Genomic DNA, 144,179 nt, shown 5'->3' on the forward strand with positions numbered 1-144,179 from the left:
GCAAAAAAGAAGACTGAGAGGAGACTTAATAGCTGTCTACAAATATGTCAAGGGCTGTCACATTGTAGAAGGATCATCTTTATTCTCATTTGCACAAGGAAAGACTAGAAGCAATGGGATGAAACTAAATGGGAGGAGACACAGATTAGATATTAGAAAAAACTTTTTGACAGTTAGGGTGATTAATGAGTGGAACAGGCTGCCACGAGAGGTGGTGAGTTCCCCTTCAATGGACGTCTTCAAACAGAGGCTGGACAGACATCTGTCTGAGATGATTTAGTGAATCCTGCTTTGAGCAGGGGGTTGGACCAGATGACCCAGGAGGTCCCTTCCAACTCTACCATTCTATGATTCTATGATCTGGTTTTGGGATCAGTACGATGGGGCTAGCCCACTCACTCCGTGATTCCTCTATGACGCCTAACTGAAGCATTTGTTTTACCTCAGCCGTGATGGCTTGCCTCCGGGCCTCGGGTACCCGGTACGGTCTTATTCGTACCATTACCCCAGGTTCGGTGACAATGTCATGTTTGATAACCGTAGTCCTACCTGGTAGTTCTAAGAACACGTCGGTATTGTGCTGCACCAGCGAGCGAGCCTCCCGTCGCTGCTGTTTAGTGAGGGCATCACTTATCCTGACCTCCCCCTCGGATGCTTCCCTGGCTGAGAGTGGAGAATTCTCTGATGATATGCCCGGGGTGACGTCTGCAACTAAACACTCTCGATCTTTCCAAGGTTTTAGCAGGTTTACATGGTAAAGCTGCTCAGGTTTCCTCCTTCCGGGCTGATACACCCGGTAATTTACCTCCCCCACTTTTTCTCGAATCTCATAGGGTCCTTGCCACTTGGCCATGAACTTACTCTCGGCTGTGGGTACCAGTACTAACACCCGATCACCCTTGTTAAAAGTTCTGACTCTGGCTCTTTTATTATATGTGCGCCTCTGAGCTGCCTGGGCATCTAACAGATGCTCTTTCACGATGGGCATGACCGCCGCGATCCGGTCCTGCATACTAGCCACATGTTCAACTATACTCCTATGCGGAGTTGGCTCTTGTTCCCATGTCTCTTTGGCTACATCCAACAGACCCCTAGGGTGTCTGCCGTACAATAACTCAAAGGGAGAGAACCCTGTGGAAGCCTGGGGTACCTCACGAACGGCGAACATCAAATAGGGTAACAACATGTCCCAATCCCTTCCATCCTTAGAAACCACCATTTTTAACATGGACTTGAGGGTTTTATTGAACCGTTCTACTAGTCCGTCGGTTTGAGGGTGGTACACCGAGGTGCGCAATTGTTTAATTTTTAGCAATTTGCATAGTTCCTTTGTCACTTTGGACATAAAGGGGGTCCCCTGATCCGTCAGGATTTCCTTGGGTAGTCCAAGGCGACAGAACATGGCAAACAGCTCCCGTGCAATCAGTTTTGCCGAGGTGTGGCGTAGTGGTATAGCTTCCGGATACCGAGTGGCATAGTCGACGACTACCAGTATATGTTGGTGTCCACGGGCAGATTTTACAATGGGTCCAACCAAATCCATTGCAATCCGTTCAAAAGGCACCTCTATCACTGGCAGAGGTACCAATGGGCTACGGAAACTTGCAGTGGGTGTGGTCAACTGACATTCGGGGCAGGATTCGCAGTACCTTTTGACCTCCGCGTAAACCCCAGGCCAAAAGAACCGCTGCAAGATACGTTCTAGCGTCTTTTTTACCCCTAAGTGTCCACCCAGCAGGTGTGAGTGTGCCATCTCGAGAATCGCCCGACGGTACGACTGAGGTGCCACTAACTGATCCACAACCTCGTCCCTGATCTTATCTATCCTATAGAGCAATTCACTGTTGATTATCATGCGTGGAAATACAGTATCGGCACCGGGTTGTTGAGCTACGCCATTTACCTCTAACACCCTTTCCCTGAGCCAGGGTGGGATCCTGTAGCTGAGCCGTCCCAAACGTGGCCCGGGACCCTTCCAGCTCGGGGATCGATGGGATCTCCCCGACCTCTCCTGCCAGCACCTCTAAGGGAAACCTATCGGGGTCACACTCTGTCCCTAGGTTGGACACCCCTACAGCAGGTTCCCCTGACTCTGTTTCGTCGGGTACAATGCCTGTAATACATTTTACTAGGGGAGAGTGGATTTTGTTTTTCCACAGAGTCCAGAACAGGGGCAAGTCTCTTCCCAACACAGTCCCATAGGGAAGAGTTTTTACCACTCCCACCACATGTTTTATGTCTCCACACGGTGTGGACAAGACTACTTCCTCAGTTGGGTACTCTCGGAGGTCCCCATGGATACACACAACCCCGACGGGCCGTCCACCGGGGTTGTCTCCTGCCACCAGCGACCCATGTACCAGAGTCACGAGGTTCCCTGAGTCCAGGAGAGCCTCCGTGGGGCACCCATTAACCAGTACCTGACATATTTGGAGTTCATTGTCCCGGGGTTCGGGGCTCGCTGTGCAGACGGTCTGGGCGTACATTGAGACACGGCGGCTATATCCGCAGTCCATGGGTTCTGTAGTCAGGGGACAATTAGCAATCACATGTCCCGGCCCCTGACACCGCCAGCACCTAAGGGTGGAGGTACTGGTAGGTCTTATGGCAGTTTGGGAGGGTACCAGTCTCCTGCCGCTCTCACTCCGGGGTTCCCCTTCAGCACGGGCACGGTGCTGACTGTCCCCTGCAGAGGGACGCGACCCCTTCCCCGACTCCTGTGTTTGCAGGGATCGGCGTGACAGCCGAGAGGGGGCAGAGTCTCGAATGAAGTCCTGAGTAGCTGAGTAGCGCTCGACCACACTGACCACCTGGTCGAGGGTGCCGAGGTCCCCTTGCCCCACCCAACGCTGGATAGCGACTGGCAGAGTCCTCACCAGCCGGTCTACCACCACCCTCTCCACTATCTGGGCTGGGGACAAAGTCTCAGGTTGGAGCCACCTCTTTACCAGCTGCAGGAGGTCATAAGCCTGAGACCGAGCAGGTCGGGTCTCCACATAGGCCCACGAAAACACACGCTGAGCCCTCACGTATGTATTGACCCCCAGCCGGGCAAGGATCTCACCTTTGAGCCTCTGGTAGTCCCGGGCGTCCTCCTGACTGAGGTCGCTGAGACTGCAGCAGCTGCTGTTGGGCGAGTGCGAGCTGCTTTAATAGCTCCTCCATTTTGTCCATGGAGCGGAACTGAAAGGTGGCAGGCCGGATTGTGGTCATGCAGCGGCCTGTGGGGTATGCCTCAGTCACTCTGCCCGCATTCTCCACCAAGCTGTAAGACGGCGGTGTTCACACCGTGCAGTAACTGAGGCAGTGACCCAAGCAAGTCCAACTTAAACAGCTTTTATTCAGCAACTCACGGTTAAACAGAAAGTCCTCCGGTTCGCAGCCGGGTTAACATGAGTCCATAAACAACGGTTGCCGGGGACAACGACCACGCCGGGCCGAGCAGAGCCTGACAGGTGCAGAGCCTTCCTAGATGGTGGTTCAGCCACACTCAGTCCTGCTGAGCTTTCCTGCTGTGCTCCTAGCAGGTTGCAACATAGAACAACACTAATCCTTAATGCAGGAGTTTTAAAGGACCTGTGGCAAGAGCCACTGGAAAACCCGGGTTGGAGGGAGGAGGCCGCCCCACTACCTCCTGTGACCTCCTCCAAGAAATGAAGGCCCTGCTGGGTTTTACTTAGTCTGCCTTAGCCAGGTAGTCTGACCAGGTCATTGCTCACCTTCATTCCTGCATTGCAGCCGCAGCTGTGTCTGTGACTGCAATGCACTCCAATGGATTTTAATAGGTCTCTGTACACATTCTGGGGATATATAACGTCCCTCGTATACGATCCCAGTCACTGCCTCACACTAGATAGATGGGTGCTTGTGTGGTAGTCAGATAGTGTACATAATTCCTGGCCTGTGTACCTCTGCAACCGCTGGTGCAGCACATTTTGGTGTTCTTGTGAAAGTACTGAGATTCTGACAGAAAAAGAGGGCCCATGCCATACAATAGTGCTGTGCACCGCTGGTATAGAGCCCCATATCTCAGTATACCTTGAATCTTTTTTTGCACTTGCTAATGTGATCAAGCAAGTGCAGTGCACCTTTTCATTCAGTGGGGTTGAAATTGTTCTTTGCACAGTCTGCAGAGCTTCTTATTGCAGAGCATAAAATCTTCTTTTTTTTTCTGTTGCTATTGTGATATTGAACGCTGTGTGTATTAAAGTTTTTTTTAGTGTCAGGTACTATTTTAGTGGAGTTGAACTTCAGGTGGTTTCAGAAAAAAAATATACATTTTTTCTCTTGCTACACCCAGTCCAAAAAATATTTTTTCCTGTGCGAAAAGTCAGACAGTGCTATAAGCCAGCTACTACGTCAGTGCCGGTCAAATTCAGCTTGTACGCACAGTCAAAAAGAGAGTGGGTGGTGGAAGGGGTAATAGGCTTGGTGTTAAAGGTGTACGTGGGGTATGTGGTAATGTTAGTGAAAGTACTAGTGAACAAACAGGTCCTATCCAAAGAGAACTGACAACTTATGTTAGTGGACGGCCTACTGCACTCCCTTCCTTTGGCAGCCGCACAGCGATACAACTTGCTGATAAGGCCCAGAAAGAGCAGGTGCTCAAGTGGATGGCAAGCTATGCTTCCAGTGCCCTCTCCTCTTCTTCCTCCACCTCAATATCACACGCAGTACAGTCCACAGAGGTGGCACCCCAATTACCCATGCTTCCCCCCATGTCACAACTGGCTGTAGTGAACCACAGATGGGTGAGTCTGTAGAACTCTTCACCCATTCTACACCATGGGCATCAGAAGTGTACTCCAAACAGTCACAGAGTCAAGGGGAGGAATGCATCTGCACCGATGCCCCAAATTTTTTTTCCTTGGATTCGGGGCAGGAAGAAGTAGGGTCCAAGCAGGTTCCTGACCCTCGTCACCAGACGTTAACCGCAGGGGAGGGAGGTGATCCCGATGAGACTCAGATACATGAGGCTCATGCGGACTGTACTGTGCTGTCAGGGCAACAAGAGGAGAGGGGTCACTCTGAGGGCGAGGAATGGGATAACACATTGGATGATGATGATGAGGTTGAAGATCCTAGTTGGTGTGAACCAAGAGTCACGCAGCCGAGTAGCTCATCTGAGGAGGTGGAGGAGGAAGATGAGGAGGTTACATTTCACCCTACAGCGCAGACACGGAGTGATGCAAGCATGAGGAGCACTGCATCCTTAGCCACAACCGTGGCTGTGGCCAGCAGCGGTTACGGGTCTGCAGCTCGCAGGGGCAGCAAGGGTTGCCTAGCACGGGCCTTTTTTGTCACTGCACGTTATCTGCAAACTTTGTGATAAAAAACTCAGTAGAGGGAAAAACTGCAATAATTTGACTACTACATGCATGAACGTTCACATGCTCAAACAACATTCTTTACGTTGGGAATCTTAGAGCGCTGAAATGTGGACCAGCGCACCTCAACAACCATCAGCTACCCCATCAAACGCATCCGTGCTTCTTCTCCTCCTCTGTTACCGTGCCAAGTATTGTCACACAGGTCTCCCATCGCAGAAACTCCGGTTCTTTACCCTCTCCAGTCAGGCTGAGTGACAGCTCATCAGCTGTAACGGACATGCAGGACATGCCTGTTGTGTTTGTTTCACCGAGCACACCGCATGTTTCTCAATCCACCGCAACATCTGCATCTCACTGATGCTCCACTAGTTTTTCCAGTTCACCATACTCCGCCCTCTCTCAGTACCTTAGCCAGCCAGCGGTCCCGCAGTTGTGGTCATGTAAACGATTGTTTCATCCTATGAATGACAAAGCTAAGAGGTTGAACTCCACAATCTCCAATCTGTTGGCCACAAAAATGCTGCCTTTCCGCCTGGTAGATACAGACGGTTTCTGAAAACTGATGGCTGCTTCAGTCCCCTAGTACCAGTTGCCCAGCCGCCATTACTTCTCTAAGAGAGCTGTGCCTGTGCTACACCAGCATGTCGCAGACATCACCCTTTCCTTGTCTCAATCTACGTGTGCCAGGGTGCATTTCACCACAGACACCTGGAGGAGTAAGCATGGCCAAGGGCGTTACATCGTGATGACTGGGCACTGGGTGACTCTGGTGCCTGTGGGGCAGGCGGGGAAGGGGCTGCTCCACAAATCTTGGAATCCCCAAGACTTGCAGTAGAAACCTATGTATTTCCCACTTCCTCTGCTGCTTCTGCGTCCTCCACCTCCTCTAGGGCCTCCACCTGCGCACTCAACCTCTGCCTTAATGAGACACGCATTCCAAGTGAATACACACCACCTCCGTACTGCGCAGTCAGGGCTTACCATAATCAGGCAGTCTTCAAATTAATATGCCTTGGAGATCGCAGTCATACAGGTGAAAAGTTGTAGGCAGCTCTACAGGCTCAGTTTGAGCAATGCTTGTCTCCACTGAACATAGAGCCAGAAAAGGCTGTATGCGATATCGGTGCGAACCTGTTAGCAGCCCTAGGCTGAGGCAAGCTTGCACATGTGCCTTGCATGGCTCACATCCTCAACCTGCTGGTACAGCGATTTCTCTGTCACTATCCTGGCCTGGATGAGCTGCTTCACAATGTACGGAAACTGTGTGCTCACTTCTACCATTCGCACCCCTCATGTCATTGACTTGCATCGATACAGAGGTCTTTGTCCGTGCCAGTTAAGAGGTTGATCTGCGATGTGCCGATGCAATGGAATTCCACTCTGCACACGTTGCAGCAACTATGCCAGCAGCAATGAGCTGTGATGCAGTGTGTCATGACGTATAGCTTGGGGCAACGCAGTACGGACTTGGGGCATATCACGTTTGCAGAGTGGGAACAGATTAAGGACCTCTGCACCCTTCTGCATGGTTTTGAAATGGCTACTAAACTGGATAGCGCTGATGATGCCATCATCAGCATCACTATTCCGGTCATATACATGCTGGAGCAAACTTTGAATAACCAGTGGAAGGAGGTGGTGGCCCCAGAAGAAGAGGAAGATGCGGAAGGGATACCAATGTCTCAAATTTCAGACTGTCGTCATGCAGGCGGTTGCCAAGAGACGGTGGATTACAGCGATTGAGGGGGTTTGGTGATACCAGGCAAACTGTGGTGCAAGAGCCGAAGAACTATTGGAGGAGGAAGAGTTGATGGGCGAGCAGCTGTCAGAGGATGAAGAGGATAATCATCCCCTCTCGTTTGAACGTGGTTGGCGGGAGGGGACGGAGGAAACAAACATCAGTGTTACGCAGCCCACAATACAGCCTGGCTTTGGACCTCCTGGAAGAGCTCGACATCTGAGTGCCTTCTTGAAGCACTATCTGCAACATGATCCCCATATACAACCCCTGGCAAAAATTATGGAATCACCGGGCTCAGAGGATGTTCATTCAGTTGTTTAATGTTGTTGAAAAAAGTAGATCACAGACATAGCACAAAACTAAAGTCATTTCAAATGGCAACTTTAGGGCTTTAAGAAACACTAAAAGAAATCAAGATTAAAAATGTGGTACTCAGTAAGGGTAATTTTTTTCAGACCAAACAGAGGGAAAAAATTATGGAATTACTCAATTCTGAGGAAAAAATTACGGAATCACCCTGTAAATTTGCATTTCCAAAACTAACACCTGCATAATATTAGATCTGCTCATTAGTCTGCATCTAAAAAGGAGTGATCACACCTTGGAGAGCTGTTACACCAAGTGGACTGACATGAATCATGGCTCCAACACGAGAGATGTCAATTGAAACAAAGGAGAGGATTATCAAACTCTTAAAAGAAGGTAAATTATCACGCAATGTTGCAAAATATGTTGGTTGTTAACAGTCAGCTGTGTCTAAAATCTGGACCAAATACAAACAACAGGGGAAGGTTGCTAAAGGCAAACAAACTGGTAGACCAAGGAAGACATCAAAGAGTCAAGACCGGAAACTTAAAGCCATATGTCTCCAAAACAGGAAATGCACAACAAAGCAAATGAGGAACGAATGGGAGGAAACTGGAGTCAATGTCTGTGTCCAAACTGTAAGAAACCGCCTAAAGGAAATGGGATTTACATACAGAAAAGCTAAACTAAGCCATCATTAACACCTCAACAGAAAAAAACAAGGTTACAATGGGCTAAGGAAATGCAATCGTGGACTGTGGATGACTGGATGAAAGTAATATTCAGTGATGAATCGTGAATATGCACTGGGCAAGGTTATGATGCCGGAACTTTTGTTTGGTGCCGTTCCAAATAGATTTATAAAGATGACTGCATGAAGAGAACATGCAAATTTCAACAGTCATTGATTATATGGGGCTGCATGTCAGGTAAAAGCCATGGGGAGATGGCTGTCATTACATCTTCAATAAATGCCCAAGTTTACAATGATATTTTATACAGTTTTCTTCTCCCATCAATTGAAAGGATGTTTAGGAATGATGACATCATTTTTCAAGATGATAATGCATCCGGCCATAGAGCAAAGACTGTGAAAACATTCCTTGAAAGAAGACATAAGGTCAAAGTCATGGCCTGCAAATAGTCCGGGTCTCAATCCAATTGAAAATCTTTGGTGGAAGTTGAAGAAAATGGTCCATGACAAGGCTCCAACCTGCAAAGCTGATCTGGCAACAGCAATCAGAGAAAGTTGGAGCGAGATTGATGAAGAGTACTGTTTGTCACTCATTAAGTCCATGCCTCAGAGACTGCAAACTGTTATTAACACCAGAGGTGGTGCAACAAAATACTAGTGATGTATTGGAGTGTTATTTTGTGTGTTTGTTTTTCATGATTCCATAATTTTTCCTCAGAATTGAGTGATTCCATAATTTTTTCCCTCTGCTTTGTCTGAAAATAATTACCCTTACTGAGTACCACATTTTTAATCTTGATTTCTTTTAGTGTTTCTTAAAGCCCTAAAGAGCCATTTGAAATGACTTTAGTTTTATGCCATGTCTGCGATCTGCTTTTTTTCAACAACATTAAACAACTGAATGAACATCCTCCGAGCCCGGTGATTCCATAATTTTTGCCAGGGGTTGTAATTAGGATTCGAAATAATGCTGACTACTGGGTTGACACTCTGTTAGATCCACATTATAAGAATCAATTTTGCCAGATACTTCCCGCCCTGGAATGGTACCCGCTTATGTTGGAGTATCGAAACAAGCTTTTAAGCCACCTTAATAGAGGTTTTCCCCACGATAACAGTGAGGCACACAGTGTGCATCGCAGCTGTAGTATTTCAACCTCCAGCATGTCAGTTCTTCAGCGCCAAAACATTAGCAGCAGCAGCAGAATAAGTGGCAGAAGCAATTTCTGGGAGTCCTTTCACACATTTTTTGCACCAGCTCGTGCACCAGCACAACAGAGTAAAAGTCCGACACGTGGTGAACGACTGGAGAGGATGGTGCAGGAGTATCTAGAGTTCAATATCAATACCATTAGGGAGGGTTTGGACCCTTTTACATTTTGGTCTTCAAAAATGGATGAATGGCCTGCTCTCACCTCTCACGCCTTGGAGATTTCATCATGCCCAGCAGCCAGCGCTCTCTCTGAATGTGTCTTCAGTGAGGCAGGTAGTGTCTTGATGGATAAGCGCACCCGGCTGTATCGTGAAAGTGTAGACCACCTAACTAGTGTTGAGCCACCCCCGTAGTGTTCGAGTTCGGTTCGGTTCGTTGAACACCCGTATGTTCGCCGAACTGTTCATTGAACTGTTCGTCGAACACCTTCGAACACCGTTAAAACCAATGGCAGGCAAACAAAAACACATAGAAACACATAGAAAACACCTTCAAAGGTGTCCAAAAGCTGACAAACTGCTCAGAAGACACAACTAACACATGGAAAAGTGACAAGTACATATAGTCATGCAAAAAGAAAAGAGGTGGAGGAGAAAAAGGAGGGGGAGACACAGATATAGGCATGTCATGCCCTTCTAAAACCAAAAAAGTGCGAAGCCGACACGGCCAGTCCGTTCCTGCCCGTGCGACCTCCGTGTCGCCGGGTTTGTGCCAGAGCCGCGGTGTACCCTGATGGCCAGCCCCCCTCTCCCAATACTGGTGCCTGTCCGCTGGTGGGTCGAGCCCCCCCGCGGTGGAGGCAGGTCTAAGCTTTTTAATTTAAATTGTCTCTCTAATTTGAATGAGTACACTTTAAATCATTTTACAAGGATCTATTGGAGGGCAAGTCTCATGCCAGCAGCCGAGGTAATTCCTGGGTGTGTCAGTGTGTGGACTGCAGCTGAGGAGAGAGGTGGTGGACTGAGGAGCTCCGGGGCCGTGAGGCTTGTTTTTCACCTGGAAGGACCGCCCCCTCTTGGATCCAGGAGAGGGAGGGTGGTTGAGGACAGCAGTGGGGCTTGCCCCCGTCTCCCACCCCTCGGTTGATTCCGGGGGTGGGAGTCCTGTTTTCGGACTTTATTTTGAACTTTATGGTGACTTTATTTTGTACTGAGCCCTACAATGAAAGGCAGCACCTCTAAGGCCAAAAATGCCAAGGAAGGAAAAGCCAAAGAGGTGAGAGTGATGGAGGCTAAGGCCAAGGAGGCTAAACAGGCAAAGAGGGGCGGCAGGGTACCGGCCGGGGCCATAGCCGTGCCGCAAGAGGGACAGATCTCTCCTCCTGGGGAAGAGCCTGGTGCTTGCCGGGGTACAATGGCCGTCCATAAGGACTGGGGTGTCCAGGCTGAGGGGGAGCCAACTTCCACCTTCGGCTCCCTCCTGGGCATGTACCTCAGTGAACACGGGGAAGCCATAAAGACCTTGAGGCGGCTTCGGGAGGAGCTGTGGTGTGCTCAGCTAGCCGCAAACAGTGCATCTCGTGGCCCTAGGTTGGCCCTGTCAGCTAAAGTAAAGGAGCTGAAAATATCAATAAAGGCCTTGGAGAAGAGGAAGCAAGAGATTCTGGCTAATGCCGGTCCCTTCCGAGAGAAACTTAACAACGATGAGAGGTTCTTGGGAATAACCACCGCCATCGCCGCCAGAGGGGCGCTAGAGGGATCTGGCCGCTCAACCCAGGCAGAGGAGGAGGAGGAGGAGGAGGCTGGGGAGTCTGCTATGGAGGAGGAGGAGAAGGAGAAGCCGGACAGCCTGCCTGGGGACCTGGTAAGTGATCACCAGGTCACACATAGTGGGCAATTATATCCTCACCAAGTCGCGCTCCCATCGGACGCCAGCAGTGTGGAGGATGATGATGGGAGTAGTGACAGTGGTAGCGAGGGGGGTTGCCTCATGCGCCAGATCTGGCAGCTCGAGTCCCCGGGAGTGGATTTCTCCCAGCTTACATTTGGGGACAAGGGCTGCCTGGAAGAGGCAACTGGGAAGGGGAGGAATAAAAAAGGGAAGACTAAGATCAGAATGGAGGAAAAACTTGTGTATGTCCCCCTTCCTGGGACCCCCCGGTCCCACTATATGCCCGCTTCCCACCCCGGCCTGGGTTCTGGTGTGGGCCCAGTGCAAGGGGGCGGGAAGAGAAATGTAATCACGGTGAAGGCTACCATCCATGCTGATCGTAGCATGGATGGGGGAAGGGACCTAACATGAGGATGGTGCCGGAGGTCCGGCTGACCCGCGACCCCACCTTGGTGGGGGAGGTTGTGCTGCCGGGGTCCCTGGCAAGTGTGTCATCTACTGGGTCTGCGGGGGCCCCGGGGCCAACTAGTAAGAGCAAGGGGCCGGCCGTGATAGCCGCCGCCATCCTACCCCCGCCCGCACCCTCGGCGGGGGGGCCGGCCAGCCTGGGCCTCCTGTGAGCCCACTTCCAACTGGGGCTGCGGGGGCCTCGGCGCTGGTAACATCAAAGGGCGAGAGGAGTGTCGTGGCTGAGGTACAGCCGGCCGTGTCCCGGACCGCACCACCGGCGGTGGGGGCGGTGTTTCCGGGGTCCCCTGTGTGCCTGCCACCATCTGGGGCCGCAGGGGCCTCGGCGCCGACAATATGTAAGGGCGGGAGCTTAAGAGTTAAAACCGTGGCAACACAGCTGGCCTCGTCCCTGATTGCAACCCTGGCAGAGGGTGTGGTGCTGCCGGGGTCTCCTGCCAGCTTTGTACCACCTGTGGTGGCAGGGACCCCGGTGCAGGTTAAAGTAAAGGACATGTGCAGTGCAAATGAGGTGAAAATAACATCAAAAACATCCCAAAAAACATCCAAAGTAGTAAACATGGAAGCCCCGCCCCCTGCCACAGGGGGGGGGATCGCACCGGCGGGGTCCCCTGTTGGCATTTTGTCACCTGGGTCGGCAGGGTCCTCGGCAGTGGCTGCTCCCTCAGGGCGCGATGTCCTGCAGCATGGAGTGCAGGAGGAATGTTCTGCTGCTGAGCTGGCTGTTGCTGTTGCATGCTCTGCTGGAAAGCTGGGTGTACCTATTTCCAGCAGTGGCTGTGAATCCCTTAAAGTGGCAGTACACGAGAAAAATCTTAAAGCGGCAACCAGCCAGAATCTCCCAAGCAAAAGTCCAGGAAGTAACAACACCGGCAAGGGAAGAGCAGAGAAAGGGGCTGCACCTGTAAGTGAAGCAGGGAGAACGCAGGGTGTGAATAATGTGGGGGGAGGGGAAAAAACGCATGGTGTGAATGATGGGGTGGGAGGGAAAAAAGCGCATGGTGTGAATGAGGGTTTAGGTGGAAGTGTGATTGGAGAGAATGGGGAGTGTATAGAAATGGAGGAATGGCCTGCCCTGCCAGGGGGGGGCAATGTGAGAGGTGATACAAGAGGGGTGAGTGGTGACAGTGTGGGGGCCGGTCCATCGCCCCCTGCAGGCAATGTTTTGAATTTTTCTGGGGTTGTGGGGGGGTCTTCCTCACCTTCAGGCTCAGGAGACGGAGATTTCCACCGCTGTCTCGTGCAGGCCCTAAGGCGTGGGGATCGGATGATCTCAGTAGAGGGGAGGGATGTGGACCTGTCCTTTTGGTTGGACAAATTCGGACAGGCCGCCTTCCAAGAGAACTGGGGGGGAGAGACTGTATGGTCTCTACCTACAGCCGGGCGGGGGGTGTCCAGGAGGAATGTGGTCCGTCTCCGGTGGAGGGGTGATGATGCGTGCCCATCAAGATCAAGGGTGGTGAAGCTCCTCCTGGAGATGGGTTTCAGGGCGAATGACATCTTTGCCCTGATACATCCTTTTGGCACCCCCATCTTTGATGTTAGCTTTGTTCGGCCGGAGGGCATGGAGCTTTTTTGGTCGAACTACGAGCTGGCAAAGGAGACGCCTGGCTGGCGAGGTCTCGTCGCGGAGGCGATATCCCGCCAGAATGGGCCCAAGAAGGTGACCGTGCTGTCATGCAATGAGTCACTTTCAGGAGTCGACATTATGACCTGGCTCAGTAGGCACGGAGAAGTGGTGGAGGTTCCAAAAAAAATAATGGATGAGGGCATTTGGTCAGGGGGCTGGACCTTCATGATGAGGCTGAAGAGGTCCGGCGGCACTGTCACCCACATCCCTTCCTCGGCTTTCCTTGGGAGGGACAGGATCCTGGTTTTCTACCAGGGGCAGCCGAAAGTGTGCCACAGGTGCGGTGATCCCACGCACTTTAGTGCAGCATGCAGGGTGCAGAAATGCACCCTGTGTGGTGGGATAGGCCATCTCGCCGCCTCCTGTGGTACGGTTTGGTGCCACCTGTGTGATGCCGTCGGGCATCCGTTCAGTCGCTGCCCTCGTTCTTTCGCCAATGCCATCTTTGGTCAGGCAGAGGGTGGCCGTGTTGGGGTGGATCCCAGCAGTGCACCCTCTGCTGAGCCTGGGGCTGGTGGAAGCGAGGGGGCTGAGGGGCCAGTGAAGAACAGGAAGGTCCGGGGCCCCTCTTATCATCGGAGGCAGGAGAGGCGCCTGGTTGGGGAAGGGCAGGGGGATCCCCAGGCAACTGGGGTGATGACTGTCCCCCCTCCAGGGGTCTCGACCGGTGCCACTGAGGCCCTGGGGGAGGAAGCACTGAGCGAAGAGACCAGGAGGATAGAGAGGGAGGAGGCGGCTGCGCTCTCAGATTCCTCCCAATATGAAAGTGTTGAGGAGGACGAGGTTGCGCAGCCTACAGCAAAGGGTGACAGTGAAACCCAAAGAAAACTGTGAAGGAGGAAGAGGAAGATCAATGGGAAGGGGGTTAAAAAATCTGCCCCCCCCCCCTGACCAGCAAGGTGTCGGCGGAAGGCTCCACGATCTCCCCTCTGATCTCTCTCTCCAACCGATTTGGAGTCCTCGAGGACCCTGATGTGGCGGGGGTCGAGGGCAAAGAGCTGGGGGAGCCACCTGAGGGGCCTGTGGGGGACGGCAAAGTCCTTCCCTCGGGGGGTATACCATCTTCCATTGGGGGAGGGACTGTCCCTGAACCTGGGGGTGAGGTAGAAAGGGGAGCGGGGGGTTCTATGGATATGACAGTGTCCCTCAAATGCCGTGAGCGTGACAGCAAGGGGTCTTTGTCGGACGGTGAGGGGGGTAGAGGGAAGAAGAAAGTCATCTAATTCGATCACCCAATGGCTGCACCCACCCTGTTGACGCTGGCGTCCATTAATGTCGCCAGCATAAAATCAGATGCGGCTAGATTTACGGCCTTTGATTTTCTCACCCGGTTTGAGGCTGAAATTTTATTTTTGCAGGAGACCAGACTAACGGACATGGGGGCCATTCACAAGGCAAGGAGTGAGTGGAGGTGTGGGCCCTCATACTGGTCTCTTGCGGCCGAGCCGTATCGCAGGGTGGCGGTCCTTTTTAAGACCGCAGCGGTAGAATGCCGGAGGGTTATCGAAGTAGAAATGGGAAGGTGCTTGGTTTTAGACGTCTTCATGGGGGGACAGGAGCTTCGGCTCATAAACATCTACGGTCCCCAATCAAAGTGGGACCGCAAATGTCTCCTCTTGAAGATCAAGCCCTATCTTTTTACGAGTCGGCAGGTGGTCTTTGGAGTGGACTTCAACACCGTCACAAGATTACGTGACGGGGGAGGCTCCAATGGCCGGCTGGCTTATGATAGCGTGACTCTGAATAGCATAGCTAGTGATGCTCGCCTGGTGGATGTCCACATCCGGCACACCCCAGGTCACAGTGGTTTCACCTATTATAGGGGTAGTTGTAGGTCTAGAATAGACAGGTTTTTTTTAAAGGAGGAGGCCGTCTCTTCAGCAGTGTCCGCTGTGGAGGTGGAATTCTCCGATCACTGTCTAATTTTCTTTTCCTTGAATGTTTCAGAAACCCCCCGGATTGTGAGAGGACTATGGAAGCTGAATTCATCACTGCTGGAAGAAGCGGAGGTGAGACAATCCTTTGAGGATTTTCTTCAGAGCCAGGTACCGTTGTTGGATCTGTGTAGCACTAAGTCTGAGAGGTGGGAGATGTTCAAAGATCGGGTTGCGAGTTTCTTCCGCCAGCTCTCTAACCTCTGGAGCCTGAGCAGGTACCGCCTGTACCAGAGCCTGAGGAGGAAACTCGAACAGCTCGTCTCGACTGGAGGTGACCGTGAGGAGATCTCCAGAGTGAAGTCTTTGCTCAAGAGGAGTCAGTATGATAGACACACATCTTTGGTTTTTGAGAGGGATTTCGGGAAGTACAGCTCACCTGACCCCTACAGAAACTGTAAGATGTCAGTGAATCGTAAAGTAGTGACCGGCCTGATCGATAGTACAGGTTCCCTGAACAGATCCAAATCAGGGATCCTGGAAGTCGTCAGGTCGTTCTACTCACGCCTCTTGGGAAAGAGGGAACTAGATCGAGACGTGACGTCGACTTTCCTTGCCTAAGCCGTTCCTGAGCCAGGGGATGACCCCTCTCTCAGCGTTTTGACTGAGGCAATCAGGGGAGAGGAAGTGAGACTGGCCATTTATGGGCTTCGGCTCAAGAAATCGCCAGGTCCAGATGGCTTAACGTCTGAATTTTATAAGACCTTTAGGGACTCCTTGGTCCCCCTCTTGACGGAGGTGTTCAACGAGTGCCTTTCCTCGGGTGCTCTTCCCCGTTCAATGAGGAGGTCTGCCCTGATTATCCTGTCAAAGGGTAAGGACTCGTCCCGTATTGAGAACTGGCGTCCCATAGCGCTTCTCAATACGGACCGGAAGGTTCTGGCAAGGGTGCTCTTTAATCGGTTGGTGAAATTTGCACCCCGGCTCCTTTCCGGGTCCCAGCATTGCTCTGTTCCAGGCCGCAGCACATTTAGTGCTGTACTCGGTGTCCGGGAGGCAGTGGAGCAGGGTAGGGCTGGCCTCTGGAAGGGGTTTCTGCTGTCCCTAGATCAGGCAAAAGCTTTTGATCGGGTGAACCACGACTACCTCTGGTCTGTCCTTTTGAGGTACAGTCTGCCCGGGGGGTTCGTAAATTGGTTAAAGGCATTGTATGCAGGGGCTGAGACTTTCCCGCTGGTGAATGGTTGGTCTGGCCGCCCTTTTGAGGTGGAATCTGGGGTTCGCCAGGGCTGTCCATTGAGCCCGCTGTTATACGTGTTCGCCATCGACCCCTTTTTAAGGAGGATCGAGGGTGGACCGTTGGCCGGAGTCCGGATGGACCAGGCAGCTCCGGAGGCCACCTTGAGGGCAGTGGCCTACGCCGATGATGTCTCCTTGTTTGTATCCTCGAAAGAGGAGGCGGACTGGGTGATGTCTGAGGTTGACCGCTACTCGGAGGCATCTGGGTCTAAGATCAACCAGGAGAAGTGTGAGAGTCTCTGGCTGGGAGGGGGAGACCCTAGTTTTGGTCTCCCAGACACCCTCCCAGAACCTCAACCAACAGCTAAGATCTTAGGCATCAATTTCGGCCCGGGTGATTACCCCCAGCTAAATTGGGAGGGCAGGCTGAAGATTGCCGCTCAAAAGGTGGATCAGTGGAAGGGTTGGACTTTAACCCTTAGGGAGCGGGTGAACCTGATCAAGGGTTACCTTCTGCCTTTGCTGAACTATTTGGGCAGCGTCTGCATTTTGCCAGAGCCTCTTTGGACACGGGTCTACCGCCTGTTTTTTCAGATGTTATGGGGAAACAGGCTCAACCTAGTCAAAAGAGAGGTCACGTACCGTACGAGGAGACTAGGCGGGTTGGGTATAGTCAACCCGGTGGTATTCTTAGTGAATGCCTTCCTTAAAATCAACATAGCGAACCTCTGGCCAGAGAGGGCTCCTCCGTGGGTATTCTCCAGCAGGGGATGGCTAAGACCCTTCTTCCAGGAATGGGAGTCAGGAGGGTGAGTGAAGGCCCTACGCACACCGCACGGGCATCTCCCGGCTTATGCTACCCTGGTTTTGAAAGTGATACGCCGGTGGGGTCAGGGAATGTGGGAGATCAGAGCCATGGCGAGGAAATTCCTTGACAGGAGGGTTCTGTTGACCCATTTCCAGAAACCTCTGGCCCTCAAGAATTGCCCAGGTCGGGATCTGGAGGTGGGGCTGAGGTTGTTAAATTCTTATCGGATCCCCTTGAAGTTTTGGGACTTGGCCTGGCGCTGCTTTCACGGGAGGCTGTATGTAAGGGGCAATTTGAAGTACAGGAATTCCGATGACCGGGGTTGCCCCCGTGAGGAATGCTGCAACGTGCTGGAAAGCATGGAGCACTTCCTCCTTCAGTGCCCCTTTAATACACGGGTCTGCAAGAGGGTGGGTGCTTCCATAGGCTGGCCTAGGCTGGCTCGCCTCTCCTATCCGGAGTGGGCGTACGGAGCATTCGGTCCCTGGGTGGCCGAGATCGGGGCACGTTATTTCTAGTCAGCTTAGTGGTTAGGTTCTACACGTGGAACGCACGCTGCTTAGTTTCTACCCAACAGAAAAACCTCCCCATGGAAGAGGTGGTTAGGAACATTCTGGGTGACCTTGGTAAAATGCGCTCGCTGGAATTTGACAGGCTGGGCACTGGGAACGCCTCCCGCCTTTGGAGGGGTCTCTCATTTGAAGTGCCTTGAGGGCCAGATTAATTTTATTTGTATAGTAGTAGGGGCAGGTATTTAGGCAGTAGGGAGAGATATTCATAGGGACAGTTAGGGACAGAGGAGGGAAAGATAGTTAGGCACGAGGTGAGGTAGATAGAGCGATAGGGGCAGGGAGGGACAGATAGGGACAGGTCTTTTAAATTAGGGATAGCTTTTTAGATAGTAAGGGAAAGGTAGGTTTATATTTATATTTTTCCTTGTATAAGGGAGAGTGCCTGCTTTTCCGGCTCCCGGTGGTGGGCTGTCAACTTTCACTGGTAGCTTTTTGTTTTCAAGAAGTACTGAGGTGTATGGGGCTCGCAAGCACCGAGCCATGGCTTAAAGTGTAAGTGGTAATTGTTAGATTGTCATCAGGTTATAATGTTGTTGAGTTATTATGCTAAGTTGTGAGGTATTCCATATAAGGCAGTAGGGTAGTAGGGTAATAAGGTGGGGTAAAGGTAAACCCCACCGAGATATCGCAAAAAAAAAAAAAATTATTTAAGTAGTAGTATTGTCATGTAGTAGTATTGTCATGTGGTAGTATTAGTGTATGTCATATTTTATGCCAGTAGGAAAAAAATAAAACTAAAAATAAAAAAAATAAAAATAAATAAAAAAAAAAAAAAACACACAAAAAAAAAAAACACATGGGTGTGTATGTAGGGTTCTAAGTTTCAGTTAGGGTTGATTTTTTTTTGGGGGGGTTTTTTCCACAGTGGTTATTATGCTTATGTTGGGTATGTTATGTTGGGCGATGGACCAGGTTTTATTTTCAGGCTGTGTGTTAAAGTTGTCTGTGGTTCGTCTGAAGGTATGTTAATGCGGTCCCCTTTTTCTGTTTCTCTTCCTATATGGAACATCGAGCCGGGAAGGAGGCGGATGGAAAGGAATAAGAAAGTAGCAAGGGCAAAGGAGAGGAGCAAAAAAGAGCAAAAAGAGCAGGGGTGGAGCGGAGCAGAGCCGAGCCGAGCATAAACTTTAATGTGAGGACTCATGGACTCTAGGACTCTGGGACTCTCTTGGACTCTCTCAAGGACTCTTACGGACTCAATGGACTCCTGTGGCTCTGAATGGAGAACCCGCACCTAGACTTTCATCTGGACCTAGCGGGGACTTTCATGGTATGCTTAGTATCGCTACTTGCTTATTTTTAAGGCAGCTTAGCCTTCTTTTCAGTTTGGTTATTGTATGACATAGGGGGGGTTATAGTTTCTGGGTTTACATATTGTGTGTTATTTATTGGCGGCTTAGCCTCTCTTTTGTTCTGGAAAATTGTTGGTGATATATGACATGGGGAGGGTTTGATGGAGTGTTGCGGGGTTTTTATGTTTTTGTACTTTTTCTATAAAATAAAAAAGAGTTCCAGCTCCAGTAGCGTCCACTAAAGCTGCTGCAGTTAAAAAGCTTTCATAAGGATCGAGCTTGGCGGTCCACAGCAAGGCGTCCTACCGCCAGTGCCAGCCCCTGTGCCTTGGGGTGCCTCCCCGATGCTCTTCACTGAGTGTCCCGGGGGCCCGAACCATTTCCTTTGAAAAAATTAAGTGTCCAAACTACAGGTGGTGTAGCTTGCTAAACAGCTGGGATAATCCGCTGACTAGCAGACACTGCTACTAGGCACAAAGTATTTCCTGGGCTAGATGCAGTTAAAAATTTGTAATTAGATACTCTCGTTGGATGCTGAGAAAGCATTCCATAGAGTCTCCTGGCACGCCATATATTATTCTCTTAAAAAGCTTGGGGTAGGGGTCTAGGGGACCCTTTTATAGGCAAAATCACGGCCCTGTATCGCAATACGTCACCTAGGCTGAAGATAAATGGAACATTTTCATCACCATTCATAATCACCAATGGGACAAGGCAGGGATGTCCTCTGTCCCCTCTCTTATACATCCTAGTGACGGAGCACCTGCTCTCATCAATTCGCCATAACCCCAATATTAGTTGGATTGAGGTGGGAGGCACCGAGTACAAGTGCTCTGCATTAGCTGATGATGTCCTAGTATATATCACTCAATCACATATATCCATCCCTGATGTTATGGCTGAAATAGACCACTTTGTTACATGGTCAAATTTTAAAATCAATGCAGCAAAGTCTGAGCCCCTCAATGTCTCCCTCCCCATATCCATACTGGATTCCATCCAGTCCAACTTTCCCTTTGCCTGGCCCTCACAGGGTATCAAATACTTAAGGAATTCGTATTCATAGAGACCTCTCCCGTCTATGTTATCTTAATTTTGGGCCCTTTATTGAACAACTCCATACAGACCACGGTTGGCAAGTTAGAACTGTAAGATTCACTACGTGAACCATTGGTGTTTTGTGGAAAAGCACATGTACTCTGTGTTCCAAATTATTATGCAAAAAGTGTTTAGGAGTGGTAAGGGAAGAATTTTTTGTTTGTCAGTTAAACTTATTGATGGTGATGTGTGTCAGGGCTCTTTATATCACTGTAAGCAATTGCAGACACCTGTGCTAATTAGTTTGGCAGGTGTGTCCAATGAAAGGCAAGGCTACTTAAGAAGGCTGTCCCACATTATTAAGCAGCCTACATTTTCTGCCAAAATGGGAAAGAAAAAGGATGTGTCGGCTGCTGAGAAGCAACAAATTGTGGAGTGTTTAGGTCAAGGCATGACTACAATCAACATTGCCAAGACACTTCATCCTGATCATCGCACAATCAAGAAGTATGTAGCTGATTCACAGTACACACGTGTGCGTGCTGATTAGAGATGAGCGGTGTTCGACTAGAACTGTTCGCCAATCTCAAATTCGAGCTGTTTTGGGCGGTGTTCGAGTCCTTCGACGAACGCGAACGATTTCCAAAAAATTTGGCTGTTCGAGGTTAAGTTAGATAACTGTTCGTGCACCAAAAGCGTGTCCTGCATGTCTGGCACTATTTAGAGCACCAATCATGCAGGGATAGTCTGCCACTCACTGTAATGCCACAGCCATGGTGGTTGTGGCATTACAGTGGTTGCCTAAATCGATGGGAACAGTGCTCACAGTGAAACATGAAAAGCCGGCAGATCAGCAGCGGCATACACTGGTACCCGACAATTTAGCAGGAGAATTTTTCCACGCTGTCAGTGACGTGCATGAGGTGAGCTGAGTTCATTGGACATGACCTCAGCTCATCTTTATGCCGTCACAGCCAGACACTGAGGAGCACAAGCATGCCTGCGCTTCTCAGTCTCTGCGGCATGGCAAGCTGGATGGCAGCGTTCTGCTGCGGTCCAGCCTGTCATGTGAATGTAGCAGTGCTGAAGCTGTCGTGGGAACCATGGAAAGGTAAGGATGATGTTGCTTTATTATTTTAGCTTTATTGCAGGAGATCGTTGGCTTCAGCTGGAATGGGCGTGACGTTAAGTATGGTTTAATTTAGAACAATAAAGAATTGTGTCTTTATTTCAATTAAAGGACTTTATTCTGGGTGTTTGTGTTTATTTGTAACTTTGACTATGGGGTTAGTAATGGGGGTGTCTTATAGACGCCTCTCCATTACTAACCTTGTCTTGATGTCAGCTGGCATTATAAGCTGACATCAACCCCAGCCCCATTACCCCACTGCCACCGCTACAGGGCAGTGGGAAGAGCGGGGCTAAGTGCCAGAATTGGCGCATCCTATGGCTGACGGCTGGTGTTTCTAGCCTGGGAGGAGGCCAATATTCATGGCACCCTTCCTGGGCTATTAATATGAGCCCCCAGCTATCTGCCTAGCCTTTGCTAGCTATTAAAATAGGGGGGACCCCACGTCATTTTTTGGGGGGTCCCCCATTTTAATAGCTAGTAAAGGCTAGGTATTCAGCTGGGGGCTGATATTAGTAGCCTGGGAAGCTCCGTGGGTATTACCCCCTTCCCAGGCTTCAAACATCTGCCCCAGCCGTCTGCTTAACCTCCGCTAGAGACTAAAATTACGGGGAACCCCACGCCAATTTTTTTTTAATAAATCCTTTATTTTAACACTAAATGACAAGTACAGTAATCAACACTATCACTGTACTTCTTATATATGTGACTGACATGTTTCTATCTATCTAATCTATGTGTGATGCTCTATTCCTTCTTGTCTAAATTGTCGGGTACCGGTGTATGCCGCTGCTGAATTGCCGGCCAGCTTTTTTAAAGAGAGTGTCTTCTGAGCAGTTTGTCAGCTTTTGGACACCTTTGAAGGTGTTTTCTATGTGTTTCTATGTGTTTTTGTTTGCCTGCCATTGGTTTTAACGGTGTTCGACGGGGTTCGACGGTGTTCAAAGGTGTTCGACGAACAGTTCCACGAACATCCCGGTGTTCGACGAACCGAACCCGAACACTACGGGGGTGGCTCAACACTAGTGCTGATAAGGGAAAATTGAGGACTCTTTCCTTCAGGCAATTACGTCAGGTTAAAAGAGCAGCGGAAAAAAAAGCCTTGTCATAGCAGCAGACAAGTTTTTGAAGCTGCTGGTGCCTCCAACGTCCCCCGAACAACAAGATGCAGGGTCCTTCAGATGTTTGCAGCTGTGCGTACACCATCCTGTCGACCTCCTCTATCCACTGCACACAAGCAGAAACTGCACCAGTGGGCCAAACAATACATGAAGACTGACTTCAAAACTGTTTTGTTCACCGATGAGTGCCGTGCAACGCTCGATGGTCCAGGTGGATGGAGTGGAGGATGGATGGTTGATGGACACCCCATGCAAACACGGCTACTGTGCCAACAAGGAGGAGGTGGAGTAATGTTTTGGTCTGGATTCATGGGGAAAGAGATTGTCGGCCCCTTTAGGATCCCTGAAGGGGTAAAAATGAACTCCATAATGTATGTGGAGTTTCTCAAACAGCACTTCCTGCCATGGTTCAAGAAGAATAACCGTGTATTCCGCAGCAAGATCATTTTCATGCATGATAATGCTGCACATAACACATCTGCATCTCTGGCTGATATGGGCAAAAAAGGGGAAAAACTTATGGTGTGACCCCCATGCTCCCCTGACCTCAACCCCATTGAGAACCTCTGGAGCATCATCAAAAAGAGTGTCTATTATGGCAGAAGGCAGTTCACATCTAAGCAACAGCTCTGGTAGGGTATTCTGTCCTCATGCAAAACAATTGAAGCAGCAACCATCCAAAACCTGACAAATTCAATGGACGAGAGAGTTCAGAAGCTCCTTTCGAACAAGGGGTCTTATGTGCAAATGTAACATCACCTAGAATAAAGTTTTGAGTTGAAAACTGTTTGATTTCAGTTTCTAATAACCTGCTAATGTTATAATTTTCAAAAATGACCATTTTTTTGTTCTTTATTAAATGAAAAGGTTGATCGAAGAGTGTGGGGGATCTAAGAGTGTGGCAACCCAGTAGTCAGGATTATTTCGAATTCTGACAATCTGAGGGCCATGTTGCAGGTAGTGCAGCAAGAAAGCACTCATGTGTCTTGTGCATCTAGGAGCCCCAAAATTATTTTCCGGGCTAGATGCAGCTAAAAATTATTATTAATTTGAAAGCTGGTGGAGCTTAGTATAGATGGCCTAATAGAATCTGTACTGCACACTGCTACAAGGCCCAAAATATTTTCCAGCCAAGATACAGATAAACATGATTAGTAATTTTAAATCTGGTGGAGTTTAGTATAGATGGCCTAATAGAATCTGTACTGCACACTGCTACAAGGCCCAAATTATTTTCCAGCAAAGATACAGATAAACATGATTAGTAATTTGAAAGCTTAAAACGGTTGGTGAGGTGATTCTAACAAATCATCAAGCTTTTACTCTCCCCAGGATGACACAGGGATAGAAAAGTCATTTCGGATCCATGATTTGTTCATCTTTATGAACGTGAGTCTGTCTACATTATCAGTGGAGAGCCGCATGCGCTTATCTGTCAGCACACCACCAGCAGCACTGAACACACGCTCAGACAGAACTCTGGCTGCGGGGCATGAAAAGATCTCCAAGGCGTAAGTGGCGAGCTCCGGCCATTTATCCAGATTGGAAGCCCAAAAAGAGCAAGGGTCCAGTGACACAGTCATGGCTTCAATGTTTACTTGGAGATACTCCTGTACCATCGTCTCTAGGCGTTGACTATGTGTCAGAATTCTTGTCTCCTGTGGCCTTGCAAAGGATGGGCTAAAAAAGTGGTGAAATGATTCCACAAAATTGATGTTACCAGCAGATACTGTGTTTCTGTTACGTTTTGAGTGCTGAACACTCGACGGTCCCATGGTTGGCAAGTTGGAACTGTGAGATTCACTATGTGCACCACTAGTGTTTTGGGGAAAAGCACATGTAAGATTCAGCAACAGTCTCTGCTGATACTCCTGCATGCGTGCATCTCTTTCTATGGCAGGAATAATTTCTGCAAATTTACTTTTGTACCGGGGATCTAACAGTGTGGCAACCCAGTAGTCAGGATTATTTCTAATTCTCATAATTCGAGCGTCATGTTGCGAGAAGTGCAGCAAGAAGGCACTCATGTGTCTTGCGCATCCAGGAGCACCAAGTCCCTGTTGTGTTGGTGGCGAGGTAACAATCATGCTTCCTTCCTCTGCCCTCTCCCCCCAACCTCGCACAACAGAAATGTGATCAAGGTCTCCCTCATCTGATGAGTCTTCCATCAGTTCGTCCTCCACTTCTTCCTGGGCTCCTGCACCTTCCTCACTAGTTTGGCTGCTACCATGCGCCCTGGTAAAACCATCTCCCCCACCCTCACATGCATGCCGCCTTGGTGCTGCCGACCGTCTGGACCTTGCAGATGTTAGCCCTTCCGCATACAACTCCTCCTCCTCTACTTCCTCCACCTCCTCTTGTGCCACCACCTGACTCCGAATTCTGTTTAACATGTGCTCCAGCATGTAAATCATCGGAATAGTCATGCTCATAATGGCATCGTCAGCACTAAACATCTTTGTCGCCATTTCAAAACTGTGCAGAAGGGTGCATAGGTCCCTGATCAGAGACCACTCCTTCAGCGTGATTTGCCCCACCTCTGGATCTCGCTGGCCCAGGCTATACATCACAACATATTGCACCAGGGCTTGTCGGTGCTGCCACAGTCGCTGCAACATGTTCAGAGTTGAATTCCACCGGGTAGGCACATCGCATTTTAGCCGGTGAAGTGGCAGGCCCAACGACTTCTGTAGAGATGTAAGTCGTTGAGCTGCGGGATGCGAACGGCGGAAGTGAGCACACAGCGACCGTGCCCTCTGCAGAAGGCCATTTAGTCCGGGATAGTGGGCTAAAAATTACTGGACAACCAGGTTCAACATGTGAGCCATACAAGGCACGTATGTGACATTGCCCCGGCGAAGGGCTGCACCCAGGTTTGCAGCATTGTCGCACACGGCCTTCCCTGGTTTCAGGTCCAGTGGAGACAACCATTTATGAAACTGGTTCTCCAGAGCTGACCACAACTCCTCAGCTGTGTGACTCACGTTTCCCTGACATTTCAAAGTAAAAAACGCCTGATGACGTTAAGCCCTGCTGCCAGCATAGTAAGGAGGTGTGCAGGATCCCTTCTGCGCAGTTAGAAAGCTTGTGGCTTGACCAGACAGGCTTTGGGTGCAAGTGGAGGACCGAGAGGAGGTTGAGGAGGCAGAAGCAGTGGAGGAACTTCGAGATAAAGAGGATTGACGCACAACTCGTGGGGACGGCAAGACTTGGAAAGCAGCCCCTTGTCCTGCTGTCACCATAGTTACCCAGTGCCCAGTCAGCGACATGTAACACCCCTGTCCATGCCTATTCGTCCAAGTGTCTGTGGGAAATGCACCCTGTCACACACAGAGTTTCTCAAAGAAGCGGTGATGCTGTGTGCGACATGCTGGTTGAGCGCAGGCACACCTTTCTTTGAGAAGTAGTGCCGACTGGGCATCTGGTACAGGGGCACTGCGATGGACATAAGGTCTCGAAAATCCTCTGTGTCCAACAGGCGGAAAAGCAGCATTTCTGTAGCCAAGAGCTTGCAGATGGTGAAATTCAACCTCTTAGCTTTCTCATGGCTAGGAGGAAATGGTCTTTTACTTGTCCACATTTGAGGGACCGAGGGCGGGCTGTTGTGCTTAGACGGGGTTGAGAAGGGTGTCCCCGGCAAACTGCCAGTCTGTGAGGAAGATGCAGGCGGACATGTTAGGTTGCCTTGATCCAAAGGTGGTGCTATCGATGTCGAACAGCGCTCAACACCAGCTGGTGTTACCACCTCCAAAGAAAATGATGACCTGCCAATCACGCTGGCTGTTGCGGGTAAAGAGGTGACAGGTCTGCGTCCCAAAACAGGTGTGACTGCTGTCCCCCCAGTCACAGAGGATGAAGAGGCCACAAATGCACAAGATGTGACAGACGGTGGTTGGCCCGGCCAACTAGGCCGCATTGTAGCACAGTGAGCTTCCCACTGCAACTTATGCTTCATATCCATGTGCCGGTTCATTCATGAAGTACTCAAACTATGTATTTTTTGGCCTCTACTTAGCGTTTGCTAACAAATGTTACAGATAACACGAGTTGGGTCATCTTTATCGATCTGAAAAAATGCCCAGCCTATGCAAGGCTTAGCACCCATGCGACCTGAAGAGCCACCACGACTTGGGGTCAGAGGCAGAGTTGTGTTTGAGGATGCAGTTGATGACGTGCTTCCAGTACTACGTCTCTGTCCAGGAAGGCGCAACCTGACCTCATCGTCACTAGCATCCTCCTCCACCTCCTCTGCTGACCTCATTGACTGGCTGACTGTGGGTTGACAGTAAGTGGGATCTTCAGCCTCGTCATCATCTCCCTGTGTGTTATCACACCCGTCGTCCTCAGAGCCAACCTCTTCATGCTCTGACAAAAAACTAAAGTTGCCGCTCCAATCAGGTATTTGAGTCTCATCATTGTCTTCCTCATTGTCTCCACCAACAGGAGTTACAGTTTGGGAATGAGGGTCTACATTATGGTCAGAACCTTCTGCGTCTGGTGCTGGATCCGACTCAAAAAGATTCTGGGCATCAGTGCAGATCATTTCCTCGTCTGGATTCACAGAAGCTCTGGAGCCGACCTCTGATTCCCAGGCTATAGTATGAGTAAACAGCTCTGCAGACTCAACCATCTGTTCTGCCCCATACTCAGATGGGCAGCTGGAGATTTGGGAGCTGTGAGGAAGCAAGTGCGATTGGGGTGACACCTCTGAGGACTGGAGTATTTGTGATGTTGAAGTTGAGGTGGAGGAGAGCCCACTTAAAGGAGCACTTGATATCCGTTGAAGCACCTGCTGTTTTTGTGCCTCATCTGGAATTTGTAGCGATTGGCGTGGCCGTAAGAAAGGGATATTATCACATTGTCCGCTAAAAGAAGTAGACATCTTAGTTTGGCTGGAAGATGGTCTTTCTTCTGCAGATGTTACTGTTGCTTTAACACCTACCCCACAGACACAACCTTTTTTTCCCTTCCCAACACGCCTATTCCCCTTTCCACCAGCAGCAGGCCTTTTTCCACTCATTTTGGTGGTTAAGTAATTCACAACTCTGGAGTTGTTTGCACAAAAAACAATGGATGGGAACCGAGCAGAGATGAGTGGCCAAACTGTGGTATTAGCCCAAAAGTATTGGCTGTGTTAGATGCAGAAAAAAATTATATTGAATGTGCAACCTGGTGGAGGTTAGTATAGATGGACTAATAGAACAAGTCCCACACACTGCTACAAGCCGAAATATTTTTTCAGAGCTAGATGCAGAAAAAAATTATATTGAATTTGCAACCTGGTGGAGGTTAGTATAGATGGACTAATAGAACAAGTCCCACACACTGCTACAAGCCGAAATATTTTTTAAGAGCTATATGCACAAAAAAATTATATTGAATTTGAAACCTGGTGGAGGTTAGTATAGATGGACTTATAGAACAAGTCCCACACACTGCTACAAGCCGAAATATTTTTTCAGAGCCAGATGCAGAAAAAAATTATATTGAATTTGCAACCTGTTGGAGCTTAGTATAGATGGACTAATAGAACAAGTCCCACCCACTGCTACAAGCCGAAATATTTTTTCAGAGCTAGATGCAGAAAAAAATTATATTGAATTTGCAGCCTGGTGGAGGTTTGTATAGATGGACTAATAGAAGAGGTCCCACACACTGCTACAAGCCAAAATATTTTTTCAGAGCTAGATGCAGAAAAAAATTATATTGAATTTGCAACCTGGTGGAGGTTAGTATAGATGGACTAATAGAACAAGTCCCACACACTGCTACATGCCAAAATATTTTTTCAGAGCTAGATGCAGAAAAAAATTATATTGAATTTGCAACCTGGTGGAGGTTAGTATAGATGGACTAATAGAACAAGTCCCACACACTGCTACAGGCCAAAATATTTTTTCAGAGCTAGATGCAGAAAAAAATTATATTGAATTTGCAACCTGGTGGAGGTTAGTATAGATGGACTAATAGAACAAGTCTCACACACTGCTACAAGCCGAAATATTTTTTCAGAGCTAGATGCAGAAAAAAATTATATTGAATTTGCAGCCTGGTGGACGTTTGTATAGATGGACTAATAGAACAAGTCCCACACACTACTACAAGCCAAAATATTTTTTCAGAGCTAAATGCAGAAAAAAATTATATTGAATTTGCAACCTGGTGGAGGTTAGTATAGATGGACTAATAGAACAAGTCCCACACACTGCTACAAGCCGAAATATTTTTTTCAGAGCTAGATGCAGAAAAAAATTATATTGAATTTGCAACCTGGTGGAGGTTAGTATAGATGGACTAATAGAACAAGTCCCACACACTGCTACAGGCCGAAATATTTTTTCAGAGCTAGATGCAGAAAAAAATTATATTGAATTTGCAACCTGGTGGAGGTTAGTATAGATGGACTAATAGAACAAGTCCCACACACTTCTACAAGCCGAAATATTTTTTCAGAGCTAGATGCAGAAAAAAATTATATTGAATTTGCAACCTGGTGGAGGTTAGTATAGATGGACTAATAGAACAAGTCCCACACACTGCTACAAGCCGAAATATTTTTTCAGAGCTAGATGCAGAAAAAAATTATATTGAATTTGCAACCTGGTGGAGGTTAATATAGATAGACTAATAGAACAAGTCCCACACACTGCTACAAGCCGAAATATTTTTTCAGAGCTAGATGCAGAAAAAAATAATTTTGAATTTGCAACCTAGTGGAGGTTAGCATAGATGGACTAATAGAACAAGTCTCACACACTGCTACAGGCCGAAATATTTTTTCAGAGCTAGATGCAGAAAAAAATAATTTTGAATTTGCAACCTGGTGGAGGTTAGTATAGATGGACTAATAGAATGATGCTATTCCCAAAACGTTTTACTTCACTAGGTGCAGTAAAAAATTTGTATTCTATAAACAGGTGGTGTAGCTTGCAACACAGATAGGCTACTCCACTGACTAACACACACTGCAAGAGGCCAAAAAGGATTTGCTTTGCTAGATTTAGCCAAATGCTGTGAAAAAAACTTGCACAGCACTAAAACAGACCTGCCTGGCAAAAATTGATAGGTACTGATGTAACCTAGCCCTTTAAAGGACTGCAAATACAATAAGTCTTTACTCCCAGACCTACCTGATAAAAGTCGTAGGAAATGATGTAACCTATAGAGATGAGCGTTGTTCGACTAGAACTGTTCGCCAATCTCAAATTCGAGCTGTTTTGGGCGGTGTTCGAGTTGTTCGACGAACCCGAACGATTTGCAAAATATTCAGCTGTTCGAGGTTATGTTCGATAACTGTTCGTGCACCAAAAGCGTGTCCTGCATGTCTGGCACTATTTAGAGCACCAATCATGCAGGGATTGTCTGCCACTCACTGTAATGCCACAGCCATGGTGGTTGTGGCATTACAGTGGTTGCCCAAATCGATGGGAACAGTGCTCACAGTGAAACATGAAAAGCCAGCCGGCAATTCAGCAGCAGCATACACCGGTACCCGACAATTTAGAGCAGAAAAAATAGAGCATCACACATAGATTAGATAGATAGAAACATGTCAGTCACATATATATGAAGTACAGTGATAGTGTTGCTTACTGTACTTGTCATTTAGTGTAAAGGATTTATTAAAAAAAATAATAGTGTTTTCATGCACCGTCTCTTTAAAAAAGCCGGCCGGCATTTCAGCAGCGGTACCCGACAATTTAGAATAGAAGGAATAGAGAATCACACATAGATTAGATAGATAGAAACATGTCAGTCACATATATAATAAGTACAGTGACAGTGTTGCTTACTGTACTTGTCATTTAGTGTAAAGGATTTATAAAAAAAAAAATTGGCGTGGGGTTCCCCATAATTTTAGTCTCTAGCGGAGGTTAAGCAGACGGCTGGGGCAGATGTTTGAAGCCTGGGAAGGGGGCAATACCCACGGAGCTTCCCAGGCTACTAATATCAGCCCCCAGCTGAATACCTAGCCTTTACTAGCTATTAAAATGGGGGACCCCTCAAAAAAATGACGTGGGGTCCCCCCTATTTTAATAGCTAGCAAAGGCTAGGCAGACAGCTGGGGGCTGATAGTAATAGCCCAGGAAGGGTGCCATGAATATTGGCCCCCTCCCAGGCTAGAAACACCAGCCCTCAGCCGCCCCAGAAATGGCGCATCCATAGGATGCGCCAATTCTGGCACTTAGCCTCGCTCTTCCCACTGCCCTGTAGCGGTGGCAGTGGAGTAATAGGGCTGGGGTTGATGTCAGCTTATAATGCCAGCTGACATCAAGCCCAGGTTAGTAATGGAGAGGCGTCTATAAGACACCCCCATTACTAACCCCATAGTCAAAGTTAAAAAAAACACAAACACCCAGAATAAAGTCCTTTAATTGAAATAAAGACACAATTCTTTATTGTTCTAAATTAAACCATACTTACCGTCACGCCCATTCCAGCTGAAGCCAACGGTCTCCTGCAATAAAAGTAAAATAATAAACCAACCTCATCCATACCTTTCCATGGTTCCCATGATGGCTTCAGCTCTGCTACATTCACATAACAGGCTGGATCGCAGCAGAACGCTGCCATCCAGCTTGCCATGCCGCACACACTGAGAAGCGCAGGCATGCTTGTGCTCCTCAGTGTCTCGCTGTGACGGCATAAAGATGAGCCGAGTTCATGTCCAATGAACTCGGCTCACCTCAGGCACGTCACTGACAGCGTAGGAAAATTCTCCTGCACTCTGCTCTTCAGCGTGGGAATTATCCCACGCTGTCAGTGACGTGCATGAAGTGAGCTGAGTTCATTGGACATGAGCTCACCTCATGCACGTCACTGACAGCGTGGGAGAATTCTCACGCTGAAGCGCTGAGTGCAGGAGAATTTTCCCACGCTGTCAGTGACGTGCATGAGGTGAGCTGAGTTCATTGGACATGAACTCGGCTCATTTGGATGCCGTCACAGCCAGACACTGAGGATCGCAAGCAAGCCTGCGCTTCTCAGTGTCTGCGGGATGACAGGCTGGATGGCAGCTTTCTGCTGCGGTCCAGCCTGTCATCTCGATGTAGCAGAGCTGAAGCTGTCCTGGGAACCATGGAAAGGTAAGGATGATGTTGCTTTATTATTTTTCTTTTATTGCAGGAGATTGTTGGCTTCAGCTGGAATGGGCGTGATGGTAAGTATGGTTTAATTTAGAACAATAAAGAATTGTGTGTTTATTTCAATTAAAGGACTTTTTTCTGGGTGTTTTGTGCTTTTTTTAAATACTTTACTAGAAATTCATGGTGGTCATGTCTAATATTGGCGTGACTCCGTGAATTTCAGGCTTAGGGCCAGCTGATAATGCCAAGGCCCTAACCCCTTTATTACCCAGTGAGCCACCGCACCAGGGCCCTGGATGAGTTGGGTACAGCGCCAGAAGATGGTGCTTCTATGAACGCGCCATTTTCCGGGGTGGCTGCGGACTGCAATTTGCAGCGGGGGGGGCCCCAGAAAGCTTGGGCCTCCCTGCACTGCGGATTCCAGCCCCCAGCTGCCTAGTTGTACCTGGCTGGACACAAAAATAGGGCGAAGCCCCGCGTATTTTTTTTTTTTAATTATTTCATGAAATTCATGAAATAATTAAGAAAAAAAGGGCTTCCCTATATTGTTGTGTCCGGCCAGGTACAAATAGGCAGCTGGTGGTTGGGGGCAGCCCGTTCCTGCCTGCTGTACCTGGCTGGACACAAATATAGTGCGAAGCCCCACGTCAATTTTTTTTTAATTATTTCATGAATTTCCTGAAATAATTTAAAAAAATTGACGTGGGGCTTCGCACTATATTTGTGTCCAGCCAAGTACAGCAGGCAGGAACGGGCAGCCCCCAACCATCAGCTGCCTATATGTACCTGGCCGGACACAACAATATAGGGAAGCCCTTTTTTTCTTAATTATTTCATGAATTTCATGAAATAATTAAAAAAAAAAATACGTGTCCAATTCTCACGCTGAAGCGCTGAGTGCATGAGAATTTTCCCACGCTATCAGTGACGTACATGAGGTGAGCTGAGTTCATTGGACATGACCTCGGCTCATCTGGATGCCGTCACAGCCTGACACTGAGGACCGCAAGCATGCCTGAGCTTCTCAGTGTCTGCGGGATGACAGGCTGGATGGCAGCGTTCTGCTGCGTTCCAGCCTGTCATCTCGATGTAGCAGAGCTGAAGCTGTCCTGGGAACCATGGAAAGGTAAGGATGATGTTGCTTTATTATTTTTCTTTTATTGCAGGAGATCGTTGGCTTCAGCTGGAATGGGCGTGATGGTAAGTATGGTTAAATTTAGAACAATAAAGAATTGTGTGTTTATTTCAATTAAAGGACTTTATTCTGGGTGTTTTGTGCTTTTTTTTAACTTTGACTATGGGGTTAGTAATGGGGGTGTCTTATAGACGCCTCTCCATTATTAACCTGGGCTTGATGTCAGCTGGCATTATAAGCTGACATCAACCCCAGCCCTATTACCCCACTGCCACCACTACAGGGCAGTGGGAAGAGCGATGCTAAGTGCTAGAATTGGTCATCCTATGGATGCTCCATTTCTGGGGCTGCTGACGGCTGGTGTTTCTAGCCTGGGAGGGGGCCAATATTCATGGCACTCTTGCTGGGCTATTGATATCAGCCCCCAGCTGTCTGCCTAGCCTTTGCTAGCTATTAAAATAGGGGGGACCCCACATCATTTTTTTGGGGGGGTCCCCCATTTTAGTAGCTAGCAAAGGCTAGGTATTCAGCTGGGGGCTGATATTAGTAGCCTGGGAAGCTCCGTGGGTATTACCCCCTTCCCAGGCTTCAAACATCTGACCCAGCCATCTGCTTAACCTCCGCTAGAGCCTAAAATTATGGGGAACCCCACGCCAATTTTTTTTTTAATAAATCCTTTATTTTAGCACTAAATGACAAGTACAGTAACCAACACTGTCACTGTACTTCTTATATATGTGACTGACATGTTTCTATCTATCTAATCTATGTGTGATGCTCTATTCTTTCTGTTCTAACTTGTCGGGTACCGCTGCTGAATTGCCGGCCGGCTTTTTTAAAGAGAAGGTGCATGAAAACACTAATATTTTTTTTAATAAATCCTTTACACTAAATGACAAGTACAGTAAGCAACACTGTCCCTGTACTTCTTATATATGTGACTGACATGTTTCTATCTGTCTAATCTATGTGTGATGCTCTATTCCTTCTTGTCTAAATTGTCGGGTACCGGTGTATGCCGCTGCAGAATTGCCGTTTTTTTTAAAGAGAGCATCTTCTGAGCAGTTTGTCAGCTTTTGGACACCTTTGAAGGTGTTTTCTATGTGTTTCTATGTGTTTTTGTTTGCCTGCCATTGGTTTTAACGGTGTTCGATGGTTTTGTAAGGTGTTCGACGAACAGTTCGACGAGCAGTTCCTCGAACATCCCGGTGTTCGACGAACCGAACCGAACCCGAACACTACGGGGGTGGCTCAACACTAGTAACCTAGTCCTTAAAAGGACTGCAATCACAATTATTCCCTACTCCCAAGCTATCTGTAGATTTGTGCGAAAATTGGCTTGAAATTAACAAAGTATAGCGCACACAGCAACAGCGGTGCCGTCTAACACGCAGCTGCATGAGTGAGAAAATGGTGGCGACGTGGAAAATGGCTGGGTCTTATAGGGCAAGGACATGTGACATACACTGCCAATGACACATGCCCTTGCTTTTGTGAAAAAAAGCAGTTCGCTCCGTGTGTGCGTTGCTGATAGGCTGTCAGATTGTACCTCCCTACTGTAAATGCGGGAAAGAGAAAAAAAAATGGAGATCTTCATTATTTCTGCAGAGATCCATCCCCTGCCCCTCCCCCCACCCCGCTGTACACTCAAACTGCGTATTAACATTAATTTTCATCATTACTGAGAAAAAATCCAGTTATGATTTTGGTGCACGAACAGTTATCGAACATAACCTCGAACAGCCGAATTTTTTTCAAATTGTTCGTGTTCGCCGAACGGCTCGAACACCGCCCAAAACAGCTCGAATTTGAGATTGGCGAACAGTTCCAGTCGAACACCGCTCATCTCTACACCTAACTTTCATCAAGATGAACAAGTCATGGATCTCCAAGGGCTTTTACACCCCAATTGCAGACTGTACAGAGTAGGCGATATTGTCATTTTGAGTGTGCTGCATTGATCTCTTGAAATTGCAGTCTGTGATATGGCTTCTGTGCCTGCTCTTGCTGCTGCAGCAGGTTTTAGGCCCTAATTTTGGGAAATGTGTCGAATTCTGATTGTGTCTCCATCCATTGGTTTGGATGTAGTGGGACAGGTTTGGGTCTGCGTTAAACTACTTGGCTGATGACATTGATGCCACTTCGGTGGTGTTAGGCCCTCATTTAGGGCAATGTGAACACTCCTGGTTTTATTTACACTATTTGTACAGTAGTGAAATTGATGCCACTTGGCTGACGTCTGCCACTAATTTTTTTAAATGTGGAGAATCCTGATTGAGTCTCCATCTATTGGGTTGGTTGTAGTGGAAGAGGTTTGGTCTCCTTGCATTTCTGTATTTCTAAATAAATGTCGCTGTCACAGTGAAAATAATTATAGTATTTGTACCCTGGGTCAATTGATGGCACTTTCCTGGTGTCTACACCTAATTTGATGTGTTTTGGCAGCTTTTGGTCTTGTTTCTAGGTGTTGTATATGCATTTTTTTGGTCCCCCCCCATTGACTGCTATGGGATTCGGAAATGTTCGACGAACATTCGGCGAATAAATTCAGCGAATATAAATTTGTTCGGCGATCTTTTCCAAACCTAACATTGAAGTGTTCACTCATGCCTACTTCTGAGGACTAAACCAGCTGCATATAATCCGTGCTAGGCAGGCAGGCAGTGTATGTTGCAGACTGCAGTGCATGATACAGCACAAGAGGGTCCATTGAATGTACTTTTAGCATAGGCATTCCACAACATATATCTATATCCATCTGAATGGAACAGTCCTTCTGAGGACTGATCCAGCTGCATATACAACTCCAGGCAAAAATTATGGAATCACCGGGCTTGGAGGATGTTCATTCAGCTGTTTTATGTTGTTGAAAAAAAGCAGATCACAGACATGGCACAAAACTAAAGTCATTTCAAATGGCTCTTTAGGGCTTTAAGAAACACTAAAAGAAATCAAGATAAAAAATGTGGTACTCAGTAAGGGTAATTATTTTCTGACCAAGCAGAGGGAAAAAATTATGGAATCACGCAATTCTGAGGAAAAAAATATGGAATCATGAAAAACAAACACACAAAAGAACACTCCAATACATCACTAGTATTTTGTTGCACCACCTCTCGCGTTAATAACAGCTTGCAGTCTCTGAGGCATGAACTTAATGAGTGACAAACAGTACTCTTCATCAATCTGGCTCCAACTTTCTCTGATTGCTGTTGCCAGATCAGCTTTGCAGGTTGGAGCCTTGTCATGGACCATTTTCTTCAACTTCCACCAAAGATTTTCAATTGGATTGAGACCCGGACTATTTGCAGGCCATAACATTGACCTCATGTGTCTTCTTTCACTGAATGTTTTCACAGTTTTTGCTCTATGGCAGGATGCATTATCATCTTGAAAATTGATATCATCATCCCCAAACATCCTTTCAATTGATGGGAGAAGAAAACTGTCCAAAATATCAATGTAAACTTCGGCATTTATTGAAGATGTAATGACAGCCATCTCCCCAGGGCCTTTACCTGACATTCAGCCCCATATCATCAATGACTGTGGAAATTTGCATGTTCTCTTCATGCAGTCATTTTTATGTATCTCATTGGAACGGCACCAAACAAAAGTTCTGGCATCATCACCTTGCCCAATGCAGATTCGTGATTCATAACTGAATATGACTTTCATCCAGTCATCCACAGTCCACGATTGCTTTTCCTTAGCCCATTGTAACCTTGTTTTTTTCTGTTGAGGTGTTAATGATGGCTTATGTTTAGCTTTTCTGTATGTAAATCCCATTTCCTTTAGGCGGTTTCTTACAGTTCGGTCACTGACATTGACTCCAGTTTCCTCCAATTCTTTCCTCATTTGTTTTGTTGTGCATTTCCTGTTTTGGAGACATATGGCTTTAAGTTTCCGGTCTTGATGCTTTGATGTCTTCCTTGGTCTACCAGTTTGTTTGCCTTTAACAACCTTCTTATGTTGCTTGTATTTTGTCCAGATTTTAGATGCAGCTGACTGTGAACTTGGTGCAACAGCTCTCCAAGGTGTGATCACTCCTTTTTAGATGCAGACTAACAAGCAGATCTAATTTGATGCAGGTGTTAGTTTTGGAACTGAAAATTTACAGGGAGATTCCATAATTTTTTCCTCAGAATAGAGTGATTCCATAATTTTTTCCCTCTGCTTGGTCTGAAAAAAAATACCCTTGCTGAGTACCACATTTTTTATCTTGATTTCTTTTAGTGTTTCTTAAAGCCCTATAGTTGGCATTTGAAATGACTTTAGCTTTGTGCCATGTCTGTGATCTGCTTTTTTCAACAACATAAAACAACTGAATGAACATCCTCCGAGCCCGGTGATTCCATAATTTTTGCCAGGGGTTGTCCTCCATTTAAAATGGGCAAGGCGCGTGGCAAGGGACGGGGAACTTGACGTGATGGTAATGGTGGATTCAGAGGACGAGGCCAAGGCCGTGGGCAAGCTTAAATTGTGCCACAACAAACACCCACATCTTGTCGCTCGACCTACCTGTCCCGATTGATATGGGACCGCAGAACACCACTATTGATCACAGAGCAGTGTCTTCCACACGGTCACGTCTCAGTAGCCGTGAGTCTGGACTACATCTTCCTCACCCTGATCCTCCTTCCTCCCACCATGCCGAGTGCCAAGAGACAACTGATCCCACACTTGGACACTCCGAAGAGCAGTTCACTGTTCCATTTATAGATTCGGGGCTCTCGCCCGGTTCACTTGAAGCGGGGCAAGAGGAGATCGCATGTAGCAATGCCCAAATATTTGGGCATCCACGATCACACGAAGGCGACGGTGGGAAACTGTCACAAGAGGTGGATGATGATGAGACACAATTGCCAGAAAGTCAGGAGGAGGGCCAGCGTGCGAATGTGGAAGATGAGGTGGTGGAACATGAAGTCACTGGCCCAACTTGGCAAGGTGACATGCAAAGTGAGGACAGCAGCACACAGGAGGAAGGAGGCGTAGCACCACAACAGGAAAGAACAAGCAGTGTGGTGGCCGCAGATAGATGGCAAGCAACCATTCCCCGTAACATCAACATGACAGAAGTTGCCAGTACAACTGTTAGGTCTTCCCGAGTCTGGTTGTTTTTGAAAGACTCTGCCTATAACCCCAAAGAGACCATTTGCACCAACTGCCTGGCCAGGATCAGCAGGAGTAGCAAAACTAGCAGCCTGACCACCACCAGCATGATCAAGCACATGGCAGCAAAGCACCCAACAAAGTGGGTCGAACCCCAGGGTCCAGCAACCGTTTCTGCAGGTGACACCAGTGCTTGTTCCGCTATTGTGCATGCACGCCAATCCACTGCCAATGGCACATGCCAAGATGTCTCCAACCCTGCACCTGTTGTTGAACACTCTCAACTAGCACCATCAGCAAGCACATTCACGTCCTTGTCCCAGCGCAGCACTCTGTTGTCCCTACCCCAGTTCTTGGAACGCAAGCACAAATGCGCAGCTAATGCCCTACAGGCCAAACTACTAAATTCACACATTTCGCAAATACTTGTGCTCGAAATGTTGCCTTTTAGGCTCATGGAGACAGAAGCTTTTCGCAACCCTATGTTGGCGGCCGTCCCTCGGTACTCAGTCCCCAGCCGCCACTATTTCTCCTGGTGTGCTGTCCCCGCATTACACAAGCATGTGTCCCACAACATTAGCCGTGCCCTCAACAATGCAGTTCCTGGGAAAGTCCACTTAACCACGGACATGTGGACAAGTGCTTGAGGGCAGGGATGGTGCATCTCGCTGACGGCACACTGGGTTAACATAGTGGAAGCCGGGACCCAGTCGGACCTTGGGATGGAACACTTCCTCCCGATGCCGCGGATTGCGGGCCCTATGTCAATCAAGGTTGCCCCCAAATCCTACAGCTCCTGCACCCCATCCTCCTCCTTCTCCTCCTCTTCAGCCTCCATCTTCGAAATGACCACATCAGTCACAAGAGGGAAGCACTGCAGCACTGCCTCGGCCAAGCGGCCACAGGCTGTGCTGAAGCTAATATGCTTAGGTGACAAACCGCACAATGCTGAAGAGTTTTGGACAGCTCTGAAAGAGCAGGCAGATCTGTGGCTGACACCGCTGAACCTACAGCCAGGCATGGTCGTGTGTGACAATGGCCGGAACCTGGTGGCGGCTCTGAGGTGAGGCGAGCTCACACATGTACCATGCCTGGCCCATGTGCTTAACCTCGTGGTTCAGCGGTTTCTCAAAACCTACCCAGAGCTGCCGGATCTGCTTGTCAAAGAACGCCACCTGTATGCCCATTTTATAATGTCAGCTATAGCTTCCGCCGCCCTTGCCGTGCTTCAGCAGCATTTGCAGCTTCCGGCTAACTGACTGGTGTGTGATGTCCCCACGCGTTGGAACTCTTCATTGCAGATGTTGGGAAGGATTTGTGAGCAGAAGAGGTAAGTTGTTGACTACCAGCATCAACAATGCTGTTGGTATTCAGGTCAGACTCCACACATAAGACCTCAGGAGTGACAGACACCACAAATAAGACCTCATGGATGTCAGACATCTGTGCCATCCTCCAAAACTTTAAGGACTCCACCAAGATGGTGAGCGGCGATGACGCCATAATTATCGTCACCATCCCACTTCTCTGTCTTCTGAAACGCTCTCTGCTCTCAATTAAAGAGAATGCATTGGAAGTGGAGCATGATAAGATGGAGCAAGGAACCATACAGGGTGATTACATACAACCCAGCCTCATCTCATCCCAACATACATTGGGTGACAATGAGGAAGAGGAGGAGGAAGGACAGGAGCTAGTTTCCTGCGCTATAGTCGGTACTACCTGCACAACTGTCATACCATCTGTTCAGCGTGGATAGCCTGAGGACAGGAAGGAGGAGGAAGAGGAGGATGAGGAGGAGAGCATGGTCAGGCGTCCTTTTGGTGAGGACACTGAAGTCTTGCCTCTTTGCAGTCTGGCACGCATGGCTGAGTTTATGTTATGCTGCCTTTCCCGTGACCCTCGCGTGGTCCAAATTTTAACAGTCATTAATGGTTTGTGACTAGTGTTGAGCGAGCACTAAAATGCTCGGGTGCTCGAAGCTCGGGCCGAGCTCGCCGTGATACTCGGGTGCTCGACCCGAGCAACGAGCCCAATGTTAGTCTATGGGAGACTCGAGCATTTTTGCGGTGGCACCTCCGGCAGTCTTTTAAAAGCCTAACAAGTGCCCAAAACGATAGTGACAGTGCTCAAATTACATGGGGACAGCATGGGGATCGCCCCAGGAAGCATTTCTGACCCCCAGGTCACTGCTGTCAACAACGTGGTCAGAGGTATTAAGCCACTTTTACAGGCTCACAATGAAACGTTCAAAAACGAAAGTGAAACTTTTTTCCTGTGAAATATGTTAAGGAACATCCTTTCCAGGGTAAAGACTTGTGTATAAGTTAAAATAAATGACCAAAAACAAAAATACTCCTCCACACCTTCGGCTATGTTCACAAGTAGCATTTTTTATGCGTTTTTGCACTTTTGTAATTGCTTTCAACTATGACAAATGCATAAAGTGCTCAAAAAACAAGGGAACAGCATGGGGAAGACCCCTGGAAGCATCTCTGACTCCCAGGTCACTGTCTAAAAGTGTGCCCATCATAAGTGATCCTTACCGCATCAGAAGATGTTGACTTGCAACTATCCCCATGCAAGTTCTAGTCCCAGGGCAGTGTTCAATTGTATCTCCCCCATTCCTTGCAATACAAGCTCAAGTATGCAGCCTGCCACCCACCCACCCCCAGGCTGCAATACCATACTGCTTGCTTGCTTGAACTTGAAATTGGGCCTTTTAGGCATGTGGAGGCGGAGTCTGGCCACCACGTCATGGCTGTGTTGGCGGCCTGGAATCCATACTCAGTCCCCAGCCGCCCAGCGGCCGGGTGTCCATACTCGGTCCCCAGCCGCCCCGCGGCCAGGTGTCCACACACGGTCCCCAGCCGCCTGGGGGCGGCCGGGTGTCCATAAACGGTCCCCAGCCGCCCCTATTTCTCCTTGGAACATCCCCCCACACTCTTTTCTTAGCCCGGCCTGTTTTAGGCAGCATTGGACGAGCCCACCAGAGAACCAGACTCCTCCGGTGAGCCCTGACTTCTCCATCGGTGGAGTTGAGAGTGCCAAGGTGAGGAGCATGATGATGATGACAGAAGTTAGCATCTGCTATGTTTTCTTTTAATGCAAGTGTAAGTGTGCAGCCTGCCAACCACCCACCCCCAGACTGCAATTCCATACTGCTAGCTTGCACTTGAAATGGGGCCTTTTAGTTTGGAGGAGGCCGAAGCTGGCCACTACCTCATGGCTGCTTCGGCAGTGAGGTATCCACACTCAGTCCCCAGCCGCCCATATTTGTCCTGGTGTGCCTTATACATAAGATTAAGCGCGTATACCAAAACATTACCTGTGCCCTCCCCAGTGCATTTAGTGGGAAGGAGAGCCTATTCCGCTGTAGTGTGTGCATGCCAAACCACTGTTCATCGTACATGCGAAGATGCCTCCCACCTTGCACCTGTCGTTGCAGACTTGCAACTATCCCCATTCAAGTCCTTGTCCCAGGGCAGTGTTCAATTGTACCTCTCCCATTCCTTGCAATGCAAGCATGCAGCCTGCCACCCACCCACCCCCAGGCTGCAATACCATACTGCTTGCTTGCTTGCACTTTAAATTGGGCCTTTTAGGCATGTGGAGGCGGAATCTGGCCACTACGCCATGGCTGTGTCGGCGGCCTGGTATCCATACTCAGTCCCCAGCCGCCTGATGGCCGGGTGTCCCCGCTTGCTCCCCAGCCTCCAGGGGGTGGCCGAGTGTCCATACTCAGTCCCCAGCCACCCCTATTTGTCCCGGTAACCTTTCCCACACTTTTCTTAGCCTGGCCTGCTTTAGGGCAGCATTGGCCGAGCCCACCGGACTATCTGACTCCTCCGGTGGGCCCTGGCTTCTCCATCAGGGGAGTTGAGAGTGCCAAGGTGAGGAGCATGATGAGGATGATAGAAGTTAGCATCTGCTTTGTTTTGTTGTAATGCAAGCGCATGTATGTAGTAGCGGCTAGGCCTGAGGTGGTCAACGTTTTGGCGCATATCCTACCTCCTCCGAGGATTGCTGGATGTTTTCCTGCTATTATCCAAGTTCTATGACTCCTGTTAAAACAAAGCTTCAGGTGATAAATGATGGATGAGGTAGTGGCAAAGGAGAAAGAGCAGGAGTAACAGGGACCATTCACATCAATATCAGGCCAGTCAACCAGATATGTCTTGTAGGATATGTTTCTGTAACAAAAGGAGCGGTTCGGCTACACAGTTATAGGGCATGCAGTGAGTGCAATGCCTACCAAAAATTTCGAGCCACTCCAATGCCCCTTGGAAATGACATGGAGGTCAGAGGGCGTTAACTAAACCTTTTTTTCCATTTATCGCAACTGGGTCTCCCGTGCACTGTTGGCCTAAGCAGTGAATGGAAGGCTTTCCCAAAATTTTGAGGAACTGCAATGCCCCTTACAAGAGCCATGTGTGGCACCCCAGGGGTCTGGTCACCACAGTAATAGAGATATTTCGTCGGAGAGCAAGTGGGAGGTTTCCTGGTCAGTATCCCTTAAACATGCAACATCCTCCTGCCCCAATCCTGGGAGGGGAGAATTCTGCCCTTATAAACTGGATCTGGGGCGGGGTTGAGTGAGTCAGAGAACAGTCAGAGTCAGAGTGAGAGCAAGGGAAAGTAACAGCAATTAGCTCTGTAGGAGCTAGGAGCTAAAGACCAGGGGCTGGAAGCTGAGCAGAGCTCAGGCTGGCAGAAGACAATAGGAACCGGACACAGGAGTCCGAAGCTGTGAGGACTTATATATCCAGCAGCAGAAACCAGCCGGCAGGGGATTTCAGGTCCTCTGGCCATAGAAGCCCGGAGGCTCAGTCACAAGCAAGGGACCAGCACCGCCGTCGTGGAGCGGAGGCTAACAGAAGGCCCCAAGTCACCAGCCATACGGGTGAGCACTACACGGTACACTCAGGGACGTGGGCTACTTCTACCCGCTTACAGCAAGGTAGCCAGGAAGAGTGCAGACAGACGGGGAGGCCTACAACTCCACCTGGCCAGGGGAACTCCTGCTTGCTCACACACTGATCAGGCCTCTTATGCTAGCCAGTACTCCCGGGAGGGTCTACCTTATAATCATCAGTAAAGACCCTGAACTGCACTGCAAAGACTCTGAGTCATTCCTGCTGCGCTCGTGCACCATCACCCCCATCATCCACACTCACTGCCCTGAGGCTATACTCCTCCCGAGGGGAGTTATCCCATTCTATGCTGCGCACACAACACCAGCCTCAGCGGTCTGCCTCGCAGCGGTGGTACTCCCTGACCACAATCCACGGGTGGCGCACTGGTTTGACCAGCCTGAGCCACGGGACCGGGTCACCGCCACGGAGACTACAGACCCCAGAGACCCGGCACCGGGTATCCCACACATGTGTACACACGGCCCAGGGGGCGCGTCACATGCAGTACAGCATATTACAAACATAAGTCCCATTATTGGGGAGTGGGTGTCCCATGGTATTTGCTTATGCTTTCCAAGCAAAAGCTGCCAAAAATTAGGACGGAGCAACTTGCAATGTCCCTTACAAGAGCCATGCAGTACAGCATATTACAAACATAAGTCCCATTATTGGGGAGTGGGTGTCCCATAGTATTTGCTTATGCTTTCCAAGCAAAAGCTGCCAAAAATTAGGACGGAGCAACTTGCAATGCCCCTTACAAGAGCCATGCAGTACAGCATATTACAAACATAAGTCCCATTATTGGGGAGTGGGTGTCCCATAGTATTTGCTGTTGCTTTCCCAGCAAAAGCTGCCAAAAATTAGGATGGAGCAACTTGCAATGCCCCTTACAAGAGCCATGCAGTACAGCATATTACAAACATAAGTCCCATTATTGGGGAGTGGGTGTCCCATAGTATTTGCTTATGCTTTCCCAGCAAAAGCTGCCAAAAATTAGGATGGAGCAACTTGCAATGCCCCTTACAAGAGCCATGCAGTACAGCATATTACAAACATAAGTCCCATTATTGGGGAGTGGGTGTCCCATAGTATTTGCTTATGCTTTCCCAGCAAAAGCTGCCAAAAATTAGGACGGAGCAACTTGCAATGCCCCTTACAAGAGCCATGCAGTACAGCATATTACAAACATAAGTCCCATTATTGGGGAGTGGGTGTCCCATAGTATTTGCTTATGCCTTGCAATCAAAAGCTGCCAAAAATAAGGACGGAGGAACTTGCAATGCTGGCACCCTGGTGGTATAGTGGTGTTGGAGGCTGAGGATAAGGAGAAGAAGATTAAACAGCCGAAACGAGGAAGCGTATACCCATGTGTGGGTGTGAAGCGGTGCATGTGAATACACCTCCCGAAATAACACAGTGGATTTGATTTTATGCTACTCTGCTGTCATTTGGTGGTGATGAGAAGTCTGGCCCAATCCAGCCCTTGTTCATTTTGATAAGGGTCAGCTTGTCAGCATTGTCAGTTGACAGGCGAGTGCGCTTATCAGTTATAATTCCTCCAGCGGCACTAAAAACACGCTCTGATAGCACGCTAGCGGCAGGGCAGGCCAGGACCTCCAAGTCGTACAGAGCGAGTTCATTCCAAGTGTCCAGCTTGGATACCCAATAATTAAAAGGCACAGAGGAATCACGGAGGACGCTGGTACGATCGGCAAGGTACTCCCTCACCATCTTTTGAAACTTTCCACTCCTTGTGAGAGTACCCCGCGCCTCAGGGCCTGTAAGCTGGGCGGGTGTCAGAAAACTGTCCCAGAATGTTGACAGTGTTCCCCTGCCTTTGCTGGATTGGAGTTGCATCTCTCTCGCCTGTACGCCTTGGTTGGGCAACGAACTGTGACCTCTGCCGCTAGCGTGTTCAGAGGGGAATTTTTTTAAGAGTTCTGCAGCAAGGGCCTTCTGGTATTGCCCCATTTTTGTAGACCTCTCCACCTCAGGAATAAGAGAGTGAAAGTTCTCCTTGTAGCGGGGGTCTACAAGTGTCACCAACCAGTAATGACTGTCACCCAACATTTTGACAACGCGAGGGTCACGGTTAAGGCAGCGTAACATAAAGTCAGCCATGCGTGCCAGACTGGTAACGGGCAAGATTTCCGTGTCCTCACCAAGATGACGACTGACCATGCTCTCCTCCTCCTCCTCCTCCTCCTCTTCCTCCTCCCCCCTGTCCTCAGGCCACCCACGCTGAACCGACGGTATGACACTTGTACAGGTACTACCGTCTACAGCGCATGATACCAGCTCCTGCTCTTCCTCCTCCTCCTCCTCTCCCTCATTGTCCCCCAATGCACATTGGGATGAGATGAGGCTGGGCTGTGTGTAATCGCCCGCTACGGCTTCTCGATCCATCTCATCATACTGTGGCTGCAATGCCTCCTCTTTAATTCTCTGCAGAGAGTGTTGCAAAAGACAGACAAGTGGGATGCTGACGCTAATGATGGCATCATCGCCACTCACCATCTTGGTGGACTCCTCAAAGTTTGTCAGGATGGTACATATGTCAGACATCCAGGTCCACTCCTTAGGTCTTATGTGTGGAGTCTGACCTGAATATCGACGGCCTTGTTGCAGCTGGTACTCCACAACTGCTCTCTTCTGCTCACAAATCCTTTGCAACATGTGGAGGGTAGAGTTCCAACGTGTGGGGACATCACACACCAGTCGGTGTGCCGGAAGCTGCAAACGCTGCAGCAACACAGCAAGGGCGGCGGAAGCTGTAGCCGACTTGCGAAAGTGAGCTGACAGGCGGCGTACTTTCACGAGCAGATCTGGCAACTCAGGGTATGATTTAAGAAACCGCTGAACCACGAGGTTAAGCACATGAGCCAGGCATGGTACGTGTGTGATCTCACCTCGCCTCTGAGCCGCCACCAGGTTACGGCCATTGTCACACACGACCATGCCGGGATGTAGGTTCAGCGGTCTCAGCCACAGATCTGCCTGCTCTTTCACAGCTGTCCACAACTCACAAGCAGTGTGAGGTTTATCACCTAAGCTTATGAGTTTCAGCACAGCCTGTTGCCGCTTGGCGGAGGCAGTACTGCAATGCTTCCAGCTACTAACTGATGTGGTGATATCTGAGATGGAGGCTGAACATGAGGAGGAGGAAGAGGAGGAGGATGCGCAGGAGCTGTACACTGTGGGGGCAACTCTGACTGACATAGGGCCCGCAATCCTCGGTGTGGGGAGGATGTGTTCCGTCCCAAGGTCCGACTGGGTCCCGGCTTCCACTATGTTTACCCAGTGTGCCGTCAGGGAGATGTACCGTCCCTGGCCACAAGCACTTGTCCACGTGTCCGTTGTCAGGTGGACTCTCCCAGTAACTGCATTCTTGAGGGCACGGCAGATGCTTTGGGACACTTTCTTGTGTAGTGCGGGGATGGCACACCGGGCAAAATAGTGTCGGCTGGGGACCGAGTACCGAGGGATGGCCACCGCCATAAGATTGCGGAAGAATTCCATCTCCACCAGCCTAAAAGGCAGCATTTCCAATGCAAGCAGTCGTGAAATGTGCAAATTTAGGACTGTGGCCTGTGGGGCGTTAGCTGCTAATTTCCGCTTTCGTTCAATGGTCTGGGATATGGACAATTGAACGCTGTGGTGGGACGTGGACATGGACGTTGATGCTGTTTCTTGAGAAACAGCCATAACAAGTGAAGACTGAGAGGAGGGGGCATCTTTACATGCAGTATGGACAGGGAATAGCCTTGCACACACAACAGGGGGTTCTATTGCACGCACAACAGTGGAAGAAGCAGTGGTGACACCCGCTGACACTGGTCGTGGACCCTGGGTTTCGCCCCACAAAGTCGGGTGCTTTGCTGCCATGTGCCTGATCATGCTGGTGGTGGTCAGGCTGGTAGTTTTGTCACCCCTGCAGATGTTGGCATGGCAGGTGGAACATATGGCCTTTTTGGGGTTATCAGCAGAGTCTTTAAAAAAATTCCAGACTCTGGAAGACCTACCGCTTGTACTGGCAACGTACCTCGTGTTGGTGTTACGGGGAACGGTTGCCTGCCTTCTGTCTGCAGCCACGACACTGCTTCTTCCTGCCTGTTGGGGTACTCTGCCTCCCTCCCCCTGTGTGCTGCTGGCCTCACTCTGCATGTCCTCCTTCCACGTTGGGTCAGTTACTAGATCATCCACCACCTCCTCCTCTTCCACTTGCGCACCACGATCCTCCTCCTCACTTCCTGGCAATTGTGTCTCGTCATCGTCCACCTCTTGTGACAGATTGCCAACGTCGACTTCCTGTGGCCGTGGCTGTTCAAATATTTGGGCATCGCAACATGGGATCTCCTCTTCCACCACTTCAAGCGTATCAGGCGAGGGGCCCAAATATGGAAATGGACCAGTGAACAGCTCTTCAGAGTGTCCAAATGTGGGATCACTTGCTGTCTGACGACACTCGGCATGGTGGGAGGAAGGAGCATCAGGGCAAGGAGGAGTATGCTGTCGAGACTCACGGCTACTAAGAGTTGACTGTGTGGAAGACAGACCGGAGGTGGTGGTGCCCAGGTAACTGGAAGTATTATCTGTTATCCAATTAATAACCTGTTCATACTGATCAGTTCTCAATACTGGTGTTGTTCTGTGCTTCCCTAGTAATTCGGTCAAGAAGTGGGAGCGAGAAGATGTGGCTGTTGGTTGTGGCACATTTTCCCCTTGGCCACGGCCCCGTCCTCTGCACGAACCATCACCAGAACGTCCACTTCCACGTCCCTTGCCATGCGCCTTGCCCATTGTAAATGAAGTAAAATAGCTTACACTTGCACTATCAATAGAAAAAGGGTAATAAAGAGTAGATTAGAACCGTGGAAGAGGAAAACCACAGTTATTGTTTACTGGGGTATACCACACTTTTTTAAATAGAGACATTTGCGGCTGAACAGTGAGCGACACACTCAAACTGCTTTTTTTTTTATACCAAAGGCCCAAAACTGGATAGTACAGCGACTTGACCTATGGAACTGTGAAACCACACTGGGATGTCGGGCCTACACAAGACTATTTTCAACAGATATATTTTTGTGTCACAACAGTCAGGAGACACTACTGTTTTTCTTTACGGAAAAAACTTCCAAAAGCTGAATAATAGAGATTTTTTACCGTGGGATGGCAAAACCACAGTTATTGTTTACTGGGGTATACCACACTTTTTTAAATAGAGATATTTGCGGCTGAACAGTGAGCGACACACTCAAACTGCTTTTTTTTAGATACCAAAGGCCCAAAACTGGATAGTACAGCGATTTGACCCGTGGAACTGCGAAACCACACTGGGATGTCGGGCCTACACAAGACTATTTTCAACAGATATATTTTTGTGTCACAACAGTCAGGAGACACTACTGATTTTCTTTACGGAAAAAACTTCCAAAAGCTGAATAACAGAGATTTTTTACCGTGGGATGGCAAAACCACAGTTATTGTTTACTGGGGTATACCACACTTTTTTAAATAGAGATATTTGCGGCTGAACAGTGAGCGACACACTCAAACTGCTTATTTTTAGATACCAAAGGCCCAAAACTGGATAGTACAGCGATTTGACCCGTGGAACTGCGAAACCACACTGGGATGTCGGGCCTACACAAGACTATTTTCAACAGATATATTTTTGTGTCACAACAGTCAGGAGACACTACTGTTTTTCTTTACGGAAAAAACTACCAAAAGCTGAATAATAGAGATTTTTTACCGTGGGATGGCAAAACCACAGTTATCGTTTACTGGGGTATACCACACTTTTTTAAATAGAGATATTTGCGGCTGAACAGTGAGCGACACACTCAAACTGCTTTTTTTTTAGATACCAAAGGCCCAAAACTGGATAGTACAGCTATTTGACCCGTGGAACTGCGAAACCACACTGGGATGTCGGGCCTACACAAGACTATTTTCAACAGATATATTTTTGTGTCACAACAGTCAGGAGACACTACTGTTTTTCTTTATGGAATAAACTTCCAAAAGCTGAATAATAGAGATTTTTTACCGTGGGATGGCAAAACCACAGTTATTGTTTACTGGGGTATACCACATTTTTTTAAATAGAGATATTTGCGGCTGAACAGTGAGCGACACACTCAAACTGCTTTTTTTTTAGATACCAAAGGCCCAAAACTGGATAGTACAGCTATTTGACCCGTGGAACTGCGAAACCACACTGGGATGTCGGGCCTACACAAGACTATTTTCAACAGATATATTTTTGTGTCACAACAGTCAGGAGACACTACTGTTTTTCTTTACGGAAAAAACTACCAAAAGCTGAATAATAGAGATTTTTTACCGTGGGATGGCAAAACCACAGTTATTGTTTACTGGGGTATACCACACTTTTTTAAATAGAGATATTTGCGGCTGAACAGTGAACGACACACTCAAACTGCTTATTTTTTAGATACCAAAGGCCCAAAACTGGATAGTACAGCGATTTGACCCGTGGAACTGCGAAACCACACTGGGATGTCGGGCATACACAAGACTATTTTCAACAGATATATTTTTGTGTCACAACAGTCAGGAGACACTACTGTTTTTCTTTACGGAAAAAACTACCAAAAGCTGAATAATAGAGATTTTTTACCATGGGATGGCAAAACCACAGTTATTGTTTACTGGGGTATACCACACTTTATTAAATAGAGATATTTGCGGCTGAACAGTGAGCGACACACTCAAACTGCTTTTTTTTTAGATACCAAAGGCCCAAAATGGATAATACAGAGGTTTGAACCGTGGAAGTGCAAAACAACACTTCTGTTTCTCTAGCCTACACCAGACTATTTTCAACAGTTATATTTGTGTCTGAAAAATCAGAGACACGCTTTTTTTTTTTTGGGGGGGGGGGGGACACACCAAAAGGTTAATAAGACGGGTATTTGTACAGTGTGAAGGAGGAAAAAAAAGGAGGATTTAGATGAAAAAAAAAGGATTTTTCCTGGCCCCAGACACCTGGTGCTAAGTCCAGCAATTTCAGCAACAGGAGCACACAGGACTGTAATGCAGCGTTTGCTGGTATAACCACTGTGTCTCCTATACAGCCTGCCTGCCTGGTATCTGGGATGGATATTAGTCCTGAAAAGGACTGTTTGTTTGTTCTGGCAGCCTTTACAGACCCTACACTAACTATTTCGCAGTTTATATCTCTCCCTAAATCAGCAGCGCTGTCCCTACACTGTCTAATCCGGAGCGACTGTGTCCAAGATGGCGGCGCCCCGTTTTAAATACTCAAGGTGACGCTGTGCAGCCAGCGAATCACTGTAATGCCCACAACCAACATGGCTGCAGCATTACAGTGACTGGCTGGCAATCCCTGCTTGTTCATTGGCTCTGTAAAGAGCGCCAAACATGCAGGGCGGAGACCCGAGCTCCCGCCCGAGTAACCCGGAAATGCTCGGTGCTCGCCGTACATCCCGAGTAGCGTGATGCTCGGGCGAGTACCGAGCAGTGTCGAGCATGTTCGCTCAACACTATATGTGACGCTTCTAGACCCAAGCTACAAGGAGAACTTTATGTCTCTTATTTCAATGCAGGACAGGCCTAATAAAATGGGGCAGTACGAGAAGGCCCTTGTTGCGGAATTATTAAAAAAATTCCCATCTGAAAACGCTGACGGCAGAGGTCACAGTTCGTTGAACAACCAAGGAGTACAGGCGAGAGAGCCACAAATGCAATCCAGCAGAGGCAGGGGAACACTGACAAAGTTCTGGGAGAGTTTTCTCAGACCCTCCCATCACACAGGCCCTGATGCGCAGGGTACTCTCACAAGGAGTGCAAAGTTTCAGAAGATGGTGAGGGAGTACCTTGCCGACCGTACCAATGTCCTCCGTGATTCGTCTGTGCCTTATAATTATTGGGTATCCAAGCTGGACACGTTGAATGAACTGGCTCTCTACGCCTTGGAGGTCCTGGCCTGCCCTGCCGCTAGATTTTTGTCAGAGCGTGTTTTTAGTGCCGCCGTTGGAATTATAACCAATAGGCGCATCTGCCTGTCAACTGAAAATGCTGATAGGCTGACTCTTATAAAAATGAACAAGGGCTGAATTGTGCCAGACTTCTCAACACCACCGAATGATAGCAGCTTAACATAAACTCAAATACAGTGTCTTTTTTTGAAGAGGTCTAACTATTCCCATGCATCTCTGTCTTCACAACCAGACATGGGTATACGCTTCCTAATTTTGTCTATTTGCTCTTGTCCTCCTCCTTCTCCTCATCTGCCATCACCATATCACCACCATATGTACCATATCAACATATCTACGTCTCTTGCAAGGGGCATTGGAGTTCCTCCAAATTTTTGGCAGCTGTTACCTGCACTGCATACTCAATAACAGTATAGGAGACCCACTCATTAATAATGTGAACAACAAAGTATAGCCGGCTGATGGCTCTCTAACAATAGTGAGGGCCAACTGCTGGCCCTTTAAGAATAGTAAGGGCCGCCTGATGGCCCTATAAAAATATCCTTTGTGACTTTCAGAGTCCCTCCATCATTAATGAAACAGGACGTGTCTGATGATGTGTCACACACCACATGGCCAGATAAGGTAGTAAAATGTTAAATGACATTTCCTGGTGAATGCATTTGTCACAGTTGAAAGGAATGCAAAAGTGCAAAAATGCATCAAAAACGCTACGTGTGAACATAGCCCAAGGTGTGGAGGAGCATTTTTGTTCTTGGTTATTTTATTTTGCCTTATATACAAGTCATTACCCTGGAAAGGATGTTCCTTAAAATATTGCCCAGGAAAATCCATTTTGGTTTAGTTTTTGTATGTTTTATTGTGAGTCCGTAAAAGTGGCGTAATATCTCTGTCAACGTTGTTGACAGCAGTGACCTGGGAGTCAAAAATGCTTCCAGGGGTCTTCCCCATGCTGTTCTCATGTCATTTGAGCAATGTTCCCATCGATTTGGGCAATTTTTAGGCCCTCTGCAGACCGCTGGGGGGAGACGCCGGAAAAATGCTCGAGTTTCCCATAAACTTACATTGGGCTTGTTACTCGGACCGAGTACTCGAGCATTCCAATTTCCTCTACTCGAACAACGAGTACCCGAGCATTTTAGTGCTCGCTCTTCACTAATTAGAAGCTATTAATTAGTGCACAATATACAAGACCAGCTTTTCAAAGTCAAATCTGTATCTGGATAACCCCACCTTAAACTTTTAGAACTCTGAGTTGTCCACTCATTTGTTTATTTACCTACCATAAAGATAAGAAGATAAGCAGATAGCCTCAGACTCCACACAGAATGCATATCTCACTGATACACAATGGTACACTGACAACAGTAGCAAGGCAGCCCATTTTTGACCTAACAGACCAGCCCACGGTGCATCTGCCCCATAAGGCAGATTAGCAATCGAGGCATGCATCGCAGTCTATTTCAGTGTGTATTATACAGACCCCTTGGGTAATTTTTGGAAAACATTGCACATTGTGCGATGGTGAAACTTGTACCCATTCTCTTAACTGCAAAATGTATTGTGAGGTCCCCATCACGGCCTCTTTCAGCGTGTATGATACAGACCCCTTGGGTAATTTTTGGAAACCTTTGCACATTGTGCAATGATGAAACTTTTACTCCCTATCTTTACGTATTCTAATAACTACAAAATGTATTGTGAGGTCCCCATCACGATCTCTTTCAGTGTGCATGATACAGATCATTGGACAATATTTGGAAAACTTTGGACATTGTGCAATGGTGAAATTTCTACTCTCAATCTCTATATATTCTACTTTTATAATTTTTTTATTGCGTTGCCCTTCACACGGTCTCTTTCAGTGTGTATTTGGGATCCTGATGTTGATTTTTGGATCTGCACTTGTACATTGTAGAACATCAATGTATTAATATTCTCCACACATTTCTTCGGGTTTCAGTCTTACACAGAATAATAATATGAGTAATGAAACCTGCTCTATATAAACAGTACAGACCAAAAGTTTGGACACACCTTTTCATTTAAAGATATTTCTGTATTTTCATGACTTTGAAAATTGTACATTCACACTGAAGGCATCAAAACTATGAATTAACACATATGGAATTATATACTTAACAAAAAAGTGTGAAACAACTGAAAATATGTGTTATATTCTAGGTTCTTCAAAGTAGCCACCTTTTGCTTTGATGACTGCTTTGCCCCCTCTTGGCATTCTTTTGATGAGCTTCAAGAGGTAGTCACCGGAAATGGTTTTCACTTCACAGGTGTGCCCTGTCAGGTTTAATAAGTGGGATTTCTTGCCTTATAAATGGGGTTGGGACCATCAGTTGTGTTGTGCAGAAGTCAGTTGGATAAACAGCTGATAGTCCTACTGAATAGACTGTTAGAATTTGTATTATGGCAAGATAAAAGCAGCTAAGTTAAGAAAAACGAGTGGCCATCATTACTTTAAGAAATGAAGGTCAGTCAGTCCGAAAAATTGGGAAAACTTTGAAGGTGTCCCCAAGTGCAGTTGCAAACACCATCAAGCGCTTCAAAGAAACTGTCTGACATGAGGACCGCGCCAGGAAAAGAAGACCAAGAGTCACCTCTGCTTCGGAGGATAAGTTTATCAGAGTCACCAGCCTCAGAAATCGCTGGTTAACAGCAGCTCAGATAAGAGACCAGGTCAATGCCACACAGAGTTCTAGCAGCAGACACATCTCTTCAACAACTGTTAAGAGGAGACTTTGTGCAGCAGGCTTTCATGGTAAAATAGCTGCTAGGAAACTACTGCTAAGGACAGGCAACAAGCAGAAGAGACAAGTTTGGGCTAAAGAACACAAGGAATGGACATTAGACCAGTGGAAATCTGTGCTTTGGTCTGATGAGTCCAAATTTGAGATCTTTGGTTCCAACCACCGTGTCTTTGTGCGACGCAGAAAAGGTGAACGGATGGACTCTACATGCCTGGTTCCCACCGTGAAGCATTGAGGACATGGTATGATGGTGTGCGGGTGCTTTGCTGGTGACACTGTTGGGGATTTATTCAAAATTGAATACATACTAAACCAGCATGGCTACCATAGCATCTCGCAGCGGCATGCTATTCCATCCGGTTTGCGTTTAGTTGGACCATCATTTATTTTTCAACAGGACAATGACCCCAAACACACCTCCAGGCTGTGTAAGGGCTATTTGACCAAGAAGGAGAGTGATGGGGTGCTACGCCAGATGACCTGGCCTACCAGAACCCAATCGAGATGGTTTGGGGTGAGCTGGACCACAGAGTGAAGGCAAAAGGGCCAACCAGTGGTAAGCATCTCTGGGCACTTCTTCAAGATTGTTGGAAGACCATTTCCGGTGACTACCTCTTGAAGGTCATCAAGAGAATGCCAAGAGGGTGCAAAGCAGTCATCAAAGCAAAAGGTGGCTACTTTGAAGAACCTAGAATATAAGACATATTTTCAGTTGTTTCACACTTTTTTGCTAACCATATATTTCCACATGTGTTAATTCATAGTTTTGATGCCTTCAGTGTGAATGTACAATTTTCATAGTCATGAAAATACAGAAAAATCGTTAAATGAGAAGGTGTGTCCAAACTTTTTGTCTGTACTGTATGCTGCTAGTTCAAAAATCCTACCCACACATCCCTTTATTAAGTGAAATTTGACATAATACCTTTGTTAGCATACGCCATATGCTGCTGAAATACGCAGCACCAGCACCCAGCAGGTGGGCGAAACGCCTGGGGACAAAATCTGTGTCTGAGAGTGAAACCACTGGCCCTTCCCCTTTGTTACACCCTTCCCAATCTGCTGTCCAGGAAGCAGGCGCTGATGCCTCTTGCCCGCAACCTGCAGTTGCACATACAGTAAGAACATTCAGCAACCACGTCCACTTTTTGGTCCCAGCGCAGTGTTCAATTTTCTCTTGTCAGCATTTATGTCTCTTCCCAAATTGTTAGTTAGATAGGGCATACATATTCATTAGCACTTTACATTGTCCGGTGCTGGACAAAGACCATTCCTGGCTTTTTCAGACTCCTAAATTAGACTTGTGTCTCTTTATTAAACTGTAGCTTCCCTTAAATTTTATAAATTTTGGTAAAAAAAAATGGTGGTGGGGTATTGGCCAGTTTCTGTACATTTTAAGCAAGTCTAAGAGACTGGTTTAATACGCTCTTCAGACCTATTAAAGTCACGGCCTTACACATATTGGAACATGGTCATTTTGACGCTAAGGCCTTTACCTGAGCTCTGTAGCACTGCCTGTCACCTGAGTAATACACTCCATAGACCTCGTCACTCTCTGGGACATATCCTGTAATTACTTTGTTCTTGCTCAAAACCATGCAAAAGATACATTCTGCCTGGTTGGGTAGTTTCTAGAAGAAGTGCGTAGGCATGTGCAGATTGGTCAATGGCACTCCTGTCTCTTTCCCTTGAGGAGGTTGCTTCAAAGTAAAATGAGGCTTGTACATGTTACTGACTTTGGTTTCAGGCCTGACAGACTGACCACAATACAGGCCTTCGCTTGCATACACTGTATTCAGAATTTAATTCAAATGCTTTTGGTGTCTGGTAGAATCCAATTTACTGACATTGAGCATACAGCTCCCCCAACTCCTGTATTATATTCACCTTACAGCGGCATTACCTGCTATGACAGTGGCTTCATTGGGAACAGGTGGCCAAAATGAACTGTGGAGCTCACAAAACACGGGTTTCATGGCACCTGCTGGCCCTCTGAAAATGTGAAGCAAGCGCCACATAATGACATGACGGTGGTGGCGGGCGAAGCCCAAAATTCAAATAGGCATGTTTTAGCTGGCATTGCAAAGTGCTGGGGAATATGTATTCCACTATCTAGCTAACAATTTTGAATGAGGGAGGTACCTCCCAAATGAAGGAGTGAGAGCCCTCACAAATGTAAAAGGAAAAACTAAAGCCAAAATGCTAGGTGTGAACATATGCTAAACGAAAAGTATAATTTTATTTTATTTATTTTTTTGCTTTTAGTTTGCGTTATATACAAGTAAATATGAAGGAAAAATGTTTCTTAGTAGTGATGAGTGAGCATACTCTCAAGTACTCGGTACTCGCCCGAGCATCTCAGTACTCGAGATGCTTGGAGCTCGCAGAGTACTTGGGAGATGCTCGGGCGGAAGCTTGGGTCCCCTCCCAGCATGCTTGGCGAGCGCCAATCAACATGCAGGGATTGTCTGCCACTCATTGTAATGCCGCAGCCATGGTGGTTGTGGCATTACAGTGATTGGCTCGCCGCACAGCGTCATCAGGTGTATATCAGACCTGGTGCCGCTGTGCTCGTCAGTCTACTCCGCAATCAGGCAGTGTAGGAAGAGGTGCTGCTTAGCTAGGGAGAGATTTGGTTGTGTATTAGGTAGTGTAGGGAGAAAACAAGTACATTACACATATCCATCTCAACAAACAGTCCTTCTGAGGACTAATCCATCTGCAGAGATATCAGGCAGGCAGTGTATATTGGCAGGCAAGCAGTGTATATAACAGACTGCAGTGCATATAGCACAAGAGGCTCCATTTCAGTTCTGCCTTCTGCTGCTGTTAGATATTTCTAGACAAAGGCCCAGGTCTCAGGAGCCAGGAATAATACTTTTTGGGATCTTAATCCTCATTATTTGCTTAAAAAGCAATTCAAATAACACCGTTTTTCTGCACCATTTGCTTTTTGGCACTGCAGAATACAGCCAGGTCCTTTCAATATTACAGCGCTAAAAATCCAGCTATTTAAAACTGTGGTTTGTCCATCACACGGATTACATATAACTGCGCTGAAAATACTGCCATTTTTGGCCTTCATTCAAATTTTTTTTCACTTTGTCAGCAAAGTTTTTGACACCAGCTTGCTGTTCAAAATAGTTACCTACAGGCCAGGTATTTAAAACTGTAGTTTCTCCGTCACACAGATCTCATTGACATATAATTGCGCTGAAAATACTGCCATTTTTGGCCTCCATTCAAATTTTTTTTCAGTATGTCAGCAAAGTTTTTGTCACCGGTTTGCTGTTCAAAATAGTTACCTACAGGCCAGGTATTTAAAACTGTGGTTTCTCCATCACAAGGATTACATATAACTTCGCTCAAAATTCAGCCATTTGTAGTGAGCGTGGAAGATATTGTCCTCCATTTAAAATAGGCAAGGCGCGTGGCAAGGGACGGGGAACTGGACGTGATGGTGATGGTGCATGCAGAGGCCGAGGCCAAGGCCGTGGGCAAGCTGAAATTGTGCCACAACAAACACCCACATCTTCTCGTCCGACCTTCCTGTCCCAATTCCTAGGGGACCGCAGCACACCACTATTGAACCCAGAGCAGTGTCAAAAGGTTGTTGGTTGGATAGCGGATAATGCTTCCAGTCACTTAGCCACCACCACCTCCCTGTCTTCCACATGGTCAAGTCTGGACGGCATATTCCTCACCCTTTTCCATTTATAGATTTGGGCCTCTCGCCCGGTCCACTTGAAGCGGGGCAAGAGGAGATCGCATGTAGCGATGCCCAAATATTTGAGCAGTCACGGTCACATGGAGGCGACGGTGGAAAAGGTGTCACAAAAGGTGGACGATGATGAGACACAATTGCCAGAAAGTAAGGAGGAGGACCAGGGTACGGAAGTGGAAGACGAGGTGGTGGATGATATAGTAACTGACCCAACCTGGCAGGAGGACATGCAGAGCGAGGACAACAGCACACAGGGGGAGGGAGGCAGAGCACCCCAACAGGCAGGAAGAAGCAGTGTGGTGGCCGCAGAAAGAAGGCAGGCAACCGTTCCCCGTAACACCAACACAAAGGAAGTTGCCAGTACAACTGTTAGGTCTTCCCGAGTCTGGTAGTTTTTTAAAGACTCTTCCGATAACCCTAAAAAGGCCATTTGCACCACCGGCCAGGCCAGCATCAGCAGGGGTGGCAAAACTAGCAGCCTGACCACCACCAGCATGATCAGGCACATGGCAGCAAAGCATCCGACTTTGTGGGCCGAAGCCCAGGGTCCAGGAACAATGTCTGCGGGTGGCATCATTGCTTCTTCCGCTGTTGTGCATGCAAGCCAATCCCCTATCCATGGTGCATGCAAAGATGCCTCCTGCCCTGCACCTGTCGTTGCACACTTTCAAGTAGCAGCATCAGGAAGCACGTCCACGTCCTTGTCCCAGCGCAGCGTTCAGTTGTCCATACCCCAGTCCTTGGAACGCAAGCGCAAATACGCAGCCAATGCCCCACAGGCCACACTACTAAATTCTCACAGTCCACGACTGCTTGTGCTCGAAATGTTGCCTTTTAGGCTCATGGAGACAGAAGAATTCCGCAACCTGATGGCGGCAGCCGTAGTCTCTTCCCAGCCGCCGCTATTTCTCCCGGTGTGCCATCCCCGCATTACACAAGCAGGTGTCCCAAAGTATTAGCCGTACTTTCAACAACGCCATTACAGGGAAAGTCCACCTAACTATTGACACGTGGACAAGTGCTTGTGGGCAGGGACGGTACATCTTGCTGACGGCACACTGAGTTAACATAGTGGTAGCCGGGACCCAGTCGGACCTTGAGACGGAACATATCCTCCCGCCGCCAAGGATTGCGGGCCCTAGGTCAATCAGGGTTGCCCCCATGGTCTACAGCTCCTGCACTTCATCCTCCTCAGCCTCCTCCTCTTCAGCCTCCATCTTTGAAATGACCACATCAGTCACAAGCAGGATGCACTGCAGCACTGCCTCAGCCAAGCTGCAACAGGCTGTGCTGAAGCTAATATGCTTAGGTGACAAACCACGCAATGCTGTAGAGTTGTGGACAGCTCTGAAAGAGCAGACAGATCTGCCAGGCATGGTCGTTTGTGACAATGGCTGGAACCTGGTGGCGGCTCTGAGGCGATGCAAGCTGACACACGTACCATGCCTGGCCCATGTGCTTAACCTCGTGGTTCAGCGGTTTCTCAAATCCTACCCGGAGCTGCCAGATCTGCTTGTCAAAGTATGCTGCCTGTGTGCCCATTTTAGAAAGTCACCTGCAGCTTCCGCCGCCCTTTCCGTGTTTCAGCAGCATTTGCAGCTTCCGGCTCACAGACTGGTGTGTGATGTCTCCATGCGTTGTAATTCTACACTGCAGATGTTGGGAAGTATTTGTGAGCAGAAGAGGGCAGTTGTTGAGCACCAGCATCAACAAGGCCGTCGGTATTCAGTTCAGATTCCACACATAAGACCTCACGAGTGGAGATGGATGTCAGACATATGTACCATCCTCCAAAACTTTGAGGACTCCACCAAGATGGTGAGCGGCGATGACGCCATAATTAGCATCACCATCCCGCTTCTCTGTCTTCTGAAATGCTCTCTGCTCACAATCAAAGAGGATACATTGCAGGCGGAGCATGATGAGATGGAGCAAGAAACCATATATGGTGATTACACACAGTCAAGCCTCATCTCATCCCAACTTGGATTGGGTGACAATGAGGAAGAGGAGGCGGAGGAGGAAGAACAGGAGCTAGTTTCATGCGCTATAGATGTTAATACCTGCAGAGCTGTCATACTGTCTGTTCAGCGTGGATAGCCAGAGGACTGAGAGGAGGAGGAGGAGGAGAGCATGGTCAGTCATCCTCTTGGTGAGGACATGGAAGTCTTGCCTGTTAGCAGTCTGGCACGCATGGCTGAGTTTATGTTACGCTGCCTTTCCCATGACCCTCAAGTTCTCAAAATTTTGGGTGACAGTCATTACTGGTTTGTGACACTCCTAGACCCACGCTACAAGGAGAACTTTATGTCTCTTATTCCTGAGGCAGACAGGTCTATAAAGATGGGGCAGTACCAGAAGGCCCTTGTTGCGGAACTATTAAAAAAATTCCCATCTGAAAACTCTGGCAGCAGAGGTCACAGTTCATTGGACAACCAAGGAGTACAGGCGAGAGAGACACAACTTCAATCCAGCAGAGGCAGGGGAACACTGTCAAAGTTCTGGGAGAATTTTCTCAGCCCCTCCCATCGCACAGGCCTTGAGGCGCGGGGTACTCTCACAAGGAGTGTAAAGTTTGGGAAGATGCTGAGGGAGTACCTTGCCGACTGTACCAACGTCCTCTGTGATTCCTCTGTGCCTTATAATTATTGGGTATCCAAGCTGGATACGAGGAATGAACTGACTCTTTATGCCTTGGAGGTCCTGGCCTGCCCTGCCGCCAGCGTTTTATAAGAGCGGGTTTTTAGTGCCGCTGGTGGAATTATAACTGATAAGCGTATCTGCCTGTCAACTGAATGATAGCAGCATAACAAACTCAAATCCAGGGTCGAGCTCCCGAGTATTCCAGTGTGGTCGACCCGAGCATCGAGCACCCGAGTATTTTAGTGCTCGCTCATCACTATTTCTTAGCTTTGTTCTCTTTGAAAGGAAATGTAGGTTTGGTAGGTCTTCTTATAAATCCGTAAAAGAGCAATAGTCTGACAACATTATTCCCACAGACCCTGAGCCCCAGCACCGGGGGCCGCACCACCTAGACTGGGAGCAGCAGAGCCTGGTGTACGTGACTCAGCTTTGTCATCCTGACTTCTCCCTTCCTCTGCTTCTATAGACACATGGTATGTGACCCAGCTTTCCCATCCTGACTTCTCCCTTCCTCTGCTTCTATATACACATGGTACATGACCCAGCTTTCCCTTCCTGACTTCTCCCTTCCTTTGCTTCTATATACACATGGTACGTAACTCAACTAACTACTACCGCCCACTCTTATTTATGACCATGTTTACTTGGCTCTTGAATACCCTGCATCTGACTTAGTCTTAATCAGCTGATCAAGATGAGCACAGACCACTCCCCTCTGGTTCACACCTGACTGAATTCTGTAGCACATATATTGTAAACAAGTCTGCAGTGCTTTGCCTTAAGTGTGAGATATGAATTATACCTGAATTGAACCTGAAGGGAACTGAAGGTAACTGGATTCTTGGACACTGTAAACAATGTTTGTGTTTGTCTTCTCTCTCACCCCCTTAATCCTTCACTTTTTACAACCACTCAAACCCTACACCTAGCAAGGAACTCTTCATCTCTCCCTCCATCCTCCCTATTCATCTCACCTCTTCCTCTGAACTATTCCTCAACATTCAATCCTGTGTCTCTAAGCACAGACAGCCACCTCATGCTCTCTCCTGCTCCCACCTACTAACACTTTCTCTGCTCCTCCTCACTGCTGGTGATATCTCCCCAAATTCTGGCCCTCGTCACCACATCCTCACAGTCACTTCCACCTCCTATTAACGATCTATCACAAACTTTCACAACCCTTCTCACCTCATACACATCCGCCCAGCGCCTGCTTCCCCAGTCCCACTAACAGGAGCTATCCGGAACGCTCGCTCCGTCTGCAGCAAACTACCCTACAGCCATGATCTCTTCATAACTAACAAATTTGCCTTCCTTTGCATCAACCTGGCTCACCCCCTCTGACACAGCCTCTCCAGCTGCACTTTCATATGGTGGATTCTACCTTTCCCAACCCCCTGCCCCATTGGCAAGCATGGTGGAGAAATTAGCTTTCTCCTGCCAGATAACTGCTCCTTTACCAAAATCCCACTGCCACCCTCCATTACTCTTCCTTCTTTTGAACTGCACTGTGTGCGCATCTACTCCCCCTCCAACCTCCAACTGGCTGTCATTTACCACCCCCCAGGATCAGCCACCACCTTCCTAGACCATTTCACCACCTGGCTACTTCACTTCCTTTCCGCTGACATCCCCAGTATCATCATGGGCGACTTCAACATCCCCGTTGACGCTTCTCTCTCAGGTGTCCCTAAGCTTCAATCCCTTACTTCCTCCTTCGGCCTTACTCAATGGTCTTCCGCAGCCACTCACAAAGATGGCCACACTTTGGACCTCATCTTCACCCACCTCAGTTCCCTGTCTAACCTCTCTAACTCATCTCTCCTTCTTTCTGACCACGACCTATTTACATTCTCTACCTTCGCCTCTCCAGGGCAACAATCCTCCACAAATTAGCATACCCTCCCAGAAACCTCAAACACCTCAAATACCTTGACCTACACTCACTCTCTGAATCCCTCCTCCCTCTTACAGACATCAGTTCCTTACATGACGCAGATGATGCTGCCGCATTATATAACACCACAACAACTGTAGCTCCCAATTCGATGGACCCTCTCACACATACCAAAGCTCGCACAATGAACAGGCAACCCTGGCACACCAGTCTAACCAAGGAACTGCTATGGGCTTATAGGGTTGCTGAGCATAGATGGAAAAGGTCCCACTCCAATGAGCACTTCATCGCATTCAAACAGTTCCTCACTACCTTCAAGTCCACACTCACTACAGCAAAACAAACATACTTCTCATCTCTCATATCCTCCCTGTCTCACAACTCCAAACAACTATTCATCACCTTCAATTCTCTCCTCTGCCCCCAATGCCTCCTCCCTCTCCTTTCATCTCAGCTGAAGACTTTGCCTCATTCTTCAAGCAGAAGATTGACACCATAAGACAAAGTTTTTGCCTAAAGTCCCCCCAGCCCCTCCTCACACCTATTAAATCCTCCTCCTCCATAACCAGTTTCTCCACCATTACGGAAGATCAAATTTCCTCTTTACTCTCCAAATCCCACCTCACCACCTGTGAACTTGACCCAAAGCCCATCACACCTCATCCAACCTTACCACTATCTTCATCCCAACCCTAACCTACCTTTTCAACCTGTCACTAACAACTGGTGTCTTCTCCTCATGCTTCAAACATGCCTCGATCACACCCATCCTCAAAAAGCCCTCTCTTGACCCATCCTCTCTGACTAGCTATCGCCCCAAATCACTTCTCTCCTATGCCTCAAAACTACTGGAACAACATGTCCACTTTGAACTATCCTCCCACCTCTCCTCCTGCTCTCTCTTTGACCGCCTCCAATCTGGCATCCAACTGCACCATTCTACAGAAACTGCCCTGACTAAAGTCACCAATGACCTATTAACCGCCAAATCCAAGCGACACTACTCTGTCCTCCTACTCCTACACCTTTCATCTGCCTTCGACACAGTGGACCATTCCCTCTTACTACAGACTCTCTCATCTCTCGGCATCGGAAAAGTCCAATTTATGCACGACTACGTGTCTCAGTTCTGAATCGGTAGGTCTGTGGAAAATCATGGCAAAGTTTGGCTGCCCAAGCAAGTTCATCACAATCATCTGCCAGCTCCATGATGATATGATCGTGAAGGTCCTGAATAATGGAGATGAATCAGAGGCCTTTCCAGTTAAAAATGGCGAAGAAAACCAGGCTGTGCTCATGCCTTAACCCTGTTCAGTATGCTATTTTCTGCCATGTTGGGAGATGCCTTTACCAACTGCGAAGACGGAATCCATGTCAGGTACACCACTGACTCCAAGCTATTCAACCGGGAGATGCCTGAAGGCTGTTACAAAGGTGCATAAGACTGTTATCCATGACTTGTTGTTTGCTGATGACTGCACGCTCAACGGCAGCACAGAGCAATAGATGCAGTATGAAATGGACTGCTTTTCACAACCTTGCAACGACTTTGGTCTCGTTATCAACACTAAAAAGACCAAAGTTATGTACCAACCTGATTCAGGAAAACCATACCAGCAGCCACACATTAGGTGAAGGAGCACAACCTCAAAGCAGTTGACAACTTCACCTACCTGGGCAGCACACTCTCCCGTGTAGTGACCATAGACGCTGAGGTCAACAACAGAATTGCCAAAGCCAGCATCGCCTTCTGGAGACTGTGTAAGAACATCTGGGAATGAATGGGACTCAGCCTTACCACCAAGCTGAAGGTTTACCGTGCGGTGGTCCTTACCACACTGCTCTATGACAGTGAAACCTGGACTGTCTACAGCTGGCATGCCAAACGGTTTAATCACTTTCACCTGTGCTTCTTCTCCACATCAAGTGGCAAGACAATGCCCCTGACACGGCAATCATGGAACAATCTGCTCTCTGCAGTATTTCCACTCTCCTTCTGAAAGCCCAAGCCAGGTGTGCTGAACATGTGGTCAGGATGCCAGACAGCAGATTGCCTAAACAACTGATATATGGAGAACTGTGTCAGGGAAAGCAAGCAGTCGAGGGGTAGAATAAATGTTTTAAAGACTGCCTTAAAGCATCTCTCAAAACCCTTGGACTCAACATCAATGAATGGGAGAAGCTTGCCCTGGACAATTCAGCTTGGTGAGGCAGGATCACCTCAGGAGCATGTGCAGCTGAAGATAGGAGAATCTTTGAAGCAAAAAGAAAGTGAGCTGTGCGCCAGACACAAGCAGTATCTACTGTCCTGACCACATCTAGTTATCTATGTCACGCATATACTGTAAGTGAGCATTCAGGGCAAGGATTGGCCTCATCAGTCACCTCCGGACCCACAGCCACTGATCCTCCTGTAAACCCTGAAATCATGGTCATCCTCGACTATGAAGGACAAACAACATGTGATATTCCGTCCCCCAATCCACTCACCTCACTCCCCTCATGGATCTCAGATATCCACATTTGTTTAAATGTAATTATATATATCTTTGCATATTAGATGTCTTTGAAAACATTGGAATTCATCTGTTTTCACCAATGCCAGAATATAATAATTATACTCTCCTTTGCAAAAAAATCAAGGTTTCATCTTTTTCTGTGCTTAGGCTACCCCCAATGATAGACAAGACTCCCATCCTTTTTTACTAAGCACAAAACTGCAGTGTTGCCGTTTCTTTTACCACTTGTGATTAAACAGCAGCCGATGATTGATGGCAGTGGTCAAGTGTCTCAATAATACCATGTGACCCACCAGGAATCGCAGCTCTGACATTACTGGAACAACACCACTGTGGGAGGGGAGTATAGAATTTTATAGGACGAAAGAGAAGCACTCAAAAGTAGCAATAAATATACATGCAGGTAGCATATACAGTGACTGTCAGTATAACCAATATAAGGGAAGATCCCCATCACAACCACATGTGTGCTCTGGACGGAATAAAGACTCATCAGAAGAATCACCAAAGCACAAAGAAAAAGAAAAACCGTCAATAAGTGAGTAATATTAACTACAATTTTTCTTAATCAAGGATTACATTTAATAGGGTGGGAAAAAACAGCTAGATGAAAAAGCGAACGCAGATCCGAGTGACAATCACAAATGTCAATATACGCTATATTTATATAAATGTATGGTAGACAAAGATACGAGAGCATCTAAGATTAAAACAAGATGAAAATGAATATATGTAAATATATATAGATCCGTAGAATATAATTTACATAGAATGAGGTTCTCTATGGGTATCTAAGTACACTGCTCAAAAAAATAAAGGGAACACTGAAATAACACATCTTAGATCTGAATGAATAAAATATTCTCATTGAATACTTTGTTATGTACAAAGTTGAATGTGTTGACAACAAAATCACACAAAAATCATCAATGGAAATCAAATTTATTAACCAATGGAGGCCTGGATTTGGGGCCCCCCAAAAATTAAAGTGGAAAAACACACTACAGGCTGATCCAACTTTGATGTAATGTCCTTAAAACAAGTCAAAATGAGGCTCAGTATTGTGTGTGGCCTCCACGTGCCTGTATGACCTCCCTACAATGCCTGGGCATGCTCCTGATGAGGTTGCGGATGGTCTCCTGTGGGATCTTCTCCCAGACCTGGACTAAAGCATCCGCCAACTCCTGGACAGTCTGTGGTGCAACGTGACGTTGGTGGATGGAGCGAGACATGATGTCCAGGTGTGCTCAATCGGATTCAGGTCTGGGGAATGGGCGGGCCAGTCCATAGCTTCAATGCCTTCATCTTGCTGGAACTACCAATACACTCCAGCCACATGAAGTCTGGCATTGTCCAGCATTAGGAGGAACCCAAGGCCAAGCATATTGTCTCACAAGGGGTCTGAGGATCTCACCTCGGTACCTAATGGCAGTCAGGCTACCTCTGGTGAGCACATGGAGGGCTGTGCGGCCCCTCAAAGAAATGCCACCCCGCACCATTTCTGACCCACTGCCAAACCGGTCATGCTGAAGGATGTTGCAGGCAGCAGATCGCTCTCCACGGCGTCTCCAGACTCTGTCACGTGTGTCACATGTGGTCAGTGTGAACCTGCTTTCATCTGTGAAGAGCGCAGGGCGCCAGTGGTGACTTTGCCAATCCTGGTGTTCTGTGGCAAATGCCAAGCGTCCTGCACAGTGTTGGGCTGTGAGCACAACCCCCATCTGTGGACGTCGGGCCCTCATACCACCCTCATGGAGTCGGTTTCTAAACGTTTGTGCAGACTAATTTATACAATGTGATTTTCTTGATTTTTTTGGGATATTCTATCTCTCAATGTTAAAATTAACCTACCCTTAAAATTATAGACTTGTAATGATCGGAGGTCCGAGAGAGATCCAGTGAGTCACAAACTGAGACAGAGACAGAAATAAACAACAATTTCTTTACTAAAACAGGGATTAGACTAAAATTCAGTATTGAATGAATCAGTCTCAGGTTCTGCCTGGGACACTGTCTCTACTAAATACACACAATCAGCAAAAGCTGAAATCAATGTGCCAATCTCAAATTTTCCAGCTTATGTGAATTATTCTAGTGATCTGGAACAATTTTACCTAAACACAATGTCAGACTAGTGAGAGTGGTCTATAGGGACCCCCTGAGATGGCACACTGAATACAATCCTACCACTATAACAATAGTAATGCATGAAACTATACCAATTGCTCTTATACCCTTATTATCAGGATACCCGGGTATCTTAAAGTTATGGTACCGTTAACCTCAGATGCAGTCTATCACAGGCCTGTGAATCGCGGTGGCTGCAACTAGTCCCGGAAAACTTTGGCGCCAAAACAAAAACAAAGTTCACAAAAACAGCAAAAATTCCTTGTCTTGTCGGCCAACTCCGCCGTCTGATCTCTTGTCGGCACTGCTACAGCATACTTGGTGAAGTGGTCTGTCATTTCCAAGCAATAGGAATACCCAGACGTTGAGTATCCTATCAGGACATAGTCAATCATGAGCAGCTCTAAAGGAGCGGAAGTCTTAATAGATTGCGTGGGCACCCGCTGCTCAGGGCTCTTACTGAGCCCACAGACCCGACACTGCCGACACGCCTCTGTCACCATCTCCCCCAATTCAGGACAATAGAGGACTCGCTGTAGCCACTGGAGTGTCTTTTCACTCCCAAAGTGGGCCCCCTTCTCATGCGCCTTGCGAGCGACCACCGGACCCATACCCATAGGAATTACTAGCTGGTACCGGTGCTGCAGCTCACATGGCAGGTACACCTTACGGTAGAAGAGGCCCTGTTCCACGCACAACTTATCCCACTGTCGCAGTAGTTTCACTCCTTCCACGGACAGCTGGGCCTTTTCCTCTGCACGCGGCCAGACCCCTTTTTGTACCCAACTGTGCACTAGTGCAATGTCAGAGCAATCGTTCTGGTCCTTCGCCCAATCCGAGGGTGTTTTTCCCAGAACACACGGCATCCCTGACGCCACCCCACTTGAATGTACCACACTTCGGAAGATAGATACCTTTCCCTAGTCAGGGGTTTCAGTGTCCTCAAGCTGGTCATCAACATTTTCCCCCGAGGACCCAAGGGGCACCCTTGAGAGTGCATTCGCATTTCTGTTTTCCCTCCCAGATCGAAACTTAATTCGATAGTTAAACTTAGCAAGGCGAGCGACCCACCGCTGCTCCAACGCTCCCAGCTTTGCGTTTTCTAGGTGAGCCAGAGGGTTATTATCAGTCATTACCAGCACCTCAGCTCCCGTTAAATACTCGGCAAAGCGTTCCGTCATCGCCCACACCAGGGCCAGTAGCTCTAGGCGAAACGAACTGTAGTTAGCTGGGTTGCGTTCAGTGTCTCTTAAAGACCTGCTGCCATAGGCGATTACTCGCTCCTGACCATCCTGCACTTGTGCTAGTACCGCCCCCAGCCCATGCAGACTGCCATCGGTATATAACAGGAAAGGGGAATCGAACCGGGCATACGCTAACAACGGAGAACTCGTTAGGGTGGCCTTCACCTCCTCAAATGCCTTTTGCTGCTGGGGTCCCCATGGGATGGGGCGATTTTGAGGGCCTTGTGCCGCCCCTCTTAAGAGCTCATTCAGGGGACTCACTACTTGTGAAAACTTAGGTACAAATCACCGATAGTACCCGGCTAAACCTAAGAAGGCCCGAACCTCTCGCAGGGTACGGGGGTTGGCCACTCCTGCACAACCATGACCTTACTTGTCACGGGCAGAACCCCGTCTGGAGTCACCACGTGACCTAGATACTCAATCTGACTCTGTAACAATTGGCACTTCTTTGGTTTTATTTTTAGGCCATAACAACTGAGCCGCTGGAAAACTTGACATAACTTCTCAAGATGGTCTTCAAATGAGGCCCCGAACACCGCAATGTGATCTAGGTATATCAGGACTGATTCAAAATTTAGATCACCTAAGCAATGTTCCATCAGGCGCTGAAAAGTTCCCGGGGCGTTAGTGAGCCTGAAGGGCATCCGTTTGAATTCAAAGAGCCCCATTGGTAGGACAAACGCCGTTTTGGCTCGATCTTTTTCGGCCATTGGTACCTGCCAATAGCCACTTACTAAATCCAACGTCGAGAAATATTTGGCCCGACCCAATGCCGTCAGAGACTCTTCTATGCGAGGTAATGGTTATGCGTCCCTCACCGTGTGAGCGTTCAATTTGCGATAGTCCACTCAAAACCGAAGGGTCCCATCCTTCTTCCACACCAAGACCACAGGGGGCGCCCAGGGGCTCTGGCTTTCTTGGATCACTTGGTTGTCAAGCATACTGGCCACCATGCGCTTCACCTCTTGATAGAGCGTTGGGGGGATTTGACGATAACGTTCCCTAATAGGAGGAGTATCCCCTGTGGGAATCTCATGCTCATTCGTCCGAGAACAACCGAAATCCTCCGCATGTCACGAAAAGGTCTCTTTATGTTCCCACAAGACCTTCTCCAGCTGCTCCAATTACACGGGGGTCAGTTTCTCCTGATCCACTCCCATCTGGTCCATGATCACACGACCATTCCATTTTTCGGTAGGAGATTCGGTCTGGCCTACTTAGACCGCGAATGTCCAGGAAGACTGTTCATCTGGGCGAAGTTCAAACACTGTCTTATCAGGCACCTTCCCTGCAGGCACAAACAATACAGCCAGAATGGTCCCAGCAGGAATTGTAACAGCCTCATCTAAAAAGTAGATACATCTGACTGGCACCCGTCCATTCTTCACAATCGCCAGAGACCGGGCCACATGCGCCTTGGCGAACGAGGACTTCTCTGGGGCTGGCTCGATGAGTACTTCAAGCCCATTTAGTCTCTGCGCAGCCCCCACCGGTAGCATTAAGAGTTCTTCATACCGGGGCGCTAGCGAGATAGTAGTCCGCGATGGCACTCGGACCAGGCCCACCCGACCCCCAGGGACCGCACTCTTCAGGAGATCGCAATTCAGCACTTGACGGTGTAACATTCTCTGGGTGGGTCGATGGTGGGTAGCACGCGCCCAGTATCAGGGTACCTCACTGGCATACATCTGATGATTTAAATCTCGCTGAACGTTCATTCCGAGCGTCACCTCCATCCCTCTTCTGGGAGGGTAGTCCACCAGCACTATCCCTTTCTGACCCAGCTCTTGACCAAACATTTTCAGTTGCATCCACACGATCTCCTTCACCGTCAGTTGGTCATTGCTAGCGGCTGTAAGCCTTATCACTCGGCCGTCCTTGGGAACCACGAGATGACTGAAGTGCCTTTCGTACACCTCTAAGGGCATTATGGCACATTCGGATCCTGTGTCGACCAAGCATCTCATCTTCCGCCCTTCAAACTCTGCTTCCAGCACTGGACTGCATGCGAACAAATCTTGTTCTTCCCGTCGAGGGCTTTGTGGAGGGTGGGCCACTGCTGCTCGCCCTCTCATGGCAGCAGCTGGGAGTTTAACGCCGGTGAAGGAGGATCCGGGGCTGCAGACATCTGGCAGTACTGGGAGATGTGTCCCTGACGCCCACACCTCCAGCAGGTGACTGCTCCTCATGGACGAGAACTTGGATCATTCGAGGGGGGTGACCTGGCAGACTGTGGAACCACCATTCCAGAGGACTGGGCGGGTGGCCCTTCCGTAGGAGTAGGGACCGGCCCAGCTCTGAGTTTAGACACCTCCAGCTTTAGCTCCTTCAGTTCGGCACGCAGAGCCTGTGCAAAGTTTACCAGTCCGCCCCCTCCTGAAACTGGCGCCAGACCTCCTTCCCGCTGTGCACTGTCCACTTCCCCCTCGGCCACCAGAGTAGACTCTTCCTCCATCTCCACCGCGGCCCGATAAATCTGCCAGAAGGATAATTCCGGGGTATCTCGGGACATCTCCATCAGTTTGTCTCGAAGGAGTCTATTGGCTAACCCAGTTATGAATTGATCCCGGAGTAAGCGGTCTACCTCTCGGAATGCCCCCATGGCCCCTGGGTTTAGTCGCTGCACCTCATTCAACGTTTCCTGTAAAATGTTCGAGTACTGCATCAAAGTCTCACATTCCCTTTGGGGCCGATTGAAAAACAAGGAACGAAGCTAGGCCACACGAGCCCGGCCTCCTGAACTTCCCTCTAACAGCTCCAAGATTTTTTCTAACGTGCTCCTCTCTGACTCTGGACGTACCATCACCATCCGCCTAGCGTCACCCTCTAGTGCATTTAATGCCAACTCTGCCCGTAATGCGGGGGCCAGATTACACATCCGCAGCACACTTCGAACCCTCTCAGCCCAATCCTGCAACGGCATGTTGCGCCCGTCGTATTTCGGCATGTGCTGGAGTACAGCTCCAACCGGCACATATCCTCCCACAGTCGTCACGGCTGCCAGGGGTTCCGCTACCAGCGGGGGGGGGGCTGCTGGTGAGGCAGAGTCATTTCTTCCCTCGCCTCCGTCCATGACAAGCACTGGATCTTGCCGACTATGCCAAAAATGTAATGACCGGAGGTCCGAGAGAGATCCAGTGTAATGCACGAGCCCGGACTGACTGGCGTGTGCGTGATTAGTGATTCCACTGTGCCTTGAACCGGAGAGTGCCTGGAGGGGCGTAACTAAGTATCTGCCCGATTCGACCAAGGTCGCACGATGGCATACGACGCCAGTGCACCAGGGAGGAACCGAGTAGAGGGACCAGGTGCCACTCCAGGTCAGACCCCGGACACGGATGTTGACTCACACCGGGGAATACAGGAACAGGCAGGCTAGAGCGCAGGCTGGGTAGGGTCCAGTACAGACTGGGAGACGGGTTCAGAGCCGCAGATGCGGTAATCAAGCAGAGCAAAGCGAAAACGCAGACGCTGTAGACAAGGCTGAGCAGAACGAAACCGCAGATGCGGTAGACAAGGCTGAGCAAAGCGAAACCGCAGACGCGGTAGACAAGGCTGAGCAGAGCAAAACCGCAGACGCGGTAGACAAGGCTGAGCAGAGCAAAACCGGAGACGCGGTGGACAGGGCTGAGCAGAGCAAAACCGCAGACGCGGTGGACAGGGCTGAGCAGAGCAAAACCGCAGATGCAGTGGACAGGGCTGAGCAGAGCAAAACCGTAGACGCGGTGTACAGGTCTGAGCAGAGCAAAACCGCAGACGCGGTGGACAGGGCTGAGCAGAGCAAAACCGCAGACGCGGTAGACAAGGCTGAGCAGAGCGAAACCGCAGACGCGGTAGACAAGGCTGAGCAGAGCGAAACCGCAGACGCGGTAGACAAGGCTGAGCAGAGCGAAACCGCAGACGCGGTAGACAAGGCTGAGCAGAGCGAAACCGCAGACGCGGTAGACAAGGCTGAGCAGAGCGAAACCGCAGTCGCAGTAGACAAGGCTGAGCAGAGCGAAACCGCAGACGCGGTAGACAAGGCTGAGCTGAGCGAAACCGCAGATGCGGTAGACAAGGCTGAGCAGAGCGAAACCACAGACGCGGTAGACAAGGCTGAGCAGAGCGAAATCGCAAGTGCGGTGGACAAGGCTGAGCGGGCAGGAACCGCCGAAGCGGTAAGTAAGACAGGACAGAGATAAATCGCCGAAGGGGTAAACAAAGACAAAGCGAAGGGGACAGGGCTCTGTTCACAGGGAACAGACTGGAAAAGAAAGGCAGAACCAGATACACACAAGGTACTTGCAAAGAAGTAGCGAAAGGACTCCATCTCACAAACGGAAGTACAATGACAACGAGTAGAAGTTAGGTGCAGGTTCAGACTCTACAGAAAAAGGGAGCAAACGGACACAAAGACAAAACAGATAAGAAGCTAGGAGACAGTTCAGACAAGAACAGTTACTGCAACAAAATGCAGGAACGAGCCTAGGTAAAGCCAAGTGCTGGTTCAGACACTGCAGAAAAAGGGAGCAAACGGACATAAAGACAAAACAGGTAAGAAGCTAGGAGACAGTTCAGACAAGAACAGTTACTGCAACAAAATGCAGAAACGAGCCTAGGTAAAGCCAAGTGCTGGTTCAGACACTGCAGCAAAAGGGAGCAAACGGACATAAAGACAAAACGGGTAAGAAGCTAGAAGACAGTTCAGACAAGAACAGTTACTGAAGCGAGATACAGGAGCGAGTCTGGGTATGCGGCCCATAGAGGGCGGGACGAACAGGCTAAGAGCGAGCTCTGGAATTACAGCCTCAAGGAAAGGCAGAATAACAGCTGGCTAGAGTGCACAGACAGGACACAGTTCAGACACGGGAGCTGATACCGCAAGGCAGGAAACATAGACAGGACCTGGCACATCAGTGACAAGAAGACAACTGACAGAACAAGATGCTCAGGCAAGGATTCCAAGGAGGAGCTGTTTTAAATACCAGGTGACAGACAGCAATAGGCTGAGGTCGCATTAGGGGTGTGTCTGCAGCAGCAACAAGAAACAGGAAGTTCAGTGGGCGTCGCCCTAAGCAGCCAGAGCAGAGCAAAGCAGACAGTATGGAAAGAAGCCAGAGTGGCAGTCTGGTATGGAAATCAAGTGCGCGCTCTTGCACAGTGGGAGATGGACCACTATGCAAGGACGCCGCCAGGTATGTTACATCCAGTGAGTCACAAACTGAGACAGAGACAGAAATAAACAACATTTTCTTTACTAAAACAGGGATTAGACTAAAATTCAGTATTGAATGAATTAGTCTCAGGTTCTGCCTGGGACACTGTCTCTACTAAATACACACAATCAGGAAAAGCTGAAATCAATGTGCCAATCTCAAAGTTTCCAGCTTATGTGAATTATTCTAGTGATCTGGAACAATTTTACCTAAACACAGTGTCAGACTAGTTAGGGCAGTCTATAGGGACCCCCTGAGATGGCACACTGAATACAATCCTACCACTATAACAATAGTAATGCATGAAACTATACCAATTGCTCTTATACCCTTATTATCAGAATACCCGGGTATCTTAAAGTTATGGTACCGTTAACCTCAGATGCAGTCTATCACAGGCCTGTGAATCGCGGTGGCTGCAGCTAGTCCCGGCAAACTTTGGCTCCAAAACAAAAGCAAAGTTCACAAAAACAGCAAAATTCCTTGTCTTGTTGGCCGATGCCGAGCCCACACGCCGGGGACTTTAGTCCTGTAGCCTCAGATTAAGGTCTGGGAAGATCTCTTCACAAAGTCTTGTCAATATCCTCTCAGTGGAAATGGCACCAGAAACCTTCTTTCCTCCAGAAGTCTCTCACTCTTATCCAGTACACCAACCATGTGCTCCATCGCAGAAATGGACTCCTAAGTCCCTTAATTTTCACTCGACACGTGACTCCTTCAGCACAAAGTCTCTAATCCACTTATCATGGACTTTCACAAAACTCCACAGAGCCACACAGCTTTCCCAGCTCAGCACTTGTTCTTAAACAGAGAAAGGGGTAAACAAACTCCACAGGGAAGAGTGTAAAGACAGCTCCTTCTCACAGACTTCCTGCCTAGACTGTCACATATCAGACACTCTTAGAACACACACAGTTTCTTGCACTACCCCTCCTCTAAGTTCAGCCAAGCAAAAGTCACAGGGTCCTAGTGCTCTCCTGCTGTTATCACATTTCACACTCTCACAGACTGTTCATGTCTTTGTCAGTGGGCAAACATACAAAAACAGCAAGGTATCAAATACTTATTTCCCCCACTGTATCTATCTATCTATCCATATTGTGAGGCAATGACCGTGATCGTTTATGAGGGACATTATAAGTCCCCCAGAATGTGTACAGAGACCTATTAAATCCTTTGGAGTCCAATTGCAGGCACAAACACAGCTGTGGCTGCAATGCAGGAATGAAGGTGAGCATTGACCTGGTCAGGCTAGCTGGCAAAGGCAGATTAAGTAAAACCCAGCAGGGACTTCATTTCTTGGAGGAGGTCACAGGAGGCAGTGGGGCGGCCTCCTCCCTCCAACCCGGATTTTCCAGTGGCTCTTGCCACAGGTCCTTTAAAAACCCTGCATTAATGATTAGTGTTGTTCAGTGTTGGGACCTGCTAGGAACATAGCAGGAAAGCTTGGCAGGCCTGTGTGTAGCTGAACCTATGCCTGGGAAGGCTCTGCACCCGTCAGGCTCTGAGCAGCCCAGTACGGCCGTTGCCCACGGCAACCGTTTTTATGGACTTATGTTAACCCAGCTGCGAACCGGAGGACTTTCTGTTTTACTTGTGAGTGCTGAATAAAAGCTGCTTATGTTGGACTTGCTTGGGTCACTGCCTCAGTTACTGCACGGTGTGAACACCGCCGCCTTATAATATATATACATACAGTACAGACCAAAAATTTGGACACACCTTCTCATTTAAAGATTTTTCTGGATTTTCATGACTATGAAAATTGTACATTCACACTGAAGGCATCAAAACTATGAATTAACACATGTGGAATTATATGCTTAACAAAAAAGTGTGAAACAACTGAAAATATGTCTTATATTCTATGTTCTTCAAAGTAGCCACCTTTTGCTTTGATGACTGCTTTGCACACTCTTGCCATTCTCTTGATGAGCTTCAAGAGGTAGTCACCGGAAATGGTCTTCCAACAATCTTGAAGAAGTGCCCAGAGATGCTTAGCACTTGTTGGCCCTTTTGCATTCAGTCTACGGTCCAGCTCACCCCAAACCATCTCAATTGGGTTCAGGCCTGGTGACTGTGGAGGCCAGGTCATCTGGCGTAGCACCCCATCACTCTCCTTCTAGGTCAAATAGCCCTTACACAGCCTGGAGGTGTGTTTGGGGTCATTATCCTGTTGAAAAATAAATGATGGTCCAACTAAACGCAATCCGGATGGAATAGCATGCCACTGCAAGATGCTGTGGTAGCCATGCTGGTTCAGTATGCCTTCAATTTTGAATAAATCCCCAACAGTGTCACCAGCAAAGCACCCCCACACCATCACACCTCCTCCTCCATGCTTCACGGTGGGAACCAGGCATGTAGAGTCCATCCGTTCACCTTTTCTGCGTCGCACAAAGACACGGTGGTTGGAACCAAAGATCTCAAATTTGGACTCATCAGACCAAAGCACAGATTTCCACTGGTCTAATGTCCATTCCTTGTGTTCTTTAGCCAAAACAAGTCTCTTCTGCTTGTTGCCAGTCCTTAGCAGTGGTTTCCTAGCAGCTATTTTACCATGAAGGCCTGCTGCACAAAGTCTCCTCTTAACAGTTGTTGTAGAGATGTGTCTGCTGCTAGAACTCTGTGTGGCATTGACCTGGTCTCTAATCTGAGCTGCTGTTAACCTGCGATTTCTGAGGCTGGTGACTCGGATAAACTTATCCTCAGAAGCAGAGGTGACTCTTGGTCTTCTTTTCCTGGTGTGGTCCTCATTGGAGCCAGTTTCTTTGTAGCGCTTGATGGCTTTTGCAACTGCACTTGGGGACACATTCAAAGTTTGCCCAATTTTTCTGACTGACTGACCTTTATTTCTTAAATTAATGATGGCCACTCGTTTTTCTTTACTTAGCTGCTTTTTTCTTGCCATAATACAAATTCTAACAGTCTATTCAGTAGGACTATCAGCTGTGTATCCACCTGACTTCTGCTCAACACAACTGATGGTACCAACCCCATTTATAAGGCAAGAAATCCCACTTATTAAACCTGACAGGGCACACCTGTGAAGTGAAAACCATTTCCGGTGACTACCTCTTGAAGTTCCTCAAGAGAATGGTAAGAGTGTGCAAACCAGTCATCAAACCAAAAGGTGGCTACTTTGATGAACCTAGAATATAAGACATATTTTCAGTTGTTTCACACTTTTTTGTTAAGTATATAATTCCACATGTGTTATTTCATAGTTTTGATGCCTTCAGTGTGAATGTACAATTTTCATAGTCATGAAAATACAGAAAAATCTTTAAATGAGGTGTGTCCAAACTTTTGGTCTGTACTGTATATATATATATGTATATATACATATATAAATTTTCCTCTCGTTATAATCTTAGATGCTCTCGTATCTTTGTCTGCCATACATTTGTATAGATATATATTGACATTTGTGATTATCACTCAGATCTGTGTTCGCTTTTTCATCTGGTTGATTTTTCCCACCCTACTAAATATAATGCTTGATTAATAAAAATTGTAATTAATATTACTCACTTATTATGGACTCTTATTGTCGGATTTTCTTTTTCTTTTTGTTTTTTTACTTTTTGTAGGGCTCTGAAGAGATTAAGCAGGTGCTGTCCTGTGACTGCAAAGAAAAGTCAAGAGGCATGGAATTTTAAATGAAAAGGTGACATTAAAACATCTTAAATAAGTTTTATTGGATTTTATATAGATAGATTTTCATTATATTAGGTAATCAATGCTTCATTATTTGAGATGCCATCACTGGGATCCACTGTGGTCAATAGAATGAAAAGATTGTAACTCCCAAATTGCTATACCGGACAAATTGATGTACAGTTGAAACCATAAGTTTACATACACTATATAAAAAGACACATATGCGTGTTTTTCTCAATATTTGACATGAAATCAGAATAAACCTTTCTCCTTTTAGGTCAATTAGGATTACCATAATTTTCAATATTTGCCAAATGCCAGAATAATGAGAGAGAGATAGAGAGAGAGAGAGAATGTTTTAAGGCATTTTTATAACTTACTGCAAAGTCAAAAGTTTGCATAAATTTCATTAGTATTTGGTGCCATTACCCTTAAACTGAATGACTTGGGTCAAACATTTGGGATATCCTTCCACAAGCATTTCACAATAGTTTGGGCCCATTCCTCCTGACCAAACTGGTGTAACTGGTTTGTAGGTCGCCTTGCTCGCACCTGCCTTTTCAGCTTTGCCCATAAATTTTCAATAGGATTGAGATCAGGGCTTTGTGATGGTCACTCCAAATTATTGACTTTATTATCCTTAAGCCACTTTGTTACCATTTTGTCAGTATGCTTAGGGTCTTTATCCATTGGAAGACCCATTTCCACCCAAGCTTTAACTTCCTGGCTGATGTCTTGACATGTTGCTTCATTATTGCCACATCAGGAAAACAAAACATAGCCTCTTCCTAGCACAACAAGGTATAACTGAACAAAAACTCAAAATAACCAGTCCATACAGAATGGCCTCAGATGTTTAAATAAAGTGCTTTTCTCTGCCTCAAGCAGAGTCTGAGCAGTAGTGTTGAGCCACCCCCGTAGTGTTCGGGTTCGGTTCGGTTCGTCGAACACTGGGATGTTCGATGAACTGTTCGTCGAACTGTTCGTCGAACACCTTAGAACACCGTCGAACACCGTTAAAACCAATGGCAGGCAAACAAAAACACATAGAAACACATAGAAAACACCTACAAAGGTGTCCAAAAGCTGACAAACTGCTCAGAAGACGCTCTCTTTAAAATAGCTGGCCGACAATTCAGCAGCGGCATACACCGGTACACGACAATTTAGACAAGAAGGAATAGAGCATCACACATAGATTAGATAGATAGAAACATGTCAGTCACATATATAAGAAGTACAGTGACAGTGTTGGTTACTGTACTTGTCATTTAGTGTAAAGGATTTATTTAAAAAAATAATAGTGTTTTCATGCACTGTTTCTTTAAAGAAGCCGGCCGGCAATTCAGCAGCGGTACCCGACAATTTATAACAGAAAGAATAGAGCATCACACATAGATTAGATAGATAAAAACATGTCAGTCACATATATAAGAAGTACAGTGACAGTGTTGGTTACTGTACTTGTCATTTAGTGTTAAAATAAAGGATTTATTAAAAAAAAAATTGGCGTGGGGTTCCCCGTAATTTTAGTCTCTAGCGGAGGTTAAGCAGACGGCTGGGGCAGATGTTTGAAGCCTGGGAAGGGGGTAATACCCATGGAGCTTTCCAGGCTACTAATATCAGCCCCAGCTGAATACCTAGCCTTTACTAGCTATTAAAATGGGGGACCCCCCCAAAAAAATGACCTTGGGTCTCCCCTATCAGCTGGGGGCTGATATTAATAGCCCAGGAAGGGTGCCATGAATATTGGCCCCCTCCCAGGCTAGAAACACCAGCAGTCAGCCGTCCCAGAAATGGCGCATCCATAGGATGCGCCAATTCTGGCACTTAGCCTCGCTCTTTCCACTGCCCTGTAGCGGTGGCAGTGGGGTAATAGGGTTGGGGTTGATGTCAGCTTATAATGCCAGCTGACATCAAGCCCAAGTTAGTAATGGAGAGGCATCTATAAGACACCCCCATTACTAACCCCATAGTCAAAGTTAAAAAAAAACACAAACACCCAGAATAAAGTCCTTTAATTGAAATAAACACACAATTCTTTATTGTTCTAAATTAAACCATACTTATCATCACGCCCATTCCAGCTGAAGCCAACGATCTCCTGCAATAAAAGAAAAATAATAAAGCAACATCATCTTTACCTTTCGATGGTTCCCAGGACAGCTCCAGCTCTGCTACATCGAGATGACAGGCTGGACCGCAGCAGAACGCTGCCATCCAGCCTGTCATCCCGCAAACACTGAGAAGCGCAGGCATGCTTGCACTCCTCAGTGTCTGGCTGTGTCCGGCATCCAGTTGAGCCGACAATGAACTCAGCTCACCTCATGCACGTCACTGACAGCGTGGGAGAATTCTCCTGCGCATGCGGTGAGCGTGAGAGAATTCTCCTGCTGAAGCGCTGAGAGCAGGAGAATTTTCCCACGCTGTCAGTGACGTGCATGAGGTGAGCTGAGTTCATTGGACATGACCTCGGCTCATCTGGTTGCTGTCACAGCCTGACACTGAGGAGCGCAATCAAGCCTGCACTTCTCAGTGTCTGTGGGATGACAGGCTGGATGGCAGCTTTCTGCTGCGGTCCAGCCTGTCATTTCGATGTAGCAGAGCTGGAGCTGTCCTGGGAACCATGGAAAGGTAAGGATGATGTTGCTTTATTATTTTTCTTTTATTGCAGGAGATCGTTGGCTTCAGCTGGAATGGGCGTGACGGTAGGTATGGTTTAATTTAGAACAATAAAGAATTGTGTGTTTATTTCAATTAAAGGACTTTATTCTGGGTGTTGTGTTTTTTTTAAAATACTTTACTAGAAATTCATGGCGGTCAGGTCTAATATTGGCGTGACCCTATGAATTTCGGGCTTAGGGCCAGCTGATAATGCCAAGCTGGCGCTAACCCCTTTATTACCCAGTGAGCCACCGCACCAGGTCCCTGGATGAGTTGGGTACAGCGCCAGAAGATGGCGCTTCTATGAACGCGCCATTTTCTGGGGTGGCTGCGGACTGTAATTTGCAGCGGGTGGGGCCCAGAAAGCTTGGGCCTCCCTGCGCTGCAGATTCCAGCCCCCAGCTGCCTAGTTATACCTGGCTGGACACAAATATAGTGCGAAGCCCCACTTCAATTTATTTTAATTATTTCATGAAATAATAAAAAAAAAAGGTCTTCCCTATATTGTTGTGTCCAGCCAGGTACAAATAGGTAGCTGGTGGTTGGGGGCAGCCCGTTCCTGCCTGCTGTACCTGACTGGACACAAATATAGTGCGAAGCCCCACGTCAATTTTTTTTTAATTATTTCATGAATTTCCTGAAATTATTTTAAAAAAATTGACGTGGGGCTTCGCACTATATTTGTGTCCAGCCAGATACAGCAGGCAGGAACGGGCTGCCCCCAACCACCAGCTGCCTATTTGTACCTGGTTGGACACAACAATATAGGGAAGCCCTATTTTTCTTAATTATTTCATGAATTTCATGAAATAATTAAAAAAAAATTACGTGGTGCTTCGTTGGCTTCAGCTGGAATGGGCGTGATGGGCGGAAGTAAGTCAGCAGCTGATCCCCCCCACCCCAGGTCTTTCAGCTGCTTGTAAAACCTGGCCCTATAATCCGGGCTCATTAACCAACTCCCATCACTATGTGTGGCTTGGCACCTTGAGGACACATACCTCCCATCCATGACCTGTCCGGTTGCAACCTTACATACCACCCCCTGCCCAAAGCCAAGGGGCTTGGCACCTTCTGCCACCATACAATAGACCATTGATAGGGCATCAGCATTCCCATGTTGTTTCCAAGGATTATGCTCTACCAGGAAACTAAAATCTTGTAGGGCTAGGAACCACCTAGTTACTCGGGCATTTTTCCCCTTCTTTCCTCGCATCCACCTCAGTGGGACATGGTCCGACACTAACCTAAACCTTCTGCCTAACAGGTAATACCTCAGAGTGTCCAATGCCCACGTGATGTCTAAAGATTTTTTTTTCACAATGGAGTAGTTCTTCTCACACGTGGACAGTTTCCGACTGAGGTACATTATCGGGTGTTCCTCTCCGTTAATATCCTGGGACAAGACTGCTCCCAGCCCGACATCCGATGCGTCCGTCTGGACCACAAACGCTTTGGAGAAGTTGGGTGCCACCAAGACTGGCTGTTTACAGAGGGCGAGTTTTAATTCCTGGAAGGCCGATTCTGCCTCCGGGGACCACTTAGCCATAGCCGACTTCATTCCTTTCAGATGATCCGTCAGCGGGGCTGCTATCAGGGCAAAGTTAGGGACAAATCTTTGATAGTAGCCCAAGATGCCTAGAAATGCCCTGATCTGCGTCTTCGAGAGGGGCTGTGGCCAGTTCAGGATCCCCTCGACCTTATTTATTTGTGGTTTTATTTCCCCTCTACCAACCACGTAGCCCAGATACTTGGCTTCCTCCATCCCCATAGCACATTTCTTTGGGTTGATGGTAAAGCCTGCCTTCCTTAGGGCGTCAAGTATGGCTTGAACTTTGCCAAATTACTTTCCCAGTCCTGGCTGTATATGACGATGTCATCTAGGTAGGCCACTGCATACTTTTTGTGGGGTCCTAAGATCCGGTTCATGGCTCTCTGGAAAGTGGCCAGAGCTCCCTGCAACCCAAACAGCATCCTGATGTATTGATAACATCCGTCTGGCATCGAGAAGTCCGTCTTCTCCTTGCCGTCTTTGGACAGGGGAATTTTACAATATCCTTTGGTGAGGTCCAGGTTGGTGATGTACCGAGTGGGTCCTAGCCTTTCAATAAGCTCATCTACTCTAGGCATTGGGTAGGCGTTGAACTTCGAGACCTCGTTCAGCTTCCTATAGTCATTGCAAAACCACCATTTCCTATCTGGTTTCGGCACTAAGACTATAGGACTGGACCAGCCACTCTTGGACTCCTCAATGACTCCCAGGTTAAGCATCCGCTTCACCTCTTTCGAGATCACCTCTCTGCGGGCCTCTGGGATCCGATATGGTTTTAGGTTGACACAAACATGAGGTTCTGTGAGTACTTCATGCTCTATGACCTGAGTGAGTACTGGCAACTCCCAAAACTGGTCTTTATTTCTCTGCAACAGCTCCGGAACATTGCTGTTTCTGTGAGCAGGACAAGGTGTCTGCAATCTTAACATCTTCCACTTTGACTTTAGACTTGGCTACCAGACAAGGAGCTTTTACAGGCTATCTGTCCTGCCCCGAATTAAGCAGGTTAACATGGTAAATTTGGTAGGGCTTCCTCTTCTCCGGTTGGTGGATTTTATAGTTGAAGTCCCCAACTTTCTCTACCACCTCATATTGGCGCTGCCACTTTTCCAGGCAATTGCTCTCCACTGACACAAATACTTGGTCTCCTGGGTTGAACTGTCTCACTTTGGCTGACTTATTATACACCCTGGCCGTGCCTCCTGTGCCTTGAGGAGGTGCTCCTTCGCAATGGGCATCACGTTGGCAATCTTTTCTTGCATCTGGGCAATATGCTCCACCACGCTCCTATAGGGAGTGGTCTCAGCTTCCCAGGACTCTTTTGCGATATCCATGAGTCCTTGAGGGTGTCTGCCATAAAGTAGTTCAAACGGGGAAAAGCCTGTGGAAGCTTGTGGAATTTCCCTGATGGAGAACAACAGATAGGGAAGCAGACAGTCCCAATTTCAGCCATCCTTCTCCACTGCTTTCCTCAACATTGCCTTCAAGGTTTTTTTAAACCTCTCCACCAGTCCATCCGTTTAGGGATGGTACACTGAGGTTCTAAGTGTGCAATCTATAGTATCTTGCACAATTCCCTTATGACCTTTGACATAAATGGAGTCCCTTGGTCCATTAAAATCTCTTTAGGCAACCCCGTTGTGGAAAATATATGGACTAACTCCTGGGCTATACACCTGGTGGAGGAGTTTCGTAGTGGTATGGCCTCCGGATACAGTGTAGTATAATCCAATACCACTAGGATATACTGATGCCCTCGGGCGGACTTGACCAGGGGCCCCACTAAATCCATTGCTATGTGCTCAAATGAGACCTCGATGGCAGGTAGCAATACTAAGGGACTGCGGAAGTGGGCCACCGAGGAGGTTAGCTTGTATGTGGGGCAGGAACGACAATATCTCATTATCTCTGTAGCATTCTGGCTAGTAGAATCTCTGGAGAATCCTTTCCTGAGTCTTATCTGAGCCCAGGTGACCACCCAACACATGGAAATGAGCCAAGTCTAGTACCCTGCGTCTATAGTGCCCTGGTACTAGCAACTGCTCTATTACCTCACCCCTTGGCTTGGTTACTCTGTACAGAAAATCCCCATTCACAGTAAAATGAGGGAACCAACTGTCGGCCCCTGGCTCCTGAGGCATTCCATTTAACATGGAAACATTTTCGAAAGCCCCTTTCAAAGTTAAATTCCTGAGTTGGGCAGTTCCAAAGTTTCCCTGGGACACCTCCAGCTCAGGGATATCGACCTCAGGGGATGCTACCTCATCCTCATCGCCCATCAAAACAAAGAGGAATTCTGGGTAAAGTGCTGCATTATCGATCAACACTCACAAGCATATTAACCCTATTAAGCACCATTATTGAGTCATGAAAAGATCCAGGCAAATAATCATAGAAAAATCAATAAAGATTTTATTAAATATTAAACATTTAAACACAAGTTAAAAAGAGTTGTTCTAAATAGCAACAACACATGAAAATAATTCCTCTCTAATAGTAAATGCAGAGGTCAAAGTATAGGCTTACAGCTAATGTGGTGTTAAAGGCACATGTTAAACAAGGGGGAAAGTTAGTAATTAGTGTTGAGCGAGCATGCTCGACACTGCTCGTTACTCGCCCGAGCATCTCGCTACTCGGGATGTTCGGCGAGCACCGAGCATTTCCGGGTTACTCGGGCGGGAGCTCGAGTCTCCGCCCTGCATGTTTGGTGCTCTTTACAGAGCCAATGAACATGCAGGGATTGCCAGCCAGTCACTGTAATGCCGCAGTCATGTTGGCTGTGGGCATTACAGTGATTGCCTGGCCGCACAGCGTCACCTCGAGTATTTAAAACCGGGCGCCGCCATCTTTGACACAGTCGCTCAAGATCAGACAGTGTAGGGTCAGTGCTGCAGAGCTAGGGAGAGATTTATACTGCAAAATAGTTAGTTTAGGGTCTCTAAAGCCTGCCAAATCAAACAAACAGTCCTTCTCAGGACTAATATCCATCCCAGATATCAGGCAGGCGGGCTGTATAGAAGACGCAGTGGTTATACCAACAAACACTGCATTACAGTCCTGTGTGCTCCTGCTGGTCAAATTTCTAGACTTAGCTCCAGGTCTCAGGGGCCAGGAAAAATCCTTTTTTTTTCATCTAAATCCTGTGTTTTTTTTTTTCCTTAGTCAGACTGTACAAATACCCGTCTTAACCTTTTGGTATCCCCCCCCCCCAAAAAAAAAATTGAGTGTGTCACTGACTGTTCAGACACCAACATATCTATTTTAACAAGTCTGGTATACACCAGGAAATTATAATTGTGGTTTTGCAGTTCAAATCTTTGTATTATCCACTTTTTTCTGTTTTTTGCATTAAAAAAAGCATTTTCAGTGTCTCGCTGACTGTTCAGACACCAATATATCTTGTTAAAAGAGTCTGGTGTAGGCCAGAGAACTAGAACTGTGGTTTTCCTCTTCCACGGTTCAAATCTGGGTGTTATCAACCTGCTTGCCTTTTTTCCATAAAAAAAAACAGTTTGAGTATGTTGTGACTGTTCAGACTCTAATATATCTATGTTAACAAGTCTGGTATACACCAGGAAATTACAACTGTGGTTTTGCAGTTCCACAGTTCAAATCTCTGTATTATCCACTTTTTTGTGTTTTTTGCATAAAAAAAAACATTTTCAGTGTCTCGCTGACTGTTCAGAAAACTGTGGTTTTCCTCTTCCACGGTTCAAATCTCCTTTTTATTACCCTTTTGCAATTGATAGTTCGAGTGTAAGCTATTTTACTTCATTTACAATGGGCAACTCGCGTGGCAAGGGACGTTGAACTGGACGTTCTGGTGAGGGTGCGTGCAGACGATGGGGCCGTGGACAAGGTGAAAATGTGCCACAACCAACAGCCATATCTTCTCGCTCCCAGTTCTTGACCGAATTACTAGGGAAGCACACAACAGCACCACTATTGCGAACTGATCAGTGTGAACAGGTTATTAATTGGATAGCAGATAATACTTCCAGTCACCTGGGCCCACCACCTCCGGTCTGTCTTCCTCATGGTCAAGTGTTAGTAGCCGTGAGTCTCGACTGCATACTCCTCCTCACCCTGATGCTCCTTCCTCCCACCATGCCGAGTGTCGTCAGACAGCAACTGATCCCACACTTGGACACTCTGAAGAGCTGTTCACTGGTCCATTTCCAGATTTGTGTCCCTCGCCTGCTCCGCTTGAAGTGGTGGAAGAGGAGATCCCATGTAGCGATGGCCAAATATTTGAACAGCCATGGCCACAGGAAGGCGACGCTGGCAATTTGTCACAAGAGGTGGACGATCATGAGACACAATTGCCACAAAGTGAGGAGGAGGACCGTGGTGTGGAAGTGGAAGAGGAGGAGGTGGTGGATGATCTAGTAACTGACCCAACGTGGCAGGAGGACACGCAGAGCGAGGCCAGCAGCACACAGGGGAAGGGAGGCAGAGTACCCCAACAGGCAGGAAGAAGCAGTGTGGTGGCCGCAGACAGAAGGCGGGCAACAGTTCCCCGTAACACCAATAGGAGGGACGTTGCCAGTACAACGGGTAGGTCTTCCAGAGTCTAGAATTTTTTTAAAGACTCTACTGATAACCCCAAAAAGGCCATTTGTACCACCTGCCAGGCCAGCATCAGCAGGGGTGACAAAACTACCAGCTTGACCACCACCAGCATGATCAGGCACATGACAGTAAAGCACCTGACTTTGTGGGGCGAACCCCATGGTCCACGACCAGTGTCAGCGGGTGTCACCACTGCTTCATCCGCTGTTGTGCATGTAAGAGAACCCCCTGTTGTGAGTGCAAGGCTAACCCCTGTCCATACTGCATGCAAAGATGCCCCCTCCTCTCAGTCTTCACTTGTTATGGCAGTTTCTCAAGAAACAGCCTCAACGTCCACATCCCACCGCAGCGTTCAATTGTCCATATCCTACAGCTTTGAACAAAAGCGCAAATTCGCATCCAATGCCGCACAGGCCACAGTCCTAAATTTGCACATTTCACGACTGCTTGTGTTGGAAATGTTGCCTTTTAGGCTGGTGGAGACGGAATCCTTCCGCAACCTTATGGCGGTGGCCGTCCCTCGGTACTCGGTCCCCAGCCGACACTATTTTGCCCGGTGTGCCATCCCCGCACTACACAAGCACGTGTCCCAAACCATCTGCCGTGCCCTCAACAACGCAGTTACTGGGAGAGTCCACCTGACAACGGATACGTGGACTAGTGCTTGTGGCCAGGAATGGTACATCTCCCTGACGGCACACTGGGTAAACATAGTGGAAGCCGGGACACATAGAATCATAGAATCATAGAATCATAGAATGGTAGAGTTGGAAGGGACCTCCTGGGTCATCTTGTCCAACCCCCTGCTCAAAGCAGGATTCACTAGATCATCTCAGACAGATGTCTGTCCAGCCTCTGTTTGAAGACGTCCATTGAAGGGGAACTCACCACCTCTCGTGGCAGCCTGTTCCACTCATTAATCACCCTAACTGTCAAAAAGTTTTTTCTAATATCTAATCTGTGTCTCCTCCCATTTAGTTTCATCCCATTGCTTCTAGTCTTTCCTTGTGCAAATGAGAATAAAGATGATCCTTCTACAATGTGACAGCCCTTGACATATTTGTAGACAGCTATTAAGTCTCCTCTCAGTCTTCTTTTTTGCAAGCTAAACATTCCCAAATCCTGCAACCGTTTCTCATAGGACATGGTTTGCAGACCAGTCACCATTCTGGTCGCTCTTCTCTGAACTTGCTCCAGTTTGTCTATGTCTTTTTTAAAATGTGGTGCCCAAAACTGTACACAGTATTCCAGATGAGGTCTGACCAAAGAGGAGTAAAGACCGATAATGACTTCACGTGTTCTAGACTGTATGCTTCTGTTAATACATCCCAGAATTGTATTTGCCTTTTTTGCTGCTGCATCACACTGTTGACTCATGTTCAGTCTATGATCTATTAGTATACCTAAGTCTTTTTCACATGTACTGTTGCTTAGCTCTATTCCTCCCATTCTGTATATGCTTTTTTCATTTTTATTGCCCAGATGTAGTACTTTGCATTTTTCCCTGTTAAAAACCATTCTGTTGGTTGCTGCCCACTGCTCCAGTTTATTTAGGTCTTTTTGAATCCTCTCTCTCTCTTCTCTAGTATTAGCTATCCCTCCTAGCTTTGTGTCATCAGCAAATTTAATCAGTTTACCCTCAATTCCTTCATCTAAATCATTGATAAAGATGTTGAACAATACAGGTCCCAGGACGGAGCCCTATGGTACCCCACTTGAGACAATCATCCAGCTGGATGTGAAGCCATTTACAACCACCCTTTGAGTCCGATCACTAAGCCAGTTATGAATCCACCTAACAGTTGCCTGGTCCATTGCATACTTGGTCATTTTTTCAATAAGGATGGTGTGAGATACTTTGTCAAATGCTTTGCTGAAGTCAAGATATACTATATCTACAGCATTTCCCTGATCCACCCAGTCAGTGATTCTGTCATAGAAGGAAATTAAGTTAGTCTGACATGACTTGTTAGTTACAAACCCATGCTGACTCTGGTTAATCACTTCATTCTTATCCATGTACTTACATACATGTTGTTTAATAATTTGTTCAAAGATCTTTCCTGGTATAGAAGTCAGACTCACCGGCCTATAGTTCCCTGGGTCCACCTTCTTCCCCTTTTTGAAGATAGGAACAACATTTGCTCTTCTCCAGTCTTCTGGGACTTCTCCTGTTCTCCAAGAATTTTCAAAGATTATGGAGAGTGGTTCTAAAATTTCTTCTACGATCTCCTTTAGTACTCTGGGGTGTAATTCATCTGGACCTGGAGACTTGAACTCATTTGTGTTAGCTAAATATTCCCTCACAATCTTTCTGTTTACAGATAACTTGGATTCCTCTATTCCTTTAAAAGGACAGTGAAGATCAGTTGATGTTACATTTTCTTTCTGAGAGAAAACAGATGCAAAATAGGAATTAAAAAGTTCGGCCTTCTCAACATCCTCTCTTACCATTTCTCCATTTTCATCCTGTAAAAATCCTATAGCATCTTTGACTTTTCTTTTACTTTTGACATACCCCCAAAATCCTTTTTTATTGCTTTTGACATCTCTTGCAAGCCTTAATTCAGTCGGACCTTGGGACGGAACACATCCTCCCCACACCGAGAATTGTGGGCCCTATGTAAGTCAGAGTTGCCCCCACAGTGTACAGCTCCTGCGCATCATTCTCCTCCTCCTCATGTTCAGCCTCCATCTCAGATATCACCACATCAGTTACAAGCTAGAAGCACTGCAGCACTGCCTCAGCCAAGCATCAACAGGCTGTGCTGAAAATCATAAGCTTAGGTGATAAACCTCACACTGCTTGTGAGTTTTGGACAGCTGTGAAAGAGCAGGCAAATCTGTGTCTGAGACCGCTGAACCTACATCCAGGCATGGTCGTGTGTGACAATGGCCGTAACCTGGTGGTGGCTCTGGGACGAGGCGAGATCACACACGTACCATGCCTGGCTCATGTGCTTAATGTCGTGGTTCAGCGGTTTCTTAAATCGTACCCAGAGTTGCCAGAACTGCTCGTCAAAGTACGCCGCCTGTCAGCTCATTTTCGGAAGTCGGCTACAGCTTCCGCCGCCCTTGCTGTGTTGCAGCAGCGTTTGCAGATTCCGGCACACCGACTGGTGTGTGATGTCCCCACACGTTGGAACTCTACCCTCCACATGTTGCATAGGATTTGTGAGCAGAAGAAGTTGTGGAGTACCAGCTGCAACAAGGCAGTCGATATTCAGGTCAGACTCCACACATAAGACCTCAGGAGTGGACCTGGATGTCTGACATATGTACCATCCTGACAAACTTTGAGGAGTCCACCAAGATGGTGAGTGGCGATGATGCCATCATTAGCGTCAGCATCCCACTTGTCTGTCTTTTGCAACGCTCTCTGCAGAGAATTAAAGAGGAGGCATTGCAGCCACAGTATGATGAGATGGATCAAGAAGCCATAGCGGGCGATTACACACAGCCCAGCCTCATCTCATCCCAACATGCATTGGGGGACAATGAGGGAGAGGAGGAGGAGGAGGAGGAGGAGGAAGCGCAGGAGCTGGTATCATGCGCTGTAGACGGTAGTACCTGTACAACTGTCATACCGTCGGTTCAGCGTGTTGGGTGACAGTCATTACTGGTTGGTGACACTTTTACACCCCCGCTACAAGGAGAACTTTCACTCTCTTATTCCTGAGGTGGAGAGGTCTACAAAAATGGGGCAGTACCAGAAGGCCCTTGCTGCAGAACTGTTAAAAAAATTCCCATCTGAACACACATGCGGCAGAGGTCACAGTTCGTTGCCCAACCAAGGCGTACAGGCGAGAGAGACCCAACTCCAATCCAGCAGAGGCAGGGGAACACTGTCAACGTTCTGGGACAGTTTTCTGAGACCCACGCAGCTTAAAGGCCCTGAGGCATGGGGTACTCTCACAAGGAGTGGAAAGTTTCAAAAGATGGTGAGGGAGTACCTTGCCGACCGTACCAGCATCCTCCGTGTTTCCTCTGTGCCTTTTAATTATTTGGTGTCCAAGCTGGACACTTAGAATGAACTCGCTCTGCACGCCTTGGAGGTCCTGGCCTGCCCTGCCGCTGGCTTGTTATCGGAGCGTGTTTTTAGTGCCGCTGGGGGAATTATAACTGATAAGCGCACTCGCCTGTCAACTGACAATGCCGACAAGCTGACCCTTATCAAAATGAACAAGGGCTGGATTGGGCCAGACTTCTCATCACCACCAAATGACAGCAGAGTAGCATAAAGTCAAATCCACTGTTTTGTTTCAGGAGGTGTATTCCCATGCACCGCTACACACCCACACATGGGTATACGCTTCCTCATTTCGGCTATTTTTTGCTCTACTCCTTATCCTCAGCCTCCACCACCACATACCAACAGGGTGACCGCGGTCTGTTTTGCCAGCATTGCAAGTTCCTCCGTCCTAATTTTTGGCTGCTTTTGCTTGAAAGGCATAGGCAAAAACTATGGGAGACCCACTCCCCAATATTGGAAATAATGTTTTTAATATGCTGCACTGCATGGCTCTTGTAAGGGGCATTAAAATCGTCTTGTTAAGCTACTGTGACCTCCATGTCTCTTCCACGGGGCATTGTTATTGTCTTTTTATTCACTGCGACCTACACGTCTCTTCCAAGGCGCATTTAAACCATCTTGTTAAGCTACTGCGACCTCTACCACTCTTCCAAGGGGCATTAAAACTGTCTTGTTAAGCTACTGTGACCTCCATGTCTCTTCCAAGGGGCATTAAAACCATCTTGTAAAGCTACTGCGACCTCCACGACTCTTCCAAGGGGCATTGATATTGTCTTTTTATTCCACTGTGACCTACACGTATTTTCCAAGGGGCATTTAAACAGTCTTGTTAAGCTACTGTGACCTCCACCACTCTTCCAAGGGGCATGAAAAGCATCTTGTTAAACCACTCTAACCTCCATGACTCTTCCAAGGGCATTGCATTTCCTCCTAATTTTAGTCAGCTTTTGCTTTTCAGTGCATAGGTGAACACTAAGGGAGACCCACTCCCCAATAATGGGTAGAAGTAGAAGCTTTTTAGTACGCTGTAATCCACATCTGTTTCAAGGGGCATTGCAGTTACTCATAATTTTTGGAAAGCCTTCCATTCACTGCTTAGGCCAACAGTGTACAGGAGACCCAGTTGCTATAAATGGAAAAAATGGTTTAGTTAAGGCCCTCTGACCTCCATGTCCCTTCCAAGGGGCATTGGAGTGCCTCGAAATTTTTGGTAGGCATTGCACTCACTGTATGCCCTATAACTGTGTAGCAGAACCTCTTCTTTTGGTACAGAAATGTATCCTACAAGACATGTGTGGTTGACTGGCCTGATATTGATGTGAATGGTCCATGTTCCTCCTGCTCTCTTTCTCCTTTGCCACGACCTCATCCATCATTCATCACCTGAAGCTTTGTTTTAACGGGAGTCATAGAACTGTGATAGTAGCAGGAAAACATCCAGCAATCCTCGGATGATTTAGGATATGTGCCAAAACGCTGACCACCTCAGGCCTAGCTGCTGCTACATACATGCGCTTGCATTCCAAGGAGCAGAAAGCTAAGGAGATGGATGAACTCATGATCATGAATAATTTACTCGTTGTGCAGGAGGCCGACCACTGCTGCTGTCTACCTTCTGAACTTTGTGTTGAAGCCTGATTGACCCAGGTCTCGCAATCCTTTATGTCTGGAGGACGTGTTGCATCCCAGTGTCCAAATGTGTCCCTGGCCACATTCACTTGTCCACGTGTTTGTGGTTAGGCTGTCCTTCAAATAGGGCCGGCTGGGGACCGTGTATGGACACCCGGCCGCGGGGCGGCTGGGGACCAAGTGAGGTCACCCGGCCGCCCCCTGGCAGTTGGGGACCAAGAGTGGACACCCGGCCACCGGGCGACTGGGGACTGAGTATTGATACCAGGCCCCCGACGCAGCCATGACGTGGTGGCCGGCTTCTGCTTCCACAAGCCTAAAAAGCCTCATTTCAAGTGCAAGCAAGCTAGCAGTATGGTATTGCAGCCTGGGGGTGGGTGGGTGGCAGGCTACACACTTACCCTTGCATTCCAAGAAAACAAAGCAGATGCTAACTTCTATCATCATCATCATGCTCCTCACCTTGGCACTATCAACTCCCCTGATGGAGAAGCCAGGGCCCACCAGAGGAGTCTGGTTGTCTGGTGCTCTCGGCCAATGCTGCCCTAAAGCAGGCCAGGCTAAGAAAAGTGTGAGGAAGGTTACCGGGACAAATAGGGGCGGCTGGGGACCCAGTATGGACCCCCGGCCGCCCCCTGGCGGCTGGGTACCGAGTGTGGCACCCGGCGGCAATGCGGCTGGGGACTGAGTATGGATGCCATGCTACCGACGCAGCCATGACGTGTTGGCCAGATTCCGCCTTCACATGCCAAAAAGGCCCAATTTCAAGTGCAAGCATACTAGCAGTATAGTATTGCAACCTGGGAGTGGGTGGGTGGCAGGCTGCACACTTACGCTTGCATTCCAAGAAAACAAAGCAGATGCTAACTTCTATCATCATCATCATGCTCCTCACCTTGGCACTCTCAACTCTCCTGATGGAGAAGCCAGGGCCCACCGGAGGAGTCTGGTTGTCTGGTGGGCTCAGCCAATATTGCCCTAAAGCACGCCAGGCTAAAAAAAGTGTGGGGAAGGTTACCGGGACAAATAGGAGCGGCTGGGGACCCAGTATGGACACCCGGCCGCCCCTTGGCTGCTGGGGACCGAGTGTGGACACCCGGCCGCCTGAGGACTGAGTATGGATACCAGGCCACCGACGCAGCCTTAACGTAGCGGCCGGCGTCTGCCTCCACAAGCCTAAAAGGCCTCATTTTAAGTGCAAGCAAGCTAGCAGTATGGTATTGCAGCCTGGGGGCGGGTGGGTGGCAGGCTGCATACTTGCGCTTGCATTGCAAGGAATGGAGGAATGGGGGAGGTACAATTGAACACTGCCCTGGGACAAGGACTTGCACGGGGATAGTTGCAAGTATGCATCTTCTGATGCGGCAAGGATCACTTCTGATGGGCACACTTTTAGGCAGTGACCTGGGTGTCAGAGATCCTTCCAGGGGTCTTCCCCATGCTGTTCCCATGTCTTTTCAGCACTGTATGCATGTGTCACACAGCACATGGCCAGATAAGGTTGTAAAATGTTAAAATAACATTTCCCGGTGAATGCATTTGTCACGGTTGAAAGCAATACAAAAGTGCAAAAACGCATAAAAAATGCTACTTGTGAACATAGCCCACGGTGTGGAGGAGTATTTTTGGTTTTGGTTATTTTTATTTTACCTTCTACACAACTCTTTACCCTGGAAAGAATGTTCCTTAACATATTTCACAGGAAAGCACTTTCAGTTTCGTTTTTGAACGTTTTATTGTGAGCCCGTAAAAGTGGCTTAATACCTCTGACCATGTTGTTGACAGCAGTGACCTGGGGGTCAGAAATGCTTCTTGGGGCGATCCCCATGCTGTCCCCATGTCATTTGAGCACTGTCACTATTGTTTTGGGTACTTTTAGGCTTTCTACAGACTGCAAGGGGGTGCCGCCGCAAAAATGCTCAGGTCTCCCATAGACTAACATTGGGCTCGTTGCTCGGGTCAAGCACCCGAGTATCACGGTGAGCTCGGCCCGAGCTACGAGCACCCGAGCATTTTAGTGCTCACTCAACACTATTAGTAACTTAAAGTCAATGGACGGATGACATAATCACCTGTGTGATTGGGCATGGAACTCCTAGTCATAAGTGAATTAGTCCCATATAATTAGTATTACCAGACATCAGTGAGAATGCCCGTACAAGTATTTATCAAGAAGATGCATCACCCCAAGGGTTATGAGCTTAGGACAGTAACATTGGGTAATTATCATAATTCCAACATAATGATTACCTTGCTCACATGCTTCACTACCTGGTTTTCAACCCCTACCTATGTTTCGGTGCTAAACCGCACCTGTTTCAAGGGGGAGATCATCCTCATCGCCCACAAACACACACATGGAAAAACTCGTCCATTTCAGTCTGCGGCGAGATTCCTTCAGGGGTGATCTGGCTGTCGTCCGAGCAACCTGCTTTCCCCCACACTTCCCAGAATAACGCAAAGTCCCGTCCAATTATTATCGGGTGCATCAAGTGTTTAACGACCCCCACTTCCTAAGATGTGGTGCCACAGTCCATGTTTACATCCACCCGGGCCACAGGATAGTTTTTAGAGTCCCCATGGATAAACCAGACACTTATCACCTTTCCAAGAACCAGCCAATGAGGGAGTTTTGAGCTTATCAGGTCCAACAGTCCAGGCACTGGCACCCTGTTTATGGACACTGAGCATGCCTGAGGGCTCTCGCCATGTTGAGGAACCGTGCTGCCGGTGAAGTAGGCAAAACAGGAGCAACGCAGGCCTATGTTGCAGTCTATTGGCTCAAAGTTCATGGGACACCGGGCGACTATATGGCCAGGGGCATGACACCTCCAACAGTGGATGGAATGGGACTGATTACCCAGCTGCAATTCAGCTGCCTCCTGGGACTTTGGACTCCCATCCAGTGAAGATTTAGTCCCCTTCTTTTACGAGCCCCCGAGAGGTGAACTAACCCCTGCTTGACCACCCAGGAAACCCTCTACCACCCAGTACCTCTCTGCTAGGCCCACCAGGTCATCTGCATTTTGGTGATCTCCCTAGGCAACCCAGGATTGAATCGGCTTGGGCAGTGAGTGGATAAACCGATCCATGAACACTCTCTTGACCATCTGGGATGGGGAACAAGTCTCTGGCTGCAACCACTTCTGTACCAGGTAAAAAAGATCAAACATTTGTGACCGAGGATGTTTGTCCCTGTGGAAGTCCCAGAAGTGGACTCATTGTACCCTGACTGCCAGGGTTACACCCAGCCGCACAAGGATCTCCGCCTTGAGCTTGCTATACTCCTTAGCGTCCTGTAAGGCCAGAACAAAATACACCTTCTGTGGTTCCCTGGTCAGATATGGAGCTAGAGCCTCTGCCTAGTCAGTATCTCACTGTCCGCCACCCTGTCAAACAAGGCCAAAAACGCCTCAACGTCATCCCCCAGAGTCATCTTTTGCAACACCCAACACACGGCTTTCCTCACCTGGGTCTTATCGCTTGGCCTGAAGACCTGGAGGTGGTGCGGTTTCTCTGACACGAACGGCCTCCGCGAGGAGCGTCATCTGTTCCTGCTTCTGTCGCTGCTGCTGCAGCTGTTGCTGTTGAATCTGGAATTGCTGTATCAACAATTTGTTGGTCTCCTGCTGAGCTTGCTGCTGATGCATATTCACCTGCATCACTTGCTTTATCAGCTACTCCATGCTGCCGGATGAACCTTGCTTGCTGGCAGCCTTCACCCAGGACATATACGGTTTCCTATAGCAGTCACACTGCCCCTTGGGATTCATGCCCGCACTTCTAGCACCAATTTGTGAATGATCATCTCTGGGTAGATGCAGGTTCACACAGGGATGCCGTCCGCATGTTCAAAAACAAACTGGTGGTTTATTAAGTGTCCATAAACCAGTCAGGAAAACAAAACATAGCAGCCTCTTCCTTGCAAAACAAGGTATAACTGAACAAAAACTCAAAATAACCAGTCCATACAGCACGGCCTCAGCCATTTAAATAAAGTGCTTTTCTCTGCCTCAAGCAAAGTCTGAGCAGCACATGCAAGGCTTGCTCACCTTGCACAACACACTGCAACTGAGACATGCGCAGGTGTCTTAAATCAGGCCTTCCAAGACCTGGACTGGAGGTAAGTGAGCAGCTGATCCCCCCAGCTCTTTCAGCTGCTTGTAAAACCCAGCCCTATAATCCTAGCCCATTAACCACCTCTCAGCACTATGTGTGCTGGAGCCTACATCACCATGGCTTGGCACCTTCTGGACACATACCTTCCATCCACGGCCTGTCCGGCTGCAATCTTACATGACATTTCCCACATGTATACTTTACATCAGCATCATTTTTTAAAAATATTTTTTTTGTTAGGAAGTTAGAAGGGTTAAAATTTGATCAGCAATTTTTCATTCTAACAAAATTTACAAAACCATTTTTTATGGACCACATCAAGTTTGAGGTGACATTGAGAGTAGTGTTGAGCCACCCCCGTAGTGTTCGAGTTCGGTTCGGTTCGTCGAACACCCGTGTGTTCGCCGAACTGTTCGTCGAACTGTTTGTCGAACACCTTCGAACACCATTAAAACCAATGGCAGGCAAACAAAAACACATAGAAACACATAGAAAACACCTTCAAAGGTGTCCAAAAGCTGACAAACTGCTCAGAAGACACAACTAACACATGGAAAAGTGACAAGTACATATAGTCATGCGAAAAGAAAAGAGGTGGAGGAGTAAAAGGAGGGGGAGACACAGATATAGGCATGTCATGCCCTTCTAAAATCCAAAAAGTGAGAAGCCGAGACGGCCAGTCCGCTCCTGCCCGTGCCACCTCCGTGTCGCCGGGTTTGTGCCAGAGCCTCGGTGAACCCTGACGGCCAGCCCCCCTCTCCCAATACTGGTGCCTGTCCGCTGGTGGGTCGAGAGAGCCCCCCTGTGGTGGAGGCAGCTCTAAGCTTTTTAATTTAAATTGTCCCTCTAATTTGAATGAATACACTTTAAATCCATTTACAAGGATCTATTGGAGGGCAAGTCTCATGCCAGCAGCCGCGTAATTCCAGCTCCAGTAGCGTCCACTAAAGCTGCTGCAGTTAAAAAGCTTTTATAAGGATCGAGCTCGGCTGTCCACCGCAAGGCATCCTAGTGCCAGTCCCAGCCCCTATGCCTTGGGGTGCCTCCTGATGCTCTTCACTAAGTATCCCGTGGTCCCGAAGCATTTCCTTTGAAAAAATTAAGTGTCCAAACTACAGGTGGTGTAGCTTGCTTAACAGCCGGGATAATCCGCTGACTAGCAGACACTGCTACTAGGCACAAAGTATTTCCTGGGCTAGATGCAGTTAAAAATTTGTAAGTAGATACTCTCGTTGGATGCTGAGAAAGCATTCCATAGAGTCTCCTGGCACGCCATATATGATTCTCTGAAAAATCTTGGGGTAGGGGTCTAGGGGACCCTTTTATAGCCAAAATCATGGCCCTGTATCACAATACGTCACCTAGGCTGAAGATAAATGGAACTGTAGCACCGAGGGCTCGGTTGCTACAGACGTATTGCACCTCACCCAGAGGTGTGATATCTCACTCTCAGATAAGGATGGAGTGTGGATCAGGACCCGACACCTGCATGCATTACACCACATTGCCGTGGGGCAGGGCGACCAATATGCCCCTGAGATGGGCACGACAGTCCCTGTCCCTGGCTGGAGTGGGGGGAGGGAACACTGAGGAAGGGGAACCCTGCAGTGCAGGAGCAGGGAGGAAGCAGTTCCTGGGTGCATTGAGAAGGGAGTATAAAAGGTGGGCACCATCTTAGTTCAGTGCAGAGAAGTCTGAGCAGAAGTGGCAGGGAGCAGGGGCTCTGCATGAGCTCTGCTCCGGAGGCGGGCCTAGTAACAGAGGCCCAGGCCTGCAAGAGGGAGAAGGAAGGAAGAGGAGCGGAGAAGGCTCCAGGAACGAGGAATGAAGGGATCCCAGGGGTGCGGACGGGCGAGTCGCCACCGCACGCCCGAATCCACCTGCGTGGAGGGGTCAGGCCAAAGGGGGAGACCGGTCCCCGAACTAGTGGAGGCAGGAAACGACCCTCAGCTAGAAACCGGAGGCTCTGACATTTTATGTGGCGCAGCCCCTTGCTCCACCCGCTAGGAAGGCACCACATAGGGTCAGGGAAACTGGCGCCAAGTTTACCAAGAGGAGGCCCGAGGCAGCCGGACAGAAGTGTTGGTAAGAAAGGCCAGACAAAGGACACACAAAGGGGGTCCTGTGAAGCGCTCCAAAGTTATCTGGGAGTTGTCTGAGCCCCTCACCTGGTGAGCACAGTACGACGTGGGCAGCCGTTACCTGCAGACGTGGTCTGGATAATAAGAACTGTGAGTAAAGGCCCTGAACTGCATCACTGACTCCGTGTCGTTACTGCTGCTGCCCTGCACCATCACCCCCATCCTCCGCATACACTGCCCTGAGGCTATACTCCTCCCGTGGGGAGTTATGCTACGCTCTGCTGCACACACAACACCAGCCTTAGCGGTCTGCCCTGTAGCGGCGGTTCACTCTGACCGCAATCCACGGGTGGCGTAGTCGGACATTTAAACATCAAAACCACATAAATAGTTCCGCCACTGGTTTGACCGCCCTGAGCCACGGAACCGGATCGCCGCCACGAAGACTACAACCACCAGCATCCACCAAAAAGGGTCCGGCTCCGGGTGTCCCAAGGCCCAGGGGGTGCGTCAGAACATTTTCATCACCTTTCACAATCAACAATGGGACAAGGCAGGGATGTCCTCTGTCCCCTATCTTATACATCCTAGTGACGGAGCACCTGCTCTCATCAATTCGCCATAACCCCAATATTAGGTGGATTGAGGTGGGAGGCACCGAGTACAAGTGCTCTCTATTTGCTGATGATGTCCTAGTATATATCACTCAATCACATATATCCATCCCTGCTGTTATGGCTGAAATAGATCACTTTGTTACATGGTAAAATTTTAAAATCAATGCAGCGAAGTCTGAGGCCCTCGATGTCTCCCTCCCTAAATCCATATAGGATTCCATCCAGTCCAACTTTCCCTTTGCCTGGCCCTCACAGGGTATCAAATACTTAGGAATTCCTATTCATAGAGACCTCTCCCATCTATGTTATCTTAATTTTGGGCCCTTTATTGAACAATTCCATACAGACCACGGTTGGCAAGTTAGAACTGTAAGATTCACTACGTGAACCACTGGTGTTTTGTGGAAAAGCACATGTACACCGCGTTCCAAATTATTATGCAAAAAGTGTTTAGGAGTGATAAGGGAAGAATTTGTTTGTTTGTCAGTTAAACTCATTGATGGTGATGTGTGTCAGGGCTCTTTATATCACTGTAAGCAATTGCAGACACCTGTGCTAATTAGTTTGGCAGGTGTGTCCAATGAAAGGCAAGACTACTTAAGAAGGCTCTCTCACATTATTAAGCAGCCTACATTTTCTGCCAAAATGGGAAAGAAAAAGGATGTGTCGGCTGCTGAGAAGCAACAAATTGTGGAGTGTTTAGGTCAAGGCATGACTACAATCAACATTGTGCGATGATCAGGATGAAGTGTCTTGGCAATCAAGAAGTATGTAGCTGATTCACAGTACACACGTGTGCGTGCTGATAAGGGCAAATTGAGGACTCTTTCCTACAGGCAATTACGTCAGGTTGAAAGAGCAGCGGCAAAAAAGCCTTGTCATAGCAGCAGACAAGTTTTTGAAGCTGCTTGTGCCTCCAACGTCCCCCGAACAACAAGATGCAGGGTCCTTCAGAGGTTTGCAGCTGTGCATACGCCATCCTGTCGACCTCCTCTATCCACTTCACACAAGCAGAAACGGCTCCAGTGGGCCAAACATTACATGAAGACTGATTTCAAAACTGTTTTGTTCACGGATAAGTGCCGTGCAGCGCTTGATGGTCCAGATGAATGGAGTGGAGGATGGCTGGTTGATGGACACCCCACGCAAACACGGCTACAGCGCCAACAAGGAGGAGGTGGAGTAATGTTTTGGGCTGGAATCATGGGGAGAGAGATTGTCGGCCCCTTTAGGATCCCTGAAGGCGCTAAAGATGAACTCCATAATGTATGTGGATTTTCTCAAACAGCACTTCCTGCCATGGTTCAAGAAGAAGAACCGTGTATTTCACAGCAAGATCATTTTTCTGCATGATAATGCACCATCTCATGCTGCACATAAAACATCTGCATCTCTGGCTGATATGGGCATAAAAGGGGACAAACTTATGGTGTGACCCCCATGCTCCCCTGACCTCTACCCCATTCAGAACCTTTGGAGCATCATTAAAAGGAGTGTCTATGATGGCGGGAGGCAGTTCACATCTAAGCAACAGCTCTGGGAGGGTATTCTGTCCTCATGCAACACAATTGAAGCAGAAACCATCCAAAACCTGACAAATTCAATGGACGAGAGAGTTCAGAAGCTCCTTTCGAACAAGGGGTCCTATGTGAAAATGTAACATCACCTAGAATAAAGTTTTGAGTTGAAAACTGTTTGATTTCAGTTTCTAACAACCTGCTAATTAGTGTTGAGGCACCCCCGTAGTGTTCGGGTTCGGTTCGGTTTGTCGAACACCGGGATGTTCGAGGAACTGTTCGTCGAACTGTTCGTCGAACACCTTAGAACACCGTCGAACACCGTTAAAACCAATGGCAGGCAAACAAAAACACATAGAAACACATAGAAAACACCTGCAAAGGTGTCCAAAAGCTGACAAACTGCTCAGAAGACACTCTCTTTAAAAAAGCCGGCCGGCAAATTCAGCAGCGGCATACACCGGTACCCGACAATTTAGACAAGAAGGAATAGAGCATCACACATAGATTAGATAGATAGAAACATGTCAGTCACATATATATGAAGTACAGTGACAGTGTTGGTTACTGCACTTGTCATTTAGTGTAAAGGATTTATTAAAAAAAATATTAGTGTTTTCATGCACCGTCTCTTTAAAAAAGCCGGCCGGCAATTCAGCATCTGTACCCGACAATTTAGAACAGAAAGAATAGAGCTTCACACATAGATTAGATAGATAGAAACATGTCAGTCACATATATAATAAGTACAGTGATAGTGTTGCTTACTGTACTTGTCATTTAGTGTAAAGGATTTATTTAAAAAAATAATAGTGTTTTCATTCACTGTCTCTTTAAAAAAGCCGGCCGGCAATTCAGCAGCGGTACCCGACAATTTAGAACAGAAAGATAGAGCATCACACATAGATTAGATAGATAGAAACATGTCAGTCACATATATATGAAGTACAGTGATAGTGTTGGTTACTGTACTTGTCATTTAGTATTAAAATAAAGGATTTATTATTAAAAAAATTGGCGTGGGGTTCCCCTTAATTTTAGGCTCTAGCGGAGGTTAAGCAGACGGCTGGGGCAGATGTTTGAAGCCTGGGAAGGGGGTAATACCCACGGAGCTTCCCAGGCTACTAATATCAGCCCCCAGCTGAATACATAGCCTTTACTAGCTATTAAAATGGGGGACACCCCAAAAAAAATGACGTGGGGTCCCCCCTAATTTAATAGCTAGCAAAGGCTAGGCAGACAGCTGGGGGCTGATATTAATAGCCCAGGAAGGGAGCCATGAATATTGGCCCCCTCCCAGGCTAGAAACACCAGCCGTCAGCCGCCCCAGAAATGGCGCATTCATAGGATGCGCCAATTCTGGCACTTAGCCTCGCTCTTCCACGCTGCCCTGGTGCGGTGGCAGGGGGTAATAGGGTTGGGGTTTATGTCAGCTTATAATGCCAGCTGACATCAAGCCCAGGTTAGTAATGGAGAGGCGTCTATAAGACACCCCCATTACTAACCCCATAGTCAAAGTTAAAAAAAACACAAACACCGAGAATAAAGTCCTTTAATTGAAATAAAGACACAATCCTTTATTGTTCTAAATTAAACCATACTTACCATCACGCCCATTCCAGCTGAAGCCAACGATCTCCTGCAATAAAAGAAAAATAATAAAGCAACCTCATCCTTACCTTTCCATGGTTCCCACGACAGCTTCAGCTCTGCTACATCGAGATGACAGGCTGGACCGCAGCAGAACGCTGCCATCCAGCCTCTCATCCCGCAGACACTGAGAAGCGCAGGCTTGCTTGCGCTGCTCAGCGTCTCTCTGTGACGACATCCAGATGAGCCGAGTTCATGTCCAATGAACTCGGCTCACCTCATGCACGTCACTGACAGCGTGGGAAAATTCTCACGCTGAAGCGCTGATTGCAGGAGAATTTTCCCACGCTGTCAGTGACGTGCATGAGGTGAGCCGAGTTCATTGGACATGACCTCGGCTCATCTGGATGCCGTCACAGCGAGACAGTGAGGACCGCAAGCATGCCTGCGCTTCTCAGTGTCTGCGGGATGACAGACTGGATGGCAGCGCTTCTATGAACGCGCCATTTTCCGGGGTGTCTGCGGACTGCAATTTGTAGCGGGGGGGGGGGCCCAGAAAGCTTGGGCCTCCCTGCGCTGCAGATTCCAGCCCCCAGCTGCCTAGTTGTACCTGGCTGGACACAAAAATAGGGCGAAGCCCCACGTACTTTTTTTTTAATTATTTCATGAAATTCATGAAATAATTAAGAAAAAAAGGCCTTCCCTATATTGTTGTGTCCGGCCAGGTACAAATAGGCAGCTGGTGGTTGGGGGCAGCCCGTTCCTGCCTGCTGTACCTGGCTGGACACAAATATAGTGCGAAGCCCCACTTCAATTTTTTTAAATTATTTCATGAAATTCATGAAATAATTAAGAAAAAAAGGGCTTCCCTATATTGTTGTGTCCGGCCAGGTACAAATAGGCAGCTGGTGGATGGGGGCAGCCCGTTCCTGCCTGCTGTACCTGGCTGGACACAAATATAGTGCGAAGCCCCACTTCAATTTTTTTAAATTATTTCAGGAAATTCATGAAATAATTTAAAAAAAATTGACGTGGGGCTTCGCACTATATTTGTGTCCAGCCAGGTACAGCAGGCAGGAACGGGCTGCCCCCAACCACCAGCTGCCTATTTGTACCTGGCCGGACACAACAATATAGGGAAGCCCTTTTTTTCTTAATTATTTCATGAAATAATTTAAAGAAAATTGACGTGGGGCTTCGCCCTGTTTTTGTGTCCAGCCAGGTACAACTAGGCAGCTGGGGGCTGGAATCCGCAGCGCAGGGAGGCCCAAGCTTTCTGGGCCACCCCCGCTGCAAGTTGCAGTCCGCAGCCACCCCGGAAAATGGCGCGTTCATAGAAGCGCCATCTTCTGGCGCTGTACCCAACTCATCCAGGCCCCTGATGCGGTGGCTCACTGGGTAATAAAGGGGTTAGGGCCAGCTTGGCATTATCAGCTGGCCCTAAGCCCGAAATTCATGGGGTCACGCCAATATTAGACATGACCACCATGAATTTCTAGTAAAGTATTTAAAAAAAACACAACACCCAGAAAAAAGTCCTTTAATTGAAATAAACACACAATTCTTTATTGTTCTAAATTAAACCATACTTACCATCACGCCCATTCCAGCTGAAGCCAACGATCTCCTGAAATAAAAGAAAAATAATAAAGCAACATCATCCTTACCTTTCCATGGTTCCCATGACAGCTTCAGCTCTGCTACATCGAGATGACAGGCTGGACCGCAGCAGAACGCTGCCATCCAGCCTCTCATCCCGCAGACACTGAGAAGCGCAGGCTTGCTTGCGCTCCACAGTGTCTCTCTGTGAGGGCATCCAGATGAGCCGAGTTAATGTCCAATGAACTCGGCTCACCTCATGCACGTCACTGACAGCGTGGGAAAATTCTCCTGCACTCAGCGCTTCAGCGTGGGAGAATTCTCACACTGAAGCGCTGAGTGCAGGAGAATTCTCCCACGCTGTCAGTGACGTGCAGGAGGTGAGCTGAGTTCATTGGACATGAGCTCACCTTATGCACGTCACTGACAGCGTGGGAAAATTCTCCTGCACTCAGCGCTTCAGCGTGGGAGAATTCTCACGCTGAAGCGCTGAGTGCAGGAGAATTCTCCCACGCTGTCAGTGACGTGCATGAGGTGAGCCGAGTTCATTGGACATGAACTCGGCTCATCTGGATGTCGTCACAGAGAGACGCTGAGCAGCGCAAGCAAGCCTGCGCTTCTCAGTGTCTGCGGGATGAGAGGCTGGATGGCAGCGTTCTGCTGCGGTCCAGCCTGTCATCTCGATGTAGCAGAGCTGAAGCTGTCGTGGGAACCATGGAAAGGTAAGGATGAGGTTGCTTTATTATTTTTCTTTTATTGCAGGAGATCGTTGGCTTCAGCTGGAATGGGCGTGACGGTAAGTATGGTTTAATTTAGAACAATAAAGGATTGTGTCTTTATTTCAATTAAAGGACTTTATTCTGGGTGTTTGTGTTTTTTTTAACTTTGACTATGGGGTTAGTAATGGGGGTGTCTTATAGACGCCTCTCCATTACTAACCTGGGCTTGATGTCAGCTGGCATTATAAGCTGACATCAACCCCAACCCTATTACCCCCTGCCACCGCACCAGGGCAGCGTGGAAGAGCGAGGCTAAGTGCCAGAATTGGCGCATCCTATGAATGCGCCATTTCTGGGGCGGCTGACGGCTGGTGTTTCTAGCCTGGGAGGGGGCCAATATTCATGGCTCCCTTCCTGGGCTATTAATATCAGCCCCCAGCTGTCTGCCTAGCCTTTGCTAGCTATTAAATTAGGGGGGACCCCACGTCATTTTTTTTGGGGTGTCCCCCATTTTAATAGCTAGTAAAGGCTATGTATTCAGCTGGGGGCTGATATTAGTAGCCTGGGAAGCTCCGTGGGTATTACCCCCTTCCCAGGCTTCAAACATCTGCCCCAGCCGTCTGCTTAACCTCCGCTAGAGCCTAAAATTAAGGGGAACCCCACGCCAATTTTTTTAATAATAAATCCTTTATTTTAATACTAAATGACAAGTACAGTAACCAACACTATCACTGTACTTCATATATATGTGACTGACATGTTTCTATCTATCTAATCTATGTGTGAAGCTCTATTCTGTCTGTTATAAATTGTCGGGTACCGCTGCTGAATTGCCGGCCGGCTTTTTTAAAGAGACGGTGCATGAAAACACTATTATTTTTTTTGATAAATCCTTTACGCTAAATGACAAGTACAGTAAGCAACACTGTCACTGTACTTCGTATATATGTGGCTGACATGTTTCTATCTATCTAATCTATGTGTGAAGCTCTATTCTGTCTGTTATAAATTGTCGGGTACCGCTGCTGAATTGCCGGCCGGCTTTTTTAAAGAGACGGTGCATGAAAACACTATTATTTTTTTTGATAAATCCTTTACGCTAAATGACAAGTACAGTAAGCAACACTTTCACTGTACTTCGTATATATGTGGCTGACATGTTTATATCTATCTAATCTATGTGTGAAGCTCTATTCTTTCGGTTCTAAATTGTCGGGTACAGGTGTATGCCGCTGCTGAATTGCCGGCTTTTCATGTTTCACTGTTGGCACTGTTCCCATCGATTTGGGCAATCACTGTAATGCCACAACCACCATGTCTGTGGCATTACAGTGAGTGGCAGACAATCCCTGCATGATTGGTGCTCTAAATAGCGCCAGACATGCAGGACACGCTTTTGGTGCACGAACAGTTATCGAACATAACCTCGAACAGCCGAATTTTTTGCAAATCGTTCGGGTTCGTCGAACAACTCGAACACCGCCCAAAACAGCTCGAATTTGAGATTGGCGAACAGTTCTAGTCGAACACCGCTCATCTCTACTGCTAATGCTTATAATTTCAAAAATGACCATTTTTTTGGTCTTTATTAAAATGAAAAGGTTGATCGAAAAGTTTGGGGGATCTAAGAGTGTGGCAACCCAGTAGTCATGATTACTTCGAATTCTGACAATATGAGGGTCATGCTGCAGGTAGTGCAGCAAGAAGGCACTTATGTGTCTTGCGCATCTCGGAGCCCCAAAATTATTTTCCGGGCTAGATGCAGCTAAAAATTATTTTTAATTTTAAATCTGGTGAAGCTTATTATAGATGGCCTAATAGGATCAGTGCTGCACACTGCTACAAAGCCCAAATTATTTTCCAGTCAAGATACAGATAAACATGATTAGTAATTTGAAAGCTTAAAACGGTTGGTAGGGTGATTTTAACCAATCATCAAGCTTTTACTCTCCCCAGGATGACACAGGGGTAGAAAAGTCGTTTCGGATCCATGATTTGTTCATCTTTATGAACGTGAGTCTGTCTACATTATCAGTGGAGAGCCGCGTGCGCTTATCTGTCAGCACACCACCAGCAGCGCTGAACACACGTTCAGACAGAACGCTGGCTGCGGGGCATGACAAGATCTCCAAGGCGTAAGTGGCTAGCTCCGGCCATTTATCCAGATTGGAAGCCCAAAAAGAGCAAGGGTCCAGTGACACAGTCGTGGCTTCAATGTTTACTTGGAGATACTCCTGTACCATCGTCTCTAGGCGTTGACTATGTGTCAGACTTCTTGTCTCCTGTGGCCTTGCAAAGGATGGGCTAAAAAAGTGGTGAAATGATTCCGCAAAATTGATGTTACCAGCAGATACTGTGGTTCTGTTACGGTTTGAGTGCTGAACACTTGACGGTCCCACGGTTGGCAAGTTGGAACTGTGAGATTCACTACGTGCACCACTGGTATTTTGTGGAAAAGCACATGTAAGATTCTGCAACAGTCTCTGCTGATACTCCTGCATGCGTGCATCCCTTTCTATGGCAGGAATAATTTCTGCAAATTTACTTTTGTACCGGGGATCTAACAGTGTGGCAACCCAGTAGTCAGGATTATTTCTAATTCTCACAATTCGAGGGTCATGTTGCAGGTAGTGCAGCAAGAAGGCACTCATGTGTGTTGCGCATCCAGGAGCACCAAGTCCCTGTTGTGTTGGTGGCGAGGTAACAATCATGCTTCCTTCCTCTGTCCTCTCCCCCCAACCTCGCACAACAGAAATGTGATCAAGGTCTCCCTCATCTGATGAGTCTTCCATCAGTTCGTCCTCCACTTCTTCCTGGGCTCCTGCACCTTCCTCACTAGTTTGGCTGCTACCATGCGCCCTGGTAAAATCATCTCCCCCACCCTCACATGCCTGCCGCCCTGGTGCTGCCGACCGTCTGGACCTTGCAGATGTTAGCCCTTCCGCATACAACTCCTCCTCCTCTACTTCCTCCACCTCCTCTTGTGCCACCACCTGACTCCGAATTCTGTTTAACATGTGCTCCAGCATGTAAATCACCGGAATAGTCATGCTGATAATGGCATCGTCAGCACTAAACATCTTCGTCGCCATTTCAAAACTGTGCAGAAGGGTGCATAGGTCCCTGATCTGAGACCACTCCTCCAGCGTGATTTGCCCCACCTCTGAATCTCGTTGGCCCAGGCTATACGTCAGAACGTATTGTACCAGGGCTTGTCGGTGCTGCCACAGTCGCTGCAACATGTGCAGAGTTGAATTCCACCGGGTAGGCACATCGCATTTTAGCCGGTGAAGTGGCAGGCCCAACGACTTCTGTAGAGATGTAAGTCGCTGAGCTGCGGGATGCGAACGGCGGAAGTGAGCACACAGCGACCGTGCCCTCTGCAGAAGGCCATCTAGTCTGGGATAGTGGGCTAAAAATTGCTGGACAACCAGGTTCAACACGTGAGCCATACAAGGCACGTGTGTGACATTGCCCCGGCGAAGGGCCGCACCCAGGTTTGCAGCATTGTCGCACACGGCCTTCCCTGGTTTCAGGTCCAGTGGAGACAACCATTCATGAAATTGGTTCTCCAGAGCTGACCACAACTCCTCAGCTGTGTGACTCACATTTCCCAGACATTTCAATGTAAAAACCGCCTGATGACGTTGAGCCCTACTGCCAGCATAGTAAGGAGGTGTGCAGGATCCCTTCTGCGCAGTTAGAAAGCTTGTGGCATGACCAGACAGGCTTTGGGTGCAGGTGGAAGACCGAGAGGAGGTTGAGGAGGCAGAAACAGTGGAGGAAAAATGACATAAAGAGGATTGACGCACAACTCGTGGGGACGGCAAGACTTGGACAGCAGCCCCTTGTCCTGCTGTCACCATAGTTACCCAGTGCCCAGTCAGCGACATGTAACGCCCCTGTCCATGCCTACTCGTCCAAGTGTCTGTGGTGAAATGCACCCTGTCACACACAGAGTTTCTCAAAGAAGCGGTGATGTTGTGTGCGACATGCTGGTGGAGCGCAGGCACACCTTTCTTTGAGAAGTAGTGCCGACTGGGCATCTGGTACTGGGGCACTGCGACGGACATAAGGTCTCGAAAATCCTCTGTGTCCACCAGGCGGAAAGGCAGCATTTCTGTAGCCAAGAGCTTGCAGATGGTGAAATTCAACCTCTTAGCTTTCTCATGGCTAGGAGGAAATGGTCTTTTACTTGTCCACATCTGAGGGACCGAGGGCTGGCTATTGTGCTTAGACGGGGTTGATAAGGGTGTCCCCGGCAAACTGCCGGTCTGTGAGGAAGATGCAGGCGGACATGTTAGGTTGCCTTGATCCAAAGGTGGTGCTATCGATGTCGGACAGCGCTCAAGACCAGCTGGTGTTACCACCTCCAAAGAAAATGATGACCTGCCAATCACGCTGGCTGTTGCGGGTAAAGAGGTGGCAGGTCTGCGCCCTAAAACAGGTGTGACTGCTGTCCCCCCAGTCACAGAGGATGAAGAGGCCGCGGATGCACAAGATATGGCAGACGGTGGTTGGCCCGGCCGGCTAGACCGCATTGTAGCACACTGAGCTTCCCACTGCAACTTATGCTTCATGTCCATGTGCCGGTTCATGCATGAAGTACTCAAACTATGTATTTTTTGGCCTCTACTTAGCTTTTGCTGACAAATGTTACAGATAACACGAGTTGGGTCATCTTTATCGATCTGAAAAAATGCCCAGGCTATGCAAGGCTTAGCACCCATGCGACCTGAAGAGCCACCACGACTTGTGGTGAGAGGCAGAGTTGTGTTTGAGGATGCAGTTGTTGACGTGCTTCCAGTACTACGTCTCTGTCCAGGAAGGCGCAACCTGACCTCGTCGTCACTAGCATCTTCCTCCACCTCCTCTGCTGACCTCATCTCTTGGCTGACTGTGGGTTGACAGTAAGTGGGATCTCCGACCTCATCATCATCACCCTGTGCGTTATCACACCCGTCGTCCTCAGAGCCAACCTGTTCCTGCCCTGACAAAAAACTAAAGTTGTCGCTCCAATCAGGTATTTGAGTCTTATCATCGTCTTCCTCATTGTCTCCACCAACAGGAGTTACAGTTTGGGAATGAGGGTCTACATTATGGTCAGAACCTTCTGCGTCTGGTCCTGGATCCGACTCATAAAGATTCTGGGCATCAGTGCAGATCATTTCCTCGTCTGGATTCACAGAAGCGCTGGAGTCGACCTCTGATTCCCAGGCTATAGTATGAGTAAACAGCTCTGCAGACTCAACCATCTGTTCTACCTCATACTCAGACGGGCAGCTGGAGATTTGGGAGCTGTGAGGAAGCAAGTGCGATTTGGGTGACACCTTTGAGGACTGGAGTATTTGTGATGTTGAAGTTGATGTGGAGGAGAGCCCACTTAAAGGAGCACTTGATATCCGTTGAAGCACCTGCTGTTTTTGTGCCTCATCTGGAATTTGTAGCGATTGGCGTGGCCGTAAGAAAGGGATCTTATCACATTGTCCGCTAAAAGAAGTAGACATTTTAGTTTGGCTGGAAGATGGTCTTTCTTCTGCACCTACCCCACGGACACAACCTTTTTTCCCCCTCCCAACACGCCTATTCCCCTTTCCACCAGCAGCAGGCCTTTTTCCACTCATTTTGGTGGTTAACTAATTCACAACTCTGGAGTTGTTTGCACAAAAAAACAATGGATGGTAACCGAGCAGAGCTGAGTGGCCAAACTGTGGTATTAGGCCAAAACTATTGGCTGGGTTAGATGCAGAAAAAAATTATTTTTAATTTGCAACCTGATGGAGGTCAGTATAGATGGACTAATAGACCAAGTCCCACACACCGCTAGAAGCCAAAATATTTTTTCAGAGCTAGATGCAGAAAAAAATTATATTCAATTTGCAACCTGCTGGACGTCAGTATAGAAGGACTAATAGAACAAGTCCCACACACTGCTAGAAGCCCAAATATTTTTTCAGAGCTAAATGAAGAAAAAAATTATTTTTAATTTGCAACTTGATGGAGGTCAGTATAGATGGACTAATAGACCAAGTCCCACACACTGCTAGAAGCCCAAATATTTTTTCAGAGCTAGATGCAGAAAAAAATTATTTTTAATTTGCAACCTGATGGAGGTCAGTATAGATGGACTAATAGACCAAGTCCCACACACCGCTAGAAGCCCAAATATTTTTTCAGAGCTAGATGCAGAAAATTTTTTTATTCAATTTGCAACCTGATGGAGGTCAGTATAGATGGACTAATAGACCAAGTCCCACACACTGCTAGAAGCCCAAATATTTTTTCAGAGCTAGATGCAGAAAAAAATTATTTTTAATTTGCAACCTGATGGAGGTCAGTATAGATGGACTAATAGACCAAGTCCCACACACTGCTAGAAGCCCAAATATTTTTTCAGAGCTAGATGCAGAAAAAAATTATTTTTAATTTGCAACCTGATGGAGGTCAGTATAGATGGACTAATAGAACAAGTCCCACATGCTGCTAGAAGCCCAAATATTTTTTCAGAGATAAATGAAGAAAAAAATTATTTTTAATTTGCAACCTGATGGAGGTCAGTATAGATGGACTAATAGACCAAGTCCCACACACTGCTAGAAGCCCAAATATTTTTTCAGAGCTAGATGCAGAAAAAAATTATTTTTAATTTGCAACCTGATGGAGGTCAGTATAGATGGACTAATAGACCAAGTCCCACACACCGCTAGAAGCCCAAATATTTTTTCAGAGCTAGATGCAGAAAAAAATTATATTCAATTTGCAACCTGCTGGAGGTCAGTATAGAAGGACTAATAGAACAAGTCCCACACACTGCTAGAAGCCCAAATATTTTTTCAGAGCTAAATGAAGAAAAAAATTATTTTTAATTTGCAACCTGATGGAGGTCAGTATAGATGGACTAATAGACCAAGTCCCACGCACTGCTAGAAGCCCAAATATTTTTTCAGAGCTAGATGCAGAAAAAAATTATATTCAGTTTGCAACCTGATGGAGGTCAGTATAGATGGACTAATAGAATGATGCTATGCCCAAAAGATTTTACTTCACTAGGTGCAGTAAAAAAATTGGTATTCTATACACAGGTGGTATATCTTGCAACACAGATAGGCTACTCCACTGACTAACACACTCTGCAATAGGCCAAAAAGGATTAGCTTTGCTAGATTCAGCCAAATGCTGTGAAAAAAACTTGCACAGCACTGGCACAGACCTGCCTGGCAAAAACTGATAGGAACTGATGTAACCTAGTCCTGAAAAGGACTCCAATTACAATTAGTCTTTACTCCCACAATCTATCTATTTAAGAGCACAGACCTGCCTGATAAAAGTCGTAGGAAATGCTGTAACCTAGTCCTTAAAAGGACTGCAATCACAACTATTCCCTACTCCCAAGCTATCTGTATATTTGTGCGAAAATTGGCTTGAAATTAACAAGGTATAGCGCACACAGCAACAGCGGTGCCGTCTAACACGCAGCTGCAGCAGTGAGAAAATGGTGGCGACGGGGAAAATGGCTTGGTCTTATAGGGCAAGGACATGTGACATACACTGCCAATCACACATGCCCTTGCTTGTGTGAAAAAAAGCACTTCGCTCCGTGTGTGCGCTGCTGATAGGCTGACAGATTGCACCTCCCCACTGCAAATGCGGGAAAGAGAAAAAAAAATGGAGATCTTCATTGTTCCTGCAGAGATCCATCCCCTGCCCCTCCCCCCGCCCCGCTGTACACTCAAACTGCGTATTAACATTAATTTTCATCATTACTGAGAAAAAATCCAGTTATGATTTTGGTGCACGAACAGTTATCGAACATAACCTCGAACAGCCGAATTTTTCTCAAATTGTTCGTGTTCGCCGACCGGCTCGAACACCGCCCAAAACAGCTCGAATTTGAGATTGGCGAACAGTTCGAGTAGAACAACGCTCATCTCTAATTGAGAGGCCTAAATGACAGGAAATACCCAAAGGTGACACCATTTTAAAAACTGCACCCCTCATAGTGCTCAAAACCACATTTAAGAAGTTTAATAACCCTTTAGGCACTTCACAGGAATTAAAGCAATGTAGAAGAAAAAAAATGAACATTTTAATTTTTCCCACAAAAATGTCCATTTAGCCCCAAATTTAGCATTTTACAAGGGTAACAGGTGAAATTGCACCATACAATTTATTGTGAAATTTCTTCTGGCCACAACGATGCTCCATATGTTGTAAAAAACTACTGTTTGGGCATGTGGCAAGGCTTGGAAGGGAAGGAGCACCATTAGACTTTTGGAGTGCAAAATTGGCTGGAATAGATAGTGGACGCCATATAGTGGTTGCATTTGCAGAGCCCTTGATGTGTCTAAACAGTGGAAAATCCACACAAGTGAATTCATTTTAGATACTATACCCCTCAAGGAATTTACTTATAGATGTGGTGAGCACCTTGAACCCGAAGGTGCTTCACAGAATTTTATAACGTTGAGCTGTGAAAATAAAATAATACATTTTTCCCCCAAAAATGTTGCTTTGCTTGAAACATGAGACAATGGACTGTGCGATTTGTTGTGCAATTTCTCTTGAGCTCGCCAATATCCTGTATGTAGTTGGAAACTATTTTTCATGCACAGTGCAAAACTCAGAATGGAAGAAGCTCCATATTAGAATAGTGATTTTGCTGGAATGATTTGCTTGCACCATGTTACATTGTTAGAGCCACTGATGTTTCAGCACAACAAAATCCCTATAAGTGACCCCATTTTACAAACTACACCCTTCAATTAATTCATCTAGGTGTGCAGTGAGCATATTGACACCATGGGTGTGTCACAACATTTTATACTATTGGACGGTGATGAAAAAATAATTACATTTTTACCACTAAAATGTTGTTTTTATTTTTAAAAAGGGATAATAGGAGAAAATTGACTACACAATTTATTACACAATTTCTCCTGAGTTTGACAATATCCAATATGTGGTCAGAAACTACTTTTCAGGCACAGTGCCGAAGCTTAAAAGGGGAGAAGTGCTATATTGAAATGCAAATTGTTATGATCTGCAACATAAACTAAGGAAAGAATGGGAAAAGCTGTCTCTACAGTAATACTAAGCTGATGCCCTACGATGTAGCGGGCAGCCTGTTCCTTGTGAACAGACCCGCCTTCGTCCTCGGCTAGTCTGAACGGAGACCTATAGAATAAAGGGAAAGGTCCCTAAAAGAACTAAGGACTGGGACAAAAATGGGACACCTCCTAACAGAAGTTGTTGCAGAGCAAAAAGACAAAAAGTACTAAAGGTCCTAGAGGACCAAGCAAACTAGACAGAGATAGGCACCGAAGCACCTGGCTAGAGAGACAGGCAAAAAACACTGAAGTCCAGCAAAGCCAGAAGGGCGGAGCTGGAATATATAGGCAGCTGGTCACGTGACCGCAAAACACAAGATAGCAAAAACTAACAGGAGGGTTCTAACAGTACCCCCTCTTCTATGAGGATCCTCCGGATCCTCCAGGCCCAGGCCTATCAGGAAACCTCCTGTGGAAAGCTTTAACAAGCCTACGAGCAGAGACATCATCCATCCTTACCCAGGAGTTGTCTTCTGGACCGAAACCCTTCCAGGAGACAAGATACTGTAATATCCCTCTATGCCATCTTGAATTCAAAATACGAGAAATTTTATATTCACCGTCTTCCACCACAGGAGGAACTGTGACAGTGGCGTTCCTATTAGAAACGTCAGCCTTTTTCAACAAGGAAACATGAAACACAGAATTAATCTTCCAGGAAGTAGGGACATCCAACCTGACAGCAGATGGGTTAACAACTAGAGATGAGCGTTGTTCTACTCGAACTGTTCGCCAATCTCAAATTCGAGCTGTTTTGGGCTGTGTTCGAGCCGGTCGGCGAACACGAACAATTTGAGAAAAATTCGGCTGTTCGAGGTTATGTTCGATAACTGTTCGTGCACCAAAATCATAACTGGATTTTTTCTCAGTAATGATGAAAATTAATGTTAATACGCAGTTTGAGTGTACAGCGGGGCGGGGGGAGGGGCAGGGGATGGATCTCTGCAGGAACAATGAAGATCTCAATTTTTTTTTCTCTTTCCCGCATTTGCAGTGGGGAGGTGCAATCTGTCAGCCTATCAGCAGCGCACACACGGAGCGAAGTGCTTTTTTTCACACAAGCAAGGGCATGTGTGATTGGCAGTGTATGTCACATGTCCTTGCCCTATAAGACCAAGCCATTTTCCCCGTCGCCACTTTTTTCTCACTGCTGCAGCTGCGTGTTAGACGGCACCGCTGTTGCTGTGTGCGCTATACCTTGTTAATTTCAAGCCAATTTTCGCACAAATATACAGATAGCTTGGGAGTAGGGAATAGTTGTGATTGCAGTCCTTTTAAGGACTAGGTTACAGCATTTCCTACGACTTTTATCAGGCAGGTCTGTGCTCTTAAATAGATAGATTGTGGGAGTAAAGACTAATTGTAATTGGAGTCCTTTTCAGGACTAGGTTACATCAGTTCCTATCAGTTTTTGCCAGGCAGGTCTGTGCCAGTGCTGTGCAAGTTTTTTTCACAGCATTTGGCTGAATCTAGCAAAGCTAATCCTTTTTGGCCTATTGCAGAGTGTGTTAGTCAGTGGAGTAGCCTATCTGTGTTGCAAGATATACAACCTGTGTATAGAATACCAATTTTTTTACTGCACCTAGTGAAGTAAAATCTTTTGGGCATAGCATCATTCTATTAGTCCATCTATACTGACCTCCATCAGGTTGCAAACTGAATATAATTTTTTTCTGCATCTAGCTCTGAAAAAATATTTGGGCTTCTAGCAGTGTGTGGGACTTGGTCTATTAGTCCATCTATACTGACCTCCATCAGGTTGCAAATTAAAAATAATTTTTTACTTCATTTAGCTCTGAAAAAAATATTTGGGCTTCTAGCAGTGTGTGGGACTTGTTCTATTAGTCCTTCTATACTGACCTCCAGCAGGTTGCAAATTGAATATAATTTTTTTCTGCATCTAGCTCTGAAAAAATATTTGGGCTTCTAGCGGTGTGTGGGACTTGGTCTATTAGCCCATCTATACTGACCTCCATCAGGTTGCAAATTAAAAATAATTTTTTTCTGCATCTAGCTCTGAAAAAATATTTGGGCTTCTAGCAGCGTGTGGGACTTGTTCTATTAGTCCATCTATACTGACCTCCATCAGGTTGCAAATTAAAAATAATTTTTTTCTGCATCTAGCTCTGAAAAAATATTTGGGCTTCTAGCAGTGTGTGGGACTTGGTCTATTAGTCCATCTATACTGACCTCCATCAGGTTGCAAATTAAAAATAATTTTTTTCTGCATCTAGCTCTGAAAAAATATTTGGGCTTCTAGCAGTGTGTGGGACTTGGTCTATTAGTCCATCTATACTGACCTCCATCAGGTTGCAAATTGAATAAAAAAAATTTCTGCATCTAGCTCTGAAAAAATATTTGGGCTTCTAGCGGTGTGTGGGACTTGGTCTATTAGTCCATCTATACTGACCTCCATCAGGTTGCAAATTAAAAATAATTTTTTTCTGCATCTAGCTCTGAAAAAATATTTGGGCTTCTAGCAGTGTGTGGGACTTGGTCTATTAGTCCATCTATACTGACCTCCATCAGGTTGCAAATTAAAAATAATTTTTTTCTTCATTTAGCTCTGAAAAAATATTTGGGCTTCTAGCAGTGTGTGGGACTTGTTCTATTAGTCCTTCTATACTGACGTCCAGCAGGTTGCAAATTGAATATAATTTTTTTCTGCATCTAGCTCTGAAAAAATATTTGGGCTTCTAGCGGTGTGTGGGACTTGGTCTATTAGTCCATCTATACTGACCTCCATCAGGTTGCAAATTAAAAATAATTTTTTTCTGCATCTAACCCAGCCAATAGTTTTGGCCTAATACCACAGTTTGGCCACTCAGCTCTGCTCGGTTACCATCCATTGTTTTTTTGTGCAAACAACTCCAGAGTTGTGAATTAGTTAACCACCAAAATGAGTGGAAAAAGGCCTGCTGCTGGTGGAAAGGGGAATAGGCGTGTTGGGAAGGGGAAAAATGGTTGTGTCCGTGGGGTAGGTGCAGAAGAAAGACCATCTTCCAGCCAAACTAAAATGTCTACTTCTTTTAGCGGACAATGTGATAAGATCCCTTTCTTACGGCCACGCCAATCGCTACAAATTCCAGATGAGGCACAAAAACAGCAGGTGCTTCAACGGATATCAAGTGCTCCTTTAAGTGGGCTCTCCTCCACATCAACTTCAACATCACAAATACTCCAGTCCTCAAAGGTGTCACCCAAATCGCACTTGCTTCCTCACAGCTCCCAAATCTCCAGCTGCCCGTCTGAGTATGAGGTAGAACAGATGGTTGAGTCTGCAGAGCTGTTTACTCATACTATAGCCTGGGAATCAGAGGTCGACTCCAGCGCTTCTGTGAATCCAGACGAGGAAATGATCTGCACTGATGCCCAGAATCTTTATGAGTCGGATCCAGGACCAGACGCAGAAGGTTCTGACCATAATGTAGACCCTCATTCCCAAACTGTAACTCCTGTTGGTGGAGACAATGAGGAAGACGATGATAAGACTCAAATACCTGATTGGAGCGACAACTTTAGTTTTTTGTCAGGGCAGGAACAGGTTGGCTCTGAGGACGACGGGTGTGATAACGCACAGGGTGATGATGATGAGGTCGGAGATCCCACTTACTGTCAACCCACAGTCAGCCAAGAGATGAGGTCAGCAGAGGAGGTGGAGGAAGATGCTAGTGACGACGAGGTCAGGTTGCGCCTTCCTGGACAGAGACGTAGTACTGGAAGCACGTCAACAACTGCATCCTCAAACACAACTCTGCCTCTCACCACAAGTCGTGGTGGCTCTTCAGGTCGCATGGGTGCTAAGCCTTGCATAGCCTGGGCATTTTTTCAGATCGATAAAGATGACCCAACTCGTGTTATCTGTAACATTTGTCAGCAAAAGCTAAGTAGAGGCCAAAAAATACATAGTTTGAGTACTTCATGCATGAACCGGCACATGGACATGAAGCATAAGTTGCAGTGGGAAGCTCAGTGTGCTACAATGCGGTCTAGCCAGCCGGGCCAACCACCGTCTGCCATATCTTGTGCATCCGCGGCCTCTTCATCCTCTGTGACTGGGGGGACAGCAGTCACACCTGTTTTAGGGCGCAGACCTGCCACCTCTTTACCCGCAACAGCCAGCGTGATTGGCAGGTCATCATTTTCTTTAGAGGTGGTAACACCAGCTGGTCTTGAGCGCTGTCCGACATCGATAGCACCACCTTTGGATCAAGGCAACCTAACATGTCCGCCTGCATCTTCCTCACAGACCGGCAGTTTGCCGGGGACACCCTTATCAACCCCGTCTAAGCACAATAGCCAGCCCTCGGTCCCTCAGATGTGGACAAGTAAAAGACCATTTCCTCCTAGCCATGAGAAAGCTAAGAGGTTGAATTTCACCATCTGCAAGCTCTTGGCTACAGAAATGCTGCCTTTCCGCCTGGTGGACACAGAGGATTTTCGAGACCTTATGTCCGTCGCAGTGCCCCAGTACCAGATGCCCAGTCGGCACTACTTCTCAAAGAAAGGTGTGCCTGCGCTCCACCAGCATGTCGCACACAACATCACCGCTTCTTTGAGAAACTCTGTGTGTGACAGGGTGCATTTCACCACAGACACTTGGACGAGTAGGCATGGACAGGGGCGTTACATGTCGCTGACTGGGCACTGGGTAACTATGGTGACAGCAGGACAAGGGGCTGCTGTCCAAGTCTTGCCGTCCCCACGAGTTGTGCGTCAATCCTCTTTATGTCATTTTTCCTCCACTGCTTCTGCCTCCTCAACCTCCTCTCGGTCTTCCACCTGCACCCAAAGCCTGTCTGGTCATGCCACAAGCTTTCTAACTGCGCAGAAGGGATCCTGCACACCTCCTTACTATGCTGGCAGTAGGGCTCAACGTCATCAGGCGGTTTTTACATTGAAATGTCTGGGAAATGTGAGTCACACAGCTGAGGAGTTTTGGTCAGCTCTGGAGAACCAATTTCATGAATGGTTGTCTCCACTGGACCTGAAACCAGAGAAGGCCGTGTGCGACAGTGCTGCAAACCTGGGTGCGGCCCTTCGCCGGGGCAATGTCACACACGTGCCTTGTATGGCTCACGTGTTGAACCTGGTTGTCCAGCAATTTTTAGCCCACTATCCCAGACTAGATGGCCTTCTGCAGAGGGCACGGTCGCTGTGTGCTCACTTCCGCCGTTCGCATCCCGCAGCTCAGCGACTTACATCTCTACAGAAGTCGTTGGGCCTGCCACTTCACCGGCTAAAATGCGATGTGCCTACCCGGTGGAATTCAACTCTGCACATGTTGCAGCGACTGTGGCAGCACCGACAAGCCCTGGTGCAATACGTTCTGACCTATAGCCTGGGCCAACGAGATTCAGAGGTGGGGCAAATCACGCTGGAGGAGTGGTCTCAGATCAGGGACCTATGCACCCTTCTGCACAGTTTTGAAATGGCGACGAAGATGTTTAGTGCTGACGATGCCATTATCAGCATGACTATTCCGGTGATTTACATGCTGGAGCACATGTTAAACAGAATTCGGAGTCAGGTGGTGGCACAAGAGGAGGTGGAGGAAGTAGAGGAGGAGGAGTTGTATGCGGAAGGGCTAACATCTGCAAGGTCCAGACGGTCGGCAGCACCAGGGCGGCAGGCATGTGAGGGTGGGGGAGATGATTTTACCAGGGCGCATGGTAGCAGCCAAACTAGTGAGGAAGGTGCAGGAGCCCAGGAAGAAGTGGAGGACGAACTGATGGAAGACTCATCAGATGAGGGAGACCTTGATCACATTTCTGTTGTGCGAGGTTGGGGGGAGAGGACAGAGGAAGGAAGCATGATTGTTACCTCGCCACCAACACAACAGGGACTTGGTGCTCCTGGATGCGCAACACACATGAGTGCCTTCTTGCTGCACTACCTGCAACATGACCCTCGAATTGTGAGAATTAGAAATAATCCTGACTACTGGGTTGCCACACTGTTAGATCCCCGGTACAAAAGTAAATTTGCAGAAATTATTCCTGCCATAGAAAGGGATGCACGCATGCAGGAGTATCAGCAGAGACTGTTGCAGAATCTTACATGTGCTTTTCCACAAAATACCAGTGGTGCACGTAGTGAATCTCACAGTTCCAACTTGCCAACCGTGGGACCGTCAAGTGTTCAGCACTCAAACCGTAACAGAACCACAGTATCTGCTGGTAACATCAATTTTGCGGAATCATTTCACCACTTTTTTAGCCCATCCTTTGCAAGGCCACAGGAGACAAGAAGTCTGACACATAGTCAACGCCTAGAGACGATGGTACAGGAGTATCTCCAAGTAAACATTGAAGCCACGACTGTGTCACTGGACCCTTGCTCTTTTTGGGCTTCCAATCTGGATAAATGGCCGGAGCTAGCCACTTACGCCTTGGAGATCTTGTCATGCCCCGCAGCCAGCGTTCTGTCTGAACGTGTGTTCAGCGCTGCTGGTGGTGTGCTGACAGATAAGCGCACGCGGCTCTCCACTGATAATGTAGACAGACTCACGTTCATAAAGATGAACAAATCATGGATCCGAAACGACTTTTCTACCCCTGTGTCATCCTGGGGAGAGTAAAAGCTTGATGATTGGTTAAAATCACCCTACCAACCGTTTTAAGCTTTCAAATTACTAATCATGTTTATCTGTATCTTGACTGGAAAATAATTTGGGCTTTGTAGCAGTGTGCAGCACTGATCCTATTAGGCCATCTATAATAAGCTTCACCAGATTTAAAATTAAAAATAATTTTTAGCTGCATCTAGCCCGGAAAATAATTTTGGGGCTCCGAGATGCGCAAGACACATAAGTGCCTTCTTGCTGCACTACCTGCAGCATGACCCTCATATTGTCAGAATTCGAAGTAATCATGACTACTGGGTTGCCACACTCTTAGATCCCCCAAACTTTTCGATCAACCTTTTCATTTTAATAAAGACCAAAAAAATGGTCATTTTTGAAATTATAAGCATTAGCAGGTTGTTAGAAACTGAAATCAAACAGTTTTCAACTCAAAACTTTATTCTAGGTGATGTTACATTTTCACATAGGACCCCTTGTTCGAAAGGAGCTTCTGAACTCTCTCGTCCATTGAATTTGTCAGGTTTTGGATGGTTTCTGCTTCAATTGTTTTGCATGAGGACAGAATACCCTCCCAGAGCTGTTGCTTAGATGTGAACTGCCTCCCGCCATCATAGACACTCCTTTTAATGATGCTCCAAAGGTTCTGAATGGGGTAGAGGTCAGGGGAGCATGGGGGTCACACCATAAGTTTGTCCCCTTTTATGCCCATATCAGCCAGAGATGCAGATGTTTTATGTGCAGCATGAGATGGTGCATTATCATGCAGAAAAATGATCTTGCTGTGAAATACACGGTTCTTCTTCTTGAACCATGGCAGGAAGTGCTGTTTGAGAAAATCCACATACATTATGGAGTTCATCTTTAGCGCCTTCAGGGATCCTAAAGGGGCCGACAATCTCTCTCCCCATGATTCCAGCCCAAAACATTACTCCACCTCCTCCTTGTTGGCGCTGTAGCCGTGTTTGCGTGGGGTGTCCATCAACCAGCCATCCTCCACTCCATTCATCTGGACCATCGAGCGCTGCACGGCACTCATCCGTGAACAAAACAGTTTTGAAATCAGTCTTCATGTAATGTTTGGCCCACTGGAGCCGTTTCTGCTTGTGTGAAGTGGATAGAGGAGGTCGACAGGATGGCGTATGCACAGCTGCAAACCTCTGAAGGACCCTGCATCTTGTTGTTCGGGGGACGTTGGAGGCACAAGCAGCTTCAAAAACTTGTCTGCTGCTATGACAAGGCTTTTTTGCCGCTGCTCTTTCAACCTGACGTAATTGCCTGTAGGAAAGAGTCCTCAATTTGCCCTTATCAGCACGCACACGTGTGTACTGTGAATCAGCTACATACTTCTTGATTGCCAAGACACTTCATCCTGATCATCGCACAATGTTGATTGTAGTCATGCCTTGACCTAAACACTCCACAATTTGTTGCTTCTCAGCAGCCGACACATCCTTTTTCTTTCCCATTTTGGCAGAAAATGTAGGCTGCTTAATAATTTGAGAGAGCCTTCTTAAGTAGTCTTGCCTTTCATTGGACACACCTGCCAAACTAATTAGCACAGGTGTCTGCAATTGCTTACAGTGATATAAAGAGCCCTGACACACATCACCATCAATGAGTTTAACTGACAAACAAACAAATTCTTCCCTTATCACTCCTAAACACTTTTTGCATAATAATTTGGAACGCGGTGTACATGTGCTTTTCCACAAAACACCAGTGGTTCACGTAGTGAATCTTACAGTTCTAACTTGCCAACCGTGGTCTGTATGGAATTGTTCAATAAAGGGCCCAAAATTAAGATAACATAGATGGGAGAGGTCTCTATGAATAGGAATTCCTAAGTATTTGATACCCTGTGAGGGCCAGGCAAAGGGAAAGTTGGACTGGATGGAATCCTATATGGATTTAGGGAGGGAGACATCGAGGGCCTCAGACTTCGCTGCATTGATTTTAAAATTTTACCATGTAACAAAGTGATCTATTTCAGCCATAACAGCAGGGATGGATATATGTGATTTAGTGATATATACTAGGACATCATCAGCAAATAGAGAGCACTTGTACTCGGTGCCTCCCACCTCAATCCACCTAATATTGGGGTTATGGCGAATTGATGAGAGCAGGTGCTCCGTCACTAGGATGTATAAGAGAGGGGACAGAGGACATCCCTGCCTTGTCCCATTGGTGATTGTGAAAGGTGATGAAAATGTTCTGACGCACCCCCTGGGCCTTGGGACACCTGGAGCCGGACCCTTTTTGGTGGATGCTGGTGGTTGTAGTCTTCGTGGCGGCGATCCGGTTCCGTGGCTCAGGGCGGTCAAACCAGTGGCAGAACTATTTATGTGGTTTTGATGTTTAAATGTCCGACTACGCCACCCCTGGATTGCGGTCAGAGTGAACCGCCGCTACAGGGCAGACCGCTAAGGCTGGTGTTGTGGGTGCAGCAGAGCGTAGCATAACTCCCCACGGGAGGAGTATAGCCTCAGGGCAGTGTATACGGAGGATGGGGGTGATGGTGCAGGGCAGCAGCAGTAACGACACGGAGTCAGTGATGCAGTTCAGGGCCTTTACTCACAGTTCTTATTATCCAGACCACGTCTGCAGGTAACGGCTGCCCACGTCGTACTGTGCTCACCAGGTGAGGGGCTCAGACAACTCCCAGATAACTTTGGAGCGCTTCACAGGACCCCCTTTGTGTGTCCTTTGTCTGGCCTTTCTTACCAACACTTCTGTCCGGCTGCCTCGGGCCTCCTCTTGGTAAACTTGGCGCCAGTTTCCCTGACCCTATGTGGTGCCTTCCTAGCGGGTGGAGCAAGGGGCTGCGCCACATAAAATGTCAGAGCCTCCGGTTTCTAGCTGAGGGTCGTTTCCTGCCTCCACTAGTTCGGGGACCGGTCTCCCCCTTTGGCCTGACCCCTCCACGCAGGTGGATTCGGGCGTGCGGTGGCGACTCGCCCGTCCGCACCCCTGGGATCCCTTCATTCCTCGTTCCTGGAGCCTTCTCCGCTCCTCTTCCTTCCTTCTCCCTCTTGCAGGCCTGGGCCTCTGTTACTAGGCCCGCCTCCGGAGCAGAGCTCATGCAGAGCCCCTGCTCCCTGCCACTTCTGCTCAGACTTCTCTGCACTGAACTAAAATGGTGCCCACCTTTTATACTCCCTTCTCAATGCACCCAGGAACTGCTTCCTCCCTGCTCCTGCACTGCAGGGTTCCCCTTCCTCAGTGTTCCCTCCCCCCACTCCAGCCAGGGACAGGGACTGTCGTGCCCATCTCAGGGGCATATTGGTCGCCCTGCCCCACGGCAATGTGGTGTAATGCATGCAGGTGTCGGGTCCTGATCCACACTCCATCCTTATCTGAGAGTGAGATATCACACCTCTGGGTGAGGTGCAATACGTCTGTAGCAACCGAGCCCTCGGTGCTACAGTTCCATTTATCTTCAGCCTAGGTAACGTATTGTGATACAGGGCCGTGATTTTGGCTATAAAAGGGTCCCCTAGACCCCTACCCCAAGCTTTTTAAGAGAATCATATATGGCGTGCCAGGAGACTCTATGGAATGCTTTCTCAGCATCCAACGAGAGTATCTACTTACAAATTTTTAACTGCATCTAGCCCAGGAAATACTTTGTGCCTAGTAGCAGTGTCTGCTAGTCAGCGGATTATCCCGGCTGTTAAGCAAGCTACACCACCTGTAGTTTGGACACTTAATTTTTTCAAAGGAAATGCTTCGGGACCACGGGATACTTAGTGAAGAGCATCAGGAGGCACCCCAAGGCATAGGGGCTGGGACTGGCACTAGGATGCCTTGCGGTGGACAGCCGAGCTCGATCCTTATAAAAGCTTTTTAACTGCAGCAGCTTTAGTGGACGCTACTGGAGCTGGAATTACGCGGCTGCTGGCATGAGACTTGCCCTCCAATAGATCCTTGTAAATGGATTTAAAGTGTATTCATTCAAATTAGAGGGACAATTTAAATTAAAAAGCTTAGAGCTGCCTCCACCACAGGGGGGCTCTCTCGACCCACCAGCGGACAGGCACCAGTATTGGGAGAGGGGGGCTGGCCGTCAGGGTTCACCGCGGCTCTGGCACAAACCCGGCGACACGGAGGTGGCACGGGCAGGAGCGGACTGGCCGTCTCGGCTTCTCACTTTTTGGATTTTAGAAGGGCATGACATGCCTATATCTGTGTCTCCCCCTCCTTTTACTCCTCCACCTCTTTTCTTTTCGCATGACTATATGTACTTGTCACTTTTCCATGTGTTAGTTGTGTCTTCTGAGCAGTTTGTCAGCTTTTGGACACCTTTAAAGGTGTTTTCTATGTGTTTCTATGTGTTTTTGTTTGCCTGCCATTGGTTTTAACGGTGTTCGAAGGTGTTCGACGAACAGTTCGACGAACAGTTCGGCGAACACACGGGTGTTCGACGAACCGAACCGAACTCGAACACTACGGGGGTGGCTCAACACTATTAACAACCTGAAGCACTTTAAATGGACCCACAAACTTAGGACCAAGTTTTTTAGAGAGAATCCTAAACCGCAAGTTCTTCGAGGACAACCAAACCATGTCACCCACAGTAAGCAAATCCACTTTACATTTTCTGTCAAAATACTTCTTGGACTTCTTGTTAGCCTCTTGCAGGTTACAATGTACATTAGTCCAAACTCTCTCCAAATCACCGGAAAAATTCTCCTCCTCCGGCACCGCCGACCCCAATTTGGAGAACGAACCAAAAGACGGATGTCTCCCAGTGCAACAAAAAAAAGGAGAACACCCAGCAGAGGAAGATATATTATTGTTAAAAGCAAATTCTGCCAGAGGCAGAAACTCAGACCACACCTCTTGATTGTCCACCACAAAACAACACAAAAACTGTTCAACATCCTGGTTCTTTCTTTCAGTCTGTCCATTAGACTCAGGATGATAACCAGACGAAAATGACAAATGAACTCCCAACCTGTCACAAAAAGCACGCCAAAAGCGAGCCACAAACTGAGGTCCTCTATCAGAAACAATATCCGTGGGAACGCCATGGAGCTTGACAATCCCCTTAACAAAAGCCTTAGCGAGTGTGTTGGTGCAGGGCAACTTAATGAATGGAACCAAATGACACATCTTACTAAAACAGTCTACGACCACCCAGATGACAGTAAAACCCTCAGACACAGGAAGATCAGTAATAAAATCCATAGAGAGATGCGTCCAAGGCGCAGTAGGAACCTCCAGAGGGAAAAGCAACCCCGCAGCAGGAGTATATGAAGCCTTCAACCTAGCACACACAGTACACTGATGCACCCACTAGATGACTTCCTTCTGCCATCCAGGCCACCAAAAACTGCGACTGATAAGTCTCTTAGTCTCCGAAACCACTGGATGACCTGCCAACCGAGACTCATGACACTCCACAAACAAATCTCTCCTAAAGGCTCTAGGCAGAAACAACCTCCCATGGGGAGTGTTAGATGGACCATCATCTTGAGCATTCAGAATCCCATTCTCCAAATCGGAGTCCAATGCCGCCACCACAACTCCTTTCTGCAAAATGCTCTCCTCCTCCTCGGTACCGACCGTAGGAGAGAAGCTGCGAGATAAAGCATCGGCTTTAACATTCTTAGTACCAGGAATATAGGTAACAGAAAAATGAAACCGAGAAAGAAAAAGTGCCCACCTAGCTTGACGGGCATTCAAGCGCTTGGCAGCATCCAGATAGATCAAATTCTTATGATCTGTGAAAACCTGAAAAGGAAATCTAGCGCCTTCCAAAAAATGACGCCAGTGTTCAAACGCAAGTTTAATAGCCAGCAACTCCCGATTCCCAACATCATAATTCAGTTCGGTTTCCGAAAATCTTTTCGAAAAGAAGGCACAAGGATGTACTCCACCCTTGTTCTCCTGAGACAAAACTGCTCCGACCCCCACCGATGAAGCATCAACCTCGACCAAAAAAGGTTTGGTCTCATCAGGCTGTATAAGGATAGGGGCAGAACTGAACCTCTCTTTGAGATACTCAAACGCTTCAATGGCTTCAGTAGTCAACTGGGTCATATTCGCACCTTTCCTGGTGAGATCGGTTAGAGGTTTAACAATTACAGAAAAATTCTTAATGAATTTCCTGTAATAATTTTCAAAACCCAAAAACCTCTGTATAGATTTCAAATCAATAGGCCTAGGCCATTCCTGCACAGCCTGAACCTTCACAGGGTCCATCTCAAAGCCCTCGCTGGAGACAATGTAGCCTAAAAAACTAATTTTCTGCACAGCGAACTCACATTTCTCCAGCTTAGCAAAGAGTGAATTATCACTCAATAACTGCAAAACTTCACGTACACTCTGCCAATGGGACTCTAAATCTGGTGAATAAATCAAAATGTCATCCAAATACACAACCACATTCTTACCAATCAAAGGTCTCAGGATGTCATTAATAAGGTTCTGAAAAAATGCAGGTGCATTGGTAAGACCGAAGGGCATCACCAGATTCTCAAAATGAGCTACCGGAGTGTTAAAAGCAGTTGTCCATTCATCACCCTCCTTCACACGTAACAAATTGTATGCCCCTCGGAGATCAATTTTTGAGAACCACTTGGCTCCCACTAACTGGTTAAACAAGTCAGGAATTAAAGGCAATGGGTAGAAATTGTGTACGGTAATCTTATTAATTTCACGAAAATCCAGACATGGACATAAACCACCATCCTTTTTTTAACAAAGAAGAATTCGACTGCGACAGGCGACTTAGAAGGTCTAATGTGACCAGCAGCCAGGCTAGTCTCTATGTACTCCTCCAAGGCCTTTCTTTCAGGGATAGGATAAGATTAAACAAGCGACTTTTGGGAAGAGTAGCACCTGGAACAAACTCAATGGCGCAATCATAATCCCTATGAGGAGGTAAAACTTGCGACTCCTCCTCCGAAAAAAACCTCCAAAAATCTTGAATAGGTACCGGTAATTCCCCTTTTTCCACAGCCACAAAGCGACCATTACAACATTTATCATAGCACTTCGGACTCCAAGACTTAATCACATTAGTAGACCAGTCCAACAAAGGATTGTGCAGTTTTAACCAAGGTAATCCTAGAACAACTGGAGAGTGCAAATTATCCAAAACAACCAAGTCCAAAATTTCTTGGTGAACACCATTGATAGTGAGAGGAAATGCAGCAGTCTTGTGAGTAATACATTTCAAAGGAGTGTTATCAATTGCAACCACAGAAATAGGAGATGACAAAGGTTTGGATTTCAATTTAAGGTTTTCCAAAAACCCTTTATCAATCACATTAAGTGTTGAACCACAATCCACAAATACCTGAAATTCAATCAAATCTCCCTGCAGAGTAGTACTCCCAGAAAGGAACACTCCTGCAGAGCGTAAACAAGCTATACGGGTGTAACTGACCTTTTTTTTTTCTTTACTTAAACGACGCTCACAATACTTAATCAAATCATCAGCTTTACCAAAATAAAGACACAAACCTTCGCCGAATCTCCGATCTCTTTCATGAGAGCGGAGTGACATTGCCCCTACCTCCATTGGTTCTCCGCTGTCAGAGCAAATTTTCTGGAAACTAGGACCTGAAGTTACAGGAGTTTTTACATCATTGACCGTGGACCTTATTCTCCTGTCCACTCGAACAGCGAACTGCATAGCTTCCTGCAGAGTCTCAGGTGCAGGGAATGCAATTAGCAAATCCTTAACCCTTTCACTCAGACCAGCAAGAAATAACCTTTTCAGCGCCGAATCATTCCACTTAACTTCTGAAGCCCATCTCCTGAAGTGTGTGCAATAAATTTCAACATCATCTGACCTCTGATTCAAACGTCTAAGTTCTGATTCAGCAGATGAGATTCGATCAGGATCGTCATATAATGGCCCCATAGCAGAAAAAAATTCCTCAACAGAACTTAAACACGGATCATTAGGTTGGAGAGAAAAGGCCCATCCCTGTGGTTCTTTGCGCAAAAGTGACATAATAAAACCAATGCGCTGTGATTCATTCCCAGAGGACCTCGGTCTCAAACGAAAATATAACAAATAAGCATTTTTAAAGGAAAAAAAATCTTGCTATTTACCATAAAAAATATCAGGCAGTCCTACCTTCGGTTCCACAAAATGCACTCCAGGACAGCTACTCACATGTTACTGAAGCTCGGCCAACCTCCAGAGACAATCCCTGCAGGCGTTGAGCTAACTCCTGGACGGAAACCATATTGATCCCCGAATTTCTTTCCTTTTAATTTTTTTTGGGCTGGACTTACTGTTATGATCTGCAACATAAACTAAGGAAAGAAAGGGAAAAGCTGTCCCTACAGTAAGACTAAGCTGAAGCCCTACGATGTAGCGGGCAGCCTGTTCCTTGTGAACAGACCCGCCTTCGTCCTCAGCTAGTCTGAACGGAGACCTATAGAATAAAGGGAGGGGTCCCTAAAAGAACTAAGGACTGGGACAAAAATGGGACACCTCCTAACTGAAGTTGTTGCAGAGCAAAAAGACAAACTGACAAAAAGTACTAGAGGTCCTAGAGGACCAAGCAAACTAGACAGAGATAGGCACCGAAGCACCTGGCTAGAGAGACAGGCAAAAAGCACTGAAGTCCAGCAAAGCCAGAAGGGCGGAGCTGGAATATATAGGCAGCTGGTCACGTGACCGCAAAACACAAGATAACAAAAACTAACAGGAGGGTTCAAACACAAAGTTTTCTGTACTGGTTTGCTGGTGTCACATTAGCAGAGCCACTGAGGGGCTAGAACAACAGAACACTCTATAAGTGACCTCATTTTACAAATTGCAGTGAGAATATTGACACCACTGCTATGTCATAGAGCTTTATACCATTGGGTGGTGAAGAACTAATAATTACATTTTTATCGCTAAAATTTTGATTTAGCCCAAGATTTTTCATCTTCACAGGGGGAAAAGGGTAAAAAGGCACCACAATTTGTTGTGAATGTTGCAATCCTCCACATAAGGCTGTACAGTGCTGCTTAACAATATGGTAGGGGTTGGGAGGGAAGTGCGACACTGATTTTTTTTAGAATAGTGTGTGACCCGTTATTGGAATTTCCTCCCCTTTCGGAATTAATTTATGGGTGAGGTGACAATTTTGACTGTATGGGCATTTTTTAGAAACAAACATGCAGTGGAAGTTGCAGAGGAAAAATTGCAAATATGCCATTGTAGTGCAAATACACTGTAGTGATCATACATCGTGCCCAGCTTGTGCTATTGGAGCCAGGCACCTATAAATTAAGTAGGCTCTCCTCACTTCATTAATGTCAAACATGTGGATGCTAACTGTGGTTTAAGCACATTGTGGGGCTCAGAAGGGAACAAGCATTTGGATTTGGGAGCACAGATTTTGCTATATTTCATTTGGTGGGAGCCATGTCGCTTTTTCAAAGCCTTTGTGCTACCTGTAAGTTGGACATCCTTACCTCTTATATTTCTGTTAACAGTTGACGGACTTGAGTGGGGACTTGTTATTGATGGCATTTTGGTATACGAAATATTTTGTAATAGTTCATATTAATCCTGTGCTCTACGCTGAGTGCTTACATTAGGGTTTCCATCGAAATATCAGAAATACGTGAATCAGATGAAACTCCTGAGGGATCTATTGACTATAATGAGGCAGCAAAGTTACTCTGAACTCCATTTGGCCTTTGTTCAGTGGTGTCTGGCTTTTCAGAGGTGCACAAAACTGTTGCTGACCGTGCTTTTGTGCATGCCTAAAAAGACACCTAAAAAGACGAACCTGCTGCATCACAGGGCAGGAAGTGTCCACGGTGCCTCAATCTGCCTCATTATAGGGAATCTTCCGCAGGGGTCCCATCTGAATCACATGTTTCAGAGATTTACACGGAAACCCTGATGTAAGTGTTCAGCACAGAGCGTAGGATAACTGTGAGCTGAGCCTTACTACAATCTTTAGGAAGTAGAATAAACAAATCAACAGCAGCTGAAGAATTGGTTTTGTTTATTTTTACACTGTTCCTCATGCGGTATAAGTGATTAGATGACTTTATTCTTTGGGTCACTGCGATTTATATGGATTTTTTTATATTTGGTAATAACACAAATTAAAAAAGTTTATTTTTTTAAACCAGAAACAGTTTCTGCATCATATTTTGAGAGCTACAATTTTTCTATATTTCTGCTGACATAGCCATGTGAGGGCTTGTTTTTTTCTGGACAAGCTATTTTTTGTTCGCTTTCTATTCTGATTTTTATGAGGCAGAGTGAATAAACAACAGTAAATTAGGAATTGTTTTTTGGGCTTTTTTCATGCTGTTCACCATATGGTAAGAGTGATAAGGCAGCTTAATTCTTTGGGTCAGTATGATTACAGCGATACCAAATTTATATAATTTGTTTATGTTTTCCCACTTTCACACAATAAAAACAATTACATAGAAAAAAATAATTGTTTCTGCATCACTGTAATCTGAGAGTTATAGCTTGTTTTTTGCGGGACAAGATAATGTTTGCAGCAATACCATTTTTATTTTATTTTTTATCATGTTTTATTCCATGCTTTTTTTTTTTTTTTGCTGAAAAGCAGTTTTATGCAACATTTTTTACAGCGTTCACTGAAGGGGTTAACTTGTGTGACAGTTTTATAGATCAGGTCATTACAGACGTGGCTATGCCAGTAATGTGTACTTTTTTGTTTATTTTTACTTTTACATAACTATACATATTTATTAGTATTTTTTTTTAAACATTTCATTGAATTTTTTACTTAGTCCCTCTATGGGACTTTAATTTTTATGACTCTGATTGCTCTTAGACCATGCTCTGAGCATCGTCTAAACAGACCTCCATAGCTGACAGATCAGGAGGTTGTCCTGTGACGTCATGCTGTCATGTCAACAATCGAGCCCTGGAGCTTCTCCCAGCCTTCTAAATGCTGCAATTGCTATGACAGCTGGATTTAAAGAGTTAAACAGCCAAGGGTAGAGCTCCTGGCAGTGACAGCGGGGTCTCGGCTATCACTTAAGCCAAACTCAGCTCTGGCGCCCACATGACTGCCATAACATACCGATACATCCATTTGCTGGAGTGCACCTCAAAATATGATGTACCCTCTTCAGGTCAACCCATAGATTTTCAATTTGATTCTGGTCTGGACAATTCCAAAACTTTGATCTTCTTTTGTTGAAGCCATTCTTTTGTTGATTTGGATATATGCTTAGGGTCATTGTTGTGCTGAAAGGTGATATTCCTCTTAATTTTGAGCTTTTTAGCAGCAGCCGGAGAGTTTTCTTTCTACATTGACTGATATTTACAACTGCTTATAATTTTCTCCAACTTGAATATAGTTGATGAAAAACAGCCCAAAAGCATAATGCTGTCTGCAGCATGCTTCACTGCGGGTATGGTGTTCTTTTGGTGATGTGCAGTGTCAATCACCTGGAGTGCTACTGGGAAAAGCCAGCTAAGGGCAATGCTATACTAGTCTCATTCCTGACCGGTCCTTCTAACTATATTTTTTCTGAAACCTGGCTGCAACCATAATTCATGGTACTTGTGGTTTGTTCAGCAGTGGCATAAATCGAGTGAAGGGTTCTCTGAAACATGTAACATACCAACTTTTAAGTATACTTGGCTTCTTGGTAACCTATTAGTATGCATCTATTATCTTTTGATTTTGTAATCAATTGAAAGTACTGGTAAAAGGACTAGTTTGATAATTATTTTTTGTTCACATTTATATGTATGTTTAAGCAAATAATAGTTTTATTTGAAAATGACAAAGCCTTCCTGACATAACAATCATATATAAAACAAAACATTTCAATGTCTTAATAATTTCAGCGCATTTGAACGACTCAGGTGTTCATTTGTAGAGAGTAATTTCATTGTAAAGCCCAGAACCTATCATTGATTGTTGAAAATAAATAAAAAAAACACTCTTGACTTTTATTGTTGTAGAGAGTAATTATAATTCACAAGGCCAGACCTTTTTGTGCCATTGAATGCTTCATTTGTGGGTTTCATGGGCAGATACATTAACTTCTCTAAGCTTGTTTCGTTAGAATGCTATTACTCATTGAGGACTGATCAATACGTCATCTATACAGCATCTTGAAAGTGGTTGTCTGGATCCATTGTGGACTTGCTGATAATGACTTCTTTATTCAAGCTAGCATGTAGGAACAAGGAGATAAAGAAAGGAAAGGAGAATTATAGCATATGCTCATGAAAGTATTTCAAAGGATATAAGCGGGAGAAAAAAAGCCTGTCGATAGAGAATAAGAGAATATGAACAGCAGCAAAGCTAAAAGTTATGTATGAAAATCAGGAGGAAAAGAAAATGTCTTAAACATTATGCAAAGCAAGTTCACTTTTATAAAGCTGCTTTTGAAACCAGTCATCCCTGTGGGGATTAAATTGCCCTACAGGTTTTTTAATCCTGATGCTTGCTATAATAAATGAGTAATTTCCTCTCAGTTTTCTATGTGTACCACATCTTTGCTTATAATTTTTTTTAGTAGAAAAATAGATTTAGAGAAATATTTAAAATAAATATTAAATTGACACCACATACGTATTTTACATGACCTTCGTTAAGTTATGAACTTTATCTAAAAATATTCTCATGAATAGTTTTATTCTCTTAGGCTCCTAAAAGAGAGGTGTCCTAAAGCAAAGATCAATCTGAGCCCTTATCATAGTCCTGAGTTTTGCCCCGCAGGATAAATGGGCTTGATACAGTCATGTCAACTTACCCTGTTTTACAAGAAGTCATCCTGTTATCAGCCAACATATTTGTAGTTTGCTGGCAAGCACTGTGGTAGAGAGTGAAGGACTCCACAGTACACATGGAGGGCTCAGTTGGTGACTAGTGATTGGTGGATCACTTGAAATTCAAATTCAGTGACGAGCAGGACTCGGGGTCAATTGACCTTGTAAGATGATGGCGCACATCATAACATCATAATGTCATGAGCCTCTGATGAACTTTGACCCCAGAGGTCAGAAATCTTGTTCTATAGTGACTGCTGAAAGAAGAGACCCCAAGGACCAGGCAGAGAGAAGGTGAGCAGTGGGGTGAGTATTTTTTTAACTATTTGCCGGCCTTTTATGATTCACCAAAATGGCAGGCCCTGCATTTTTTTTATGCTTGCTAAAATGAATTGCAAAGCATTTGAGTTCGCTTAGAACGGCGAATTTCTGAAAATTCAACCTGAACTTGATGCTCTGCTGATCGATCCCATCTCTAGTGATAACCTATTGCTGGTAGCAAAAAGAAAAAAGGAGGAATCAGCTCACCCACCTAGAAGATCGCAGCACGGAACGAGTAGTGCAACCGGACGTCCTGTACATATGAGAAACCAAAAAACTCCAGCTGAACGAATCTTCTAAATCAAGCATTTTATTGGGTCATAGAAAAATATAAAAAGTCCACCTTGGGAAAGGAACAGCAATGCTTAAGAACATATAGTTCGAAACGCGTTTGCTGTTCCTTTCCCAAGGTGGACTTTTTGTATTTTTCTATGACCCAATAAAACGCTTGGTTTTAGAAGATTCATTCAGCTGGAGTTTTTTGGTTTCTCAAACCTATTGCTGGTGGAACCTTTGTGCTGCAGAATATTGTTTGCTGATCACTGGGCAGTTAAAGGCCAAAGACACGGAGAACTCTGCTGTTGAGCATCTTTAGTAGCAAAAGTCTATGGTGTACCTAATATAGGGGTGCAGAGCATTAGCAAAATGCATAATACTATTTATATTTGATAGTGTAACTGTTCTTTAGTACATATAGAACAATTTACAATATTTACATATATAAACATATAGACGTATTTATAGATTTATATTATATATCTATATATACGTCTATACACATTTGCAGTGTGTCTTCAGCAAAATGGCACCAGACCGCGCGGTATGGGCACTCGCGTATTCCGGCACCACACTCCTCCCCTGGCCTCCGGCAGGACAGGACACGGCAGCGCTGGAGCACAGGGAAGAAATGTGAGTAAAGGTGTTTATTTTTTTGGATGTGTGCAGCGTGATAGGGATGAGGGGTGCCATACATACCAGGATTGGGGGGTGAGGGGGCCACACATACCAGGATAGGGGGATGAGGGGTGCCATGCATACCAGGATGAGGGGTACCATATAAACAAGAATAGGGATGCGGGGTACCATGCATACCAGGATGAGGGTTGGGGTGCCATGCATACCAGGATTGGGGCATGAGGAGGCCATACATACCAGGATTGGAGGATGAGGGGTGCCATACATACCAGAATAGGGATGAGGGGTACAGTGCATACCAGGATGAGGGATGTGGTGCCATGCATACCAGGATGAGGGGTACCATATATACCAGGATAGGGAAGAGGGTACCATACATACCAGGATGAGGGGTACCACACATACCAGGATAGGCATAAGGGGTACCATACATACCAGGATGAGGGATGGGGTGCCATGCATATCAGGATTGGGGGGTGAATGGTGCCATGCACACCAGGATGAGGGATTGGGTACCATACATACCAGGATTGGGGAATGAGGGGTGCTATACATACCAGGATTGGGGTGAGGGGTGCCATATATACCAGATTTGGAATGAGGGGTGCCATGCATACTAGGATTGGGATGAGGGGTGCAATGTATACCAGATTTGGAATGAGGTGTGCCATGCATACCAGGATGGGTATGAGGGGTGCCATGCATACCAGAATTGGGGATGAGGGGGCCATGCACACCAGGATTGGGGATGAGGGGTGCCATGCATACCAGGATTGGGGATGAGGGGTGCCATGCATACCAGGATTAGGGATGAGGGGTGCCATGCATACCAGGATTGGGGATGAGGGGTGCCATGCATACAAGGATTGGGGATGAGGGGTGCCATGCATACCAGGATTGGAGATGAGGGGTGCCATGCATACCAGGATTAGGGATGAGGGGTGCCATGTATACCGTATACCAGGATTGGGGATTAGGGGTGTCATGCATACCAGGATTGGGGATGATGGGTGCCATGCATACCAGGATTGGGATGAGGGGTGCCATGCATACAAGGATTGGGGATGAGGGATGCCATGCATACCAGGATTGGGGATGAGGGGTGCCATGCATTCCAGGATTGGGGATGAGGGGTGATATGCATACCATGATTGGGGATGAGGGGTGCTATATGCATACCAGAATTGGGGATGAGGGCTGCCATGCATACCAGGATTGGGAATGAGTGGTGCCATGCATACCATAATTGGGGATGAGGGGTGCCATTCATACCAGGTGTAACATCCCTGGCGGCGTGCTTGCATAGTGAACCACCTCCCACTATGCAAGACCGCAATCTTAACTGTCAGTCCAGCCTGCAAACCTTGCTCCAGTTCATGCTGTGTGCATGTCTCTTGTCTGATTGCTTAGGGCAGCGGCCCGGTTACTTCCTAATTCTTATAGCTGCTGTGGGAGCACTCCTAATGCGTCCCCAGCCTATTGCTGTGAGTCACTGTATATTTAAATCCCCTCCACCCAGAAGGAGGTGCCTGAGCAACACTAACTATCAGTGTGCTCCTTGCCTCTGAGTTGCCAGGTCTTGTCCTGTATCTTGTCTGGTTCTGCCACTCTGGGGGTGCATACCCAGGCCTGTTATCTCTGTCTTCTAGTCTGTTTCTGCCACCCTCGCGGCTGCATACTCAGGCCTGTTATCTCTGATTTCTAGTCTGTTTCCGCCATTCTGGGGGCTGTATACTCAGGCCTGTTATCTCTGACTTCAAGTCTGTTTCCTCCACTCTGGGGGCTGTATACCCAGTCCTGTTATCTCTGACTTATAGTCTCTTTCCGGCACTCTGGGGGCTGTATACCCAGGCTCGTTCTTGTATCTCGTTGCAGTAGCAGTTCCTGTCTGAACTGTATCCTAGTCTGTTACCTGTTTGTCTCTATGTCCGTACCTTTCCTTTTCCTGCAGTATCTGACCCTGCACCTAACTCCAACTCGTTGTCTCTGTACTTCTGTTTGTGAGTTTTGTGTCCACTCACTACTACATAGTAAGTACCTTGTGTGTATCTGGTTCTGCTTGTCCCTTTTCCCTTCCTCCGTATCTACCTTCTGTGTTCTAGCCATCTTCCTGCATTTTCCAGTCTGTTCCATGTGAAAAGAGCCCTGTCCTCTCTGCCTGCACCTTCAGCCCTGTTCTGCTCTGCCTTGTCCACCGCACCTGTGGTTTCGCTCCGCTCTGTCTTGCTCACCGTGTCAGCGGTCTCCCTCTGCTCTGTCTTGCTCACCGCACTAGCGGTTCCTCTCTGCTCTGCCTTGTCCACCGCACCTGCGGTTTCGCTCTGCTCTGTCTTGCTCACCGTGTCAGCAGTCTCCCTCTGCTCTGTCTTGCTCACCGCACTAGCGGTTCCTCTCGGCTCTGCCTTGTTCACCACTCCAGCAGTCTCCCTCTGCTCTGTCTTGCTCACCGGACCGGCGGTTCCTCTCTGCTCTGCCTTGTCCACTGCTACTGTGGTTTTGCTCTGCTCTGCCTTGTCCTCCGCTCCGGCGGTTTCGCTTTACTCTGCTTGTCTACCGCATCCGCGGCTCTGTTCCTGTCTCCCAGTCTGTACTGGACCCTATCCAGCCTGCGCTCCAACCTGCTAGTACCTCCCTGTCTGCTCCCCAGCCGTGCTTGCCAGTATCTCCCTGTCTGCATTCCAGCCATGCTTGCCAGTACCCACCTGTCTGCATACCACCCATGCTTGCCAGTACCCACTTGTCTGCATACCAGCTGTGCTTGCCAGTACCCACCTGTCTGCATACCAGCCGTGCCTGCCAATACCCACCTGTCTGTATGCCAGTCTAACCTGCCTGTTCCTGCATTCCCTGGTGTGGGCCAACAGCTGTGACCGGGGTCTGACCTGGCATAGCACCTGGTCCCTCTGCTCGGTTCATCCTTGGTTCACGGAGTTGACTAAGCCGCCATGCGACCTTGGTCAGATCGGGTTGATACTTAGTTACGCCCCTCCAGGCACTCCTCGGTTCATGGTACAGTGGGATCACTAATCACACTCACGCCAGTCAGTCTGGGTGTGAGCATAACACCAGGATTGGGGTTGAGGGGTGCCATGCATACCAGGATAGGGATGAGGGGTGCCATGCATACCAGGATAGGAATGAAGGGTACCATGCATACCAGGATAGGGATGTGGGGGGTCAATGCATATCAGGATTAGGATGAGGGGTCATGGATACCAGGATAGGGATGAGGGGTAACATGTATACCAGGATGAGGGATGGGGTGCCATGCATACCAGGATAGGGATGAGGGGTGCCATACATACCAGGATAGGGATGAGGGATGGGGTACCATGCATACCAGGATAGGGTTGAGGAGTGCCATGCATACCAGGATGGGGGTGAGGGGTGCCATTCATACCAGGATTTTGGGTGAGGGGTGCCATGCCTACCAGGATTTGGAGTGAGGGGTGCCATGCATACCAGGATTGGGGGTGAGGGGTGCCATGCATGCCAGGATTGGGGGTAAAGGGTGCCATGCATACCAGGATTGGGGATGAGGGGTGCCATGCATTCAAGGATTGGGGATGAGGGGTGCCATGCATTCCAGGATGGGGATGAGGGGTGCCATGCATACCAGGATAGAGATGAGGGGTGCCATGCATTCCAGGATTGGGGTTGAGTGGTGCCATGCATACCAGGATAGGATGGTGGGTACAGGAGGGGGGCAGCACATACCAGCATGGGAGACCATATACCAATAACAATGCTCACCACCCGGGAGTATAACGGGTTCAATAGCTAGTATATATATATATATTGAGCTATTGAGGAGACAACTAAACTCCTGAAGCAGCAGATCCAACAGCAGCAATGGCAGATGGAGCTCCTGGCAGAGGATTCTGCAGCAGATAAACTGCCCCTCCCCTCAAGTCCAGGTGATGACTCATACGTCTGGAAGGCAGTATGACAAGCCATGCAAAAGATTACCCCAGATGATGATGTTGAGGCATTTTTGACAGTTTCGAAAGGGTAGCAGAGTGGGAGATGCAGTGGGCGGAGATGCTGGCCCCTATTTAACTGGCAAGCCTCAAAAGGCTTATTATGACCTGACATTACAGGATGCTCAGGAGTATGCCAAATTAAAAACTGAGATATTGGCACGCTCAGGAGTGACTATGTCTGTTAGAGCTCAAATGGTCCACCACTGTACATATTGTGGTGACAAATCCCCTCGCTGCCAAATGTTCGACCTACTACATCTGGTACAGAAGTGGTCGCAGCCGGAGTCCTCTACCCCAGCCCAGATGGTCAAGCGAGTTGTTATGGACAGATTCATCCACTACCTTGCTAGGCCGGTGTAGACCTGGGTTGCCCAGGGAGACCCCCGGAATGCGGACGACTTGTTTGACCTAGTGGAAAGGTACTAGATGGTTGAAAAGTCCTTAAAGAAACCAGGCAGTGTTGCTTCCCCGTACTGGGGTACCCAGAAGGAGCTTGACTCTCAAAAGAAGGGTAATAAAGCTACAACTGGCAGGAGTCCAAGGTCCCAAGGGGTCGCTGAGGGGTTTGCCAAAGGCCGCTGAAAAGTATTTAATTTGTTGGAGATGTCATGCTTCTGGGCATATAGCTGTTCGTTTCCCTATGTTCACAAAACAGATGGACTGCAGGATAGGGAGTCGCTATTTGTATTATGCCTGTTATGATCTGCTACAAGCACTAAGGAAAGACAGGAGATCTGTCCCTACAATAGAACTAAACTGGATCCCTGCGATGTAATGGGGAACCTGATCCTGCGATCAGACCCGCTAAAGTCCTCAGCTAGTCTGTACGAAGACCTATAGATGCAAGGGAGGGATACCTACAAGAACTAGGGACTGGGATAAAGTTGGACACCTCCTAGCAGAAATAGTAGCAGTAAAAGACAAACACACAAAATAGAACATAGAGGTCTGAAGACCTAGCAAAACTAACAGAGAAAGGTAACAGAGCACCAAGCTAGCTCAAGAGTAGTAATTACAATGAAGTCCAGCAAGGCCAGGAGGACGGAGCCGGATTAAATAGGCAAAAAAGGTCATGTGACCAGCAAACTAGAAAAAAAACAACAGGAGAGTTCTAACAGTAACCCCTCTTCTAAGAGGATCCTCCGGATCCCGTAGGCCCAGGCTTATCAGGAAACCTCCTGTGAAACGCTCTGACAAGTCTGGAAGCAGAAACATCATCCGCCCTCACCCATGAGTTATACTCGGGTCCGAAACCCTTCCAAGCGACGAGATACTGCAAACTCCCTCTATACCGTCTAGAATTTAGGATGCGGGAAATTTCATATTCCCCGTCCTCCACCACCAGAGGAACAGTGGCAGAGGCGTCACCAACCGACACATCAGCTCTTTTCAACAGAGAAACATGAAACACCGGATTAATCTTCCAGGAGGTAGGAACCTCCAACCTAACAGCAGATTGGTTAACTATCTGATGCACCTTAAAGGGCCCTACAAACTTGGGACCCGATTTTTTAGAAGGAATCCTCAATCGCTGATTCTTAGAGGACAACCAAACCATGTCACCAATAGCAAATGAAACCTCTTGCCGTTTCCTATCAAAGTACCTCTTAGATTTTTTGTTAGCCTCCTGAAGATTATCACGCACATCCGTCCAAACTCTCTCCAAATCACCGGAAAAACTCTCCTCCTCAGGCACAGCCGATACCAATTTGGAGAATGACCCAAAAGACGGATGTCTCCCAGAACAACAAAAAAAAGGCGAACACCCAGCAGAAGAGGATGTATGGTTGTTAAGAGCAAACTCAGCAAGTGGCAGAAACTCAGACCACCCCTCCTGATTGTCTGCCACAAAACAACGCAAGAACTGCTCAACATCCTGGTTCTTTCTTTCTGTCTGGCCATTAGACTCAGGATGATATCCGGATGAAAACGACAAATGAACTCCCAACCTGTCACAAAAGGCACGCCAAAAACGAGCCACAAACTGAGGTCCTCTATCAGAAACAATGTCAGTAGGAACGCCATGTAGTCTGACAATTTCCTTGACAAAGGCCTTAGCGAGTGTGTTAGCGCAAGGCAGTTTGATGAAGGGAACCAAGTGACACATCTTGCTAAAACGGTCCACGACCACCCAGTTGACCGTGAAACCTTCAGAGGGGGGAAGATCAGTAATAAAGTCCATAGCCAGATGTGTCCAAGGTGCACTAGGAACCTCCAGAGGGCAAAGCAACCCCGCAGCAGGAGCATGCGAAGACTTAGATCTAGCACACACAGTACATTGACGCACCCACTTAATGACTTCCTTCTGCCATCCAAGCCACCAAAAACTGCGACCCATGACTTCCTTCTGGTCTCAGAAATTCCTGGATAACCTGCCAACCGAGACTCATGACACTCAACAAACAAATCTCTCCTAAAGGTCCTAGGTACAAACAACCTCCCATGGGGAGTGTTAGATGGGGCATTTTCCTGTGCTTTAAGAATCTCATCCTCCAAAACGGAGTCCAATGCAGCAATCATAACACCTTCTTGTAAAATGCTCCCCTCCTCCTCAGCACCGACCATGGGAGAAAAGCTGCGAGACAAAGCATCCGCTTTAACATTCATAGTACCCGGGATGTAAGTAACGGAAAAATTAAACCGCAAGAAAAAAAGTGCCCACCTAGCCTGACGGGCATTCAAGCACTTGGCAGCATCAAGATAGATCAGATTTTTATGATCAGTGAAAACCTGAACGGGAAATTCAGCACCTTCCAAGAAATGACGCCAGTGTTCAAATGCGAGTTTAATAGCCAGCAATTCCCGATTACCAATATCGTAATTAAGTTCAGTCTCAGAAAATTTTTTTGAAAAAAAGGCACAGGGATGTACTCCATCCTTGTTTTCCTGAGACAACACCGCACCGACCCCAACAGAAGAAGCATCAACCTCAACCAAAAACGGCTTAGTCACATCAGGCTGCATAAGGATGGGGGCAGAGCTGAACCTCTCCTTTAGAAACCCAAAAGCTTCAATGGCCTCAGTAGTCCACTGAACCGCATTAGCACCTTTCCTGGTGAGATCGGTCAGCGGTTTGACAATAATAGAAATTTTTTTTATTAATTTTCTGTAATAATTGGCGAAACCCAAAAACCTCTGTATCGATTTCAAACCAATAGGCCTAGGCCATTCCTGCACAGCTTGAACTTTAACCGGGTCCATCTCAAAGCCCTCGCTGGAGAAAATGTAGCCCAAAAAACTAATTCTCTGTACAGCAAACTCACATTTCTCTAGCTTAGCAAAAAGCGAATTGTCCATTAATAACTGTAAAACCTCACGTACACTCTGCCAATGAGACTCCAGATCAGGCGAATAAATCAGAATGCCATCCAAATACACAACCACATTTTTGCCGATCAGAGGTCTAAGGATGTCATTAATAAGATTCTGAAAAAATGCTGGAGCATTGGTAAGACCAAAAGGCATAACCAGATTCTCAAAATGACCCACAGGAGTGTTAAAAGCAGTCTTCCATTCATCACCCTCCTTCATGCGCAACAAATTGTATGCCCCCCGGAGATCAATTTTAGAGAACCACTTGGCCCCCACAAATTGGTTAAACAAATCAGGAATCAATGGCAGTGGGTAAGGATTGCGTACAGTAATTTTATTTATCTCACGAAAGTCCAGACAAGGACGTAAACCGCCATCTTTTTTTTTTACAAAACAAAATCCAACAGCCACAGGAGACTTGGAAGGCCTAATGTGACCGGCGGCCAAGCTTGTCTGTATGTATTCCTCCAAATCCAGTACAGGATTGTGCAATTTTAATCAGGGCAACCCCAAAATTACTGGAGAAGGCAAATTATTTAATACTACCAAATCCAAGTTCTCTTGATGAATACCATTAATAGTGAGGGGAAATTCACAGACCTTGTGAGTAACACTCTTCAAGGGAGAGCCATCAACAGAAACCACAGCAATAGGGGACGACAAAGGTTTAGGTTTTAATTTAAGTTTTTCCAAGATTCCCCCATCAATCACATTCAGAGTAGAACCACAATCCACAAATACCCGAAATTCAATTAATTCTTCCTGAGCAGCGGTAGTAGCAGATAGGAATACTCCCTAAGTATTTAAACAGGCTATACGTGCATGACTGACCATTTTTTTTTCTTTGTTCATACGAAGCACACAGTTCTTAATGAAATGACCAGAATTTCCGCAATAGAAGCGCAAACCTCCGGAAGGCCAGCGGTCTTTTTCCTGAGAGCGGGGTGCCATCGCCCCAATCTCCATCGGCTCTCCTTTGTCAGCACAGACCCTCTCAAGACTCGGAGCTGACATGGCAGAGGATTTACTCTCATTAACCCTTGCACGCAGTCTCCTGTCCACCCGTATAGCTAATTGCATTGCCTCCTGCAAGTTTCCAGGTGTGGGATAAGCAATCAGCAAATCCTTAACCGTTTCACCTAGCCCTGCAAGAAACAAACTTTTCAAAGCTGAATCGTTCCACCCCATCTGGGCAGACCACCGACGGAAGTGAGAACAATATTTTTCCACTTTACCTGATCCCTACCTCAGATGTCTCAATTCAGACTCAGCAGTTGAGTCACGATCAGGATCATCGTACAACAAACCCAAAGCAGAAAAAAAAACATCGACCGATCCAAAGCACGGATCACCAGGTTGGAGAGAAAAAGCACATCCCTGAGGATCTTTGCGCAAAAGTGACATTATGAACCCTATGCGCTGTGATTCATCACCAGAGGATCTGGGTCTTAAACGAAAATACAATAAACAAGCATTTTTAAAAGAAAAAAAATCTTGTTGTTCACCAAAAAATAGATCAGGCAGACGTACCTTTGGCTCCACAAAATGTGCTCCAGAACAGCTACTCACGTGTTGTTGGAGCTTGGCCACCTCCAGAGAGAGTCCCTGCAAGCGTTGAGCCAAATCTTGAACCGAGACCATGATGGAAACTGGAGGTCTTTCCTTAGAGAATTTTTTTTTTTTTTTAGGCTGGACTTACTGTTATGATCTGCTACAAGCACTAAGGAAAGACAGGAGATCTGTCCCAACGATAGAACTAAACTGGAACCCTACGATGTAACGGGGAACCTGATCCTGCGATCAGACCCGCTAAAGTCCTCAGCTAGTCTGTACGAAGACCTATAGATGCAAGGGAGGGATCCCTACAAGAACTAGGGACTGGGATAAAGTTGGACACCTCCTATCAGAAATAGTAGCAGTAAAAGACAAACACACAACATAGAACATAGAGGTCTGAAGACCTAGCAAAACTAACAGAGAAAGGTAACAGAGCACCAAGCTAGCTCAAGAGTAGTAATTACAATGAAGTCCAGCAAGGCCAGGAGGGCGGAGCCCGATTAAATAGGCAAAAAAGGTCATGTGACCAGCAAACTAGAAAAAAACCAACAGGAGAGTTCTAACAATGCCTATACAGCCTGCAGTGTGGACTATCAGCCTGGTGAGGGGCCTCAGGCATGTCCCATAACAATAAATAGGGTACTGGTGTCAGGACTCTTGGACTCGGGGAGTTTGGTGACCCTGGTAAGGGTCACACTACTCCATCGGTTGATCCCTGGAAAATTTGTGGGTGTCTGTTGTATCCACGGGGATGCCAAGGACTACCCCATTGCTAGAGTGTCTATAAAAACTAACAGTCCATGAGGTTGGAGTAGTTAAAGACTTGCTTTACCCAGTAATAATAGAGCATGACTTTAGCTTGTTTTGGGACTTATAGCGAAAGGCAGGGGTGCCAATTACTCAGATAGGAGCTCGTTTAACCACTAAGAATCCCAATCGCAGTTGGAGGTGGATGAGTTCTCCCTGTGTGTCCTTGCTGGCGACGAGGACGAGACGGTGACCCATGAGGCTGAGATTCCTGAGTTGGGAGTTTCTGGGGGGAATTTTTGGACTGCTCATATTGAGGACTTTACTTTATAAGGGTCATGGGACAATGTTACTGTGATCAATGGGGTTGCCCAAGAGCAATGGACCGACACCAGGTTTCCATATTTCGCAGTGAATAAGGATCTGCTATATTGGGTCACTAATCTGAGAGGGAAAATATTAGAGCAACTGTTAGTACCAGAACCCTATAGGCATGGGGTACTAGACCTGGCTCATTCTCATGTCTTGGGTGGGCATCTGGGCATAGACAAAACTCAGGAGTGGGTATTTCAAAGGTTTTTCTGCCCATGTGTCCTAGAGAGATTATTAATTATTGCCGGTCCTGTCCTACCTGTCAGCTCACGTATCCTACTTCTGCAGCCCCCTAGTGCCATCACCCATTATAGAGGTTCCGTTTGACCGGATTTTACTCTTGTACCTTGTCAGGCTCCTAGTTAAGTCCACCAGAGGGCACCAGTATATCCTCGTGGTCATGTGCTATGCAACACGGTACCCGTAGGTGGTACCATTAAGAAACTCGTCCGCCAGGTGCATAGCCCAAGAGCTAGTTTATATTTTCTCCCGAATGGGCCTACCAAAAAAGATCCTGATGGACCAAGGAACTCTGTTCATGTCCAAGGTAATCAGAGAGCTATGTAAGGCTCTCCGAAAGAAACAACTCAGGATGTCGGTGTACCATCTGCAGACAAACAGCCTGGTGGAGAGGTTTAATAAGACCTTGCAGTCCATGCTTAAGAAGGTCATGGAAAAGGATAGCCGAGACTGGGATTGCCTACTCCCGTACCTGATGTTCTCTATTTGGGAAGTTACACAGGCCTCTACAGGGTTCCCATCATTCGAGTTGCTATACAGACAGAACCCTTGAGGACTTCTGGATATTGCGAAGGAGACCTGGGAAGCAGAGGTTACACCCCACTGAAGTATCATAGAGCATGTGGCCCAGATGCAGGACAAGATCATGAGGGTAATGCCAATTGTGAAGGAAAGCCTTCTTCAAGCACAAGAGGCCCAGGCAAGGGTCCACAATTGGTCAGCAAGGCTGAGACAGTTTAGCCCTGGAGATCGAGTGTTGGTGTTGATCCCGATGGTTGAAAGTAAATTTCTGGCCAAGTGGCAGGGGCCATACAAGATTGTCAAAAATCTGACTCAACTACAAGGTCCACCAGCCAGGGAGAAGAAAGTTGCACTAAGTATACCATGTCAACCTGCTTAAACTGTGGCGAGAAAGGGAACCTGTGGAAGCTGTGTGAATGGGGGCAAATCCTGAGGTCAAAGTCGAGGATTTCGCAGTGGCAGAGAAACTGTCACCGGCCCAGAAATAACAGTGCCGAGAACTGCTTCAGGGGAAACGGGACATGTTTTTCTAGTTGTCAGGATGTACGCAGGTTGTTGAAAATTAAATACTGACGGAACCACATGTGCGGGTGAACCAAAAGCCTTATAGAATTCAAAAAAGCCCGCCACTAGGTGATTTCATAGGAGGTGAGCCGAAAATTGAGTCTGGGCGTCATTGAGGAGTCAAAGAGCGGCTGCTCCGACTCCATTGCCCTTGTGCTGAAGCCTGATGGAGGGTGGCGTTTCTGCAATGACTACAGGAAACTAAATGAGTTGT

This window comes from Phyllobates terribilis, unplaced genomic scaffold, assembly GCF_046119375.1.
Source record: "Phyllobates terribilis strain yellow unplaced genomic scaffold, ASM4611937v1 Scaffold_4__5_contigs__length_816908805, whole genome shotgun sequence".
Classification (NCBI taxonomy): Eukaryota; Metazoa; Chordata; class Amphibia; order Anura; family Dendrobatidae; genus Phyllobates; species Phyllobates terribilis.